Consider the following 114277-nt stretch of genomic DNA (forward strand, 5'->3'; position numbering starts at 1 on the left):
AATGAAGATGAGATAAACATATATTTGCGATTATTATTCGTTTAATTCGGTTAAATTTAGCCGATAATGAGACGTCATATCGCTCACTCCTTTCAACAACGTCATATATAAAAAATAAAAACATTATGTTTCAGGAGATCGTTTTTAAAGTTTAAAAATATAATACAATGTATTAAAAATAACTATCAAGCTACTTATTGAACTTTTTACTGTGCAACAGATCTTTTTAGGTAAAACCTGAATGTTTTTTCTCCCTTTGAAAAATATTTAGTATATTTAAATTGTCCGCCTCCGTAGTGTAATGGTCAGCACGCTCGGCTACCGTTCTGGAGGTCCCGCGTTCGATTCCCAAGGGGGGTAAAATAAATATAAGTGATTTTTTCACTGTCATATTAATTCAATATTACCCTGGACTGGTACCTGAAGCTGAGGGCTGATCACCTTTCCTTCATGTCTAAATGATCAAGATAACACTGCGTTTATATGATGCAGTGCCCTATGCTCCATTGGGGTGCGGATAAGGGTTTTATTATTATTATTATTATATTTAACAATAATTAAACAATACCCTTTCTTCAAAATGAAAAAACAACACTTTCTGCCCTGTAGCGGGTAAATATTAAGTTAAAAATATGCTGCTTTTGCTGGGATATAGTACATTTTCTGGACATGCCGAAAACATGCACGATTGAAAATTAACGATTTTTGATATATGACGTTGTTGAAAGGAGTGAGCGATATGTATAAGAGAGTGAGAATTGGAGTAACGAAACAATGAAGCAATAAAAATATTCTCAAATTAGTGCGTAAAATTTGATCTCAATAATTCGCATGCTTTTATTATTTTTTACATGAAGATTTTAATTGACATATCATCATTTGAAGAAGTCTATAGTCCTGGGCTTGCGACGTGTCATTGTCTGGTTTAAGTGATCGCGTAATCCAACCTAATATTTTTAATTGAAAGATTTTTATTGTTATCTTAACATTGGTGTATGGAGTTCTAGGTATTTATAGGGCTTCCGACCTGTTCTTGTCTGGTTTAGGTGATCACCTAATCTAACGTAACCTTTTTTTTAAGAGCAAGATCTTTAATGTAGTATATGACAGTCAAAGCATATATATATATATATATATATATATATATATATATATATATATATATATATATATATATATATATATATATATATATATATATATATATATATATATATATATATATATATATATATATATATATATATATATATATATATATATATATATATATATATATTTATAAATATATATATAAATATATGAATACATTTATATATATAAACATATATATTTATTCAGGAAAATAAAAAACACTTATTTAATGCTGTATGTATATTCATTTATTACATGCAATTCATACATATGTATATATCAATTCAAGTTATCATATATAATTTATTTAATATTATTTATACCTGGCCACACGTTGCTGTGGCTCGGTATAGTCAAATGGAAAAGAAAGAAAAGAGAGCACACATTTCTAATACGTTTTATTTCACAATGATTGTGGGTATACACTATTATAGCAGCTGTCAAGAAACACGCTGTTCGCCATGACCAATATTAAGAATTGCGTGTGGTGCTGTAACGTTCAACAGATGGCGCTGCTTTTGCGGTGAAAACATGTTTTTCTTCTAAAAATCATGTTTTACCTACACAGGTATAAATCAAGCGCGTTTGCGAAATGCGATAATTTTTAATGAAAATATCCCATGAAAGTCTAATATTGGATAGGAGGGTATAATTATAGACATGACAATAACTGGATTTTAGATTTTTGACACTATGTTAGTTTATTGTCTAATAAATTAATATGAAAAATCACAAGACTATCGGTAGTAACATTCTTATTGAAATCTGTAGGGAACTAAGGGAGATATGAAGGTTTAAACTTTACATATTTGAATAAAACGAAAAACGTGCATTTGCATACGTCATCAAATTTCCGTCATCGAACGTTTTATGACGTCATAAAGTTTATTGTCTATGGTTTATAGAGCTGTAATAGTAGTTGTGTGGATTGTTTGTTTACCACTACACTACCATTTGTGTTATACAAATATTAGGGGAGGGGGGTAGGGAGGGTAGATCATAGACATCAACAAATAGAGCCGCCAATAATTTAGCAATGTTACCAATATTAAAATAAATCCATCGTTTCTGTGACGTCATTCATTACCAACTTACGAAAACAACGTATTTACGAAGGCGAATTTTCCACAAGAAGATGATGATTGAAAATATTGATTATATCGGCTGTTATAAACACAAAACCAGTCTTATACAATCCTTTATAGGTTGAGTATGTTAAATTAGATATTCCTCCCGTCTGATAATGATACATTTATTACACATAGAAGCTATACACCATTCTATACCTACTGAATATTTTCTATGAGACTAGTTTGAGATACAACATATGAACTATGTTTATAGATTACACTCACATACATACATAATATGTTTAAAAGAATATTTAAAATATAGCAGTAAGAATATATTTTTCCTGGCCAGACGAAGGTCGTAAACGTAGAAAGAGGAAATTGTCATTAAATGTGTACTTGCCATATTAAATATTATTAAGTTTGCAATACTAGCCATTCAGAATATTTTTGATTATACAATACTAGCTAAATATAATATGATCGATTATTCAATACAAGCTAATTAGAATATAATCGATTTTGCAATACTAGCCATTCAGAATATTATTGATACAATACTAGATAAATATCATATATTATCGTTTATGCAATACTATGCATTCAGAATATTTTTGACTATACAATACTAGCTAAATATAATAATACAGATTATGCTATACTAGCTGAATAGAATATTATCAAGTATGCAATACTAGCCATTCAGAATATTACTGATTGTACAATACTAGCTAAAAATAACATTATCGATTTTGCAATACTAGCCATTCGAAATATTACTGATTATATAATACAATACTAGCTTAATATAATATTACTGATTATGCTACACTAGCTGAATAAAATATTATCAAGTATGCAAAACTAGCCATTCAGAATATTACTGATTGTACAACACTAGCTAAATATAATATTATCGATTATGCTTTACTAGCTGAATATAATATAATTAAGTATGCAATACTAGCATTTCAGAATATTATTGATTATGCTATAGCTGTCCTGAATTTAATTATGTTGCAATACTAGCTAAAAATAATATGATATTAACGATTTTACAATACTAACCATTCAGATTATTATTGAATATGCTATTTTAGCTGTCCTGAATTTATTGATGGTACAATACTAGCCAAATATGATATGAATTTAACTATTTTACAATACTAACCATTCAGAATATTATTGATTATGCTATTTTAGCTGTCCTGAATTTATTGATGTTACAATACTAGCTGAATATAATATAATATTAACGATTTTACAATACTAACCATTCAGAATAATATTGATTATGCTATTTTAGCTGTCCTGAGTTTATTGATGTTACAATACTAGCTGAATATAATATGATATTAACGATTTTACAATACTAACCATTCAGAATATTATTAATTATGCTATTTTAGCTGTCCTGAATTTATTGATGTTACAATACTAGCTGAATATAATATGATATTAACGATTTTACAATACTAACCATTCAGAATATTATTAATTATGCTATTTTAGCTGTCCTGAGTTTATTGATGTTACAATACTAGCTGAATATAATATGATATTAACGATTTTACAATACTAACCATTCAGAATATTATTGATTAGGGAATTCTAGCTATCCAGAATATTATAAGCTATGCAATACTAGCTAAATATAATAGTATTTATAATGCAATACTAGCTTATTGGAATATTATCGATTGCCAAATACTAGTTATTCCAAATAATAAATACTTGTGTATTTTTTTGTGATATTTGTGAAATATTTTAAGGATTTTCATTTGTCTATTTGTTTATTTTAAGGTTTTTTTTATTATTTTAATTAAGATGTAGTTGCAACTCTTGGAGAATCATTATTATGCATACGAAACTTGCTACAATACTAAAGCTAGCTAGCCTAGTTAGAAAGAATATCATATATTCAATACTGACTTATTAGAATAAAATTACTACATTTTTATATTAAGGGAATTTAAAATGTATGTATTTTTATCAATTATTAGTCAAACACAGCAGTTTCTAATTTAATTAGCTATAAATATCTATATTAATACTTATACATGTACATACTATAAAAATGATAAAGACATAGAAAGGAGAGTGGATGCTGGGGACAGAGTGAACGGTGTACTGAAATCAATAATAAAAAAAATAATAATAAAACCCTTATCCGCACCCCAATGGTGCATAGTGCACTGCGTCATATAAACGCAGTGTTATCTTGATCGTTAACATATGAAGGAAAGGTGATCAGCCCTCCGCTTCAGGTATCAGTCCAGGGTAGTATTGAATAAATATTACAGTGAAAAAATCACTTTTATTTATTTTATCCCCCTTGGGAATCGAACCCGGGACCTCTAGAACGGTAGCCGAGCGTGCTGACCATTACACTACGGAGGCGGACAAATCAATTATAGCAAATAAATTGGACAAATAAATTAAAATAAAAAGAAATCAATTATCGCAAATAAAAACCTATCAGCGAAAGCTAAACTGGCAGTGCACGATGGAGTCCTGCTTCCAACCCTAATTTATCGAAGTAAAGCACGAGATGGGAAAAGATGAATGAAAGTAGACATGACTGAATGCAGTCTAAATGCGATCTCTCAGATGAATGATAGATGTTCGAATGGTGAAATAAGGACAGAACTACTACTACTTCTACCATCACGCCGTTTTCCGCAGGTTTAGGCAGGGAGGCTGGAACGCCACACTCCTCTGTCGTGACATACACTCCTAGCTTCCTTCACATCTATATATCTAGTCACACATCCCCTCCGATCTCGCAGACTTTTGGCAGAAGGATGGACACTACACTACAAAAAAAAAATATAGTCGTAACTCAATAATGATACCTAAATTATAATTCTAGTAATTTTTCTTCACTTCTAGACTAATTTGAAAGATGAACGTGAAGAAGTGAAAGAGTCTTAGGTTAGGTAAATATTAAATGCCAAGCCGAACAGTCTACAATATGGAGAATACACAATATTTATGTAACCATGTTTACGTTATTAGTTTTATGAAAGTGGAAAGGTTTGATAATCCGATCTTCTTCTCGAAAAAAATGTAGAAAGTGATGTTTTGACGGCGCGATAATGTTTATTATTTTTATGTATTAATTTTTAAATCAATTACAGATTTTTTGAGTCTACTAAGTTGTATTTTATTAAAAACACACAAAAATTAATATTGTGACAATTCGCTCACTCCTTTCAAGAACGTCATAAATCAAAAAACTTGATTTTTCAGGAGAACGTTTTTAAAGTTTAATAATATAATACAATGTATTAAAAATAAATATCAAGCCACTCATTGAGCTTTTTACTGTGCACCAGATCTTTTTAGGTAAAACCTGAAGGTGTTTTCCACATTTGAAAAATATTTAATATATTTAAAAAAATTATTAAACAAAACCTTTTCTTCAAAATGCAAGAATAATACTTTCTGCCCTGCAGCGGGTAAATATTAAGTTAAAAATATGCCTCTTTTGCTGGGATATAGTACATTTTATGGGCATTACGAAAACATGCACAACTCAAAATTGACGATTTTTTATTTATGACGTTCTTGAAAGGAGTGAACGATATATTATTACTGCACATGTTAAAACTGTCAATTGAAATTGTATAGCTACATCCTTATGTACCGTCCTTACCGTCAGTCCATTTAATCTTCACATTCGTTTGAAAATGCCATAACTAGGCGAAACAACTGTCACAATATTAATTTTTGTAGACTCGATAATTCTGTGTTTGATTTAAAAATTAACACATAAATTAAAATGGCGTTCTACAAATTAAACGCCAAAACAATAAATACATGTTTATTCTTTGTTGGCGTTTACCTGTCCCTTGTAATGCAGGCACTTTTTGCATATATCGTCGACTCTTTTGCGTATGGGAGAGCCTTTCTCACTTGAAGTGCCAGGAGAAGCGTCCGATTTGCTATCAACATCAAACGAGCCTTCGCTGAATTGTTGAAAGAAACGCTTGATATACCCTCCAGAGGTCTTTTCCCTTGTTGAAATAGGAATAAAAACATCTAATTCCTCTTCTTTCATCAATTTATCGAGTATTTTAGCATCGTCGTCGAGTTGGTACGCGAGTTTTGACGTATTTTCTCCATTTCCCGCCTGATTTTTGACGTTTGATATGTAATCGTCACCCCTAGCGGCGGAATCGCAAACTAAAAAGTTTTCATTTTTGTTTACGCCATTCTCGCCTTTACTGCAAGAAGCTGAGAGATCGTTTTCGCATGGTTTATTCGCAAATATTTTTTCATCGGTGACAGCTAAAGTATTTTCTTCATTTTTGTTCATGATATTGTCTGTTTCGTATGTTTTTATCGTTTCTGGTAGCATGAATTCTGGTTTATCGACGCTTTGGTTTTTAATGTATCCTGTGAGAGACGTGTCGACTGAGCGTGATCGATAGTGTCGACCCGGTTGCGAAGGAACGCTTAGTTGATTTGCGTCCAAAAGGTTGTGGTAGTTTATGTCTTCGTTGACAGATGGCTCTAGCGACGAAGTCATGGACGATTTTTCGCCCGGACTAGACCCTGAAATAAATAAATAAATTAAAATGACCATTTTCTCAATATTGAGCGAGTGTTTTTGCCTAGAATTTTCACTCATGAATTACATGAAATTAAAGTCACTTTAAACATAAAGAGTAAATCCACTCACGAGTAGGCATATGCTATGAAACATAAAAAGTTGAAGCCTGAGTAGGGTCATGATAAGCGGTGTTGCATAAGCTGTAGCTAGATTTCAGAGTCACTTGAACGTAAGGATATTCAAGAAAAAATCTCAATATTATTAATATTTAAAGCATTTACTTTGTGGTTAGTCATTTTTACTTATAATTTTTTTTACAAAAATGTTAGTAATATTTGTATGTAACCCCTCACCGAGATTTTAATGTCTACCGGTTTCGAGACGTACCCGTCTCTTCGTCAGGACAATCACTACCACAGCATGCAAACAATACTTGTATTACTAGTTTTATATTTATTTATATTATATACTAGTATTACTAACATTTTCGTAAAAATATATAAAAAGTAAATATATGTTTTTTAAACATTTCTTTGTTGATACCATAATATGGACAAAGAGGTTTTTGAGATAGGAATATGGAAATCGCCATTGGCTGGTTTAAGCGCCATTTCATGCACTGTATATAATTCACCTATCTACTCAAGACTGCTAATCATACAACAAAAATTGAAAACATTTTGATATCAATATTTCCGAAGTGAAATTATATCCACCATTTTTAACAATGATTTAGACACATGTTTAAAAAAATACAAATCTATTTAATTTAAAGATTTATTTATTAACCAATTATTTTCTGAACTGAAGAGTAAAAATTGTATTAAAAAATGAGTAAAAGAATTGACGAAATTTGTAAAAGAAGCCCAATAGAATATTTTGGGATGGAATGAGCAAGCAGTGTTAATTACAGTTAAGTGTCCACCACGGCCACGACCAGTACAGCAGACAGACCCAAAGCATGACAAGGCACGTGTTAATTATTCCAGCACCGGTTTTATATATTAGTTCAAATTGTCATAATACCAAATCGTCTCGATTTCTGGAAATTATCGATTTTCTAATAGTAACAGGATCTTTGTCGAGAGACAATCGATTTGGCACCTGTATATCAACATAAAAACAAAGAGAAAATTCATAAAAGGCATCATAATGAAGGAATCAAGAGGAAAAATGGTCAGAAGGTTCTTGTATTGAGTATGTGTAGATTTTTTTTAACCCGGTGGTGCATAGGGCACTGCATAATATAAACGCAGTGTTATCTTGATCATTAAGACATGAAGGAAAGGTGATCAGCTCTCTGCTTCAGATACCAGTCCAGAGAAATTGAATAAATATTACAGTGAAAAAATCACATGTATTTATGTAACCCCCCCTTGGAATGGAACCCGGAATCTCTAATGCGGTAGCCGAGCGTGCTGACCGTTACTCTACGGAGGCGAACAAATATAAAACGTATTTTTCTTCACAAATTTACTAAAATATCTACTTATTTAAAACAAACAAACACACAATTTCTAACAAACATACAAGGTACGTTTAAGGATGTAAAATATTGGACTTACATACCTCCTGAGGTGACGTGGTCCTCCTTTTCCTCGGTCATGAGAGGCAAGTCTTTGCGGTCCTCGTGCTCCTGGTGGTCCTGTTGGTCTTCCGCCGCTGACGCCAGCATCCCCTGGACCATGTCCATGCAGGAGTCCAGGGAGAACTGCTTCCCGGCGGTCATGATGCCACGGATTCTCCTCCTCATTGCTACAATTGCCCAAGAGGCGGAAAATGCTGGATGAGATCCATTGGTCTAAGCTGCCTTTGGTAATGTTTTCAATTACATCGCATCCTTAGCATTTGTGAGTGTTGATATTAAGTAATTTCAACTTGCAGTCAATTTTGGATGTTTAAATAACTGGACATGATAAAAATCTAAAAGAAAAAAGACAAAAATAGATGGGAGAAGAAAGGAGAGGAGAAATGAAGATTGGAAATGGTGGCAAGGTAAGAGGAGGGAAGGTAGAGAAAGGTTAAAAAGGAATGGAATGGGAAGGTTAGATATGATAAGATACAGAAAGGAAAGGAATGTGAAAGGGAGAGTAGAAAAAAGAAGAGCAGAGAAGGAGATGCAAATAAAAGAAAGGGAAAGAAAAGCAAGGAAAAAGAAGAATATAGAAGCAAGGGAAGTAAACAACAGAGAAGGTAAAGGAACAATTTCATATTGAATCATTGAAATAAGGATATGGCTAATTGTTAAATTGAGACGTTTCAAATGTATCAAACAAGAACGTTATTAATAAATCAAAAGATACAAAAATTGGACTAAACACCAACAACTCAAAATAAAAAAAAGTTAAAAAATGATACAAACACACATAAAATAACAAATACACAAGATACACACATACAAAAGAGTAGACACAAATGAAACCCAACACTGTACCAAAACCCTCTCAAGTCACAACTAACCCGGGCTATCTTTCGGCTCAATCTGCAGCGAGGAGAAGGTGTCTGCATACTTGTTCAGGAGTCCCCCATAGTCACGGATGGCGACGAAGCTACCGTCGACTATCTTGGGACTCATCGGGCTGTTTGCCAAAAGCAGGCTGGTCCCAAAGGCAGAGTTCAGCTCTCTGGTCTCTGCAAATTAAAAACCAAATTTGAAGTCAATATAATTATATTAAATAAGATACTCGTATATCAGAGAATAAGAAAAACTAAACGATAGGAAAATTCGAAACTTATTTCATCATTTCTTATTAACAACATTTTGAGTGTGTCCAAAAAATACTTGTTCAGAACTCTGATTATCTCCAATGGGAGTTATTTATCATTTTTTTTGACATGTTAATATAGATGAAGATAAATATGGAAATCAGGGCACTTATGCGGCTTACGACCGTCGTAGGCTTGTTTAGGTGATCACTTTTCACACATGTAACATTCACCAATTCTACCCATGATTTACAACCACACTACTCAAATTATTAGAAGTTCTATAAATATTAACCAATTTCGAAACATTGTTCTTGAATCACTAGAACTTCACTAGAGACATCTATTGGTGTGATATTCTTCTTCATCTTTGATGAGATGTCAAAAAATAATATGAAAAATACTTCTATAATTGGAGATAATCCAGATTTGTGAACAAGTATTTGGACACACTCAAAATGTTGTATTTACGAAGTTATGATATTTCTTTCATAACTTGTATTAATTATTTATCTTATATTCTTTACAACATTTTAAAATCATTTTATTAAATCAATTTTTGTACTGACAATTCTATGTGGATTTTCCATAGTAAAATAACAACTAAATACATTTTTTCCACATTTGTTTTATTTGACCGGAGACCGGGTTTCGTCGTTACCGTCATCATTAGACTGGTGGGAGGCTAGACCGAATTCTATGTTATATACTTAAAACCCTACCTACGAGATGAAAAGAAGTTTTTTATTGAGTGGAAACTCTTATATTAGTATGTGAGGTCCGAATCCTGGATTATAATCACATACATTAGAAACATCAGAAAATATCCGTTTCATTTTATTATTTAAGCTTATAATTTGACCACTTAATTTATTTACCACATTTTGAGTGTGTCCAAATACTTGTTACAAATCTGGATTATCGCCAATTATAGGAGATATTTTTCATATCATTTTTTGACATCTCAACATGGATGAAGAAGAATCTATTGTTCTTGATGAGGCAATGGGACATAAGGACCTATCGGATTTGGTGGTATTTTATTTAGAAAATATGACAAATAAATAGGCTATGTGACGGATCTTGATTGATGGATATAAATTGAATATATTTATTGACTTGGCGTTTAATTTGTGGAACTCCATTTTAATTTATGTATTTATTTTAAATCAAACACAGATTTTTTGAGTCTACTAAGTTGTATTTTATTAACAAAAAACACATAAAAAATTATATTGTGACAATTGTTTCGCCTTGTTAGAGCATTATCAAACGAATGTGAAGATCAAATGGACTACGGTCCTTATGTAGCTATACAATTCTAAGTGACAGTTTTAACACGTGCAGCAATAATTTATGGGAGACAACAGTAGCTAATGGGGGATGTAGGTATGTACCCTTATATTTATTTTCTGGGAAAGGAAGAATTTATTGACATGGCCATATTGAGAATTAATATTTTAAAGCTTAATTTTTTTGGTAATATTATTTTAAGAATTTTTATATGTAGATGTAATTATTAGTTTATCAATGTGTTTTTTTATGTGTTGTTTGTTAATAAAATACAACTTAGTAGACTCAAAAAATCTGTGTTTGATTTAAAATAAATACATAAATTAAATTGAATATGTTATAAATTCTTGTACATGGCAAGGAAAATTTTCTAAGGCAACTAATAAATATTTTTAAAAAAAACCTCTAATTAGATGTGCCGTATTTACACAGTCTAAACAACGCAATTTCAAATCTAAGGAATCCATATTTTTAAAAGAAAAAACGAGGAAGAAGAATAATAAATTGAAACACGACAAAGACATACCCTTCAATGTCACTCTGACTTTCTTGTTAGGTTGGATGTTGCCGTCTTCAGCTCCATACTCTTCGAGAAGCACTTCCTTCGCGACGTTTCTTATCTCTGCCCAGTCCTCTGAAACACACAAGGAATATATTTATTTAAATTTTGACATACTTTAGCAAACATAGATTATGAAGAAAATTTAAAAAAATACTCTCCATATCGACGGCCCCTACGTAAAGTACTCTATCTGCAAATCTGTTACTTTACAGGAGAGAGCTTGGATGATTTTTTCAACGTATTTTTTTTTTATTAATTAACGGTTTTATCTGAAATTCTAAACTTGTATTAAACATTAAAAATACTAACTAACTAACTAACCATCACGCCGCTTCCCCGCAGGGATAGGCAGAGAGATTAGAACGCCACACCACTCTGTCTTTGCAAACGTTCTTTGCCTCTTCCACGTTCATGCATCTCCTCATACATACCCGCCGATTGTTACGACTCCTAACCTGACCACTTTCAAGTGTTTGGCATACCTGATCGTGCCATGTTTTTCTCAGTCTTCCTCTGCTCCTTTTTCCACTTACATTCCCCTCGTAATTAAAAATACGATAAAATAATGTGTTAAATCATTTTAAAACTTTACGCTTTGTCAAAATGAAGTAGTTAGCGTTTTAGGAGTTCAGTTCATTTCGAAAATTCAATGTAGATAGCGTCTTATACGACTGAAAACTAGGCGTAATTTATTTTAAATATATTTTTTTGTTTGTTTTTATTTGTAGGTAACGGTCAGTTGATAACATATACACCATATATCTCAAAATTGACAAAAATGTAGTTAGAGCACTTTACGTAGGGCACGTCGTTATCAACCATTGTTTACTTTGTGTAATACCACTTTTATAAACATTTATTTGCGACTACTGGTTTCGGAAAATCAATTCATCGTCGGGTCATTCAAATAAAATTATTACGATTTGACATATCGCTCACTCCTTTCAAGAACGTCATAAATAAAAAATCGTCAATTTTCAGTTGTGCATGTTTTCGGGATGCACAGAAAATGTACTATATCCCAGCAAAAGAGGCATATTTTTAAGTTAATACTAACCCGCTACAGGGCAGACAGTGTTGTTTTTGAATTTTGAAGAAAAGGTATTGTATAATTGTTTTTTTTATCAAATAAAAAAAAATAAAAAAAAACCTTCAAGTTTTAGAAATAAAATTAACTTATTTTAGCTGTTTTAATCTTATTTTATTTTAGCTAATATAAGCTACTAATATTTGATTTTAACAGAAAAGAAAAAATCAGAAAGATGAAAATGAAAACGTTAACATATATGTATATTGTTCAAGCGGATATTTTTTTATTATTCATTTAATATATTTATATATTTATTTATAACATTGACGTGGTGAAACCACGTTTCTCCTCTAGCCTGGCAAAAATAATCAATTATCAATCGTTTAATTTAATTAGTCTTAGGTAAAATTTTTTTCTGTGCGCGCAAATATTTTTTATGGCCCCGACCTTTTATAATTTACCTGTCATAAAACTAAAAAGTATTTAAAAGGTTTGAATCATAAAAAAACTGTCGCCAACCCGCTGGCCTTTGAGGGATAATAGATGTTTGCCGGCGGTCATTTATCCTAAGAGCATTCTTTATTATATTATAAATAAAATTAAGGCTAATTGATGTCTAGACGTTGAAAATTTTGGGGGTGGAAACAAGCGCACCGTCAGCCAATGAAAAATGGTTTCGAGGGCGTGATCTTCAAGGAGAGAAACCGAATATAACGGGAAGAAATCAGTGGGATCGCAACTCTTGGAAGCCAACAGTTGGAAGGATCAGTTGGGAGGAATCAGTCGTAAAAGGAAAGACCGACCAGTCGGACTGGTCGGAATAATCTCTTGGAAGCCGGCTCTTGGAAGCCGGCAGTTGGTCGGAATAGCTCTTGGAAGCCAACTCTTGGAAGCCAACAGTTGGAAGGATCAGTTGGGAGGAATCAGTCGTAAAAGGAAAGACCGACCAGTCGGACTGGTCGGAATAATGACTTAGAAGCCAGCACTTGGAAGTCGGGGACTTGGAAGCCGGCACTTGGAAGCGGGGACTTGGAAGTCAGACTTGGAAGCCAACAATTGGAAGGATCAGTTAGAGGGAGTAAGTCGTAAGAGGAGATCGACCAGTCGGACGGCTGGTCAGCCAGAAGACACAGAGAAGAAGATGAGTTGGAAGGAGCATCCGGGAAATCAGTGGGATCGAGGAGTTGTAAGCAGCAGTCGGGAGAGATCAGGGGGATCGAGCAGTCGGGAGAAATCAGACGAAGAAGCATACCTACACCAGGTTTTAAGACTTAAGTGAGGAGAAGAGCGGGAGCTCTACGCAGGGAGAGAGAAGATAGAAAAAGGGAGTTACTCATCCGGAGTATCAAAAGCAGACCCACGCCGGGTCATAAGCCTCGAATTAAGAGCTGAAGCTCTACTAGGAGAAGAAAATAAGAAGCGAGAATCATCGCACGGCGGCCCGTCATAAGAAGAACCTCATCCCAGCATCCAACGGCGCAGCTTTTTCACAAAGGATCACGGCCACCTCATCATCACGGCGCATCTTTTCCACCAAAGGTTAGAATAAGTTTAATTTAAGATAGGGTTAATTAATTTTAAGCTAATTTAAGATAGCAATTTAAGATTAGTTTACGTTAAAGTCGCTTTCATATAATTTTGATATTTTTAATTAAATTAATTCAAGTATATTTTTTTGTGCTGAATTTTCATTCATCTCCCTACCCCTCCTTCTAATACTCCCAAGGTATATCAGCTTGATAAGGTGGGCGACGTCAACATAATACATTTGAATCATTTTTACATATGGAGATTCGCTGTGCCTCTCCATAAAAGAGAACTGTGCTCTTGTGCTTGGAGAGGGACCGACACTCGTGGTTTGATGTGGTATAATAAAAGATATAATAGTCTTTTTTTGTATATTTTTTCAAGATTTAAATGTATAGAACTTTAATTTTTTTAAGTATTTTTATATCATCTTTTTTTTTTAATTTCTTTTGGGAGTTTATTGAAATGTTTGATTGCCAAATATTGCTTGGTGTTGCATTTTGAAGTAGAAAAATCGTTTGAGAATCTCGATGATATTTTTTAAACTTTTTATTTGAGCTTATAAAATGATCAATTTAGACACAGAAAATAAGGGAAAGAGACGTAGCGTTAAGAACGCAATTAAAATTGATGAAGAAGAATCAAAACTCACCGATAATGTGCTCGTTAGTAGTCCTCGTGGAAGTTATGGTGAATCTGATGACGTATCTGGAATGGAGACAAGCTGGAACGCAGTGGATATTGCCTCTGGCGTTGAGAGCTTTCAGGAGGCGCTCGGTAAGCTCGTTAGCACCGCGGAGCCTGAAAACCACCATTCCTGAAAAAAACACAAATTTCAGTATAAGAAAATTATCAAGCTAGCCTGAAAACCCCCGAAGTGGAGGTAGGTTGAATAAATATTGGAGTGAAAGAATCACTTATATTTATTTGACCCTCCATGGGAACCCGGGACCTCCAAAACGGTAGTCGAGCGTACTGACGTTTACACCACAGAGGATTCAATGTCCTCAAATTTTATTTTTTGACATCTCATCAAAGATGAAGAAGAATGTGGAAGTCTGGGCATTTACGGGGCTGACGACCGTCATAGGCTGGTTAAAGTGATCACTTTACACACGTGTAACATTCACCAATTCTACCCATTATTGACAATCACACTACTAAAATTCTTGGAAGTTCTATATATATGAACCAATTTAGAAATATTTTTCTTGAATCACTAGAACTTCACTAGAGACATCTATTGGTGAGATATAAACATAACATTTTGAGTGTGTCATCTATTTGGACACACTCAAAATGTTGTCCTCAAATTTTAGTCCTGGGCAAAATATAACATATTTCACTCTATAACGAAAAATTAAGATATTTTTGAAAAAAAAAAATCTTCATTAATCTTTCTGAACACATTACGGGAACTTTTTGATCAAGGTGGTATATATCGTAGTCATACAGGAGAAAGTGACCAAATGCATTGTTGTACAAAAACGTGATCATTGACTATTTGATATCTTACTAGCTTAATATTGCCCTGAAAAACATCCCAAAGGATTTTAAACTTGGAAGTATAATATATTGACTTGTTAAAAATGACTAACTGCATTTATGTTTATTTTTTTGCCAAGCAAAAGTGACTAAAAATGGCCCTCCTGAACATTTTACGTTTTGTTAGTTGGTCACTTTCTCCTGTACGACTACGATATGTGTAAATATATGTATATATATATATATATATATATATATATATATATATATATATATATATACATATATATATATATATATATATATATATATATATATATATATATATATATATATATATATATATATATATATATATATATATATATATATATATATATATATATATATATATATATATATATATATATATATATATAATATATATATATATATATATATATATATATATATATATATATATATATATTTATTTATATATATATATATATATATATATATATATATATATATATATATATATATATATATATATATATATATATATATATATATATAATTATATATATATATATATACATAATCGGCGGGTATGTATGAGGAGATGCATGAACGTGGAAGAGGCCAAGAATATTTGCAAAGATAGAGTGGTGTGGCGTTCTTTTCTCTTTGCCTACCCCTGCGGGGAAGCGGCGTGATGGTTAGTTAGTTAGTTTCAAGTCTTACCGAGATGTCTGGCAGCAGGAATCTCGAATCGGGGATCGGCCAACACCAGCGCTTCGAACTTCTGAGCCAAACGGACCCCCTACAAAAAAAAAATAATTGTCAATTCTGGATAATTATTTTCGGTACTGGGAGCTTTTGTTTCTGTACCAACTTACTTCTCTTATATGCTTCTGCAGTCCTTTCACACCGTAGTTTCTGAGTACGAACCACAGTTTGAGAGCCCTGAATCGCCTGCTGAGAGGTATCTGCCAGTGCTGAAATGGAAACAAACAAAAATTTATAATATATTCTTAAATTTAATGAATCGAAGAAAAAGTTCTGCTTATTTTATGTATTAATTTTAAATCAAACATAGATTTTTTGAGTCTACTAAGTTGTATTTTATTAACAAAAACACATAAAAAATTATATTGTGACAATTGTTTCGCCTTGTTAGGGCATTATCAAACGAATGTGAAGATCAAATGGACTTCAAATTCTTCCTTTCCCAGAAAATAAATATAAGGGTACATACCTACATCCCCATTAGCTACTGTTGTCTCCCATAAATTATTGCTGCACGTGTTAAAACTGTCACTTAGAATTATATAGCTACATAAGGACCGTAGTCCATTTGATCTTCACATTCGTTTGATAATGCCCTAACAAGGCGAAACAATTATCACAATATAATTTTTTATGTGTTTTTGTTAGTAAAATACAACTTAGTAGACTCAAAAAATCTGTGTTTGATTTAAAATTAATACATAAATTAAAATGGAGTTCTACATATTAAACGCCAAATCAATAAATAAAAAGTTCTGCCATATTTATTATACCTATGAAAACTTGATACGACTCAACCGTCCCTACAATCTCTTTTTTTTTTTTAAATCATTAATGGATTCGGCAGTCAATTTGTGGTAAAATGTATCCATTTTAATTAATGTCTTACTTAGTAAATACCACTATTTCTTAAAGTATACTGTGACACGTGTTTCGATGTATTCCGCATCATTTTCAAACACCGTATTGTTTTTTTAAATCACCTAATATCCGAGCTTAAGGGAAAAGTCTACCAAACAATTGTCAGACCTACACTCCTCTATGGCTCCGAATGCTGGACGATGTACAACACCTACTCTAGGCAACTAGAAACTACTGCAATGCGAATGCTTAAGTGGTCAGCTGAAGTGTCCCTTAGAGACAAGATAAAGAGTTCGCGCATTCGCAGAAGCCTGGCTGTAACAGGCATCAATAGTAAGGTAGAGGAAAGGCAATTGGAGGTGGTATGAGCACATAGGACGCAGAGAACCTGATCATATTGTGAACCAGGCAATCGCCATGGATCTTCCTCGATAGACATCTAATGGGAGACCAAAGAATTCATGGATGCAGGAAGATAACATGATACGAAGGCATGGCCTAGGTGACGTTGTCCATGATAGAAAGACCTACAGCCTGAGGACGAGGAGAGCTGACCCCAGCAGTCTATAAAGATGATAAGTTGGAATGGAGCTAGGCAGAAGACCTAACATCCAAGCGACTCTGAAATCTAACTAATTTTGTCAATTGATTTATGTATGTATGTTTATATATATATATATATATATATATATATATATATATATATATATATATATATATATATATATATATATACATCCAAAATTTATACAACTTACCATATAGTCGATGGCATGACCTGCAAAAAAATAAAACTATTATTCATAGATCAATAAGACACTGATAAATCAGTATTCATTATCAAATTTAACCCTACCCTATACTTCAATAGTTTGTAATCCATATAGAGAAAAGTCACTAATACATATTTATTTAAATGCCTCATTGGAATCGAACCCAGGGCCTTCAGCACGGTATTTAAATGCGCTAACCACGATATTACAGGGGCGGACAGACACATCCGGTAAAATATTTAGAATATATATTTTTTTTGTGATGGAAAAATAAAATTTTATACCTGAATTCTCATGCTGCAGATATATCGGATTCACGTTGAAAGTGCTGTGAAGCGATTTGCTGTTCTTCACCCTAAAATATTTTTTTAAAGATTTAAATAATTTAAATAAATTACACTAAAATTTTTTCAGTTAAACATAGGTATTCACTGTCCCAGTTAATGTGATGACATATCGCTCACTTCTTTCAACAACGTCATAAATCAAACACTGATTTTTCGATGAGATTTCCTACCAGAGAGCAGTGCAGTCGAAATGGACCATCAGCCATTTCGAAGGATTGAACGCGAAGGAGTCTGCAAGTTCGATTCCCTTGATCCAATGTCTAAAAAACAAAATAAAAAATGAATAATTTTTCACACCTTTTCAAGTAATGTATCAAAAATCGTCAATTTTCAGCTTTCTGAACCTAATAATAAATTGTAGATAAATATTACCTGAATTCAGGACAGATGAATGCACTTCCGGCGTACGCAGCATCTATATGCAACCAGAGTCCCTCGGCCTTGCATATAGGACCGAGCTCCTGCAGGTTGTCAAACGAACAGGCGCCAGTGGTTCCCAAGGAGGCGCAAAGCTAAAAATATATTATTTTTTTAATAATTAAACTCTTGTAAGGAAGACCGAGAAAAACATGGCACGATCAGGTGTGCCAAATACTTGAAAGTGGTCAGGTTAGGAGTCGTAACAATCGGCGGGTATGTATGAGGCGATGCATGAACGTGGAAGAGGCAAAGAATGTTTGCAAGGACAGAGTGGTGTGGCGCTCTATTCTCTCTGCCTACACGCCGAATCGGCGTGATGGTTAGTGAGTTAGTTAGTTAACACATTATACACGACTAGTTTCGAAAACTAACAGATGTTTTCATCTACAGGGGAAAAGTAAAACTACCGCCTGAAAAATAATTATATATATATATATATATATATATATATATATATATATATATATATATATATATTTATATATTTATATATATTTATATATATATATATATATATATATATATATATATATATATATATATATATATATATATATATATATATATATATATATATATATATATATATATATATATATATATATATATATATATATATATATATATATATATATATATATATATATATATATATATATATATATATATATATATATATATATATATATATATATATATATATCTATATATATATATATGTTTTATGCCTCTAGCGAGATATTGAGTGTTTTTGCCTAGAATTTTCAATCACGAATTACATGAAATTTTAAATCGTTTCAATTAAAAATTAAATAAATTGTTTCAATTAATCTGTTCGATACTGTATACGTGTATACCATATATAGAAGATTATAGACTTTAAGAAGTTGATTAAGAGCGATATTTTCTAACTCCGCTAATGACCTCTGCAGCTGATATTTGTAAAACATAAAAATATCACCGGTTTTGATAAATAATCCCTTTGGACGTAATTAATTTGTTGTTCCAGAGAGTACTGTAATCCTGGAAGAGTAGGGAATCCTTTATACTGTACAGATTGGTCCCTTAGGGACGCTACAATTGTGGGTATCGAAATAAACCCACCTCGAAGAGGATACCGGGGCTAATTGGCTTCAAAAAATACACGAAAAAAACTTTTATTTAAATATTTTAACAGAATTATAAATATGAATATATATAATATAAAACCCTTATCCGCACCCAATGGTGCATAGGGCACTGCGTCATATAAACGCAGTGTTATCTTGATTATTTACACACGAAGGAAAGGTGATCAGCCCTCCGCTTCAGGTACCATTCCAGGGTAATATTGAATAAATATTAAAGTGAAAAAATCAATTATATTTATTTTACCCCCCTTGGGAATCGAACTCGGGACCTCCAGAACGGTAGCCATTACACTACGGACAGACACAAAATTTAACAAAATTAATGATATTAATTTTTTGTTTGGTAAAAAAAAATGTATATTGAAAAAAAAGAGTAGAGGAAGACCGAGAAAAACTTGGCACGATCAAGTATGCCAAATACTTGAAAGTGGTCAGGATAGGAGTCGAAACGGCTTGATGATAGTAGTAGTAGTAGTAGTAAATTTTATTTTGTACTACTACTATTACAACTACTTTAATCAACCTATCGCCGTTTCTTTGAAGGGGTAAGCAGAGAGGATGGAACGCCACACTCATCATCTCGCTCATTTATCTCGAGCAAATACGATGATACTAATACACATCAATATTTCAAAAAACAAGAACGACAATTAACCATAAAAAATCAACATTTCCATACAACAGAATATCAGCTAAGTACACTTTTGTCTTAGCTTCTGAAGCGCAAGGCTGATCACCTTTCCTTCGCGTATTTAACGATCAAGATAACACTGCTTCTATACCACACAGTGCCCTGCGCACTATTGGGTGCGGATAAGAGTTAGAAGAACGCTTCTGTCTCATGGTAAAATCGGATATAAAGTTACTGGATATGGGCGATTGTTCACTACCCGAAATTTTACAGTCCGGCAGTCCGGTTTTGAAAAATGAAAGCGACTACGACTGTTTAGCATGATCAAATTTAAGCGCAACGTGTTCACGTACCGATCCAAAAAAAGATGGACAAAAACACGAGCCAATCCAAGCCAATCGTCGTTTTAAAACGCTAACTGACCGCCGGACGGTAAAATTCTGTGCAATTCCGTGTAGTGGACAAACGTCCTATGTGTGTGGCCACTTTAGCCGGATGTCCCCTTAGTTTTTGAAATAAGAATGCGATCAAAGAGAATACAATTAGCGACGAGGCACCATCTGTTGTCGAGTAGAAGAAGCTTTTTACTTTGATTATAAAACTAATTATTTATTTCCAAGGGATCAATGTCTGCGCACCTAAAGCTGACTGGAAACTCGATACAGATGGTTTATTTATTCTTTTTTATTATTTTTACGAAAAAAATCCCAATTATTAAATACTAATAGGACGTGCTTTTTCACTAACTAATTGACTAACTAACTAACTATCACGCCGCTTCTCCGCAGAAGTAGTCAGATACAATAGAACGCCTCACACAGCTGTCTTTACAGATATTCTTTGTCTCTTCAACATTCGAGCATCTACTTTATTAAAAAAAAATATTCTTATATAAATGTCAAATCGTAGTAATTTTATTTATTTTAATGTAATCATTTTATTTTAATTTTCATGACCTGACGATGGAACAATTTTCCGAAACCGGTAGTCACAAATAAGTGTTTAAAAAAAATAGTATTACACAAAGTAAACACTGGATGGCAAGGAGAGAGTATGATTACCATACCACAAAGTTAGTATGCTTTCAATATCTTCTTCTTCTTCTTCATCTTGCTGTAGGCCTCGTGGCCTGTTTTTAAGGGATTAGCCTCCTGCGATGTCGATTCTCAGCTGTCAATCTTTCTCTACCTTGGGGCTGGCCGTACAGTGCGATGTGGGGGAGTCTGGATGGCTCCATTCTCCTCACACGCGCATACCATTGTCTCCTTCGTTCCCTTCCCCACCTAACGACATCTTCCATCTCGCGTATTTCTCTGATCCTGGCGTTTCTTATTCTATCTCGAAGACTCTTGCCTGATGTGCTTCTTAGAGACTTCATTTCTGACACTCTGAAGCGCGCTTTTAATATACAAAATACAAATATTTGTATTTTATTATAATTTATTGTTTCGGCATTAAATTTTAATATACAATATACAAAATACAAATATTTGTATTTTATTATTATTTATTTTTTCGGCATTAACATGTTACAATGATAACAGAAAACACTTCGTTTTTTACCACTTGAGTTTTATTATAGACTACATGTTTCAGAAGTTAAACTTCCATCATTCAAGTCTGTATAATAACTAATATATACATATTTGTACTTTATATTAGCTCTTTTAATCTTATTTTATTTTTGATATATATTGTATTCTTGCCAGTGCCCTTTGCAATAACCTAAAATATAGTGTATACCCACACACAGGCCATGCCTTTGTGGGATCTTTTTTGTATCAATATTATATATATTTTTACTTGAATTATGATATTATGGTATTGTAAAATGCTAAAGAATCAATAAAAAAAATTAAACAAATGAGATAGCGTTTTGGATTGCTGCCTCCGTAGTGTAATGGTCAGAACACTCGGCTACCGTTCTGGAGGTCCCGGGTTCGATTCACAGAGGGGGGTCTAATAAATACATATAAGTGATTTTTTCACTGTAATATTTATTCAATATTACCCTGGACTGGTACCTGAATTGGAGGGCTGATCACCTTTCATTCGTGTGTTAATGATCAAGATAACACTGCGTTTATATGATTCAGTGCCCTATGCACCATTGGGGTGCGGATAAGGGTTTGAATGAATGAATATATCTATAACATTTTGAGTGTGTCCAAATACTTGTTCACAAAATCTGGATAGTCTCCAATTAAAGGAATTATTTTCATTTTTTTTAGGACATCTCATTAAAGATGAAAAAGAAATCACCTTTCCTTCGTGTGTTAACGACCAAGACAACACTGCGTTTATATGATGCAGTGCCCTATGCACCATTGGGGTGCGGATAAGAGTTCGAATGAACGAATGAGAACAAATATGCGAGATGGAAGTTTTAATGGAAAAGTTTTAAAAAATGGCACATACCCAAAAAGGAATGAGACCTTTTGCCCTGTCCTTCTGCAAGGCTTCTATCACCTTATCTCCCCTCATACTCAGGTTCTCATCGGCTTCTATGTACCTCATCCTCACAAGACCTACACAATAATGCAAAGTTTATTAACAAAAAACTATAATTTCATTAATTGATTCAGCATATTAATAAAGACTTTTAGAAAAATCGCTTACATGTGTATTTATTACTGTTTGTAATACCTTCAGTTCTTAGGGAATATATCCCTCACTCCTTTCAACATCGTCATATATCAAAAATCGACAATTTTCAGTTGTGCATGTTTTCGGAATGCCCAGAAAATGTTCTATATCCCAGCAAAAGCGGCATATTTTCAACTTAATATTTACCCGCTACAGGGCAGAGTGTTGTTTTTGCATTTTGAAGAAAAGGTATTGTTTAATTTTTTTTTTTAAATATACTAAATATTTTTCAAATGCAGAAAAAAAATCAGGTTTTACCTAAAAAGATCTGTTGCACAGTAAAAAGTTCAATAAGTGGTTCGATATTTATTTTTAATACATTTTATTATATTCTGAAACATTAAACGATCTCCTGAAAAATCAAGTTTTTTGATTTATGATGTTGTTGATAGAAGTGAGCGATGTGTCTTTTAAATTGTCACCTATGAGTCCAGCCTTTTCCACGGATGAATGGGCCTGGTCGGAACAGTAGGCTACCAATCTGGCGTTGACTTCCGCATCCTCGAGTTCCGGGTTCACTTCCTGGAGGCGCTTTATAACCCTGGTTCTTCCGGCCAGCAGACAGACCAAGGTGGATTCACTGGCTGTTGTCTGTATGGAGAAAAAAACAGAATTAAGTTGAGATGGGCTGGACATGTACAGAGAATGATGAAAAGAGATGATGAAAAGAGTTATGACTGGATATTCAGGATCTATAGATGAATGCTCGGATATCCTGGAGAGACCACATCTCCAACGACGAGGTGCTACGATTGATCAAGGAAAGGAAGCACCTACTCGCGACTATCTCCAAAAGACGCGCCGAATGGTTCAGCCACGGGCTAAGGCAAGAGGGTTTCCTGCACCAAATAAAAGAGGGGAAGATCGAGAGAATAAACGCCAGAGGACGTCCACGCCGCGAATACCTAAGCGACTTCCGAAAGAGCTGAAGGAGACTTCCGAAAATAGGCGAGAATGGCGAAAGAGATGTCATCTGTTGCTACAGACCAATCCGCAGGATTGAGACCAAAGAAGAAGATTCATACAGAAAGAGAAAATTGGGAAGATACAGACTGAGATGGTAGGAGTGGTAAAGGAGTCCACATGAGTCTCCTTAGTTTGAGATGGGCTGGATATGTACAGAGAATGCCAAACATACGAGATCCTTAATAAATTGTGATTGGATATCCAGGTAGAAGGAGAAAAGTGGGAAGATACAGACTTAGATGGTAGAACCAAGTGATAATGGAGTCCATATGAGACTCCTCCGGTTGAGATGGGCTGGACATTTACAGAAAATGCCAAACATACGAGATCCTTAATGAATTGTGATTGGATATCCAGGTAGAAGGAGAAAAGTAGGAAGATACAGACTGAGATGGTAGAACCAAGTGAGAATGGAAAACATATGAGACTCCTCAGGTTGAGATGGGCTGGACATTTACAGAAAATGCCAAACATACGAAATCCTTAATGAATTGTGATTGGATATCCAGGTAGAATGAGAAAAGTAGGAAGATACAGACTGACATGGTAGGAGTGGGAAAGGAGTCCATATGAGTATCCTCAGTTTGAGACGGGCTGGATATGTTCAGAGAATGACTTTTAGTTGTTTTTTAAAATTGAATGGAATAAATTTATAGTTTGACAAAAAGTCTATCATTTTTTTTTTTTTTTTTTTTTTATGAATGAAGCAATGAATTTCTTATGCAACGCCTTTCTATATAAAAAAATGGTTTAAGGTCTTGTGCCTAGACGAATGTTGAAAATGGGAGTTTAAAATGCCGGAAGCCCTGGGATGCTCAGACTTCCATCATCTATCGTATAAAGAACGATAGATGCTTAGCCTCAAGTTGGGACATCTATAATATGGAATCACACAAACCTGGATAACTCCGCCTCCCGGACTGTCGCCCTTGAGACGCAAGAACTCTTCTGGAAGGCCAATCATCTTCCCTAACCAGTTCATCACCACGGTCTCCAGCTCCGTACAAGCGGGAGACGAAGCCTGGAGAGGAAAAGATAATAATATTTTTTAACAAAGAAATTCATAATCATAATACACGAGGACATAACAAAATGCATGTGGAGCCGATTATCACTACTAAATTTGGAAAGAGGCCCTTAAAGTATATTGCCTATACCCAAATTAACCAGCTGCTTGACATAAATAAAATAGAACCCATTCGGGCATCCAAAATAAATTATCTGAAAAAATACTTTATGGAAAGATATACATATATATATATATATATATATATATATATATATATATATATATATATATATATATATATATATATATATATATATATATATATATATATATATATATATATATATATATATATATATATATATATATATATATATAATATATATAAATATATATATATATATATAATATATATATATATATATATATATATATATATATATATATATATATATATATATATACATATATATACATATATATATATATATATATATATATATATATATATATATATATATATATATGTATATATATATATATATATATATATATATATATATATATATATATATATATATATATATATATATATATATATATATATAATAATAAAATAATAAAATAATAAAACCCTTATCCGCACCCCAATGGTGCATAGGGCACTGCGTCATATAAACGCAGTGTTATCTTTATCGTTTACACATGAAGGAAAGGTGATCAGCCCTCCGCTTCTATATATATATATATATATATATATATATATATATATATATATATATATATATATATATATATATATATATATATATATATATATATATATATATATATATTTATGTTCTAATTAGTCATATTTTCTCGTTATTTACATTTTCTCATTTGTTTATTTCAAATATGCTTCTTTTGCCTATTTAAGAGAAACGATATATTGCAGTGTTGGACTCCCATATTTATTGTTAATTCTTGGGACTATCAAACCTTCGTTGTGTGTAAATCGTGTATCATGGTTGTGTACTAGAAGATGTGGATATTTTCGTCTAGTTCGTTGTTCAACGATGATACCCATCCACAATATTCCACGCACCGTCAATGGTTTTATAGGGAGTCGAGATTGTCTGGGGTATTACTTCGACTATGTGATTTTTAACCGTTCCCTTTCGGTGCTAAAATAAAACGCGACAGAGCTGTGGTTTCAACGAGATGGCGCAACATGCCATGAAATTTGAATTTAGCATTGAAATGAATACCCAAGTAAAGCCGAGGCAGTTGATAGCATCGGCCAGCATATCTCCAAGAAGTGATGGGTAGGAATTTAGAGCTGGGAAGTAGGCGTGCATATGTGGGCTCTGCCAGTGAGTAACCTGAGAAAAAAAATACACATGTCACAAAAACATTTAAATATCTTGGATAAGCCTTAGAGGTTTTCGCCATTTGATGAAAATTCATTCATTCAAACCCTTATCCGCACCCCAATGGTGCATAGGGCACTGCATCATATAAACGCAGTGTTATCTTGATCGTTAACACATGAAGGAAAGGTGATCAGCCCTCCGCTTCCGGTACCAGTCCAAGGTAATATTGAATAAATATAAAAGTAAAATAATCACTTATAATTATTTGACCCCCCTTGGGAATCGAACCCGGGACCTCCAGAACGGTAGGCGAGCGTGCTGACCATTACACCACGGAGGCGGAGACCATAACTAACATATAATTATTATTATAACACAATACTTAAACTCTTTCAATTTAGATTCATATGTAAGAAAAATTATATAAAATCATGGTTTTCAACTCCTGCCTTGTTGTGTGTATCATCACACCAGTCTGATGATGTCGCTTAGGACGAAACCCGGTTGCTGGTCAAATAAAATTAATGTGGAAAAAATTACAAAGCTGTTTTTTTTATATTCTACAATAGAAAAATATCTTTGAGGATTGTTCAGTGTGACTGCAAAAAGGCTCTTGCCATATCTAGTCAACCTTCTCAGACTTCTCGTCTCCTGGTACATTTCCACTTATCACCCATGCAACACGTGTTCCTCATGACCTCTGTAAGAGCACATACCCCCGGCATGATGACCCTGTCGACGTCCGCCATGATCTCTTCCCAGGGCTCTCCCTCGGGCGGCGCCGACTCCGGAAGCAGCTCGTGCAGGAAGCCGGGACGCACGTCCGGGAACACGCGCTTGGACGCCACGGAGTCCAGGTAGTCGGCTATGTAGTCCACCATCTCCTTGCCTGGAATTCAATTAACACTTGTATCCTGTTGTAGAGTCCTGTGGGACTCGTGTCTGGGAGCTGTAGCTAATTTTGAGTATTTTTTTGGAGATACTACCAGGAGAGTCAGAAGAAATACGAGAATTGTTTCGTTTCAATTTTAATTTTTATCACCTTGGATTGGTAACTGAAGCACATGACATATGTCGATGCGATGCAGTGCCTATGCGCCATTGAGGGCTAATAAGGGTTAGAAGTGTGTATATATATATATATATATATATATATATATATATATATATATATATATATATATATATATATATATATATATATATATATATATATATATATATATATATATATATATATATATATATATATATAATATATATATATATATATATATATATATATATATATATTATATATATATATATATATATATATATATATATATATATATATATATATATGTATATATATTATATATATATATATATATATATATATATATATATATATATATATATATATATATATATATATATATATATATATATATATATATATATATATATATATATATATATATTATATATATATATATATATCGCTCACAAACATAAACAATAAATAATAATAAGTCCCTCTCCAAGCACAAGAGCTTAGTCTCCTTATTGCAAAGAACAGCATAACAAATTATAATATTGTCAAATTAGAAATCTCTAGAATTTTTTAATGCAGTTTGTTTAAATAGTGGCAGGAGATAAAAGCTGCCTTGATTGGATTCGGATTGAACGAAAGATGCTTGAAGCATCCTTGATGTGAATTTGAAAGGACGATCAAATAGTCTACATCAAATAAGTAAATAAAACACTGGTCAAGGAAACTCCATCCACCGGAACAAAGAGAGAAAATAGACTGAAAAATACTGTCCTCATCCGGAGGTTCCATTAACGCCTTACTCGCAATAGAAGAATTCAGTAAGTTTTTAAATATAATTCAGTAAACGTCACTTCAAGCTCTTTTTTTAAGAATATAATTCAGTATTTTATTTATTGTTTCGGCATTAACTTTGTTGTAAGACATGTTACAATGATTAAAGAAAACGCTTTTTTTTACCACTTGAGTTTTATTATAGACTACATGTTCCAGAAGTTAAACTTCCATCATTCAGGTCTGTACAATAACTTAAGTAAGTAGTTTGACTTCTGAAACATGTAGTCTATAATAAAACTCAAGTGGTAAAAAACAAGTGTTTTCTTTAATCATTGTAATATAATTCAGTAATTGTCACTTCAATTTTCGCTCCAATATTTATTCAATATTATCCTGGAAGCGGAGGACTGATCACCTTTCCTTCGTGTGTTAACGATCAAGATAACACTGCGTTTATATAATGCAGTGCCCAATGCACCATTGAGGTGCGGATAAGGGTTTGAATTGAATTGAATTGTCACTTTAAGCCCTATTTTCAATAATATAATTCGGTAAACGTCACTTGAAGTCCTTTTTTTAATAATACAATTCAGTAAACGTCACTTCGAACCCTACTTTTAATAATATAATTCAGTAAATGTTACTTCAAGCCGTTTTTTAAGGAATACAATTTAGTAAACGTCACTTCAAACTCTACTTTTAATAATATAATTCAGTAAACGTCACTTCAAGCCGTTTTTTAAAGAATATAATTCAGTAAACGACACTTTTAACACTTTCTGAAGAATATAATTCAGTAAACGTGATACCAAGCCCTTTTTTTACAATATAATTCAGTAAATGTCCCTTAATCGCTTTATTTTAGAATATAAATATATTTTATTTTTAAAAATACATACTGGAAAACTAAGGTTAAAAACCTGAAGGTTTTTTCTCCATTTGAAAAATATTTAGTATATAAATAATTGGTATATATAGTATATATAATATTTAGTTTATATTTAGTATAAAAATAATTAAACAATACCTTTTCTTCAAAATGCAAAAAAAAACACTTCCTGCCCTGTAGCGGGTATATATCAAGTTAAAAATATGCCACTTTTGCTAGGATATAGTACATTTTCTGGGCATTCCGAAAACATGCACAACTGAAAATTGACAGTTTTGGATTTATGACGTTCTTGAAAGGAGTGAGCGATATAATTTCAATATAATCCCGAAATAACATTACTTATTTCATTAATTGATTCGGCAGTCACTTTGTAGTAATATACATATCGCCCACTCCTTTCAAGAACGTCATAAATCAAAATACTTGATTTTTCAGGAGACCGTTTTTAAAGTTTAATTAAATGTTTTAAAAATAAATATCTAACCACTTATTGAACTTTTTACCGTGCAACAGATCTTTTTAGGTAAAACCTGAAGGTTTTTTCTACATTTGAAAAATATTTAGTATATAAATAATTAGTATATATAGTATATATATTATTTAGTATATATTTAGTATAAAAATAATTAAACAATACCTTTTCTTCAAAATCCAAAACAAAATTTTCTGCCCTGTAGCGGGTAAATATTAAGTTAAAAATATGCCACTTTTGCTGGGATATAGTACATTTTCTGGGCATTCCGAAAACATGCACAACTGAAAATCGACGATTTTTGATTTATGACGTTCTTGAAAGGAGTGAGCGATATCCGTATCAACACGTGTCATAAAAGATTTTTAAAAAATAGTGGCATTTACCGAGTAAAACTTAAATTAAATAAATATTTTTTATTCACATCATTTTGACCAATTTATAATTTATTATTATTTATTTTGGACGTGTCGAAATCCTTGTCCACAAATGTGTGTCCTAAGTAGACTTGGGAGTTTTGTCATGTTAACATAGACTTAATACCCATAGACTTCCGTATTCTTCTTTATCTAATATAATCAAATTGTATAAGCTACAAATATATAATTTAGAAGCTATGTCAGATTCAATAAAATAAAGAAACAGTTTGAAAAGTAATTGCGTGAAATATATCTAGCATTATTGGAAATACATTTACACCAGTTTCAACTGCTGTATTCTGGTCGGGGATTGTCAACCTTTTGCGTCTGAAAAATCTAAAGTTTTGTAAAGATTTCCACTGATATCTCTACTAAGATGAATGTTGAATACTGAATGAGTTTCAAAAATTTTATAATATGTCTTTTTCCTTATCATTCATCGTTCACTTTGTGTAATACCACTTATTTAGCCTATTACACAATGTGGACTATGAATGTAATACCACTTATTTAGCCTATTACACAATGTGGACTATGAATGTAATACCACTTATTTAGCCTATTACACAATGTGGACTATGAATGTAATACCACTTATTTAGCCTATTACACAATGTGGACTATGAATGATAAGGAGAGTGTTATATTAATTACCATACCACATAGGTAATAAAGCTTTTAAAATACAGAATATTTCATATAATTTATATTAGAAGCACTAAATTTGTGATTTTCAATTTTATAATTAAAATGTAACTTAATTAAAATGTCTACCAGTTCCGAAGCTAACCGCTTTATTATCAAGACTGATTAATGCTACTTTTATTTTTTGACATCAAGATAAAGAAGAATATGGAAGTCTGGGCATTTACGGGGCTGACGACCGTCATAGGCTGGTTTAAGTGATCACTTTACACACGTGTAACATTCACCAATTCTACCCACTATATAATTGACAACCACACTACTCAAATTCTTGGAAGTTCTATATATATATGAACCAATTTCGACATTCAATATTATTCTTGAATCACTAGGAATTCACTAGAGATATCTATTGGTGAGATGAAAAGAAGCTTTTTTATTGAACAGAAACTGTTTTATTAGTATGTGAGATCCGAATCCTGGATTATAATCACACACATGAGAAACACCAGAAAAATTATTTAAGCTTTTAATTTGACCAGACAATTTATTCATATTATTTTTTGACATCTCATCAACGATGAAGAAGAATATGAGAGTCTGGGCATTTCTGGGCAAAAAATATAATGAAATAACTCCTGTAATTGAAGATAATCCAGATTTTGTGAACAAGTATTTGGACACACTCAAAATGTTGTAAATCTATTTAAATATTTGTTTTTCCCGTCAAACTAAATTAGCAAAAATATGTTGTGCTATAAATATTACATGAATTATTTAAAAAAAATCGTATCTAAAGGGTCAAACCATGTTTTTTTTTAATAAATTCTTATGAGTATGTGCGTACGTATATTTCTTTAAAAAATTAAAACGGTTGTTTGTGAGATTTACGTAGTGCAATATTCAACCCTGTACAGTATTGGAATCGATATCATTGGAAAAATGGTTTTCAACCCCTAACAGAAGCTCGGGACGCAATACAATACGAGATTTCACAGCGCCAAGGGTGGTAACGGATGTCTATAAACAAGGGATCATCGTAATGTCTCCATGTCCTTTTTAGAAAGACATTTACACACTGCAAACTAGCAATACCTTCTATATTACAGAAAAAATCATCCCTTATTTGAAACACAATGGAATTAATAATTTTCTACTATTTATTTGATGATTTGGCGTTTAATTTGTAGAACTCCATTTAAATTTTTCTATTAATTTTGAATCAAACACAGATTTTTTGAGCCTACTTAGTTGTATTATTTTTTGACATCTCATCAGAGATGAAGAAGAATATGGAAGTCTGGTCGTTTACGGGCTATTACAGGAGTTATTTTCGTATTAAAAATAACTCCTGTAATTGGAGATAATCCAAATTTTGTGAACAAGTATTTGGACACGCTCAAAATGTTGTAAACTACTTAGTTGTATTTTATTAACAAAAACACATAAAAAATTAATATTGTGACGATTGTTTCGCCTTGTTTGGGCATTATCAGACGAATATTTCGTTTGATAATGCCCTAACAGGGTGAAAAAAATGGTCATAATATAATTTTTTACGTGTTTTTGTTAATAAAATACAACTTAGTAGACTCGAAAAATCTGTTTGATTTAAAATTAATACATAAATTTTGTACTGTTTTTTCCATCAGATACTGGATTTTTTTTTTGGAAATTTGTCTAACTAACAAACTAATACGCTGCTTTTCCGTAGGGATAGGCAGAGACAATAGAATGCTATACCAATCTGTTTTGTAAGCAATCTTCATCCTTTACACATTCGTGTAGTACAAATTGATGATAATAAGGAAAGCAAAGGAAAAAGGGAGTTTAGGGAAGAAGGTAGAGGGAAAATTAAGGCAGGAGTTTTGATGGACAGTTAGGATTCTAAGGATTTTTATTTTTTTATTTTTTCAATACGTATTACATACATAAGTCACATATCACTCACTCCTTTCAAGAACGTCATAAATCAAAAATCGTAAATTTTTAGTTGTGCATGTTTTTGTAATGCCCAGAAAATGTACTATATCCCAGCAAAAGCGGCATATTTTTAACTTAATATTTACCCGCTACAGGGCAGAAAGTGTAATTTTTGCATTTTGAAGAAAAGGTTTTGTTTGATTATTTTTTTGAATTTGCTAAATATTTTTCAAATGGAGAAAAAACCTTCAGGTTTTACCTAAAAAGATCTGTTGCACAGTAAAAAGTTCAATAAGTGGCTTGATATTTATTTTTAATACATTGTATTTTATGTTTGAACTTTAAAAACGTTCTCCTGAAAAATCAAGTTGTTTGATTTATGACGTTCTTGAAAGGAGTGAGCGATATGTAATATTCCCGATGAGTAATTTCTATTTCCCATTTTGGGACATGGGATTAAGGTTAACAAGACTGGAACACAAATAATAAAGTTATAAAAACATTTTTTTAAATTACCAAAACTAATACTAATACAACATTTTGAGTGTGTCCAAATACTTGTTCACAAAATCTGGATTATCTCCAATTACAGGAGTTATTTTCATATTATTTTTTGACATCTCATCAAAGATGAAGAAGAAAATGGAAGTCTGGGCACTTACGGGGCTGACGACCAAAATGTTGTAAATAAATTATCTGGTCAAATTATAAGCTTAATAATAAAAATGAAAATGGTATTTTCTGGCGTTTCTCATGTGTGTGATTATAATCCAGGATTCGGATCTCACATACTAACATAAGAGTTTCTGCTAAATAAAAAAGCTTCTTTACATCTCACCAATAGATGTCTCTAGTGAAGTTCTAGTGATTCAAGAACAAGGTTTCTAAATTGGTTCATATATATAGAACTTCCAAGAATTTGAGTAGTGTGGTTGTCAATAATGGGTAGAATTGGTGAATGTTACACGTGTGTAAAGTGATCACTTAAACCAGCCTATGACAGTCGTCAGCCCCGTAAATGCCCAGACTTCCATATTCTTCTTCATCTTTGATGAGATGTCAAAAAATAATAATACTAATACATGGCAAAATATAAAAACAATAAACAGGTATAATAAATAGGCATAAGAAGCATATTTAAAATAAATATAATAATAATAAAACCCTTATCCGCACCCCAGTGGTGCATAGGGCACTGTTTTATGTGAACACAGTGTTATCTTGATCGTTTACACACGAAGGAAAGGTGATCAGCCCTTCGCTTTAGGTACCAGTCCAGGGTAATATTCAATAAATATTACAGTGAAAAAATCACTTATATTTATTCGACCCCTCTGGGAATCGAACCCGGGACCTCCAGAACGGTAGCCGAGCGTGCTGACCATTGCACTATGGAGGCAGACTATTTTATTTTATTTAAAATGAATAAATGGGAAAAACATAAGGTAAGAAGCATATTTAATATACAATAGAAAGTTATGGTTGGTTAAGACTCTAAGCAAATACTACTTACCTCTTCTGCGATATTCTTCGGAATCCATTTTTTGTTGTTGATGCTTCTATATCAGACGAAAATCTGAAACAAGGAAACAGTGTATGTAATTATTATTAATTATTATCGTTTAGGAATTACTCTCACATAACACAATAAAGAAGCCCCTCCCAGCAAAGCACACAAATCACAGTTAGCACAATTTATGGTAACGTACAAAGAACCACGTGATCCTTAACACAGAAATACATCAAACAAAACCTAACACATCGCTCACTCCTTTCAAGAACGTCATAAATCAAAATACTTGATTTTTCAGGAGAACGTTTTTAAAGTTTGAAAATATAATACAATGTATTAAAAATAAATATCAAGACACTTATTTAACTTTTTACCATGCAACAGATCTTTTAAGGTAAAACCTGAAGGTTTTTTCTCCATTTGAAAAATATTTAGTATATTTAAAAAAAATAATTAAACAATACATTTTATTCAAAATGCAAAAATAACACTTTCTGCCCTGTAGCGGGTGAATATTAAGTTAAAAATATGCCGCTTTTGCTGAGATATAGTAAATTTTCTGGGCATTCCGAAAACGTGCACAGCTGAAAATTGACGATTTTTGATTTATGACGTTCTTGAAAGGAGTGAGCGACATGTCTCTTTTGGTCAAAAGAACTTTGATAATTTTGTAGTAAAGTTGGACAACCTGTTTCGATTATCCATAAAGTCATTAAATAACGAAACTAAGCGTGAAAGGGCTATTCATAAATGGATAATGGAAGTGGGTACATCTGAAACAGATCGCATCATTCGGCCATGTCGTATTTGATTGCATTATCATTTTTCGTGTATTATATTCACATACATAAGATTCGCTAAAAAAAGTCGATTTTTTAATTTTTTATTTTAGCTTATAATTTGACCAGTCAATTTATTTACAACATTTTGAGTGTATCCTTATTACTTGTTCACAAATCGCTCACTCCTTTCAAGAACGTCATAAATCAAAAATTGTCAATTTTCAGAATGCCTATAAAATGTATTATATCCCAGCAAAAACGGCATATTTTAAACATAATATTTACCCGCTACAGGGCAGAAAGTGATGTTTTTGCATTTTGAAGAAAAGGTATTATTTAATTATTTTTTTAAATATACTAAATATTTTTCAAATGGAGAAAAAACCTTCAGGTTTTACCTAAAAAGATCTGTTGCACAGTAAAAAGTTCAATAAGTGGCTTGATATATATTTTTAATGTATTGTATTATATTTTTAAACTTTAAAAACGTTCTACTGACAAACCAAGTTTTTTGATTTATGACGTTCTTGAAAGGAGTGAGCGAAATCTGGATTATAAAAATAACTCCTGATTGGAGATTATCCAGATTTGTGAACAAGTATTTGGACACACTCAAAATGTTGTAAACTACTTATTTATTGTTTCGGCATTAACTTTGTGGTAAGACATGTTACAATAATTAAAGAAAACACTTGTTTTTTACCACTTGAGTTTGATTATAGACTACATGTTGCAGAAGTTAAACTTCCATCATTCAGGTCTGTATAATAACTTATTAATCTGTTATTATACAGACCTGAATGATGGAAGTTTAACTTCTGAAACATGCAGTCTATAATAAAACTCAAGTGGTAAAAAACAAGTGTTTTCTTTAATCATTTTAAGTTGTTTTTTTAGGTGGTGTTACACAAAGTGAAGGATGAATGATAAGGCGTGTTATATTACCATACCAAACAGATAACAATGCTTTTAATAACAAAATACCTATAATATATCATCCGTAGGGTGAATAATCCATTTTCTGATGGAAGAAATTAAATAAAAACAATCGAATTCACTCAAATTAGTATAAATTAATACTGCAAATTACATTGTATGAAAACAGACGTCATTTTCACAGAAAGCTACACGATACTGAATGACTTTGTACTGTAAAAAGCTAATCTTTTAATCTCTTTCGATCAACCAGTAATGTTTAAGGGGTGATATTCGATAGCCCGAAACTAATATTTCTTTAAACCCAGGTAAAATTTATCGTAATTAATTTTTTTTACTGAAAACACCGTTTTTAAATCGAAAACATAAGTTTCTCTTGGAATTAAATATATGGTTTTGAAAATAAAAAAAAAAGCATTATTGAAACGTAAGGAGTTTAAAAAAAAGTTTTTTCTATTTTTTTAAAAATATATATTCTAAATAAATCATATTCCAATGTATTATTTATTTATATATCGTAGTCATACAGGAGAAAGTGACCAAGTACATTTTTTTTACAAAAAGGTGACTACTGACTATTTGATATCTTACTAGCTTAATATTGCCCTGAAAAAATCCCAAAGCGATTTGAAACTTGGATGTATAATATATTGACTTGTTAAAAATGTCTAACTGCATTGATGTTTATTTTCTTGTCAAGCAAAAGTGACTTAAATGGCCCTACTGAACATTCTCCATGGTCACATTCTCCTGTACGACTACGATATATGCACTGTTGTTGGATTGCTTAAATAAAAAATATATATAAATATATATATATATATTTTTAGTAGCTTCACATACGGTTTTTGAAAATAATGCGGAATGCATCGAAACACGTGTCACAGTGGATTTTAAGAGTTTTTACTAAGTTAAACACAAATTAAAAATGAATTATGTCTTGTCTAAATTTACCCATGACGGACTTCTTTTAAAATGTTTTCAGAGTTTATTTCCTAAAAGTCTATTTAATTTTAAACATTACTCTACCTAGCAAAGATCATGTGGAGTTATATGGCTTCACTATCGAGTAATCTGCATGGAAAGCAAAATGTGAAGATATATTGTATCTAGCTTTGACGCTTTTGAAAGGTTGATAAATTTTTGTAAAATTTCGGTTGAATTTTTATGTTAAATGAGTAAAAAAAGTATTAGTTATGCTTGCCAGATTTCTAAAATGTTTAACCGGAATGCCGGAATGAAATAAGTGACAAAATAAATATAAGTTATCCTAAATAATCCTTCGCAATTAATTAATTTTAGACTTTTATATCATCTATAATAAAAATGAAATTTTAATGGGACGTGAAGTGAATCGGCTGGGACAAAGGGATTTTGTCTGAAAAACGGTACGTCTGGCTAGTAATTTAGGCTTTAAAATAAAGGAATGTGAATTAATTAGTTAATATTAAAGAATAAGCTGTTTGCTTCGAAACCGGTTGCGGTTATAATTAAGTTATAATAAGATAGAAAGTGATTTTTTTAAGATTTTTTTTTTAAAAACCGGGACGTCTTGCTAGTAATTTAGGCTTCAGAATAAAGGAATGTGAATGAATTAGTCAATATTAAGGAATAAGTTGTTTGCTTCGAAATCGGTTGCGGTTATAATTAAGTTATAATAAGGTATAAAGTGATTTTTTAAGGTTTTTTTTAAGGGAGGATAAAAACGCCATAGGAAAGCAGGGTTCGTGATATTAATTACATTAGGGCTTCAGAATATTACCCAAATAAGGGGATGTGATTTAATTAGCTAGTCTTGAAAAATCCGGTTCAGAATAGTACCGAAAATATTGCGAATTAATTACATAATCTTAAAGAAAAAGCTGTTTGCGTCGAATCCGGTTGCCGTTATAATTAAGTTATAATGAGATGTAAAGTGATTTTAAGAAAGTTAGTTTTCAGCTAAGATAGGAGCGGTATAGGAATGCGGGGTTCTGTTTAGTAATTATATTTTGGCTCAAAATAGTGCCTAAATTAAGGAGAGTGAATTGATTCGTTAGATTCGAAGTAAAAGCTGTTTGATTCGAAACCAGTTGCGGTTATAATTAAGTTATAAAAAGATACATTGTGATTTATTAAGTTAATTTTTAAGGAGATAAGAACGGTAAAAGAACGCTGGATTCTTGTTAGTAATTACGTTAGTGCTTCAGAAAATAACCTAAACAAAGGGATGAAAATTAAGTTAGTTTTGAGAAAGTAGCTGTTTACTTACAAACCGTTTGCCGTTATAATTAACCCATAACAAGATATACACTGATTTTATAACAAGTATTTTTAAGGCCTTTTTGGTGTAGTGGCCTGACCGCTGTAACACGCTGTAACACGCTGACCATTACACCTCCGTGGTGTAATGGTCAGCGTGTTTAGCTACCGTGCTGGAGGTCCCGGGTTCGATTCCCAGGTGGGTGAAAATATATATTAGTGATTTTACACGGTAATATTTATTTAATATTACCCTGGACTGGTTCCTGAAGCGCAAGAGTGATCACCTTGCCTTCATATGATTAATGATCATGTAGTGAGTAGCGTCAATTCGATGCAGTGCCCTATGCACCATTTGGTGCGGATAAGGGTTATAAGTAAGTAATAAGTAATTTTTTTAAGGATGATAAAAACGGTAAAGGAACGCTGGATTCTTATTAGTAATTACATTTGGGCTTCAAAACAGTATACAAATAAAGGGATGCGAATTAATTACTTAGTCTTAGGAACAAGCTGTTTGCTTCGAAACCGATTGCCATTATAATTAAGCTATAATAAGATATTATGTGCCTTTGCAACAAGTTATTTCTTAGACGGGATAAGAGGCGTAGAGAAACGCTGGTTTCTTATTAGTAATTACATTTGGGCTTCAAAACAGTATACAAATAAAGGGATGCGAATTCATTAGCTTGTCTTTGGGAACAAGCTGTTTGCTTCGAAACCGATTGCCATTATAATTAAGCTATAATAAGATATTATGTTCCTTTACAACAAGTTATTTCTTAGACGGGATAAGAGGTATAGAGGAACGCTGGGTTCTTATTAGTAATAACATTTGGGCTTCAAAACAGTATACAAATAAAGGGATGCGAATTCATTAGCTAGTTTTTAAAATAAAGCTGTTTGCTTCGAAACCGATTGCCATTATAATTAAGCTATAATAAGATATAATGTGCCTTTATAACAAGTTATTTTTTAGACGGGATAAGAGGCGTAGAGGAACGCTGGGTTAGTAATCATATTTCTGCTCAGAATACTACCCAAATAAAGGGATGAGAATTGAACACATCCAGTACGGAGTTCAAACGCGATTGCAAGGCAAACTTCGTCACCATTTCAAATCCCTTTAAAACAATAACGACCTTATTCCTCTACTACATTCGTCTCTCTTGCCCCAGCAGAATGCTCTAAACTATATTTTTCTTTTACCAACTAATCAACTGACTAACCATGGCGCTGGTTTCTCGCAGGGGTAGGAAAAAAATAGAACGCCACAGAAATCTGTCTTTGAAACATTCTTGCGAATTTGTTAATCTCTTCATACATACCAGACTCCTGGCCTGACCTAGCCCAAATATATTATATATTTGACAATGCCATGTTTTGATCGGGCTTCCAGTGCTTCTAATAACAACTAGATTCGTCTCAAAATTTTATTTCACTATTTTTAACAAAACCATCTCAACACATTTTTTTTTTAAATTTGATGGATGAAAGTTTGTAGATAATCAAACACTTGTAGAATGTTGGTACTCATCAATTTTTTTTGTAACATAATATCGCTCACTCCTTTCAACAACATCATATATAAAAAAACGTAATTTTTCAGTTATGCATGTTTTCAGAATGCCCAGAAAATGTACTATATCCCAGCAAAAGCGGCATATTTTTAACTTAATATTTACCCGCTACAGGGCAGAAAGTGCTGTTTTTGCATTTCGAAGAAAAGGTATTGTTTAATTATTTTTTTAATGTACTAAATATTTTTCAAATGGAGAAAAAAAAATTCAGGTTCTACATAAAAAGATATGTTGCTCAGTAAAAAGTTCAATAAGTGGCTTGATATTTATTTCTAATACATTTTATTATATTCTTAAACTTTAAAAACCATCTCCTGAAAAACCAAGTGGTTATTTTTTTATCTATCTATCTGATTCTGACAGTTCAGAATATTCTATTTTTTCTATCGGATGTCTTTTGTTTTATTCAGTGCGACGCATGCGACATCTGGTGGTAGATTTGTACTATATGTAGGTACTTAATAAAATGTATAGGTAGGTACCTAGGTATTTTATTACATATATATATATATATATATATATATATATATATATATATATATATATATATATATATATATATATATATATATATATATATATATATATATATATATATATATATATATATATATATATATATATATATATATATATATATATATATATATATATATATATATTTATATATAAAAACTTGTAAAATATATCCATTTAGTAATCGATTTGGCATGGACGTTTTAAAGCAATACTGATTGGCAATTTCCAATGTCAATTTTAAAGGAAACAGTCGCAAATGTCAATTTGTCGCTTATTTTTATTTAACTATTTAGATTATTAAAAAAAGCGAGGCGTTAACGCCTAAAGTTAAAGGCCACGGTGGTAATGTCCTCATGCTTTTTTAAAGACATACCTAAGACTAACAATTAAACGTTCAAGGCTTAAATTACGGCGAAAAGACGGAACGTTAATTACAGATACACTTTTATACTGGCTGGTTTAGGTGATCACTTTATACACTGAAACATTCACTAACCTACCCATGATTGACTTGACAATTTCTTCTGCCCCTTATCGCATTCCTTCCCCTGGGAATCGAACCCGGGACTTCCAGCATGGTAGCTAAACACGCTAACTTTTATATATTTATATATATATATATATATATATATATATATATATATATATATATATATATATATATATATATATATATATATATATTATACATATATATATATATATATATATATATATATATATATAATATATATATATATATATATATATATATATATATATGTATATATATATATATATATATATATATATATATATATATATATTTATATATATATATATATATATATATATATATATATATATATATATATATATATATATATATATATATATCCGTCCGCCTCCGTAGTGTAATGGTGATCACTTTATACACTGAAACATTCACTAACCTACCCATGATTGACTTATATTTATATATATATATATATATATATATATATATATATATATATATATATATATATATATATATATATATATACATATATATATATATATATATATATATATATATATATATATATATATGTATATATATATATATATATATATATATATATATATATATATATATATATATATATATATATATTTATATAATATATATATATATATATATATATATATATATATATATATATATATATATATATATATATATATATATATATATATATATATATATATATATATATATATATATATATATATATATATATATATATATATATATATATATATATATATATATTTATATATATATATATATATATATATATATATATATATATATATATATATATATATATATATATATATATATATCCGTCCGCCTCCGTAGTGTAATGGTCAGCATGCTCGGCTACCGTTCTGGAGGTCCCGGGTTCGATTCCGAGGGGGGTTTAATAAATATAAGTGATTTATTCACTCTAATATTTATTCAATATTATTAGCGGAGGGCTGATCACATTTCCTTCATGTGTAAACGACCGAGATAACACTGCGTTTATATGAAGCAGTGCCCTATGCACCATTGACTGAAAGGTGATCAGCCCTCCGCTTCAGGTACCAGTCCAGGGTAATATTGAATAAATATTACAGTAAAAAAATCACTTATATTTATTCGACCCTCCCTGGGAATCGAACCCGGGACCTCCAGTACGGTAGCCGAGCGTGCTGACAATTACACTACGGAGGCGGACATTACACTAATAAGATATATATATATATATATATATATATATATATATATATATATATATATATATATATATATATATATATATATAAATGTGTATATAATATATATATATATATATATATATATATATATATATATATATATATATATATATATATATATATATATGTATATATATATATATATATATAGTGATTTTTAACTAATTCTTTTGTTATATATAACAAAAGATTTATTTATAACTAAGTATTTATTATTTTTTTATCTGTAACATAATATATTTTAATACTCACATTTTTTGGTGATTCTCCCGAATACACTTACTATATTCTTAAACAGATTTTTTATATTTTTTCTATTTTATTTTATTTAAACTTTGGTGTGCGATGGTCGAAGTCAGAATTCAAATGTAGCAACAGGTTACACTGGGGGAGGCTTTTATATAAGCGAGGCACTCTGTCGGCGAAAACTTGCAACTGTCGGCAAGGGATTGTCCTACCAGCCTGCGTTACGCAGAAACTAACCAACCCAAGGTTTGACCGAACAGAATCAATACTCTATCTCTAACAGATATTTTTATTTTTAATTAATGTTTTACTTAGTAAATACCACTATTTCTTAAAATATACTGTGACACGTGTTTCGATGCGTTCCGCATCATTTTCAAACACCGTAATGATGCGGAATGAATGAAAATGATGCGGAATGCATCGAAACACGTGTCACAGTAGATTTTAAGAAATAGTGGTATTTAGTCTTAATTTAAAGTCTGCATATTAATAAAAAGCTTCTTTTCGTCTCACCAATAGATGTCTCTAGTGAAGTTCTTGTGATTTAAGAATAATGTTTCAAAGTTGGTTCATATATCGCTCATTCCTTTCAAGAACGTCATAAATCGAAAAATTTTATTTTTCAGGAGATCGTTTTTCAAGTTAAAAAATATAACACAATGTGCTAAAAATAAATATCAAGCCACTTATTAAACTTTTTACTGTGCAACAGATCGTTTTATATAAAACCTGAAGGTTTTTCTCCATTTGAAAAATATTTATTGTATTAAAAAAAAAATTAAACAATACCTTTTCTTCAAAATGCGAAAATAACACTTTCTGCCCTGCAGCGGGTAAATATTAAGTTAAAAATATGCATCTTTTGCTGGGATAAAGTACATTTTCTGGGCATTCTAAAAACATGCAAATTGACGATTTTTGATTTATGACGTTCTTGAAAGGAGTGAGCGATATATGGAACATACAAGAATTTGAGTAGTGTGGTTGTCAATATGGGTAGAATTGGTGAATGTTAGAGGTGTGTAAAGTGATCACTTGAACAAGCCGATGACGGTCGTCAGCCCCGTAAATGCCCAGACTTCCATATTCTTCTTCATCTTTGATTAGATGTTTTGAATAACGTTGTTTTTGTGCTTAAATTTTGCTAGTTTAGTTTTTATATGAACGTCCTCGAAATTTCCTTACTGAATTGATTCCGTATTCATTCGTGCAGTTTTTTTGAAGCAATTTTTATTTATTTAATACATACCAAAAATTACAATTTTAAAATTACAATTTGCTATAATGTTGACAGTTTAAAAAGATGAAGAAGAATATAGAAGTCTGGGTGTTTACAGAGCTTTTGACCTCTCATAGGGTGGTTTAAGTGATCACTTTACACACGTGTAACATTCGCCATTCTACCCATGATTGTCAACCACACTACTGAAATTTTAAGAGCTAATATGACCATTACACTACGGAGGCGGACGGCGAATATATATATATATATATATATATATATATTTATATATATATATATATATATATATATATATATATATATATATATATATATATATATATATATATATCTATATATATATATATATATATATATATATATATATATATATATATATATATATATATATATATATATATATATATATATATATATATATATATATATATATAATGCAAAAATAACACACCCATAAGTGGCTATTGGTCGAACATATCGCTCACTCCTTTCGAGAACGTCATAAATCAAAAAACTTGATTTTTCAGGAGAACGTTTTTAATGTTTGAAAATATAATACAATGTATTAAAAATAAATATCAAGACACTTATTGAACTTTTTACCATGCAACAGATCTTTTTAGGTAAAACCTGAAGGTTTTTTCTCCATTTGAAAAATATTTGGTATATTTAAAAAAATAATTAAACAATACACTTTTATTCAAAATGCAAAAATAACACTTTCTGCCCTGTAGCGGGTAAATATTAAGTTAAAAATATGGCTCTTTTGCTGGGACATAGTACATTTTCTGGGCATTCCGAGAATATGCACAACTGAAAATTGACGATTTTTGATTTATGACGTTCTTGAAAGGAGTGAGCGATATGTAGACTGATAATAAAGCGTAGTAAAGTTTTACTTATTCTTATAGACAAAATTTTGAGTGTGTCCAAATACTTTTTCACAAAATCTGGATTATCTCCAATTACAGGAGTTATTTTCATATTATTTTTTGACATCTCATCAAAGATGAAGAAGAATATGGAAGTCTGGGCATTTACGGGGCTGACGACATTTATCTCACCAATAGATGTCTCTAGTGAAGTTCTAGTGATTCAAGAACAAGGTTTCTAAATTGGTTCATATATATATAGAACTTCCAAGAATTTGAGTAGTGTGGTTGTCAATAATGGGTAGAATTCAATAATGGGTCAGCCCCTTAAATGCCCAGACTTTCATATTCTTCTTCATCTTTGATGAGATGTCAAAAAGGAATTCTTATGGAATCCACAACCTGCCTTTTCTGTCGGCTTCCAGCATCTTCCCAAGTCAGCCCGCGTCCCAAAGTGCCAACGGAAAGTCAGCAGCTGGTTGGTACCTCATCCCTTGTAAAAGAGACAAGCTTGATGGCGAATCATTGGGAGAATCGAATAAAATACTTCCTTTATCTAAATATACATTTATTTCACAGATATTCAAAATAAACTATGACATCAAGGCAAATACATTTATATAATTTCATACAAACACGGTTAGATTTACAATATTTTGAGTGTGTCCAAATTATTGTTCACAAATCCAGAGTCCTTTTCCTCTTAGGAGACATTTTTTCTGATATCGCTCACTCCTTTCAACAACGTCATATATCAAAAAACATGATTTTTCAGGAGATCGTTTTTAGTTAAAAAATATAATGAAATGTATTAGAAACAAATATCAAGCCACTTATTGAACTTTTTACTGTGCAACAGATCTTTTTAGGTAAAACCTGAATGTTTTTTCTCCATTTGAAAAATAATTAGATTATTTAAAAAAAATAATTAAACAATACCTTTTCTTCAAAATGCAAAAACAACACTTTCTGCCCTGTAGCGGGTAAATATTAAGTTAAAAATATGCCGCTTTTGCTGGGATATAGTACATTTTATGGGCATTGCAAAAACATGCACAACTGAAAATTGATGATTTTTGATGTATGACGTTGTTGAAAGGAGTGAGTATATATAATATATAGATGATAAAAAAATAAGAATTTGATACTAAATTGCACACAAAATAAAAATTAATATATCATAGTCGTACAGGAGCAAGTGACCAACTAACAAAACGTAAAATGTTCAGGAGGGCCATTTAAGTCACTTTTGCTTGGCAACAAAATAAACATCAATGCAGTTAGTCATTTTTACCAAGTCAATATACTATACTTCCAAGTTTAAAATCCTTTGGGATGTTTTCAGGGCTATATTAAGCTAGTAAGATATCAAATGGTCAATGATCACGTTTTTGTAAAAAAATACACTCAGTCACTTTCTCCTGTATGACTACGATACGTTTAATTTTTTAATATATAATAATGAAATATTATGACGGTAATCAAGTAATTTTCAATATATAATATAAATCTCTTACTTCATAAATATTTAAAAAAATAACTATATAAAGATATTTATGCTATTTTATCTAATGGGGTGAAAGCATATATATAGAAATAACAAGAAAAATTATTGGGACATTGAAAAATATTTAATATTTAATGTAATTCTACATTGAAGACATAATAATCATATGTCTGAGGCATGATAATTTTACGTCTTAGACATACGTATAAAAAAATATAACAATATAAAAATATTTTATTTATTGTTTCGGCATTAACTTTGTGGTAAGACATGTTACAATGATTAAAGAAAACACTTCGTTTTTTATTTTTCGGAATTCGCAAATCATATAATAGATACTATGTAATCACTCATTTCACACTCATAAATTAAAATTATTACACCTTGTTCCATATAAAGGCCAAATTATGAATTATCTTGAAAATTTAGAAATACAAAAAAACCTGAATTCTAATAATAATTTATTAAATAATATATTGTTTCAAAATTCTTCGCCATTGCTTTCCATTTTTCCTTTGTTTTTAAACTCCGTTCCTTGACTAACCCCTTCCCCTTACTTTCCCCTCTCCTTATTTATAGAACAATTTTATATTTTGTATTTTAGTTATTATACAGACCTGAATGATGGAAGTTTAATCTGAAACATGTAGTCTATAATAAAACTCAAGTGGTAAAAAACGAAGTGTTTTCTTTAATCAATATAAAAATATTATGCTTCAACATTCTGCGTATCTTCTGAGGTCTTATCGATTTTCAAAAGCACCGTATATCGCTCATTTGAAATGGCATAACTATATTTCAACGGTATATAATTCTTTCCATTCCTTGCCATATCACATCATTCTTCAGTAATTCCTTCTCTGTCCAAGCGGCCAGACTATGGAATGAATTACCTCTCCGCGTAAACAAATGCACCTTCTCTAATAACTTTCATGAAACGTCTGAGACATTACTATCTATCATTAGTATCCTCACTGTCCATCAAACCTCCTCCCTCTACCTCCTTCTCAAACTCCCTTCTTCCTTTGCCTTCCTTATTATCATCAATTTATCATTTTGTAATTTATGTTTTTTTTTAAATGTTCAAGTACTATCTACCCTCTGATTACCGTCAAAGACTTATATTATACAAACATGGAAGAAAAATTATAATTCTACATTTAAGATGCAATAGTTTTATGTCTGACGCAAGCTTATTATACTTCAAAGAGATAAATTACACAAATGTGAAATACAAATTGTAATTCTACATTTCAGACATAAAAGTCGTATCGCTGACTCCTTTCAAGAACGTCATAAATCAAAAAACTTGATTTTTCAGGAGATCGTTTTTAAAGTTTTAAAATATAACACAATGTATTAAAAATAAATATCAAGCCACTTATTGAACTTTTTTTTTAACAGGTTCAGTGCTGCAGAACAGCGTTTATTATTTAATATAATTTTGTACTTAACTTATACATATTTATATATATATATATATATATATATATATATATATATATATATATATATATATATATATATATATATATATATATATATATATATATATATATATATATATTTATTATTTTTTTTTTATTGGACATTGTCTATCCTCACAGGTATTTGGAGATACCTGTCCTGAGGTAGGCAGGGTATGCTTATTCTTTTTATAATACAGCTTTATATATTTTTAATGATAATATAATATAAAAGTGGTAAGACTGAAATAATATGGCATAATAATTATAAAATGAAAGCAAATAGAGAAAAATTAAAAATTTTACTGTGCAACAGATCTTTTTAGGTAAAACTTGAAGGTTTTTTCTGCATTTGAAAACTATTTAGTATACTTAAAAAAATAATAAAACCATACCTTTTCTTCAAAATGCAAAAACAAAATTTTCTGCCCTGTAGCGGGTAAATATAAAGTTAAAAATATGCCGCTTTTGCTGGGATATAGTACATTTTCTGGGCATTCTGAAAACGTGCACAACTGAAAATTGACGATTCTTGATTTATGACATTCTTGAAAGGAGTGAGCGATATGCCTGAGGCACGATATTATACAAATTATACAAACATTCAAGTTCTTTCAAGAATAATTGTATATCTACATTTAAGACATAATATTCATATGTCTGAGGCATGTTTATTATACGTCAAAGAGATAAATTATACAAACATGAAAGAAAAATTGTAATTCTAAATTTAAGACATAATAATCATATGTCTGAGGCATGATAATTTTACGTATAAGTCATCAATTATACAACCATGATAGAAAAAATATAATTCTACATTTAAAACACAATAGTCATATGTCTAGGGCATGATTATTAATTATACATCAAAGACATATGTTTCATATTATGTATATAAACATGGAAAAAAACAAGTATAATTATATACTTAAGTCATATGTCTAAGGCATGATAATTATACAGCCAAGACATATATTTTATATTATATAAAAAGAAGTATAATTATACATTCAAGTCATATATCTAAGGCATGATAATTAATTATACAACAAAGATATATAAATTATGCAAACATTAAAGAAAACATTCAAAATCATCAATTTAAGACATAATAGTTATATTTCTAAGCCATGATAATTATACGTCACGGACATATAAATTATACAAGCATGAAACAAACAATTACAATTATACGTTTAAGACATAAAAGCCATACATTAAGACACAATAACTAGCTAAACATATGTTTAAGACTTAAAATTATATTTATAAAATTTCATGAAACATAACGAATGACGCTGCGTTCAATTCCCGTTTTTCGGCACATGGTTCCCGAGCTCCGGAAATTCACTAGCGTGCAAGAGATTTTTTTGTATGGACTTTTAAAAGGTGAATCTTAAAAATATATTTAATACTAAATCATAATTTTGAGTATTTCTAATGCAGGTAAATATAAATATTTTTTATAAATTTTATCGAAAGTGCCAGATATTTTACAAGATTTAATATTTTATTAAAATATGCTATCAATTATGTATGTACATATAAAACATATTAAAAAATATCACAAGAGACGAAAAAGTTTAAAAAAAGTGATTCTAGGACAATAGTCAATCACGGGCAGAGAGTTTAAAGTTACGCAGTGCGTAAAGTGATCATTCAAACCGGCCGACGACGGGTCCTAAGTCCTGTTAACTAAACTTCTTCGTCTCTGATGAGGTATCTATAGTAAAAAGATACGATTAACAGTTGATTTAGATTATATAACAAAAAATATATTAACAAAAAAAATATAAAAATATAATATAATATTCTTCTTTTCTTTTTCACATCCAATGATGCGAAGGGCACTGATCGCCTCATTGATGCAGTGTTATCTTAATCGTTAACCCCATCAAAGAAAGGTGATCAGTCCCGTGCTTGTATAAAGATTGATATGTACATTTTCTAGCTGCCAATTTTGTATACAGATATCGCAGTTTAAAACATTTCTTCATGCCCTCATTCGCACCCGATGGTGCATAGGGCACTGCACCAAAATGACGCAATGTCAAGTTAATGACCAATATACAAAGGTGACAAGTCTCGCGCTTCAAGTACCAGTCCAGGGTATATCAAATGAATATAAAAAACACTCGTATTTATTTTGACCCAACTGGGAATAAAACCCGGTACAGTAGTCAAACGCGCTAACCACTAAACTTTGCGGACTTATGAATTGTTAAAATTTAAAACAATAAAAAATCTACATTAATTACGATAATGTAAGCTGCATACAAAATATCAACAAGGCATAAAAAAATAATTCTTCCATATAAACTTATCACAAGAAGTTGGCAACTACTCTCGTCAAATGCCCTGGCAGTGCCCTGGCAGTGCCCTTAGCAAGTGCCCTCAGCAAGTGCCCGCGGCAAGCGCCCTCAGCAAGTGCCCTTGGCAAGTGCTCTATTGCAAGTGCCCTTGGCAAATGTCTTCAGCAATTGGCCTACGACAAGTACTCTCTGCAAGTGTTCTCAACAAGTGCCCACGGCGCGCGATTCGTGCAGCAATGTGCCCAAAATTCGCGCCCAAAATTCTAACATCAATTACTCCCAAACTATTGACGTACGATCTCCGTCTCAAACAATAGCTAATAGAGCAATTCTTTATACTACCGACATCTGTGAAAAAAATCCCGAAAGAGAACATCATTGTATGGCACTATTATATCTATGTTATTCTTCTTCTAGTCCTTGTCCGCACACAATGGTGCGTAGGGCACTGCGTCATATAGAAGCAGTGTTATCCTGACAGTCAAATACACAAAGGAGATGTAATCAGTCCTCCGCTTCAGATAGTCCAGGGCTAAATTCAATAATGACTTGAGTGAAATTCAAACCCTTTTCCGCACCCCAATGGTGCATAGGGCACTGCATTATAAACAGTGTTATCTTGATCGTTAACACACGAAGAAAAGGTGATCAGCCTTCCGCTTCAGGTACCAGTCCAGGGTAATATTGAATAAATATTAGAGTGAAAAAATCACTTATATTTATTTCACCCCCCCTGGGAATCGAACCCGGGACCTCCAGAACGGAAGCTGAGCGCGCTGGCCATTACACTACGGAGGCGGACATCAATATAACTAACTCTAATAACTTTTAATTGTTTGCAAAGACAGATTTGTGTAGCGTTTTTCATTCTTTGTGTAGAGGTAGGGCGGTGTAGAGCAGCGCGACGGTTAGCCAGTTTTACGGGGAGTTCATGCCAGCATCATGATGATCCCCCCTTCCACGGGTTCCAGCCGGAACATGGTGTCATTCTTCAGATTCTGGATGACTTCGTCGGTTAGATGTATTTTGATTCCGTTGGGACCAGCCATGTATATGTTCTGCAACTCTTTGCAGGAGTTGGGAGAGCCGTCCTAAAAAAAAACAAACACCTATTAACACTTTGAGGGCAGAGTAAAAAATGTTTCACTCAACGCGTTTTTATTTCCAGAAATTATTTGCAAATAAGTGTATACAAAAACATGGCACGATCAGGTACGCCAAATACTTGAAAGTGGTAAGGCTTTTTCTTTTTTTAGATGGGAATTGCATTTATTATTTACCTCGCTTATTATGTACAAGGTTTATAGATCATTTACTGGATTTTTGTTTCTACTACTACTACTACCATCACGCCGTTTCCCCGCAGGGGTAGGCAGAGAGGATGGAACGCCACACTCTTCTGTCCTGACATACACTCCTCGCCTCCTTCGCATCCATACATCTAGTCATACATGCCCTCCGATTACGCAGACTTTTGACACCGCCAGATTTTAGGTTCTGATTGATCTGATCGTGCCAGTTTTCCCTCTCACATTCGCCACATATATTTTCTTAGTCATTCTCTCGCTATCCATTCGCTCCACATGTCCATACCACCGCAAAGAACTCTTCCTAATCTTTTCAATTATTCCTCGTTCAGCCTTACATTCCTTTCTTATATCATCGTTTTTAATTATGTCATACAATGATTTTCCACACATTCGTCTGAGGGAGCGCATTTCAACAGCGTTCACTCTGCTTTCATCCTTCCTTTGCCAGTTCCATGTTTCGCTTCCATACATTAGTGTCGGTACTAGCACGCCGTTGTGAACCGCTAGCTTGGCTTCCATGGACATATTCTTATTCCCAATCACTCTGTTAAAAGCACCATTTATTCTATTCCCTGCATTCACTCTTCTCTTAATATCCTTATCCACTTTTCCATCCCTTGTGAACATGCTTCCTAGATATAAAAATTCTTGCACCTGTTCTAGGGATTCATTGTGCACATTCATTGTTTCTTCTAGCTAATTAAATATGTTTTTATTTGAATCTGTGTTGGGAACAGGAGGGATAATCTAGTGAAGTGGTCAGGTTGGGAGTCGTAACGATCGGCGGGTACGTATGAGGAGATTCATGAACGTGGAAGAGGCGAAACATGTTTGCAAAGACAGAGTGGCGTGGCGTTCTATTGTCTCTGCTTACCCCTGCCGAGAAGCGGCGTGATGGTTGGTTTTTTTTTTTTTAGGGTAGGTAAATCAAAAATTTGATTTAAAAAATATCAGGTTATTATGTTTCTACTCCAGGCAACTAGAAACTGCTGGAATGCGAATGCTTAGGATGGTCAGCTGGAGTGTCCCTTAGAGACAAAATGAAGAGTTCACGCATTCGTGGCAGCCTGGCTGTAACAGGCATCAATAGTAAGGTAGAGGAAAGGCAAGTAGAGGTGGTATGGGCACATAGGGCGCAGAGAACCTGATCATATTGTGAACCAGGCAATCGTCATGGATCGAAAAAGACAGACATCTAGAGGTGTCTTCTTCTTGATGGTTTTATCCCAATGTTATCTTTCTGCAGCATCCATGAATTCTTAAGTCTACCTCTAGATGTCATTCTAAGAAGGTCCTTCTGTCATGGACAACGTAACCTAGGCCATGCCTTCGTATCGTGTTATCTCTCTGCAGCATCCATGAATTCTTTGGTCTTCCTCTAGATGCCTTTCGAGGAAGATCCATGGCGATTGCCTGGTTCACAATATGATCAGGTTGTCAGCGCCCTATGTGCCCATACCACCTCCAATTGCCTTTCCTCTACCTTACTATTGATGGCTGTTACAGCTAGGCTTCCACGAATGTGTGAACTATTTATTTTGTCTCTAAGGGACACTCCAGCATCTTAGCATGTATGTATATGTAAATCTCGCGTTTGGGAAAATTTTGATCCAGATATTCGGAACGCTGATCATATTGTGAACCAGGCAATCGCCATGGATCTTCCTCGAAAGACAACTAGAGGAAGATCAAAGAACTCATGGATGCTGCAGAGAGATAACATGATACGAAGGCATGGCCTAGGTGACGTTGTCCATGACAGAAGGACCTACAGCCTGAGGACGAGGAGAGCTGATACCAACAGTCGGCAAAGGTGATAAGTTGGGATGGAGCCAGGAAGAAGATGCGATTAGTCTCGTGCTTCCGATGATACGGACCTGGTATAGTTTGACGATTTTTCTGCGGAGTTCGGCAGCTTGGTAGGTCCTCAGATAGATGGCGCTGAACGGCTTCTCCCCGCCCTTCTTGGCATAGATGGTCAGGCGGGCCGGAGCGTGTCTGCAAACGCACATCATAACAATAGTACTTCATCTATGTTAACATTTCCCTTACGGTGCCAAAATAAAAATGCCGTTCCGGTGTTGGATAGTCAGCACAGAGTAAAAAATTTGAAATTTGAAATGGGAAAAATAAAAAAATTATTCTTCTTTTTGTAGATCCTAGGGATCTGTTTGTGTCTCTGCATGTCGCTCTTGGGATGGTGACTCCCAGCTGTCTTTCTATCTTTTCGGAGGTCTGCCTGGGGGTCTGCGTCCTTCAGGGTTGCCTTGGTGGGGGATACGTGGAAGTCTGTCTTCTGACATTCTGTTTATATGTTCCTTCCAGTATGGCCTTCGCTGTCGTCCCCACCTCACGATATCCTCCATCTTACACATGCTCCGGATGTCGGTATCTCTGACTCAGTCTCGCAATGTGTTTCCGGTTATGGATCGGAGAGTCTTCATCTCGGAGGTTCCAAGTCGAGATTATGTTCTGGAAGTATCTGCTCTTGCCTCAATCCCATAAGTGGCTATTGGTCGAACACATGTTTTGTATATTTTCATTTTGCTTTCTATTCTCATGTGTTTGTTCTTCCACACCGAGTTTCTGAGGCATCTGGATTTAACTGCAGCCTTGTTTAAAAAGCTAATCACCTTAATTAATATTAATTTTTAAAAAATTTACATTTCAACACAGATAAAGAAGAATATGGAAGTCTGGTCATTTACGGGGCTCACGACCCGTCATTGGGTAGTTTAAATCACTCTATACACTTATAACATTCATCAATTATGATTGACAACCACACTATTCAAATTCTTGGAACTTCTAGATATATTGATACAGTGTTCTTGAACTCGATAGAACTTGAAATCGATCGATGTAAAGTGATAACTTAAACCAGCCTATGACGGTCGCGAGCCCTGTAAAATGCCCAGACTTCCATATTCTCGTTCTATGTTGAGTTGTCAAAAAATAATGTATAAAATAACTATTTATAAATGGATAATGGAGGTGGGTAGATTTAAAATGGATGGTGAGATGAAAAAAATTGTTAATTGTGCATATGTTTGTATATGTGTGTGTGTGTGGGCGGGTAAGTGTATATGTGTGTAGTGGGTCCATGTGAGCGTATGTGTGTGTGAGTGTGTTCGTTTGTGAATGAATATTATTTATTTATTGACTTGGCGTTTAATTTGTAGAACTCCATTTTAATTTATGTATTAATTTTAAATCAAATACAGATTTTTTGAGTCTATTAAGTTGTATTTTATTAACAAAAACACATAAAAAATTATATTGCGACAATTGTTTCGCCTTGTTAGGGCATTATCAAACGAATGTGAAGATCAAATGGACTACGGTCCTTATGTAGCTATACAATTCTAAGTGACAGTTTTAACACGTGCAGCAATAATTTATAGGAGACAACAGTAGCTAATGGGGGATGTAGGTATGTACCCTTATATTTATTTTCTGCGAAAGGAAGAATTTATTGACGTGGCCATATTTTAGAGAATTAATATTTTAAAGCTTAATACAATTGTTTGTAATATTATTTTAAAGAATTTATATATGTAGATGTAATTATTAGTTTATCAGTAACGCATCATGCAAGCGTTTACATAGAGAGAGATAATGCCCTAAACAAGGCGAAACAATTGTCACAATAGAATTTTTTATGTGTTTTTGTTAATAAAATACAACTTGGTAGACTCAAAAAATCTGTGTTTGATTTAAAATTAATTTCATTCAAACCCTTATTTGCACCCCAATGGTGCATAGGGCACTGCATCATATAAACGCAGTTTTATCTCGATCGTTAACACACGAAGCAAAGGTGATCAGCCCTCCGCTTCCGGTACCAGTCCAAGGTAATATTGAATAAATATAAGAGTGAAAAAATAACTTATATTTATTTTGCCCCCCCTGGGAATCGAACCCGGGACCTCCAGTACGTTAGTCGAGCGTGCTGACCATTACGCTACGGAGGCGGACAACATTGATACAAGAATGAATATTTGTTGTATACCATGTATCTATTTCTGAAGACCTGTAAATGGCTATGCGTTAAAAGTTTTGTTTACTGTCATGTTTTTGTAGCTGTAGGTATTAAAAAAAATATAAGTAAATCTTTTACTTAAATTATTTTTTAATACTTACTCTGCGTGCAAGGCGTTGTAGAGTCGTATGCCGTCAGCCAGACTGCAGATCTGGATAAGGTCGTCCCGGGAGAGTCTGAGGACATCGGCTCCGGAGAAATTGGCGAAGGTCTGTGTGAGGGGGGCGAACCTGTTCCTGGAGAGCCACGCTCTGGTCTCCGCTGCTGTGGCCATCTCCGTCAGGGGGCTGGCCTGGAAGGGTGAAGAAACATTTATTACGGGGTCGGGTATCGGTAATAATAACTCGTAATTAGGATGCAATCGGTTTATTCAACAGGTCGCTTCGACAGTACAAGGACAAGTGTGTGCAGTCTCCCCTGCATCAATCTCATAAGGGTATAACGTAAACATTCCCTGTGTACACTCCGCCCTGCCCCTAGCGGGCGCACAAGGTCATAGTTCAAGTTGCTAGAATTATTGCGCCTTGACACATCATCAATATATGTCCAGCTAAAGGATCTTTTCTTAGAGGCATACAATTTCAAATTTCTTGCAATACAATTATTCATTTATTTGTTTAAATTTCATGTACAGAAAAGAAATAAATACATTGGCTGGCTTATTGCTAAAAAGCAATGTCTTCCAACCAACCAAAAACAGACTAGAGTTAATATTCATCAAAACTTCTTATTAAAGGAAAAACCCCCAAAGCGTCTATTTTCGATGCTTGTCTGCAGGTAGGATATAGTAAGGATAGGGGAGGTAAATGTAAAAAATACATCACAAACACCCAGACCAATTGAAAATAAATCTTGCTTGAATTCATTTTGCAATTGGCGGGAGTTGAACCCGCGATGCCAGTTTTGCAGTCGAGCGTTTACCCAACTACCCCATGGCGCATGCCAATTTGATATCATATATAGCTGTTTGATACCATATATAGCTGCTTGCAGTCAGAGGGTAGATAGTACTTAAAGTAGATAGTAAAAAGGGAGTTTAGGGAAGGAGGTAGAGGGAGGAGGTTTGATGGACAGTTAGGATTCTAATGATAGTAATGTCTCAGACGTTGCTTGAAAGTTATTAGAGTTAGTTATATTGATGTCCGCCTACTTAGTGTAATGGTCAGCGCGCTCAGCTTCCATTCTGGAGGTCCCGGGTTCGATTCCCAGAGGAGGGTCTAAGATATAAGTGATTTTTTCACTCACTCTAATATTTATTCAATACAACCTTGGACTGGCACCTGAAGCAGAGGGCTGATCACCTTTCCTTCGTGTGTTAACGATCAAGATAACACTATGTTGATATAATGCAGTGCCCTATGCACCATTGGGGTGCGGATAAGGGTTCGAATGAATACGTTGATGGTGGCACCTGCCGTGTGACATATTGCGCCATTTTGTTGTAACCACAGCTCTGTCACATCAATGCCATTCAACTGAGGCACGAAGAAGCCAGTAATCATGGTTCTGTAGCGCTCTCCATTGACCGTAAAGGTGGAGACTGACCGGAGCATTTCGTCGTAACATAACGTTGTAACATCATCGTCGCAGTATCCGAAACTATGGATGGCGCGCTCGCCTCGGTGTACTGACTGCCTGAATGCTCGCATCGTAACGTGTTACGTTACTACGAAATGCTCCGGCCAGTCTCTACTAACATAACATTTAGTCCGGCAGTGTTTTTTTTTAAAAAAAATGGGATAATGACTCCACGATATAACAGGATAGAAGTTATTACCTCAAAGCTCTCTCCAGGACTTCCCGGAGTGATTTGTGCATTTTTTTTGCACGCGTTATCATCGTCTCCATCTAGCGAAGAGCCGCTGGAATAAAAAATGCACTTAATGTAACATGTGTTAAGGAAAACATCGAAGCAGGAAGGGTCACATAAAAAAGGTTTACATCACATTGGTCTTAGAATGGACACAGCTGTTTTTCCTAAAACATATACACATGCGACATTACACATCCCTGTTTAACACCTTTTTTTTCATTCAAACCCTTATCCCCACCCCAATGGTGCATAGGGCACTGCATTATATAAACACAGTGTTATCTTGACGTTAACACACGAAGGAAAGGTGATCAGCCCTCCGCTTCAGGTACCAGTCCAGGGTAATATTGAATAAATATTAGAGTGAAAAAAATCACTTGTATTTATTTGACCCCCCCTGGGAATCGAACCCGGGACCTCCAGAACGGTAGCCGAGCTTGCTGACCATTACACTACGGAGGCGGACACCTATAGAGATATTTGTAATTTCATTATTTGATTCGGCAGGTAAAATCTATCCATTTTTCAATCATGTTTTACTTAGGAAATACCACTATTGCTTAAAATCTACTGTGACACGTGTTTCGATGCATTCCGCATCATTTCATACGGTGTTTGAAAATGATGCGGAATGCACCGAAACACGTGTCACAGTAGATATTATGAAATAGTCGTATTTACTAAGTAAAACGTTAATTAAAAAAGAGATGTTTATAGATTTGACGTTTAATTTGTAGAATTTCATATAAATTTACATATTAAATGTTAAAATCAAACACTGATTTTTTGAGTCTACTAAATTGTATTTGCGTCCGCCTCCGTAGTGTAATGGTAGCACGCTCGGCTACCATTCTGGAGGTCCCGGGTTCGATTCCCAGAGGGGGGTCATATAATTGATTTTTTCACTGTAATATTTATTCAATATTTCCCTGGACAGGTACCTGAAGCGGAGGGCTGATCACCTTTCCTTCATGTGTAAACGATCAAGATAACACTGCGTTTATATGAAGCAGTGCCCTATGCACCATTGGGTGCGGATAAGGGTTTTATTATTATTATTAAATTGTATTTTATTGTTGAAAAACGTATGAAAAAATTTTTGTGGCAATTGTTTCGCCTTGTTATGGCATTTTCAAACAAATGTTGACATTCGTAATCATTCATATATTCTTTTTCCTGGCTTTATCCCAACTTATCGTCTTTGTAGACTGTTGAAGTCAGCTCTCCTCGTCCTCAGGCTGTAGGTCCTTCTGTCATGGACAACGTCACCTAGGCCATGCCTTCGTATCATGTTATCTCTCTGCAGCATCCATGAATTCTCTGGTCTTCCTCTAGATGCCTTTCGAGGAAGATCCATGGCGATTGCCTGGTTAACGATATGATCAGGTTCTCTGCGTCCTATGTACCCATACCACCTCCAGTTGCCTTTCCTCTACCTTACTATTGATGCCTGTTACAGCCAGGCTTCCGCGAATGTGTCAACTCTTTATTTTGTCTCTAAAGGACACTCTAGCTGACATCTATCAATATAATAAAATAATACTTACTGGGAATTGACTCTACTGAGCGACTGTTCGAGCTTCATATCACTGTGCGATGTTGCCAAAACTGAAAAATGAATGTAAAAAGTTCTATTTTAGAGTGAAATTGGAGGACTTTAAATGATTATAATTCTGTTTCTACAATGGTTATAAGACATAGGAACACAGATAATATTGTACTCTAATTTATTGCATAGTTTCACGAGTAACCTGCTCCGCGCGTATTCACTGTATTGTAGTATTTAACGTTAGAAAAAGGTCCCTATTTTAGAGTGAAATTGGAGGACTTTAAATGATTATAATTCTGTTTCTACAATAGTTATAAGACATAGGAACACAGATAATATTGTACTCTAATTTATTGCATAGTTTCACGAGTAACCTGCTCCGCGCGTATTCACTGTATTGTAGTATTTAACGTTAGAAAAAGGTCCCTATTTTAGAGTGAAATTGGAGGACTTTAAATGATTATAATTCTGTTTCTACAATAGTTATAAGACATAGGAACACAGATAATATTGTACTCTAATTTATTGCATAGTTTCACGAGTAACCTGCTCCGCGCGTATTCACTGTATTGTAGTATTTAACGTTAGAAAAAGGTCCCTATTTTAGAGTGAAATTGGAGGACTTTAAATGATTATAATTCTGTTTCTACAATAGTTATAAGACATAGGAACACAGATAATATTGTACTCTAATTTATTGCATAGTTTCACGAGTAACCTGCTCCGCGCGTATTCACTGTATTGTAGTATTTAACGTTAGAAAAAGGTCCCTATTTTAGAGTGAAATTGGAGGACTTTAAATGATTATAATTCTGTTTCTACAATAGTTATAAGACATAGGAACACAGATAATATTGTACTCTAATTTATTGCATAGTTTCACGAGTAACCTGCTCCGCGCGTATTCACTGTATTGTAGTATTTAACGTTAGAAAAAGGACTATATTAATGGTGTGATTGATAAGCCTTACCCAATTGCTGCAGTGGAGCGTTGATACGCGGTGGTGAAGACGAGAAAGGAGCAGTGTTGCGAGATGGCAGAATACCATCGCTGTAAAAAAGAAGAAGAAAAAAATATTATTTTAATGAAATTTTTAAAGAAAACCGTTAAAATGCTAAAAGGATAATTATTATTACGGAAATCGCCAGCTTATGACAGATCAAAAGTTCTGTAAATACCCAGACTTTCATTTTCTTCTTCGTCTTTGTTGAGACATCAATACAAATAACTTCTAAATGGACAAACCCAGATTTGTGAAAATTTTGGAGGACTCTCAAAATATTGTGAAAACGTTGAAGGAAAAGTAAGGAGGATCGGATAGGAAGTTGAGGGGGAGAGGTAGAGGAAACATTACCTGTTAATGAAACGGTAAATTGATGAAAACAAGGGCGGCAAAGTAAGGAGGATCGGGTAGGGAGTTCAGGCTGAATGAAACGGTAAGTCGATGAAACCGAGGAAGGCCTTTGCCTTCCTCGGTTTCTTTGAAGAAGGATCAGGTAGGGTGTTGAAGGGGAGAGCCGGAGGAAACGTCATCTATTAATGGGTCCAAGGAAGGCAAAGGAAGAAGGAGGATCGGGTAGGGGGTTAAAGGGGAGAATTAGAGTAAAAATATGAATGTAAATGAATCTCCAAGGAAGGCAAAGGAAGTAGGATCAGGTAAGGAGTTGAGGGGGATAGGCAAATAAAACCAAGGAAATGACATAGATTGGAGAGAAAGAGAAAACATTATTGGTTAATGAAACCAAGGAAGGCAAGGGAAGAAGGATCGGGTAGAGGGTTGAGGGGGAGAGGTAGAGTAAAAATATCCGTTAATGGAACCAAAAAAGGCAAAGGTACAATTGGCATAATCAGGTATGTCAAATACTTAAAGGGGCCGGGTCAGGAATCGTAATAATCGTCGGGTATGTACGAGGAGATGCATGAATGTAGAAGAGGCAAAGAATGTTTGCAAAGACATTTGTGGCGTTCGATTCTCTCTGCCTACCCCTGCGGGGAAGCGGCGTGACGGTTAGTTAGTTGGTTAGTTAGAAAGGCAAAGGTAGAAGGATCAGGTAGGGAGTTGAGGGGGAGAGATTTTATGGAAAGAAGCAGCCATAACCTACATGGAGAATCTATAAGTGTCCGACGCGTCGTGGTGCCCTTGGATGACCAGCAGGGCTCGAATGCGCAGCCTGTCGAGCCCGACCCGCGACGCGCGCACGAACAGCACGCGCCTGGGCGGTCTCTTCTCCTCCACGACGTGCGATCTTATGTAGCACATCTTCAAAGCCCTCAAAGTTTTATCATTCACTCGAAATATATCGTCTTCAAGATTAAACAATTGTTTCCTTGTCAGATGTGTCCTTCAAATCTGGCGACTGATTGAAGTCGACTTTTCCCAAATTAGACAATTGTTTAGCTGTATCCCTTAAATCTGGCAATTGATTTGAGATTATCTTCAAGAATAAACAATTGTTTAGCTGTGTCCTTCAAATCTGGCGACTGATTGAAGTCGACCTTTTCCAGAATAAAACAATCGTTTAGCTGTGTCCTTCAAATCTATTTGAGATGATTTTTCTAAAATAAGACAATTGTTTAGCTGTGATCAACAAATCTAGCGATTGATTAAAGTTGACTTTTTTCAAAATAAGACAATCGTTTAGCGGTGTCCTTCAAATCTATTTGAGATTATTTTTCCAAAGTTAGACAATTGTTTAGCTGTGTCCTTCAAATCTAGCGACTAATTTAAGATGACTTTTTACAAAATAAGACTATCGATTTTTTATAAAATTAGACAATTGTTTAGCTGTGTCTTTCAAACGTAATGTCCAGATTCGTCTACGTTTTTATGTATGACAGTCCAACTGTTTTCAAAATTGGACAATTGTTTAGCTGTGTCTTTCAAACGTTATGTCCAGCCTCCTCTATGTTTTGATGTTTGACAGTCCAATTGTTTTCAAATTGTACAATTGTTTAGCTGTCTTTCAACCGTTATATCCGGACTCGTCTACGTTTTGATGTATGACAGTCTCAACGTCAAGTCACGTTGTCAGCTTAAATTTTTAAAATAACTTATAGCTCAAGTTATTTCCTGTTCAGATCTCGACGACTTGCTTGCTGGGGGTCGTTCGTGGCGGGCCCACGCAAACAATCGTCAAATGGTCGACAGATTGAGGTCGTCGTACACTCGGCGGGTCGCTCGCTTGCCGTCGACGCTCCTCGCAATACGCGTCCGGCTAGCATCCATGTGTGTGGCGTCGACGATCCTTGTTCCCATCGGGTCTCGACGAAAGTCTCTTGATGCCGTCGACGCGTTGCTAGTATAGAGATTTTACGAGCTTTTGAGAGCTCAGCGTGCGTCAGCGAGCTAGCGAATTGGCAGTATAGAGATTTTACGAGGTTTTGAGAGATTGGAGATTGATCGTTTTTGGTCTAGATTGGATGACAGCTATCACTTTTGATAAAGATCACACCTTATCACAAATCGTTTAACAAAATTTGTAATATAATACAAAATAACACACACTTTAAAGTTAGATTAAAAAACACATGTATCTAGCGCGGAAATACGAAGTTGTTTGTGCACACAAAATATGGATACCACATATTTCATTAAAATTTATTATTTACGTAAAAAATAACAAAATCAACTGCTATAGGTATTTAAAAAAATTATTAGTGAAATATTTAGTTTCGAAATACGCCGCTCTGCAGGGGTGGGCAGAGAGGATGGAACGCCTCACACGCCTTTCCTCTACTAGGAAGATCCATGGCGATTGCCTGGATTCACAAATGCGCGAACTCTTTATTTTGGCTCTAAGGGACACTCCAGTTGGAAATATAAGTAGAGGAAGACCGAGGAAAACTTGACATAGTCAAGTATTTCAAATTCTTGGACGTGGTCAGGTCAGGAGACGTAGTGATCGGCGTGTATATATGAGGAGATGCACGAATGTTTGCAAAGACAGAATGGTGTGGCGTTCTATCCTCTCTGCCTACCCCTACGGATATCAGAGTGATAGTCGTATATATATAATAATAAAAAATAATAAAACCCTTATCCGCACCCCAATGGTGCATAGGGCACTGCGTCATATAAACGCAGTGTTATCTTGATCGTTTACACATGAAGGAAAGGTGATCAGCCCTCCGCTTCAGGTACCAGTCCAGGGTAATATTGAATAAATATGACAGTGAAAAAATCACTTATATTTATTTTACCCCCCTTGGGAATCGAACCCGAGACCTCCAGAACGGTAGCCGAGCGTGCTGACCATTACACTACGGAGGCGGACAATATATATATATATATATATATATATATATATATATATATATATATATATATATATATATATATATATATATATATATATATATATATATATATATATATATATATATATATATATATATATATATATATATATATATATATATATATATATATATACATATATCACTATTTCATCTAAGTTGTCAGATAGGAGATATTGCACAGCTAACGACGTTGAGCATACCTCCTTTTAGGACCGTAATTATGTACGTAACATGCTTTGAAATGACGAATTAAAATTTCGTTTAATTTGCGCTGATGTATGTAATATTTCGCTAAACAAAAGTTAGAAAAACAAGTCGCAAAAGAAACAAGTTTATTCCGACTTTTTCCGATGAAAACCGGAGGAAAGTTTTACCACGAATAACAAAAAAAAAACTATTAAAATGCCGTTCTAAAAATATACAACCGTAAATTGTTAATAGCATATAGTCAATGACGTTCTAAAGTTTGTATTATCATTTTAAAATACGTTTTTAAATAAATGACGTTCGAAATTTGATTCGAAAAATTATGACGAATGAAAATTAAGGTAGATAAACTATTAAAATGCCGTTCTAATTTTAATTTATTTTAAAAATATTTTTAATAAATGACGTTCGAATTGTGATTCAAAAAATTATGACGACTGAAATATAAGTCAGATAAACTATTAAAATGCCGTTCTAAATAATTTTATTTATTTTAAAAATACTTTGATAATGCATAAAAGAGGTTCGAAATTGTGATTCGAAAAATTATTAAGAATAAAAAATAAGATAGATAAACTATTTAAATGCCGTTCTAATTTAATTTATTTTTAAAATACTTTTAACAAATGACGTTCAAAATATCAAACGCTAGAAAATATAATTTTCGTGTGTTTTTATTATTTTTGGTTTTTAATTTCACTAGTTAATTTATTTGCAACACTTTGAGTGTGTCCAAATACTTGTTCACAAATCTGTATTATTTCCGATTCAGAGTTATTTTTTTAGGACATCTCAACATAGATGAAGAAGAATATGGAAGTCTGGGCATTTTTAGAAACGCTAGAAAATATATATTTTACATTTGAAGCACTAACTTTGTGATTCTCTATTTGATGATTAAAAATAAAAATAAATTTGTTTTAAAATCACTATTAATATTTTATTATAATGTCTACCGGTTTCGACGGGTGTGTATGAGGAGATGCATGAACGTGGAAGAGGCGAAGAATGTTTGTTTTGTGGCGTTCTATTCTCTCTGCCTACCCCTGCGGGAAGCGGCGTGATGGTTAGTTAGTTAGTTAGTTACTATTTCTGTGAGCCAAAGCGGCTTTTATTATTAGAAATGCGTGTCAAATTGCGGTAGAGTGGGTTCGAACCGAGTAACTCTGACTCGAGAGTCCGCGACACTAACCACGGGACCACAACTCGACACAATGGAATAAAATAATTCAAAGCGTCTATGATTGGACAAATCAAGTATAATGACTTCTTAATGTAAATTAATGAGAATGAATGAAAATTAATGGAGACGAATTGAATTGTTTGCTGAGTTTAATGTAAATGAATGCCGACGAATGTCGAAGTCTGACTCTTACATATCGATCACTCCTTTCAAGAACGTCATGAATCAAAAATCGTCAATTTTCAGCTGTGCATATTTTCAGAATGCCCAGAAAATGTACCATATCCCAGCAAAAGAGACATATTTTTAACTTAATATTTACCCGCTACAGGGCAGAGTGAGTATATATATATATAAATAATAATAAATATATAATATAAATAATAATAATGAATCCCTTACCGCACCCCAATGGTGCATATGGCACTGCTTCATATAAACGCAGTGTTATCTCGATCGATTACACATGAAGGAAAGGTGATCAGCCCTCCACTTCAGGTACCAGTCCAGTGTAATATTGAATAAATATTAGAGTGAAAAAATCACTTATATTTATCAAACCCCCCTGGGAATCGAACCCGGGACCTACAGAACGGTAGGCGAGCATGCTGACCATTACACTAAGGAGGCGGACAATATATATATATATATATATATATATATATATATATATATATATATATATATATATATATATATATATATATATATATATATATATATATATATATATATATATATATATATATATATATATATATATATATATATATATATATATATATATATATATATATATATATATATATATATATATATATATATATATTATATATATATATATATATACAGAACGGTAGGCGAGCATGCTGACCATTACACTAAGGAGGCGGACAATATATATATATATATATATATATATATATATATATATATATATATATATATATATATATATATAAATATAAATATATATATATATATATATATATATATATATATATATATATATATATATATATATATATATATATATATAAATATATATATATATATATATATATATATATATATATATATATATATATATATATATATATATATATATATATATATATATATATATATATATATATATATATATATATATATATATATATATATATATATATTTATATATATATATATAAATATATATATATATATATATATATATATATATATATATATATATATATATATATATATATATATATATATACATATATATATATATATATATATATATGTATAAATTGTAAACAACAAACATCTTCAGATGCAAATTCCTAGTAGTTCTATTTTTGTATACATTTTGAAGAACGGGTTTTTCGAATCCGGTTTAAAGTTTATATAAACTTGTCTAGGATTCTCGGAAGCAGTTTCATAAGGTGGACCATAGACATCTCAACAAATAGAGCCGCCAATAATTTAGCAATGACACCAACATTAAAATAACTCCGTCGCTTCTGTGACGTCATTCATTGCCAACTTACGAAAATAACGTTTTTTCGAAGGCGAATTTTCCAAAAGAAAATGATGAATGAAAATATTGATTATATCGGGTGTTGTAAACACTTCACGAGTCTAATACAATCCTTTATAGGTTGAGTATGTTAAATTAGATAATTCTCCTGTCTGACAAAGATCTGTTGTCACAATTTTAATTATTTTATGTTTTTTTTTAAATAAAATTTAACTTAGTAGACTCAAAAAGCTGTGTTGATTTAACGATTAATATTATTTTTTGACATCTCATCAAAGATGAAGAAGAATATGTAAGTCTGGGCATTTACGGGGCTGACGACCGTCATAGGCTGGTTTAAATGATCACTTTACACACGTGTACTCCACACTACTCAAATTCTTTGAAATTCTAAATATATGAACCAATTTAGAAACCTTGTTCTTGAATCGCTAGAACTTCACTAGAGACATCTATTGGTGAGATGTAAAGAAACTTTTTAGTAAGCAGAAACTCAAATATAATATTCTTCTTCATCTTTGATGAGATGTCAAAAAATTATATGAAAAACACTCCTGTAATTGGAGATAATCCAGATTTTGTGAACAAGTATTTGGACACACTCAAAATGTTGTAACAATTAATACATACATTAAAATGGAGTTCTATAAATTAAACGCTAAGTCAATAAATGGTTGGCTTACTACGCCATTCGCAAAAATAATAGTCTTTGTCCGCCTCCGTAGTGCAATGGTCAGCACGCTCGGCTACCGTTCTGGAGGTCTCGGGTTCGATTCCCAAGGGGCGTAAAATAAATTAAAGTGATTTTTTCACTGTAATATTTATTCAATATTACCATGGACTGGTACCTGAAGCGGAGGGCTGATCACCTTCCCTTCATGTGTAAACGATCAAGATAACACTGCGTTAATATGGCACAGTGCCCTATGCACCATTGGGGTGCGGATAAGGGTTTTATTGTTATTATATAAATAGGGTGATTGATTTTGGACCACCCTGTATTATTCATGAGCGGGATTCTGTTATCGGCGAATACAAACATCGTTTTGATAATTTCGGCGATAACCAGATTGGACGAGAAGCGATCTGAATATCTGGATCGAATATTTCCGAACGCAGATCGTGGTCACACACGTTCAATTATATTGAATGTACAACATGTCGCTCACTCCTTTCAAGAACGTCATAAATCAAAAAACTTGATTTTTCAGGAGAACGTTTTTAAAGTTTAAAAATAAAACACAATGTATTAAAAATAAATATCAAGCCACTTATTGAACTTTTTACTGTGCAACAGATCTTTTAAGGTAAAACCTGAAGGTTTTTTCTCCATTTGAAAAATATTTAGTTTATTAAAAAAATATATTAAACAATACCTATTCTTCAAAATGCAAAAACAACACTTTCTGCCCTGTAGCGGGTAAATGTTAAGTTTAAAATATGCCTCTTTTGTTAGGATATAGTACATTTTTTAGGCATTCTGAAAACATGTATAACTGAAAATTGACGATTTTTGATTTATGACGTTCTTGAAAGGAGTGAGCGATGTCTATATTTTTGACGAAAATTAGACTTCAGAAAAAATACATTTCAAACCTAGATGTTTGATATTTTCGCCGATAGCTAGATTTTACAAGAAAGTGATTCAAATATCCGGATAATCGAATTTATTGATAAAGCATTATGTCTATATTTTCGTCGAAAATTAGACTCCATAAAAAAGTAAATTTCACACCGAGATGTTTGATATTTTCGCCGATAACTAGATTTTACAAGAAAGCGATTGAAATATCCAGAGAAAAGAGTTTATTATTATTGCATTATGTCTGTATTTTCGTCGAAAATTAGATATAAAAAAAAACAAATTTCAAACCGAGATGTTTGATATTTTCGCCGATAACTAGATTTTACAAGAAAGCGATTCAAATATCCAGATAAGATAGTTTATTATTATTGTATTGTATATACATGTATTTTCGTCAAAAATTAGACTCCATAAAAAAGTAAATTTCAAACCGAGATGTTTGATATTTTCGCCGATAACTAGATTTTACAAGAAAGTGATTCAAATATCCGGATAATCGAATTTATTGATATTGCATTATGCCTATATTTTCGTCAAAAATTAGACTCCACAAAAAATACCGAGATGTTTGATATTTTCGCCGATAACTAGATTTTACAAGAATCCAGATAACAGAATTCACTCGTATAAATATTATATTGTTTTAATATATATAGAAAGAAAATTTGACAGAAAGAACGCATTTCATACCACGACGTTTGATAATTTTGGCGATAACTAGATTTTACAAGAATCTAGATAAGAGAATTTATAAATATTATATTTTATTAATATTCTCAATGAAAATTTGACAAAAAAAAAGTATTTCAAACCATGACGTTTGATTATTTCGGCGATAACTAGATTTTACAAGAATCTAGATAACAGAATTTATAAATATTTTATTATATAAATATTTTAGATGAAAATTTGACAGAAAAAAAAACGCATTTAAAACCACGTCGTTTGATAATTTTGGAGATAACTAGATTTGATAAGAATCCAGATAACAGAATTTACTTGTATAAATATTGTATTGTATTAATATTTTCAAAGAAAATTTGACAGAAAAAAACGCATTTTAAACCACGACATTTGATAATTTTGGCGATAACTAGATTTTACAAGAATCCAGATAACAGAATTTACTTGTATAAATATTGTATTGTATTAATATTTTCAAAGAAAATTTGACAGAAAAAAACGCATTTTAAACCACGACATTTGATAATTTTGGCGATAACTAGATTTTACAAGAATCCAGATAACAGAATTTACTTGTATAAATATTGTATTGTATTAATATTTTCAAAGAAAATTTGACAGAAAAAAAAACGCATACTAAACCACGTCGTTTGATAATTTTGGCGATAACTAGATTTTACAAGAATCCAGATAACAGAATTTACTTGTATAAATATTGTATTGTATTAATATTTTCAAAGAAAATTTTACAGAAAAAAAGCATTTAAAACCACGACGTTTGATAATTTTGGCGATAACTAGATTTTACAAGAATCTAGATAAGAGAATTTATAAATATTGTATACATTAATATTTTCGTCGAAAATTGAATACAGATAGAAAAAAAAACACATTTCAAACTTCGACGATAACAGAAATGATTTATTCTTTATTATGTTAATTTTTTTCAATGGAAAATTAAAAAACAACACACACAAAAGAAAAAAAATCTTTTGAAACCATTTAGTTTTGTTCTGCGAGACAGAATCAAAAAACACAATTCGTACCTCGACGATTATAAAATATATTGAAATTGTATTATGTGAATATTTTCGTCGAAAATGAAACGCTTTCACAGCGACAAAAACCATATTTTGAACAGCGACGTTTGATTTTTTCGGCGAAAACTAGATTGCACAAGAAAGGGTTCCGAATATCTGGATCAAAGAATTTCCCGAACGCGAGATATACGAGAATATAAACATACATGCTTAGATACTGGAGTGTCCCCTTAGAGACATAATAAAGAGTTGACGAATTCGCGGAAGCCTGGCTGTAACAGGCATCAATGGTAAGGTAGAGGAAAGGCAATTAGAGGTGGTATGGGCACATAGGACGCAGAGAACCTGATCATATTGTGAACCAGGCAATCGCCATGAATCTTCTTAGAACGACATCTAGAAGTAGACCAAAGAATTCATGGATGCTGCAGAGAGATAACATGATACGAAGGCATGGCCTAGGTGACGTTGACCACGACAGAAGGACCTACAGCCTGAGGACGAGGAGAGCTGACAACAACAGTCTACAAAGACGATAAGTTGGGACAACATTCCAATGGTCTTCCTCTAGATGCCTTTCGAGGAAGATCCATGGCGATTGCCTGGTTCACAATATGATCAGGTTCTCTGCGTCCTATGTGCCCATACCACCTCCAATTGCCTTTCCTCTACCTTACTATTGATGCCTGTTACAGCCAGACTTCCACGAATTCGTCAACTCTTTACTATGTCTCTAAGGAGACACTCCAGCTGACCATCCAACCATAGTCGCACAGGAGAATGTGACCAACTACCAAAACGTAAAATGTTCAGGAGGGCCATTTAAGTCACTTTTGCTTGGCAACAAAATAAACAGCAATGCAGTTAGTCATTTTTAACAAGTCAATATGTTATACTTCCAAGTTTAAAATCCTTTGGGATTTTTTCAGGGCAATGTTAAGCTAGTAAGATATCAAAAAGTCAATGATCACGTTTTTGTAAAACAATGCACTTGGTCACTTTCTTCTGCATGACTACGATATATATATATATATATATATATATATATATATATATATATATATATATATATATATATATATATATATATATATATATATAAATGAAAAAAACAAACATTCACAGTTAAGTCGCGTCGTTTGGTTTATTTTCGGCGAAAACTAGATCGCACAAGAAACTGTTCAAAATATCCGGATCACAGAACCGCCCGATACTACTGGCAACACTTTTCCCCGACTCATTTTCGCGGTCAGTTTCGAATACCGTTCGCCGTTCGTTCGTCGAGCCTCTTCGTCGCTTTGGAGACGATACGTTACGAATGATCGCGACCAGGAGCCGATGAGTGCTGAAGAGGTACTTGTATTTGCGCGGCGATCGCAGGCGATACAATGCGGCTGGCTCGTTATTCGGTCTTGTTTGTTAGCCTCGGGCGAGCAACAGGGCGAGGGTTCTCAAACTGTCGGGATTCACGATTTTTAACCTTCCCCTCCCAACGATATGTATTTACCACAACTTGACATTATTTTTTTTATTACATTTTCTATTTACAACATTTTGAGTGTGTCAAAATACTTGTTCAGAAAATCTGGATTATCTCCAATTACAGGAGTTATTTTCATATTATTTTTTTGACATATCATCAAAGATGAAGAAGAAATGTGAAAGTGTGTAAAGTGATACCTTAAACCAGCCTATGACGGTCGTCAGCCCTGTAAATGCCCAGACTTCCATGTTCTTCTTCATCTTTGATGAGATGTCAAAAAATAATATTATTTTCTATTTTTCATTTATTTATTTGGAAATTTTACAGAACAGTTAAATAAATACATTTATAATAATGAGTAACGAAAAACAGGTATTTGTAATATTCCATTTATAAAATTTGACAAATCGCTCACTCCTTTCAACAACGTCGTATATCAAGAATCGTCCATTTTTAGTTGCACATGTTTTCGGAATGCCCAAAAAATGAACTGTATCCCAGCAAAAGCGTCATATTTTTAACTTCATATTTACCCGCTACAGGGCAGAAAGTGTTGTTTTTGCATTTTGAAGAAAATGTATTGTTTAATTATTTTTTAAATATACTTAATATTTTTCAAATGGAGAAAAAAACCTTCAGGTTTTACCTAGAAAAGATGTGGCTTGATATTTATTTTTAATACATTTCATTATGTTATTCAAAATCATGTTTGCTGATACGTGTAACATTCACCAATTCTACCCACTATTGACCACCACACTACTCAAATTCTTGGACCTCACATACTAATAAAAGAGTTTCTGCTAATTAAAAAGCTTCTTTTCATCTCACCAATAGATGTCTCTAGTGAAGATCTAGTGATTCAATAACAATGTTTCCATATTTTATTTATTGTTTCGGCATTAACTTTGTGGTAAGACATGTTACAATGATTAAAGAAAACACTTTTTTTTTTACCACTTGAGTTTTATTATAGACTACATGTTTCAGAACTTAAACTTCCATCATTCAGGTCTGTATAATAGCTTAAGTAAGTAGTTTAACTTCTGAAACATGTAGTCTATAATATAACTCAAGTGGTAAAAAACAAGTGTTTTCTTTAATCATTGTACAATGTTTCTAAATTGGTTCATATATATAGAATTTCCAAGAATTAGCGTAGTGTGATTGTCAATAATGGGTAGAATTGGTGAATGTTACACTTCTTCATCTTTGATGAGAAGTCAAAAAATAATATGAAAATAACTCCTGTAATTGGAGATAATCCAGATTTATCCAGTATTTGGCCATTCTCAAAATGTTGCAAGTATACTGTACATTTAAGATATTTTTTTTTAAACTAATATTTATTCACTACGCCCCACAGTTTGGCATTCTGCGTAGCGACTTCGCTGGCGGCTCACGAAATCTGGATACAACCAGCCGACTCCGGACTGTGGTGACTCTACCGCTATTCGCCACCCGCTACTGGCTGCTAGCTACTCGCCTCCAGCTACTCGGCTCGAGCCACTCGCCCGAGGTGCGAACGCCTCTACCGAATATCGCAACTCGAGGCAACGGGCGCGGTTTTTCACTCGCAGTTTACAAGCACGAAAAAATCCAATAGACTTATGTCACGATGTTATCATTTTCTTTTGGAAAATTCGCCTTCGTAAAAACGTTATTCTCGTAAGTTGGTAATGAACGACGTCACAGAAACGAAGTACTTATTTTAATATTTATAACATTGCTTAATTATTGGAGGCTCTATTTGTTGATGTTTATGGTCCACCGTCTCCCCCCCCCCTCTATACCAATAAAGGATTGTATTAGACTCGTGAAGTGTATATATCAGCCGATATAATCAATATTTTCATTCATCATTTTCTTTTGGGAAATTCGCCTTCGTAAAAACGTTATTCTCTTAGGTTGGTAATGAATGACGTCACAGAAAAGATGGAGTTATTTCAATATTGGTGACATTGCTAAATTGTTGGCGGCTCTATTTGTTGGTGTCTATGGTCCACCCTCCCCTCGTATTTGCATAACACTAATGGTAGTGCAGTGGTAAACAAACAATCCACACTACTACTATTACAGCTCTATAAACCATAAACAATAAACCATATGACGTCATAAAACGTTCGATGACGGAAATTTGATGACGTATGCGAACGCACGTTTTTCTTTTTATTCAAATATGTAAAGTTTAAACCTTTATATCTCCCTTAGTTCCCTACAGATTTCAATAAGAATGCTACCGATAGTCTCGTGATTTTTCATATTAATTTATTAGTCAATAACCACACATCGTGAAATTTACCCATTAAGTATCAACAATAAAAAATAACGTGTTATATATTTGAATACGTTATTGACAAGGCGTTATTTGCGCGCTAAGAGTTACTGATAACAGCCGCCATGATATATTTTCGCTCCATATTTTTCTAGTGCATTTTGAACCCGTTCAAAATCGGCGTTATCCGCTTATTTCCGGTTGAAATCCCACCTGCGGAATGGAAAATAAGACGTGCGTTCTGAACTCACGACTCCAAAGGTTATTCGCTTTTAAATTCAGGTTAATTTCTGGTCAAATTATAAGCTAATATGATAAAATGAAAAGGATATTTTCTGGCGTTTCTCATGTGTGTGATTATAATCCAGGATTCGGACCTCACATACAGTTGAAACAGTTTCTGCTCGATAAAAAGGCTTCTTCATCTCACCAATAGATGTCTCTAGTGAAAATTCTAGTGATACAAGTACAATGTTCCGAAATTGGATCATATATGTATGTATATAGAACTACCAAGAATTTGAGTAGTGTGGTCGTCAACCATGGGCAGAATTGGTGAATGTTACACGTGTGTAAAGTGATCACTTTCGTGGTCCGCCTCCGTGGTGTAATGGTCAGCGTGTTTAGCTACCGTGCTGGAGGTCCCGGGTTCGGTTCCCAGTGGGGTGAAAATAAATACTAGTGATTTTACACTGAAATATTCATTTAATATTACCCTGGACTGGTTCCTGAAGCGCAAGAGTGATCCCCTTGCCTTCGTGTAAGTAATGATCAAGATAACACTGCGTCGATTTGATGCAGTGCCCTATGCACCATTGGGTGCGGATAAGGGTTATAATAAATAAAAACATTTAAAAAAGTGATCACTTAAGCCAGCCTATGACGGCCATAGACCCCGTAAACGCCCAGACTTGCATATTCTTCTTCATCTATATTGAGAAGTCAAAAAATAATACTTCACTTATTTAAAAAAAAAGCCAACTAACCATCACGCCGCTTCACCGCAAGGGTAGACAGTGAGAAAAGAGCGCCACACCAATCTGTCCTTGCAAACATTCTTCGCCTCTTCCACGTTCATGCATATCCTCATACATACCACTTATTTATCACAACATGAAAAAGTTAAAGGCATAAACCAACTCTGTAGGGGGACGCCTAATACATATCGCTCACTCCTTTCAAGAACGTCATAAATCAAAAATCGTCAATTTTCAGTTGTGCATGTTTTCGGAATGCCCAGAAAATGTACTATATCCCAGCAAAAGCGGCATATTTTTAACTTAATATTTACCCGCTACAGGGCAGAAAGTGTTATTTTGGCATTTTGAAGAAAATGTATTGTTTAATTATTTTTTTAAATATACTAAATATTTTTCAAATGGAGAAAGAACCTTCAGGTTTTACCTAAAAAGATCTGTTGCAAAGTAAAAAGTTTAATAAGCGGCTTGATATGTATTTTTCATATATTGTATTATATTTTTAAACTTTGAAAACGTTCTCCTGAAAAATCAAGTTTTTTGATTTATGACGTTCTTGAAAGGAGTGAGCGATATGACCAGGGCTACTTTCTATACCTTTATAAATCTTTCCTTCTTCTTGATCTTCTTTTTGTAGATCCTAAGGATCTGTTTGTGCCTCCGCTTGTAGCTCTTGGGATGTTGACTCCCAGCTGTGTTTCCACCTTTTCGGAGGTCTACCTGGAGGTCTGCGTCCTTCAGGGATTCCTCGAAGGGCGATACGTGGAAGTCTGTCATCTGACATTAGTTTACATGATCATTCCAGTATCGCCTTCGTTGTCGTCCCCACCTCACAATATCCTCCGTCTTACACAGTTTTCACTTGTTAGCCAACGCTTTTGAAAGTATAGATTTATTTAATATATTGTTATCCACCTTGAAATCTGTACTTTCTCAGCATTTCTTCTCCATGTTACAATGGATAAATGTAAACGTTGTGTTTCACTCTCTCTCGCTGCTCGCTGATAGTGTGCGAAGGAGACGTGTATTGACCAGCGCTTACTATTTGTTTGTCCGCCTCCGTAGTGTAATGGTCAGCACGCTCGGCTACCGTTCTGGAGGTCCCGGGTTCGATTCCCAAGGGGGGTAAAATAAATAAAAGTGATTTTTTCACTGTCATATTTATTCAATATTACCCTGGACTGGTACCTGAAGCGGAGGGCTGATCACCTTTCCTTCATGTGTAAACGATCAAGATAACACTGCGTTTATATGACGCAGTGCCCTATGCACCATTGGGGTGCGGATAAGGGTTTTATTATTATTATATTACTATTTGTTATTTTATTATGATTTTACAATAAAATACTTTTTGTTTCTCTATTAGTGTATTTTTATATTAGATACTGTATATATGTATTATCTTAAAGGCTTCAGCCGTTCAAAAAATAAATGAATAAATGTGTTTCTGGTTATGGATCGGAGAGTCTTCATCTCGGAAGTTCCGAGTCGAGATTTTGTTCTGGAAGTATCTGCTCTTGCCTCAATCCCATAAGTGGCTATTGGTCGAACATATCGCTCACTCCTTTCGAGAACGTCATAAATCAAAAAACTTGATTTTTCAGGAGAACGTTTATAAAGTTTGAAAATATAATACAATGTATTAAAAATAAATATCAAGACACTTATTGAACTTTTTACCGTGCAACAGATCTTTTAAGGTAAAACCTGAAGGTTTTTTCTCCATTTGAAAAATATTTGGTGTATTTAAAAAAATAATTAAACAATACATTTTATTCAAAATGCAAAAATAACACTTTCTGCCCTGTAGCGGGTGAATATTAAGTTAAAAATATGCCTTTTTTGCTGGGATTTAGTACATTTTCTGGGCATTATGAAAACATGCATAACTGAAAATCGACGATTTTTGATTTATGACGTTCTTGAAAGGAGTGAGCGATATGTTTTGTATATTTTCATTTTACTTTCTATTCTCATGTGTTTGTTCCTCCACACCGAGTTTCTGAGGCATCCAGATATAACTGCAGCTATGTTTATCTGTTTCTGGGTCTCACCATATAGATCATCATAGCTACTGACGTCAACTCCGAAATACATGAATTTTATCACCTGTTCAACAGTTCTGTTGTTCACAACTAATTTGCATCTAACTGGACTCTTTGATATGGTCAGGCTTTTAGTCTTGGCAATGGATATGATCATGTTGAACTTTTCCCATGTCAAGTGGAGCTTGAGAAGCATCCTTTGAAGGTCGTCTTTGGATTCTGCTATAATGACGGCATCATAAATCTTTCCATCCCTAGAAGACATACAACAGAACCAAACATTTGAAAAAATGGTACTTACTACTGCTCCGGGGAAAATGGCGGCCCCGTGTAGTCTTCGATGACTGACAGGACAGCGTCGAACGGGATCTGTGAAACAATTATACTGAGAATTTAAAAAAATATATATATGAAAAATAACTCCTATAATTGGAGATAATCCAGATTTGTGAACAAGTATTTGGACACACTCAAAATGTTGTAAATAAATTAACTGGTCAAATTATAAGCTAAAATAATAAAAATAAAAATTATATTTTCTGGCGTTTCTCATGTACGTGATTATAATCCAGGATTCGGAACTCACATACTATCATCTCACAAATAGTTCTGGTGATTCAAGAACAAGGCGTTTTGAATATTGAAAGCATTAACTTTGTGGATCATATTGATATGTAATTTTGAGAAATAAAAAGACTTTGTTTTTTGATCCACTCACATTTTTATTAACCAACTAGTTTCGGCAACAACCTGTTGCCCTCTTCAGGGTTTAATTTATGACTTAAACCCTGAAGAGGGCAACAGGTTGTTGCCGAAACTAGTTTTTTTATTTCTCAAAATAATACAAGAACAAGGTTTCTAAATTGGTTCATATATATATATATATATATATATATATATATATATATATATATATATATATATATATATATATTTATATATATATATATAGAACTTCCAAGAATTTGAATTGTGTGGTTGTCAATTATGGGTAGAATTGGTGAATGTTACACGTGTGTAAAGTGATCATTTCGACCAGCATATGACGGTCGTCAGCCCCGTAAAATGCCCAGACTTCCATATTCTCCCATATGCCAAACCAAAAAATCTGCATTAAATTTGTATGGAATCAATAACCCAAAATCTCTGTGAATCTTTGTCGGATGACTAACTAACTAACTAACCATCACGCCGCTTCTCCGCTTGGGTAGGCAGAGAGAATAGAACGCCACACCATTCTGTCTTTGCAAACATTCCTCGCCTCTTCCACGTTCATGCATCTCCTCATGCACACCCGCCGATCGTTTTGACTCCTATCCTAATGGCGAAGGTGCAATTCTTGGTTCTGTGATTTTAATAAATTACGGCTTACTCCAGATGATGAAAAAAGAGATTCCCCGCAGTTTGGAGAATTTCCCACAGATTGGCAACCCTGGTACTGATGAAAAATTGCATCTGACTTCGGATGGACCATTCAGAAGGAGCGGCGAACAGCTTGGCTCGCTGTACTGACTGCCTGAATGCTTGCGTCGTAACGTAACACGTAACGACGAAATGCTTCGGTCAGTCTCCACCCTCAGATATATAGAGCACATCCAGACTACCGGACCCTCAACTCAATAGGTTTCTTGATCTATGCTGAGACTTCAGTAAGGTCTTGATTAGAAATGAAAGGACTTACATCAGTCAGGACGGTGCACTCGTAGCTGGGCTGGTACTTGTCCCGCTCGCATTCCGGACGACGCAGGATCTTCTCTCTGTCCTGCTTGTGCTTCCTGTCCGCCCCCTTGAGCTTGAACACCTAGAAAGAGAAGGAAACACCACATTAATTTGCATTTAACTAACTAACTAACCATCACGCCGCTTCTCCGCAGGGGTAGGCAGAGAGAATAGGACGATTTTGAGTGTGTCCAAATACTTGTTCACAAAATCTGGATTATCTCCAATTACAGGAGTTATTTTCATATTATTTTTTGACATGCCATCAAAGATGAAGAAGAATATGGAAGTCTGGATATCAATAAAAAGCTTCTTTTCGTCTCACCAATAGATGTCTCTAGTGAAGTTCTAGTGATTCAAGAACAATGTTTTAAAGTTGGTTCATATATATATGGAACATACAAGAATTTGAGTAGTGTGGTTGTCAATAATGTGTACAGTGTGTAAAATGATCACTTGAACCAGCCTATGACGGTCGTAACTAACTAACCATCACGCCGCTTCTCCGCAGGGGTAGGCAGAGAGAATAGAGCGCCACACCACTCTGTCTTTGCAAACATTCTTCGCCTCTCCCACGTTCATGCATCTCCTCATACATACCCGCCGATTGTTACGACTCCTAACCTGACCACTTTCAAGTATTTGGCATACCTGATCGTGCCATGTTTTTCTCGGTCTTCCTCTGCTTCTTTTCCCAATTACATTCGCCTCATAAATTTGTTTTACCGTTCTTTCCTCACTCATTCGTTCCACATGTCCAAACCAATTTGCATTTGAGACAAATTAATAGATCAATCCCATTCATTATGTCTGTCTCATATTAGAGGTTTATGAATCCTGCATACTGCCAGTCAGCACATATCGCTCACTCCTTTCAAGAACATCACAAACCAAAAATCGTCAATTTTCAGCTCACTCCTTTCAACAGCGTCATATATAAAAAATCGACAATTTTTCAGTTGTGCATGTTTTCGGAATGCCCAGAAAATGTACCATATCCCAGCAAAAGCGGCATATTTTTAACTTAATATTTACCCGCTACAGGGCAGAAAGTGTTGTTTTTGCATTTTGAAGAGAAAAAAAAAAACCCTTATCCGCACCCTAATGGTGCATAGGGCACTGCTTTATATAAACGCAGTGTTATCTTGATCGTTTACACATTAAAGAAAGGTGATCAGCCCCCCGTTTCAGGACCAGTCCAGGGTAATATTGAATAAATATTAGTGGAAAAAATCACTTATATTTATTTGACCCCTCTGGGAATCGAACCTGGGACCTCCAGAACGGTAGCCGAGCGTGCTGACCATTACACTACGGAGGCGAATAAAAAGACTTTTGAAGAGAAGGTATTGTTTAATTATTTTTTTTAAATATACTTAATGTTTTTCAAACGGAGAAAAAACCTTCAGGTTTTACCTAAAAAGATCTGTTGCACAGTAAAATGTTCAATAAGTGGCTTGTTATTTTAAGTATATATTTTAAGTTTTTTGATTTATGACGTTCTTGAAAAGAGTGTGCGACATGAAAAGTTACAAGTTACAGGGCTATTATCCTCGGCTCTACCCGACCCAGTTTCTCCAGGGTATGCTTGGCTACAATAGTTTAGAGACTAGAAGAAATGTGTATTTAATTACGCATTTTTATTGATTGTTGCGCGGTATGATCGATAATCCTGAAATTATCCGGAGCATTGGTCTGTATGTTCCCGATAGTTACCTAAGACAGCGTCGGCATAGATTGTTTCACATTCCTATACACAGGACCAACCTGCCGATGGTTATGCCTGTAGGAAGAGCTACCGCTATGTTGAACAATATTACATTGGATACTGATTTGTTCCATGTGTCCGAAGGAGTTTTCCGAAGCGGGATTCTTCTACACCTTTAAGTCTTATTGCTTACTTTTATTATAATATATACGCCTTGAATATTGTTTGTTATGTATATATTATTATTTAATTGAATAAATTGAAATTGAATTGAATTGAAAGAGTATCGTGACACATATTAACCAACAAGTTCTTACACGCACGCCAGTCGTATTCCAAAGGAAGGTGGTATAGCAAGCTACATGTCTCGCATCCAAACATGACGCATACCAAGTTGGTCTTGTTCCAAAGCAGACATATACCGAGGGTCCACTGTATATATAAATCTTCTTCTTTTTCTTCTTCATCTTGTTTGTAGGTCTTGTGGCCTGTTTTTAAGAGGGATTAGCCTCCTGCGACGTCGATTCCCAGCTGTCAATCCATCTCTTTGGTGGTCAGCCCGGGAGTCTACCATGGGGTTGGCCGTACAGTGCGATGTGGGGGAGTCTGGATGGTACCATTCTCTTCACACGCGCATACCATTGTCTCCTTTGTTGCCTTCCCCACCTAACGACATCTTCCATCTCGCATATTTCCCTGATCCTGGCGTTTCATATTCTATCTCAAAGACTTTTGCCTGATATACTTCTAAGGGTGAAGACTGACCGGAGCGTTTCGTCGTAACGTAACATGTTACGATGCGAACATTCAGGCAGTCAGTACAACAAGCCGAGCGCTCCATCCATAGTTTCGGATGCTCGGTGATGCTCGCCGCGAGCGATGTTACGACGAAATGCTCTAGTCAGTCTCCACCTTTAGAGTCTTTATTTCTGACACTTTAAGTGCGTTATATATACAGTGAAACCTTTATCTATCGTTTTTAAAGGAAACTATTAAAATAAACTATGAATGCGAGAAAACAATGAATGCGGGATTAAGAGGTCAATACGCAAATAGATACGACCGAGTAAAGATACCGTCCTCCCAATCTGCATAACCATTCGTAGCCTAAAATTCTAAGAAGAATACATGTTTCAGATGCAAATGTATTTATTTAAAAAAAAAATACAAACCTGAATAGAATTTTAAAAAATACTTTTGTTTTTTAACTGTTTTATTTTCGTAAGTCAATAGTATATTTTTGGCTTTGCAAATTGTATTTTTTCAGCATCGGTTATTGAATGCGTGTTGTAGAAAGTTTTCTTTCAAAGAGTGTGCACGCTTCTGGAAATGCAGGTACAGGCAGCGGCTCCTTTTCATCAATATCGACCTCTCCTGCTATCGGTTACACGAGCTTTCGATGGTTTCTATCCCATACGTTGCCGTTGAATGTAAGAAAATTTAAAAGAATGTAAAAAAAACAGACAAAATGTATGAAATATGCAGCTTAATACAAACGATAAATGCGGTGAATGGTGATAGAGAAACGATCGATGCGGTTTAGTTTAGTATGAAATTAATTCGGGATAGAAGAAATAAACGACACATCCGGGAAAACGATTATTCGAGGAACGATAGATAAAGGTTTCACTGTAAATGAATTAATGTATTCACCTTGATCTGGCAGGCCGCGGCGTGCAGTCTCCTGTCGAGGGGGGGGCTCTCCAGGGGGACGGAGGCCCCGGGGGGGCCCTCGCCCGGCAACAGGGTCTCCACCTGCAGGCGGAACGGGACCCCCTTCTCCCCGCCGTGCTTCTTGGCCGTGAACTCCGTGGATATGCAGTTCACCTGTGGAGCAACGGAATGCGTCGTGAATGACTGTAAGGTGTGTGGGTATGTTGGTGACACATTGGCGACAGCAACATATCCGCAATTTTGTGCGTACACGCATGGTCTAGCAAGCGGATTCTACATTTGTCATTTGCAGAAAATGGTCATGCATGATGTGCAGTTAGGGTTTCAAGGATAGATAGTGCTTTTTCAGATATAAAGACATGTTTTCAGACATGATACGGACACGTTTCAAATATGTTTCAGACATACTTGTTTCACATGTTTTCAGGCATGTTTATATACATGCTTCAAATATGATTTGGACATGTTTACAGACATGCTTCAACATGATTCATACATGTTTTAGTCATGCTTCAAACATGATTCAAACATATTTTCAGACATGCTAGAAACATGAAACAGACAGGTTCACAAAATCTGGATTATCTCCAATTACAGGAGTTATTTTCATATTATTTTTTAACATCTCATCAAAGATGAAGAAGAATATGGAAATATACATATAAATTTAAATATATCACTTAAACCAGCCTATGACGGTCGTCAGCCCCGTAAATGCCCAGACTTCCATATTCTTCTTCATCTTTGATGATATGTTAAAAAATAATATAAAACAGACATGTTTTCAGACATGCTTCAGAAATGTTTTCAGACATACTTCAAACATGTTTCAGACATGATTTAAACATGTTTCGGACACGTTTTCAGACAAGTTTTCAGACACGTTTCAGTCATGCTTTAACATGATTCAGACATGTTTCAGACATGCTTCAAACATGATTCAGACATGTTTTCAGACATGCTTCAAATATGTTTCAGACATACTTCAAACATGTTTCAGACATGATTTAAACATGTTTCGAACACGTTTCCAGACAAGTTTTCAGACACGTTTCAGTCATCCTTCAGACATGTTTGAGACATGTTTTAGACATGTTTCAAACATGTTAAAGACACGTTATCAGACATGTTTTCAGACATGTTTCAATCATGTTTAAGACATGTTTCCAGATATGTTTGAGACATGTTTTAGACATGTTTCAAACATGTTTCAGACATGTTTTCAACATATTTCAGACATGTTTCAGACATGTTTTCAGACATGATTCAGACAAGTTTCAGACATGAATGACTTAATTACCTTTATGTAAACTCCAGCCTCCTTGACAGGATCCCAGTATATCTCCACGGTGTTGAGTAGGGGCTCTTCAGACGGCTGCGACACGTGAATCAACCCATAAGACAATGGGACATCCACCTACGGAAATAAACATAAGTCACCTCAGTTCATTTCATTCATCTGTTGTAATCTGTACCCTGGCTTCTTTTGAATCATCCAACGTCCGAGTGACTCTGAAATCTAGCTACGGCTTATGCAACACCGCCTATCATGTCCCTAAAAATATGTTGCAAGTGTGTAAAGAAAGCCAGCCAATGAGATGTCATAAGCCCTGTATAAATACCCAGACTCATATACTCTTCTTCATCTATGTTGAGATGTAAAAAAGGAGAAAATAACTCCTATGTGGATAAACACAGATATCGCTCACTCCTTTCAAGAATGTCATAAATCTAAAATTGTCAATTTTCAGTTGTGCGTGTTTTCGGAATGCCCAGAAAATGTACTATATCCCAGCAAAAGAGGCATATTTTTAACTTAATATTTACCCGCTACAGGGCAGAAAGTGTTGTTTTTGCATTCTGAAGAAAAAGTATTGTTTAATTATTTTTTGAAATTTACTATATATTTTCCAAATGGAGAAAAAACCTTCAGGTTTAACCTAAAAAGATCTGTTGCACAGTAAAAAGTTCAAAAAAGTGGCTTGATATTTATTTTTAATACATTGTATTATATTTTTAATCTTTGAAAGCATTCTCCTGAAAAATCTTTTTTTATATTTATGACGTTCTTGAAAGGAGTGAGCGATATGTGAACAAGGATTTGGACGCATCCATGAAAAATTGTAAATTTATTACCAACATTTTGAGTGTCATCATCATGTCTTACCACAAAGTGAATGCTGAAACAATTAAAGAGGGATTATGCAAACCTCGACAATGCGTTCTCCCGGCCGTTCACTCTGCCAGAGAGACATCTGTTCACGCGCCGCAAACTGCAGGCGACGTTCGTGGAAGCAGATGGTGATGATACTCTGAAAAAAAACTCTGAAATTTCACAACCAGTCGTTCCAGGCTATCCTCATTGTCCAAAGGTATTTGATCAATACTGGACACAAGAAAAATGCTGGAAAGAAGTTTCACATCAGAAATTGTGCCTACCTTCAAGACCTTTCCTCTGTAATGACTTAGATCACCCAGTTTCTTCAGCTTGATCTCGTACGACTGGCATTGGTTGAGGTACGTGAGGGTGTCTTCATTGCTCTTTGTAGCAATGGAGGTAGCTGCTGCCAGCACGTACTGGAATCTGAGAACATCACACACACAGTGAAATACAGTTGAGTCAGTTGCTAATACTACTGCCATCGGGCCGTCTGGTACTTCTCTGCATACCCCTACAGAGAAGTACCGGACGTGTACAGAGAATTAATTAGGGTAGGGAGTAGAGGTAGGTAGTAAAGCAAACCAAGAGATCTGGTCCAACAGCTCAGGGATGAAACACGCAAAGGAACTGATCACAGGGTACTCGCGGAAATTCACCGCAGAAGCTCTAAAGCTTAGAGCAAATGAGGAACCTAACCAGGACCTCGACAGGACACTGCAGACTGAGGAAACACATCTGTTTTTTCAATAAATTATTTATAGAAACAACACACATCGCTCACTCCTTTCAAGAATGTCATAAATCAAAATTCGTCAATTTTCAGTTGTGTATGTTTTCAGAATGCTTAGAAAATATACTATATCCCACCAAAAGCGACATATTTTTAACTTAATGTTTACCTACTACAGGGCAGAAAGTATTGTTTTTGCATTTTGAAGAAGAGGTATTGTTTTATTATTTTTTTAAATATACTAAATATTTTTCAAATGGAGAAAGAACCTTCAGGTTTTACCTAAAAAGATCTGTTGCACAGTAAAAAGTTCAATAAGTGGCTTGATATTTATTTTTAATACATTGTATTATATTTTAAAACTTTAAAAACGATCTCCTGAAAAATCAAGTTTTTTATTTATTACGTTTTTGAAAGGAGTGAGCGACTTGTAGTACATGTTTGCTAAAAAAAATCTTTTTCATCTTTTTTACTTTATATTTATGTATTTTTTGTTTTCTGTTAAAGTCAAGTATTTGTAGTTTACGCAAACACTTAAGATCTAATTTTTACTTCTTATAATATCTATTGTATTCTTGCCAGTGCCCTTTACTATGACCTAAATATAATGTATACCCACACACAGGCCATGCCTTTGTATTCACCATTCCTACCCATTATTGACAACCACACTACGCAAATTCTTGGAAGTTCTATATATATGAACCAATTTCGAAACCTTGTTCTTGAATCACTAGAACTTCACTAGAGACATCTATTGGTGAGATGTAAAGAAGCTTTTTTTTTTATTCGAAATTGGTTTATATATATATAGAACTTCCAAGAATTTGAGTAGTGTGGTTGTCAATAATGGGTAGAATTGGTGAATGTTACACGTGTGTAAAGTGATCACTTAAACCAGCCTATGACGGTCGTCAGCCCCGTAAATGCCCAGACATCCATATTCTTCTTCATCTTTGATGAGATGTCAAAAAATAATATGAAAAATAACTCCTATAATTGGAGATAAACCAGAATTGTGAACAAGAATTTGAACACACTGAAAATTTTGTAAAGGCCAAGATTGTTTGCAAAGATGGATCGGTGTGGCATTCTGTTCTCTCTGCCTACCCCTGCGGATGATGGTGAGTTAGTTAGTATTTACCGATTGTCAGATGAGCCAATGGGGTCAGCCGGCGGTATTATGGGCTTCACAGAACAGTTTCCGTAGCCTTCTATGGACCCATGGGGAGAACACGCCAGAAGACCTGTGAATAAATTAAAAATCGATTATAATAATTATACAACATTTCTGTATTAAACACATCTCCTTATTATTCATATTATTTTTTGACATCTCATCAAAGACAAAGAAGAAAATGGAAGTCTGGGCATTCACGGGGCTGACGACCGTCATAGGCTGGTTTAAGTGATCAAAATGTTGTAAATTAAATAAACAGTTCCTCACCATTGGTGACCTCCATGACGGTTTGATCGTTGGAGGGACTATCCTGCATCTGCGGGCCCGTATAGGAAGTCATCACGCGTGCGTTCTGCTGCTGCATCCCCGAGTGCATCGTCAACTGCTGAGATCCCTGGGCCAACCCTAAAACATCCCCATCATAATAAGATTGGCTTGCAAGAGAGGTCCGCCAGGAAGCCTGGGTGCTTCTGCACCAGATCCTTATTATTAGAATATTTTTCTGTATATATAAGGTTTTTAATATAATACAGAAATTTCTGTATTAAATTTTTAATTTAATACAGAAATTTAATTTGAGTTGCAATGCGATCCCTCAGACGAATGTGTGGCAAAACGATGGATAGATGTTCGAATGATGAAATAGGGAAAGAATGTAAGGCTGAGATAAGCATTATCGATAAAATTAAGAAAGGTGTGTTGAGATGGTTCGGACATGTGGAGCGTATGAGTGAAGAAAGAACGGTTAAACAAATTTATGAGGCGAATGTAGTTGGAAAAAGAAGCAGAGAACGACCGAGGAAAACTTGGCACAATCAGGTATGTCAAATACTTGAAAGCGGCCGGGTCAGGAGTCGTAATAATCGTCGGGTATGTATGAGGAGATGCATGAATGTAGAAGAGGCGAAGAATATTTGCAAAGACAGAGTGGTGTGGCGTTCGATTCTCTCTGCCTACCCCTGCGGGGAAGCGGCGTGATGGTTAGTTAGTTAAATTTTTAATAATTATGTAGATTGCCCAGAGCTTTTATCACTCATCAATTTTAGAGTCCCGGGAGCACAGACCAGAAATAAAAACTTATACAAAATCCCTAAAATGCACACCGAGTCCTGCCAAAATTCATTTTTACATCGAGCCATGAATATGTGCAAAGAAACGCTTAACGAAATAGACATCCATAATGTTTCTTTTAATATTTTTGAAAGAAATATTGTTGAAGTCTATTTGACCAGTTGATAAAGAAATGTTCATATAATTTTTTGACATCTCATCAAAGATAAAAAAGAATATGGAAGTCTGGTCATTTACGAGGCTGACGACCGTCATAGGCTGGTTTAAGTGATCACTTTACATCTCACCAATAGATGTCTGTAGTGAAGTTCTAGTGATTCAAGAACAAAGTTTCTAAATTGGTTCATATATATAGAACTTCCAAGAATTTGAGTAGTGTGGTTGTCAATAATGGGTAGAATTGGTGAATGTTACACGTGTGTAAAGTGATCACTTAAACCAGCCTATGACGGTCGTCAGCCCCGTAAATGCCCAGACTTCCATATTCTTCTTCATCTTTGATGAGATGTCAAAAAATAATATGTAAATAACTCCTGTAATTGGAGATAATCCAGATTTTGTGAACAAGTATTTGGACACACTCAAAATGTTGTAAAGAAATGTTCTATATAGTTATAATTTTACGACAGTTTATTTAAATTGTTTTATTTTTAGATTACTTACGTGGAAACCTATAATTAGAATTGTTTTTTTTTGTATTTTATCATACTATGTTATTTTTGTCAAAATATTCTGTTGGTTTTCCCATAAAATTAAAAAAAATAAAATAAAATAAAATAGATCCGGAAATGCTGTTGGGAGAGCTTTTAGTCAATGTAATCACCAATCTAAGGAACGTTGGTATGTCGCTAACATAGTGGTGACTGAACGATTATTTTTTATAACTTATTGAATATTTATTATGGCTTATTGAATATTCATTATATATATATATATATATATATATATATATATATATATATATATATATATATATATATATATATATATATATATATATATTTGAATATTCAATAAGCCATAGTAAATATATATATATATATATATATATATATAATATATATATGTTTGTCCGCCGCCGTAGTGTAATGGTCAGCACGCTCGGCTACCGTTCTGGAGGTCCCGGGTTCGATTCCCAAGGGAGGTAAAATAAATATAAGTGATTTTTTCACTGGAATATTTATTCAATACTACCCTGGACTGGTACCTGAAGCGGAAGGCTGATCACCTTTCCTTCATGTGTAAACGATCAAGATAACACTGCGTTTATATGACGCAGTGCCCTATGCACCATTGGGTGCGGATAAGGTTTAATATTATATGTATTTTTTTAAAGTTAAATATTTGTGTTTTTATTATTTACACAAATATTTCAAATTCATACTATTTCTGTGAACCTAAGCGGCTCATTATAAGAAATAGGTATCAAATTGTGGTAGAGTGGGTTCCAACCGAGAAACCCTGACTTTAGAGTCAGCGACACTAACCACGAGACCGCAACCCGACATGTTGGTATGTTGCTAACATAGTGGCGACTGAATGATTATTCTTTATGACTTATTGAATATTCATTATGAGTTTTTATTATTATTAATTATGATTTATTGAATATTCAATATTATTATTTGAATATTCAGTATGACTTATTGAATACTTATTATGACTTGAATAAAATGATAAGTTATTGAATATTCAAAATGCCTTATTAAATATTCATTACAACTTATCAAATACTTATTATGACTTGAATAAAATTATGAATTATTAAATATTCATAATGACTTTTTGAATATTCATTGTGACTTATTGATTACTTATTATGACTTATTCATTATTCATTATGACTTATTGGATATTTATTATGGCTCATGCCTTATTCATTATGACTTATTGAATATTTATTATGGCTCATGGCTTATTCATTATGACTTATTGAATATTTATTATGGCTCATGGCTTATTCATTATGACGTGAATATTCATAATGACTTACCTTGCTGCTGATTCGTAGTTCCACAGTTGGGTGCCATGGATACATTGACAGAATGCTGCTCCGTTCCGCAGCTGTTTCCATTCCCGTTTATGCCCAACAAGTTGTTCATCTAAAACATGACACAGGAGATGACTACACGGTCTACACGGCACCAACACAGACGCATCGCTTGTACACAGAGTGTTTTTATTTTTTTCATGACAAAGATACGCCATATTTGAAATATTGGAATGAGGGAATCACCATCACAGTCTGCCTGTTCATCCATGGTGGACTGGCCTGCTCCCGGCTCGGTCCTGTGGGAGAGGGGGCTTCCTGTTTCGACCCAGGCAGCGATAACAGCGGATCCCTGGAAGAAGAAATTTGGTATATATAGAAATCTGTAAAAAAATATCATAAAAATGGTCCTAAAAAGGATACTTTATGTATATATCGCTCACTCCTTTCAACAACGTCATATATAAAAAAAACTTGATTTTTCAGGAGAACGTTTTTAATGTTTAAAAATATAATAAAATGTATTAAAAATAAATATCAAGCCACTTATTGAAGTTTTTACTGTGTAACAGATTTTTTAGGTAAAACCTGAATGATTTTGTTCCATTTGAAAAATATTAAATATATTTAAAAAAATAATTAAAAAATACCTATTCAAAATGTAAAAACAACACTTTCTGCCCTGTAGCGAGTAAATATTAAGTTAAAAATATGCCGCTTTTGCTGGGATATAGTACATTTTCTGGGCATTCCAAAAACATGCACAAATGAAAATTGTCAATTTTTGTTATATGACGTTGTTGAAAGGAGTGAGCGATATGATGTATATACATTTTTTTCTTCTTTCTAACCCTCATTCGCACCCGATGGTGCATAGATCACTGCACTGTATTGACGCAGTGTTGTCTTGATTGTTACTTACGGCATATGTATAGTATAGCATAGGCATAGTACTTCCAGGCTTGTATACATATGTGTATCAGCCTATTACTTATGGCAGTTTTCACTGTATCCATGGTCGCCAGGCTGCAATTTCGAAAATGCCGGGTGGTCCGACGCATACGTCTTTCAAGTTGTTTGTATGTGTGTGTATTAGCCATAGTTTTCATAATCCCAATGCATCTAAATATCATGCTGACAATTTTATATACCTCTCAGATCATGGTCTATCACTTGGTTCTTCCCAAGAAAGAACACTTTCCATTCCTCGCCATAACACATCATTCTTCAGTAATTCCTTCTCTGGCCAAGCGGCCAGACTATGGAATGAATTACCTCTTCGCGTAAGCAAATGCACCTTCTCTAATAACTTTCAAGAAACGTCCGAGACATTACTATCTATCATTAGAATCCTAACTGTCCATCAAACCTCCTCCCTCTACCTCCTTCCCCAAACTCCCTTCTTCCTTTGCCTTCCTTATTATCATCAAATTTGCAATTTGTTTTTTTTTTTATGTTCAAGCACTATCTACCCTCTGATTGCAAACGGCTATATATGGTATCAAACGTTTTGACCAATATCACTAGTCTGTTTTTGGTTGGATGGAAGATATTGCTTTTTAGCAATAAGCCCGCCAATGTACTTAAATCTTTTCTGTACATGAAGTTTAAATAAATAAATAGCATTATTTTTTGACATCTCATCAAAGATGAAGAAGTATATGGAAGTCTGGGCATTTACGGAGCTGACGACCGTCATAGGCTGGTTTAAGTGATCACTTTACACACATGTAACATTCACCAATTCTACCCATATTTGACAACCACACTACTCAAATTCTTGAAAGTTCTATATATATATATATATATATGAACCAATTTCGAAACGTCGTACTTGAATCACTAGAACTTCACTAGAGACATCTATTGGTGAGATGAAAAGAAGCCATTTATTGAGCAGAAGCTCTTTTATTAGTATGTGGGGTCCGAATCCTGGGTTATTAATCCTGGTGTAAACCAGCTATGATGGTCGTCAGCCCCGTAAATGCCCAGGCTTCCATATTCTTCTTCATCTTTAATGAGATGTCAAATAAAATATGAAAAATGACTCCTATAATTGGAAATAATCCAGATTTTGTGAACAAGTATTTGGACACACTCAAAATGTTGTAAATAAATAGTATATGTATATATATATATATATATATATATATATATATATATATATATATATATATATATATATATATATATATATATATATATATATATAGGGGTAGGCAGAGAGAATAGAACGCCACACCACTCTGTATTGGCATACAATCTTCGCCTCTTCCATTTTCATGAATCTCATCATACATACGCGCCGATTGCTTAGACTTGCCCTACTAAGTCCTGTAAATGCTTAATAAATAATAATAATAATAATAAAACTCTTATCCGCACCCCAATGGTGCATAGGGCACTGCATCATATAAACGCAGTGTTATCTTGATCGTTTACACATGAAGGAAAGGTGATCAGCCCTCCGCTTCAGGTACCAGTCCACGGTAATATTGAATAAATATTACAGTGAAAAAATCACTTATATTTATTTAACCCCCCTTGGGAATCGAGCCCGGGACATCCAGAACGGTAGCTGAGCGTGCTGACCATTACACTACGGATTACATTACGTATAAATAGTACTTACGCTATATTGTACGCAGACCCGGAGAGGTAGTCGGGGTCATCCAAATCGACGTCAGACCACTGAGGAATCCTCGTAGTTATGATCATGTTGCCTGTGAAAAATAAATAAATAAATATATAAAAATTAAAAATATTCTTGCACAGGATGGCGCAAATTTATCACCCTATTTTAAGACGTTATAATGTTTGCCAATGACGTCGTATGTCAATCGTATCTCACATTTGTTAACTAGACAGCTGCAGTATACAATTTTTGTGCACCATTCACTCTGTTCCCAGCATCCACTCTCGTTCCTACAATCTTTCCATCTCTAGAAATGATGAATTTTTGTATATCGATTATTCATAATGACTCATTGGTTATTCATTTTAACTCAATTTATATTTATAATGACTTATCGATAATTCATTATGACTTATTGAATATTCATTATGACTTATTGAATATTTATTATGATTTATTCATTATTTATTGAATATTCAATATGTTTTATTGAATATTCATAATGACTTATTGATTATTCAATATGAGTTGTTGACTACTCATTATGATTTGTTGAATATTCGTTATAACTTATTGAATATTTATTATGATTAACCGAATATTCACGACGACTTTTTGAATATTCATTATGATTTTTTAATATTTTTTACGAAGTATTAAATATTTATTATGATTTGTTGAATATTCATTAAAATTTACTGAATATTCATTAAAATATATTAGTTATAGATTATGATTTATTGAAAATTTATTATGACTTATCGAAAATTTATAACGGCTTATTGAATATTCATTATGACTTGAAATATTTGAGTGAAAATTCGACCTCCAGGCTCACCATTGTCGGGGAAAGGCGCATGGTGGTGTCCAGGGGGCAGTCCCATGGAACTGGGATTCCCTACGACGCCCAGCTCCTTCAGCCACTTCATCGTTTTACCCATGTCACAGTCAACATGGACACATCACATAGTAAAAGACTTTCAAATCCAACAGGATTCACTATTTATCAATCTTTAATTTAGCAGACTCCCTTTTTTTAGAGATGTATGTATCCTTCATGTTACGAGTCGAAAAGGCCAATGTGGTTTTGAAAACAATCGGACGATAAAATGTGCATATCAATCAAAAATAGATGCCCTGTCAATAGTCCAAGTCAGCGGTTCTCAAACATTTATGGCGTCGGAACCTTTTTATATTTTACGGAGCCTCAAAACAAGCCAAATCTCTGGTATTATGTTCCTTTTTTCTATCTTTACGCGTCGTGTCGGGACGTCGACAGTAACTTGTGAGAACGTGTGAAATGTGTCCTTAGTTGTGTGCTAAATTGTGTCAGTTAAAAATGTGACCTAAATTGTGTCAATCAATAATGTGTCCTAAATTATGTCATTCAATAATGTGTCCCAAATCGTGATAATAAAAATATGTCCCGAAACGTGTCAATCAAAAATGTGTCTTTGATTGTGTCAATCAATAATGTTTTCTAAATTGTGTCAATAAATAATGTGTCCTAAATTATGTCAATCAATAATGTGTCCACAATTGTTTCAATGTGTCCTACATTGTGTTAATTATTGATGTGTCCTTAATTGTGTCATTGAATGTGTCCCAAACCGTGTCAATCGAAAATGTGTCCTAAATTGTGTCAATCAACAATGTGTCCTCAATAATTTTAATAATGCGTCCTAAATTGTGTCAACCAATAATGTGTCCCAATTTATTTAAATCAACAATGTGTCCACAGTTTTTTTCAATGTGTCCAAAATTGTGTCAATTAATAATGAGTCCTAAATTATGTCAATCAATAATGAGTCCTAAATGTGTTCTCAATAGTTTCATTCAATAATATGTCCTAAATTGTGTGTGTGTAACAATAATGTGTCTCGAATTGTGTCAATTATTGATGTTTCCTAAATTTTGTTAATCAATAACGTGTCATAAATTGTGTCAATTATTGATGTGTCCTCAATTGTGTCAATCGATAACGTGTCCTTAATTGTGTCAATCTATAATGTGTCCTTAATTATGTCAATCTATTATATGTCTTAAATTGTGTCAATTAATAATGTGTTCTCAATTCTTTCAATCAACAGCGTCCAAAATTGTGTCATTCAAAAATGTGTCCTAAATTGGTTCAATCAATAATTTGTCCCAAATCGTGTCAATAAATAATGTGTCCTTAAATTGTGTCAATCTATAATGTGTCCATAATTGTAACAATCTATTATGTGTCTTAAATTGTGTCAATTAACAATGTGTTCTCAATTCTTTCTATCAACAGCGTCCAAAATTGTGTCAGTCAAAAATGTGTCCCAAATCGTGTCAATCTAAAATGTGCCTTAAATTATGTAATTCAAAAATGTGTCCCAAATGGTGTCAATCTATAATGTGTCATTAATTGTTTTAATCTATAATGTGTCTTAAATTCTGTTAATTAATAATGTGTCCTCAAATGTTTCAATCAATAGCGTCCAAAATTTTGTCCATATTAAATGTGTCCTAAACTATGTCAATCTATTATGTGTCCTTAATTGTTTCAATCTATAATGTGTCCTAAATTGTGTCAATTAATGATGTGTCCTCAATTGCATCACGTTCCATCCTCTCTGCCTACCTCTGCGGGGAAACGGCGTGATGGTAGTAATAGTAGTAGTAGTGGCATTATCTTGGATGCGGCGGAACGCTCGCAGGCGCCTTGCGGAGATTCAAGGTTCCGCGCAGCACACTTTGAGAATCGCTGGTCCAAGTTTATTGTTTGTATAAGTGTGATTTATAGTTCTTTATGCGAAAGATGACACCCGCGAGTGATTTACAATGTGTTTAATGGAATTCAATATGAATTATGAATGAAAATTTCAAGCAATGCAATCGAAAACGTTTAAATTGCGCGTGTTCCTGTCACGCTCAACAGATGGCGCTGCCATTGCAGACAAAAAGATGTTTTTTTAAATTATTTAAAAATATAATTTTGAACTCTCCCGCGCGCGTATTCGAATGCAACGTAGTGTCGAAATTTCGAAGCAATCGGTTCTCAACTCGATTCCTTAAATAAATAAAAATAAATAAACTCGTACGATTTTTTAAATAAAACACTCGATTTTCTTAAAGTTTAGCTATTTAAATCCCTCGACATCTAACATATACATTAACAGCTCGGTTACTTAAATCCGTTCGATTTTTTTAAAACAAAACACTCGATTTCTTAATAATTCAGCTATTTAAATCCCTCGACATCTGACACATATATTAACAACTCGGTTACTTAAATCCGTTCGATTTTTAAAAACAAAACACTAAATTTTTATTAATTATTCAGCTATTTAAATCTCTCGATATCAAACACATAAATCCATTCGATGACATAAATCCATTCGATTTTTATAAACTAAATCCATTCGATTTTTATAAACAAAACAATCGATTGTTCTTAATGTTTCAGCTATAAATATCCCTTGATATCTAACACATACATTAAAAACTCGGTTACTTAAATCCATTCGTTTTTTGAAAACAAAACATTCGATTGCAGTATCAGCTATAAAATCACTATTTTTATTGATAAAAACAAAACACTATTTTTATTAAGAATTCAGCTATTTAAATCACTCGATATCTAACATATACATTAACAACTCGGTTACTGAAATCCGTTCGATTTTTTGAAAATATACAGTTATTTTTTTTATTAAGAATTCAGCTATTTAAATCACTCGATATCTAACATATACATTAACAACTCGGTTACTGAAATCCGTTCGATTTTTTGAAAATATACAGTTATTTTTTTTATTAAGAATTCAGCTATTTAAATCACTCGATATCTAACATATACATTAACAACTCGGTTACTTAAATCCGTTCGATTTTTGAAAACATACACTTATTTTTTTCTTCATAATTCAGCTATTTAAATCCCTCGATATCTAACATATACATTAACAACTCGGTTACTGAAATCCGTTCGATTTTCAAAAACAAAACACTATTTTTTATTAATAATTCAGCTATTTAAATTCTCGATATCTAACATATACATTAACAACTCGGTTACTTAAATCCGTTCGATTTTTGAAAACATACACTTATTTTTTTCTTCATAATTCAGCTATTTAAATCCCTCGATATCTAACACAGATATTAACAACTCAGTTACATAAATCCATTCGATTTTTGAAATAATACACTTATTTTTCTTAATAATTCAGCTATTAAAATCCCTCGATATCTAACACATATATTAACAACTCGGTCATTTAAATCCATCACAATACAATTGTAAACTGTAGCAATTTTAGCAGCTCGGTTGCTGAAATCCAAGGTTTTCCATTCGCGAACAAAGCACTCGGTGTTGCTTCTTAGCGCGTCACGCGATAACACAGCACCCGCTCGCCGGAGAGCGCTCCGGTAAACTTGCGGACCACCTGTCCGGAAAGTGTCCGGTAAATTCGACGTCCGGTTGCGAATCGGACGTCCGGGACCGCGACGTATGCAAATACGGACACTTGAGGAGTCACTGATATCTCGTTTGGAGTTTAGTCCGAGGCGCGATAAGGCCTGCGATATAGGATACAGCGAACAAGACACGAGCGCTGTAAAAATAGGGCACTTAGTGAAAAAGAAAAAATATATATTGTTATTTAATTATTGTAAATATATATATATATATAAACTTTATAAAACAAAACAACTTTGTTTTAATCACTTTTGATTGGTACACTTTTTCCAACCGGTTTCGACAAGAACCTTGTCATCATCAGGGTTTATGTACTAGTTCTAAAACATTGAAATACTCATAGTTAGGCTATAGTCAATTACCCTTCCCTAAAATCGTTTATAATGGAAATGTAACGTTTTACTGAGGACCTCCACATATACAGTATCGAACAGATTAATTGAAACAAACCTTTTTTTTTTCGTATTTTCAACACCCTCTAAAATAAATGTTTTGCGGGTGTTCCTCGTATTATGGACCAGGGCTGCTTCTTTCAGCGACTGAGATGATGAATAGCGAGAAGTGTCACGCAATTCTACTGGAAAAGATACTACCAGAGATACAAAAACGAAGGTCATATGGTAATGGAATATTTCAGAAGGATTTAACCCCGTGCCACAAATACAAAAAAAAACGATAAAAAATTCACACAAAAGCAATTAACTGTGTTGGACTGGTCAAGAATTTTGCCAGACATAAACCTACTTGAAAATCTATCGGCAATCTGTAAGAATCGGCTCTCCAAAATTGATTGCACTACGGTGGAAAAGCTCATTTTGTCCGTAATTCAGGTATGGTTTCGAGACGAAAAATGGCATCTACGTGCCAAAACCTTATATAATAGATGCCAAGAATAGTGAAATCTTTGATTGAGCCCAAATGAGAGAAAAAGAGAGAAAACCCTTATCCGCACCCCAATGGTGCATAGGGCACTGCGTCATATACACGCAGTGTTATCTTGATCGTTTACGCATGAAGGAAAGGCGATCAGCCCTCCGCTTCATGTAGGTACCAGACCAGGGTAATATTGAATAAATATTACAGTGAAAAAATCACTTATATTTATTTGACCCCCCTGGAAATCGATCTCGGGACCTCCAGAACGGTAGCCGAGCGTGCTGACCATTACACTACGGAGGCGGAGCCCAAATGAGATTAATTAAATATTAATCTGCGATATAACTAATAAACAAAATAATTTAATAGAATTGGTGAATGCTACACGTGTGTAAAGTGATCACTTAAACCAGCCTATGACGGTCGTCAGCCCCGTAAATGCCCAGACTTCCATATTCTTCTTCATCTTTGATGAGATGTTAAAAAATAATTAAACAAAAGATTTTACAAAACTTTTTTATGAATTTTTTTTATGTCCGCCTCCATAGTGTAATGGTCAGCACGCTCGGCTACCGTTCTGGAGGTCCCGGGTTCCTTTTTCACTGTTATATTTATTCAATATTACCCTGGACTGGTACCTGAAGCGGAGGGCTGATCACATTTCCTTCATGCGTGAACGATCAAGATAACACTCCGTTTATATGACGCAGTGCCCTGTGCACCGTTGGGGTGCGGATAAGGGTTTTATTATTTTTTTTTATGAAAATACAAGAAAAAAAGTTTTGTTTCAATTAATCTGTTCGGTACTGTATATTTCGTAGACTCTTTTCTGTAAAGCGCGCTTCGAGCAATTTTCAAATGAGTTGTTTACTCAAATACTTGAACAGATCGTGAACTGGGGAGTAGATGTAGAGTGATTGGAGTATCGATCATACGTCTAGAGGAGGCTGTCCTCCTAACTGGACCGCCATCTTAGATTTTCCCGGAAAACCATCGCTACCCAGTGGTCGGCAGACTTATCAGCCAAAGAGATCGCAAATCGCTCACTCCTTTCTACAACGTCACATATCAAAATTCGTCAATTTTCAGCTGTGCATATTTTCGGAATGCCCACAAAATATACTATACTATATCCCAGAAAAACGCGGCATGTTTTTAACTTAATATATATATAATAATAATAAAACCCTTATCCGCACCCCAATGATGCATAGGGCACTGTGTCATATAAACGCAGTGTTATCATAATCGTTTACACATGAAGGAAAGGTGATCAAGCCTCCTCTTCAGGTACCAGTCCATGGTAGTATTGAATAAATATATTAATTGAATAATATATATATATATATATATATATATATATATATATATATATATATATATATATATATATATATATATATATATATATATATATATATATATTTGACATTTACATTCATTTTTTGACGTTTTAACAAGTGTTTGGACACACTCAAAATGTTGTAAAAAACTTAATATTTACCTAGTATTTTTTGACATCTCATCAAAGATGAAAAGAACATGGAAGTCTGGGTATAAACGGGGCTGACGACCGTCATAGGCTGGTTAAATTGATCACTTTACACACGTGTAACATTCACCAATTCTACCCATTATTGACCAACCACAATACTCAAATTCTTGGAAGTTCTATATATATGAATCAATTTTGAAACATTATTTCTGAATCATTAGAATTTCACTAGAGACAAATAGTGGTGAGAGAAAATAACCAGCCTATGACAATCGTAAGCCCTGTAAATGCCCAGACATCCATATTTTTCTTCGTCTTTGTTGAGATGTACAAAAAATAATATGTGAAACAACTTATTATAAATTATTTAAAAATTCTTGTAAGAATATTTTTTACATGTATAAAATAAACAAGGAACAAAAAAATTTAATAAAGTAAACCCCCATATAACGTTGAGATAGGTACCGCGTTATCAGAGGGAACATTATAGGGGTGAATGTTTAAAAAAATGTATTTTAGAAGAAGAATATGGAAGTCAAAGCATTTTTGTCCGCCTCCGTAGTGTAATGGTCAGCACGCTCGGCTACCGTTCTGAAGGTCTCGGGTTCGATTCCCAGGGGGGGTCAAATAAATATAAGTGTTTTTTTCACTGCAATATTCATTCAATACTACCATGGACTGGTACCTGAAGCGGAGGGCTGATCACCTTTCCTTCATGTATAAACGATCAAGATAACACTGCGTTTATATTACGCAGTGCCCTATGCACCATTGGGGTGCGGATAAGGGTACTATTATTATTATTATTTATTAAGCATTTACAGGACTTAGTAGGGCAATTCTACGCAATCGGCGCGTATGTATGATGAGATTCATGAAAATGGAAGAAGCGAAGATTGTATGCCAATACAGAGTGGTGTGGCGTTCTATTCTCTCTGCCTACCCCTGCGGATAGGTGGCCTGATGGTTAGTTAGCTACAACATCCAAAACAACCTAGTTTGATGAATGTATGTAAGGTACTGATGGCGTGAAGCTACCAGGAGTACAGAACGGCGCAGGAGGTATTCGGTACCCATGTTAGTTAGTTAATTATTATTTTTACTATAGTACTACGAAGGGATACATACAACCTTTCAATACAATTCAATAACACACATACGGTCTGATATTCCACTCATTACTTCCATACAAACTCCATGAAGCTACCAGGAGTACAGAAGGATTCAGGAGGTATTTGGTTTGGTAAATTAGTTCATGTACTATAGTACTACTAAGAGATACATTTTGAGTGATTTTTTACTCAAATATGTATTCAATATTACCCTGGACTGGGTACCTGAAGCGGAGGGCTGATCACCTTTCCTTCATGTGTTAATGATTAAGATTATACTACGTTTATATGATGCGGTGCCCTATGCACCATCGGGGCAGATAAGGGTGCAGATACATACAACCTTTCAATACAATTCAATAACACATAAACGGTCTGATTTCCACTCATCACTTCCATACAAACTCCATGAAGCTACCAGGAGTACAGAAGGATGCAGGAGGTACTTGGTACCCATGCGGCGTGATGGTTGGTTAGTTTTTTGCACGCTTCGCTTGAAATACAGTATTTGAGCGAGGAGCGTTCATTTCAGTACATACATCAGCACTTAGCGAGTCGAAACTCTGAGTAAACTCACAAAGCAAACACGGCTACTTGTTGAAATAACACACCTCGTCTAAGTTTGTGCATGACATTATTCACAGACAGCGTATTAAAATGTCTAGAGGCATGCGAAATGGTATGGACACATAGGACGCAGAGAACCTGATCGTATTGTGAACCAGGCAATCGCCATCGATCTTCCATTGAAAGACATCTAGAAGAAGACCAAAGAATTAATGGATGCTGCAGAAAGATAACATGACACGAAGGCATGGCCTAGGTGAGGTTATATATAACAGAAAGACCTATAGCCTGAGGACGAGGAGAGCTGACCCCGACAGTTTACAAAGTAAGACAAAGTCTGAACCAGGAGATCGCCATGGATCTTCCTCGAAAGACATCTGGAGGAAGACCAAAGAATTCATGGATGCTGCAAAAAGATAACATGATACAAAGGCATGACCTAGGTGACGTTGTCCACGATAGAAGGACCTATAGTCCACAAAGACGATAAGTTTGAATTGAGCTAGGAAAAAGAAATGTATAAAAATGTCTGTAGGTAATTGAGATGGTATGGGCACATAGGACGCAGAGAACTTGATCATATTATGAACCAAGCAATCGCCATTGATCTTCCATTGAAAGACATCTAGAGGCAGACCAAAGAATTCAGGGATGCTGCAGAAAGATAACATGATACGAAGGCATGGCCTAGGTGACGTTGTCCATGACAGAAGGACCTACAGCCTGAGGACGAGGAGAGCTGACCCCAACAGTCTACAAAGACGATAAGCTGGGATGGAGTAAAGTAGTTGGAAAATGTTCAGTTATCGCATTTCCTACTCTACCATTAAAATTCAACCCTCCTTCTGTTACGGATCCCTTTCACAAGTTGCGATTGTGATCAGATGGAAGACGCAAGACTTCCGAGGATAGAATGTAGTCCTTACTTTTCGGGAATCGAACCCACGATGCCAGTTTCGCAGTCGAGCGTCTACCCGAACACGCCACGACCATATGCCAGGCGTTGCTTGATATCACTGTGAGTTCCACTATCTCCAAACTCCAGATAAAGATGTCAATAGGTCAACGTTATGAACTCTTGATTGAAATTCATGTGGTGGAGTAAGATATATATATTATTTTTTGACATCTCATCAAAGATGAAGAAGAATATGGAAGTCTGGGCATTTACGGGGCTTACGACCGTCATAGGCTGGTTTGAGTGATCACTTTACACACGTGTAACATTCACCAATTCTACCCATTATTGACAACCACACTACTCAAATTCTTGGAAGTTCTATATATATGAACCAATTTAGAAACCTTGTTCACCAATAGATAAACCTTCTATCTCACCAATAGATGTCTCTAGTGAAGTTTTAGTGATTCATGAACAAGGTTTCTAAATTGGTTCATATATATAGAACTTCCAAGAATTTGAGTAGTGTGGTTGTCAATAATGGGTAGAATTGGTGAATGTTACACGTGTGTAAAGTGATCACTCAAACCAGCCTATGACGGTCGTAAGCCCCGTAAATGCCCAGACTTCCATATTCTTCTTCATCTTTGATGAGATGTCAAAAAATAATATGAAAATAACTCCTGTAATTGGAGATAATCCAGATTTTGTGAACAAGTATTTGGACACACTCAAAATGTTGTAAAGATATATATATATATATATATATATATATATATATATATATATATATATATATATATATATATATATATATATATATATATATATATATGTATATATGTATATATGTATATATGTATATATGTATATATATATATATATATATATATATATATATATATATATATATATATATATATATATATATATATATATATATATATATATATATATATATATATATATATATATGTATATATATCACTCCTTTCAACAACGTCATATATCAAAAATCCTCAATTTTCAGTTGTGCATGTTTTCGGAATGCCCACAAAATGTAATCCGAGCAAAAGAGGCATATTTTAAACTTAATATATACCCGCTACAGGGCAGAAAGTGTTGTTTTTGCACTTTGAAGAAAAGGTATTGTTTAATTATTTTTTTAAATATACTAAATATTTATACATAAACAATTTATGAGGCGAATGAAAGTAGAAAAAGGAGCAGAGGAAGACCGAGAAAAACATGGCACGATCAGGTATGCCAAATACTTGAAAGTGGTCAGGTTAGGAGTCGTAACAATCGGCGGGTATGTATGAGGAGATGCATGAACGTGGAAGAGGCGAAGAATGTTTGCGAGGACAGAGTGGTGTGGCGTTCTATTCTCTCTGCCTACCCCTGCGGGGAAGCGGCGTGATGGTTAGTTACTTAGTTTTTCAGCGATATATATATACATATATCCTAGAACCATTCCTTATCTATGGAAATGAGGTAAATAATTGGCAAAAGAAACATGAAAGTAGACTGAATACTGTCGGAACGCCATCTCCCAGTGCGGCAAGACCATGTATGGTAGATGTTCCAATGGTGATATAAGGAAAGGGTGCAAGGCTGAGATGAGCACTACCCAGCAAACCTAGGAAGGCGGGTTAGGATGGTTTGGGAAGGATGAGAGTAGACTGGATGCAGTCGGGATGCCAACTCTCAGTGCGGCAAGACCATGTATGGTAGACGTTACAATGGTGTTATAAGGAAAGGATGCAAGGCAGAGATAAGCATCATCGATAAAATTAAGAAAGGTGTATTGAGATGTACCTGGAGTATCTAGATAGAGACGATGAAGAGTTATAGAGAGCAAAAATCAAAAAATACTAGTAATGAAATGTTTTGTACCAGATTTCAATACGACTTGAGACTAATAATTACACATTTAAACATTTGTTTAAGTAATAAACAAAACAGTTCAACGATAAGGCGGTATTTACATACATGCTACCAACACCGATAGCCGAGGTAATAAATGTGTTGGTGTCAACATAAGGTCACGTTACGTCATCGGGCTACGCTTGATACCGTACCACAGTCAAAACGTACCTGGTCTGCCGACGACAGCGCCGTACGACGGAGACATCTGCCGGCAGCCGCGTCAGAATCTGACGTCATCAAAATAAAGATTTTTTTTAAAGTGAATCTGTAATTTTATTGATTGATTCCGCAGTTACTTTGTGGTAAAATCTGTCCATTTTTAGTTAATGTTTTACTTAGTAAATACCACAGTTTCGATGCATTCCGTATCATTTTCAAACACCTGTAAATCTGTAATTTAGCTACGGCTTATCGAGCACCGCTTATCATGACCCTTAGCCGATTTTGAGATTTTGCTCAGTAAAAAGGTTCTTTCATCACACCAACAGACGTCTCTAGTGAAAATTCTAGTGATTCAATTACAATGTTTCGAAATAAGATCATATATAAAGAACTTCCAGGAATTTGACTAGTGTGGTTGTCACACACACATGGTCAGCACGCTCGGCTACCGTTCTGGAGGTCCCGGGTTCGATATTCCCAAGGGGGGTAAAATTAATATAAGTGATTTTTTCACTGTCATATTTATTCAACATTACCCTGGACTGGTACCTGAAGCGGAGGGCTGATCACCTTTCCTTCATGTGTAAATGATCAAGATAACACTGCGTTTATATGACGTAGTGCCCTATGCACCATTGGGGTGCGGATAAGGGTTTTATTTTTTTTATTTATAAATATATAAATATATATATATATATATATATATATATATATATATATATATATATATATATATATATATATATATATATATATATATATATATATATATATATATATATATATATATATATATATATATATATATATATATATATATATATATATATATATATATATATATATATATATATATATATATATATATATATATATATATATATATATATATATATATATATATATATATATATATATATATATATATATATATATATATATATATATATATATATATATATATATATATATTTATAATTTTTTTTTTAAGAGAAATATTTGTGTTTTTATTATTTACATAAATATTTTAATTTCATACTATTTCTGTGAGCCTAAGCGGCTCATTATAAGAAATAAGTATCAAATTGTGGTAGAGTGGGTTCGACCCGAAAAACTCTGACCTAAGAGTCCGCGACACTAACCACGGGACCACAACCCGACACAATAATAATAATAATAATAATTTTGATAATTTGTATAGCGCCATTTTCGTAAAATACTACCTCAAGGGTAGAATTGGTAAATGTTACACGTGTGTAAAGTGACACTTAAACCAGCCTACGACGGTCGCAAGCCCCGTAAATGCCCAGACTTGCATATTCTTCTTCATCTGTGTTGAGATGTGAAAAAATCATATAAAATTTGCAGCTAAATTATACATAAATTATCAAATTGTGAACGAATTCGACTGACGTTGCCATCTGTGAATCGAGTCAGACAACTCATCCGTCCTAATGATATACCACAGCTGATTGATTCAGTACAGAAACACACCCAGTCTAGCTGGAAGTCGGATAAAGAGGTTACGAGTCACGAAACGTTGAACGAATGGCGAAACTAGCCTGAGAACTACGTTTGCCTCATATGTAAGTGTATTTAGGATCAAAACATTATTTCCTTAAATGTTTTTCGCAGATACTTTGTGGCAAATTTTATAAACTTAATAAAATAAAACAACTTTGTTTTAACCGCTTTTTATTGGTACACTTTTTCCAACCGGTTTCGACAAGAACCTTGTTATTATCAGGGTCTATGTACTAATTCTAAAACATTGAAATACTCATAGTTACATTTTCATATGGTGTACGGACTGCGTGGAATTTTTCGGCATCGTAAGGGAAGAATTATTAACTATAACCTAACTATGAGTATTTCAATGTTTTAGAATTAGTACATAAGCCCTGAGGATGACAAGGTTTTTGTGGAAACCGGTTGGAAAAAGTGTAACAATATAAAGTGGTTAAAACAAAGTTGTTTTATTTTATTGAGTTCAAAACATTATGCCTGAAGAGTTAAAATTCAGAAAATTAAATGTGCATTTATATGTAAGAGTTTCATATTTATATTTATATGTAGGTGTCCAAATAATTGTTCACAAATCTGGATTATCTCCAATTATAGGAGCTAGTTTTCATATTCTTTTTTGTCATCTTATCAAAGATGAAGAAGAATATGAAAGTCTGGCCATTTACGGGGATGACGACCGTCATAGGCTGGTTTAAGTAATCAATTTACACGCGTGTAAAATTCACAAATTCTATCCATTATTGACAACCGCACTACTCAAATTCTTGGAAGTGGCTTGATATTTATTTTTAATACATTTCATTATATTTCTAAACTTTAAAAACGATCTCCTGAAAAATCAAGTTTTTTGATATTTGACGTTGTTAAAGGATTGAGCGCTATATGGTCCAAAGGACTAAAGATCGTCAGTAAAATTATCTTCAAAAACATGTATCGCTCACTCCTTTCAAGAACGTCATAAATCAAAAAACTTGATTTTTCAGGAGAACGTTTTTAAAGTTTAAAAATATAATACAATATATTACAAATAAATATCAAGCCACTTATTGAACTTTTTACTGTGCAACATATCTTTTTAGGTAAAACCTGAATGTTTTTTCTCCATTTGAAAAATATTAGTGTATTTAAAAAAAATTAAACAATACCTTTTCTTCAAAATGCAAAAACAACCGTTTTGCCCTGTAGCGGGTAAATATTAAGTTAAAAATATGCCGCTTTTGCTGGGATATAGTACATTTTCTGGGCGTTCCGAAAACATGCACAACTGAAAATTGTCGATTTTTGATTTATGACGTTCTTGAAAGGAGTGAGCGATATGTCGTTTACGCAACAATACGTCGAATTGCACAAATAAGATCGAAGTATTTAAATCAATTGTTCAAATCGAAGACGACATCTTCAATTAAAGACAATTATTGCAGTCGATTCATTGGCTAAGAGTGCTTAGAAATATTTGACTCTTGCTGATATTATGTGCACAGGGCGTGAGTAACAGCACCATTCGAAAATCTACCACACTTGGTTTTCCGCACATTCGTCTGAGAGAACGCATTCAATTTATTTCAATTCAATTAAATTGTCAACATTTTGAGTGTGTCTAAATACTTGTTCACAAAATCTAGATTATCTCCAATTACAGGAGTTATTTTCATATTATTTTTTGACATCTCATCAAAGATGAAGAAGAATATGGAAGTCGAGGCATTTACTATTAAAAGACCTCACATACTATTAAAAGAGTTTCTGCTCAATAAAAAGCTTCTTTTCATCTCGCTAATAGATGTCTCTAGTAAAGTTCTAGTGATTCAAGAACAATGTTTCAAAATTGGTTCATATTTATAGAACTTCCAAGAATTTGAGTAGCGTGGTTGTCAATAATGGGTAAAATTGGTGAATGTTACACGTGTGTAAAGTGATCACTTAAACCAGCCTCTGACGGTCGTCTGCCCCGTAAATGCCCAGACCTCCATATTCTTTTTCATCTTTGATGAGATGTCAAAAAATAATATGAAAATAACTCCTGTAATTGGAGATAATCCAGATTTTGTGAACAAGTATTTGGACACACTCAAAATGTTGTCAATTTATTCAATTACAATTAACATCTACATTACAAAACTCCGCCTCCGTAGTGTAATGGTCAGCACGCTCGGCTACCGTTCTGGAGGTCCTGGGTTCGATTCCTAGGGGGGGTAAAATAAATATAAGTGGTTTTTTCACTGTAATATTTATTTAATATTACCCTGGACTGGTACCTGAAGCGGAGGGCTGATCACCTTTCCTTCATGTGTATACGATCAAGCTAACACTGCGTTTATATGAAGCAGTGCCCTATGCACCATTTGGTGCGGATAAGGGTTTTTTTATTTATTTATTACAAAACTAAAATTTTTACATAACATAAACACAAATTCGAAAGTAAGCAAGAACCCTCTTGCTAAAGATGTAGAAGAATTCCGCTTCGGAATACCCCCTCAAACACATGGAATAGATCAATATCCAGCGTAATATTGTTCAGCTTAGCGGTAGCTCTTATAAGCATAACCATCGGCAGGTTGGTCCTGTGTATAGGAATATGAAACAATCTATGCCGACGCTGTCTTACGTAACTATCGAGAACATACAGACCAATTGTCTGGATAATTTCAGGATTATCCATCATACCGCGCAACAATGGATAAAAATGCGTCATCAAATACACATTCCTCTTAGTCTCTAAACAATAGTAGCCGAACATACCCTGGAGAAACTCGGTCGGGTAGAGCCGAGGATAATACCCGTACTCTCTCATGTAGAGATACCTCAGAACGCATTCAGTCTACTTTCATCCATCTTTTGCCAATTCCATGTTTCACTTGCATACAACACTTTCATATTGATGTAAGGGCATGTTTTAAAAAAAATACTCACGGTGATTGTCTTGACCGGTAGCGACGCGGGCCAGCTTCCCCCCCTGCCAGGCAGCCGCTTCCAGCTTCCGTTTCCTGTTTCCGACAGCGCTCCCGGAAGACTCGACCTGCGCGTCGGAAGCGGTCATCTGCGTCTTCTCCAAATACATGTCTATTTCCGCCCTGGCACCTTCGTTCAAATCGCCTTTCATCTCCTGCTTGGCCAATTTTTGGTGCTGACCAGAGCTCTTGCTGTAGCAGTCGGTTTTGTCAACCGCCCTATCCTTTTGGAAGCTCTGTATATCTGTATCCTTTGTAAATATGTCCAATTCTTTCGCTGGGACACTCGGCGGAGAATCGTATTGGGACTTTAAAACTGTCAGTTCTCTGTTCAGACTTGAATCCTTGTTGTAAGACTGTCTAAACTGATTTCCCTTCTCAAAACAGCCGTTGGTATGAGGGTTCTTGGTCTGACTCTTGACTTCACCGCTCTGGCTACCGTTCTTACCCTCTTCTATCCTTATTTCACCGTCCCAAGTGAAGAAGTCCAGCTCCTGAGTCTGCTTGAGTCTTAGAACCTCGTGGACAGCATCCATGCTACTGTCGCTGTCTGTGAACGGTGACCGATGGTCCGAATTTGCAAAGTCGAAATTCTGAATGCTAAACAGTCCTACTGGTGACAGATGCGTGAGGATCGGAAGTTCCATAATCCGCCTTGAAGAAGAGGAAGGGAAGCCCGTTGAATGGGCAAAAGGTTCTTGTCCAAACTCTCGTGACACTCGCGTCGCGCGTGTTTCAGACTTCAAATCGCGGACCCAGGGTCAATATTATTTTAATCAAAGCGTATTTTTTTAGTGCAAACAAAATTTGAGATAATGGGGTCACATACAAAGCACACACGCTTCGCTATCAGTCTTGACGAGAAGCGCATATTTTGCTGAACGTGTGATTTAGCACTTGATAACGTGATTTTTATTTTTATTTTTATCTCCGAGTAGACGCAGAGATAAGTGCGCACGTTCGGTGCGCAAACAAAGTCTACGGAGCGCTTGGTTCAATTTATCTTATATCTTTCAGAAGCGAATTTACAGAAGGCAGACATCGAAAAGTGTCTCAAAGAACGCCCGGGTCTTATCAGTACGACACAAGTGTCCGAATTTCGATCAGAAACACATAAAAAAACACTCAAGATTCAGGCGCAAAGAGACCAACAAAAGGCGCGATCTCTATCTGGTCTGATCCCAAACTCCCGGTCAGTCAAAACTGGACCAAGAACGAGCTGTACAGCTTTTTGTTTTTCGCCTTCTTATTTTTCAGAATAAGAGACACGAATTTACAAAAACGACAGTCAACACCAAGAAGAATCTTAAAGAACACCCGAGTCTTGTGAGCACAACACCAGGTCAATCTATACACAGCACAAAAGTCCGAATTTCGATCGGCAACACGTAGAGAAGCACTCAAGATCCAGGCGCAAAGAGTCCAACAAAGGGCGCGAGGTCTGATCGGATGATGAACTCCCGATCGCTGACACGTAGAGAAGCACTCAAGATCCAGGCGCAAAGGGTCCCAGACGATGAACTCCCGATCGGCAACACGTAGAGAAGCACTCAAGATCCAGGCGCAAAGAGTCCAACAAAGGGTCTGATCGGATGACTCCCCGGGTCAGTTAAAACAGGACGAAGAACGAGTTGTACAACTTCTTGATGCCGGTCGTCTCTCTTTGCCGGTGGCTATGTAGGAGCGAGTTCTCGGCGAGAAGGAGCATCGTACCAAGGGGCGCGCGGCGGGGCTGCCTGGGCTCTGTCTGCCTCCGGGAGTAGCGCGGACCGTCGGCAACGGCCTCCATCTGGTCCGCGGCTGAGGGGCGGGCGCGGCGGCGGTGCACTGCCTTGCGCGGCGCTGTAGCACGCAGTCGGCGGCGAAGTGGCCCTAGGGCGCAAACCTGCCAACATACACAATACATTAAAACATCTTCTAGTACTTAGAATAGGTCTGTCAGGAAGCGTAGATGCTTCTGTATCAGATCTAGGAATGCGGTGGAATGCCTTTTAATAAAAATCTTCTAGTACACAACCATGATACACGATTCACCCACAACGAAGGGTTGATAGTCCCATAAACAATACATTAAACATCTTCTAGTACACAATCATGATACACGATTCACCCACAACGAAAGGTTGATAGTCCCATAAACAATACATTAAACATCTTCTAGTACACAACCATGATACACAAATCACCCACAACGAAGGGTTGATAGTCCCATAAACAATACATTAAACATCTTCTAATACACAACCATGATACACGATTTACCCACAACGAAGGGTTGATAGTCCCAAGAATTAACAATAAATATGGGAGTCCAATACTGCAATATATCGTTACAAACATTTTTAATTTGTTGCCGACGGAGGTTAGAGGTCAAAATAAAATATGGAACAAAGGCAATATAAAGGAATGGGTGAATGATCAAGAGTTCATTTTATGAAAATTGTAAAATGTTTATATTCTTAATTTTTCTCCCTTTTTTATAGATATAACGTAAAAACGGTTAAAAACAATAAAAATGTATTAAAAAAGAACTCCACCGACAAGACACACAAGGTGGCTTGGTGGGTCTCTGCATTTTTTTTTTAAAATATGTTTAAAATTGTGATTTAAATAAATATATAATAATAAAAAGTATTTTTTTATACAATTTATGTATAAAAAAATACTTTTTTTTAAACGCTATGTAAAGTATGAAAATAAATAAAATACGACGACATTTAATAGAAATACAAGACGAAATCTAATTTATCAGTGTTAGACACAACACAGCAGCGTCACACACACAGCATTCAGTGTGACCAATCACATCATATCTGGCATTACAACTTGTACAACGACCTACTTGAACAATACGCAAATACAAAACAGACGTAAAAAAATACTATTCAAATATTCAAGACAGCAGATTGACATCTGTAGAGGAAAGGCAATTGGAGGCGGTATGGGCACATAGGACGCAGAGAACCTGATCATATTGTGAACCAGGCGATCGCCATGGATCTTCCTCGAAAGGCATCTAGAGGTAGACCAAAGAATTCATGGATGCTGCGGAAAGATAACATTGGGATAAAACTATAGAGAATAAGACACCTCTAGATGTCTGTCTTTTTCGATCCATGGCGATTGTCTGGTTCACAATATGATCAGGTTCTCTGCGTCCTATGTGCCCATACCACCTCCAATCGCCTTTCTTCTACCTTACTACTGATGCCTGTTACAGCCAGGCTTCCACGATTCGTCAACTCTTTATTGTATCTCTAAGGGATACTCCAGTTGACCATCTAAGAAAACCTAAAACAAAGTATTCGTGGATGCTGCAGAGAGATAACATGATACGAAGGCATGACCTAGGCGACGTTGCCGTGACAGAAGGACCTATGGTCCTTCTGTCTATATATATATATATATATATATATATATATATATATATATATATATATATATATATATATATATATATATATATATATATATATATATATATATATATATATGTAATAAAATAACTAGGTACCTACCTATACATTTTATTAAGTACTTACAAAAAGTACCTACATAAAACAGTTCTACCACCAGATGCCGCATGCGTCGCTCAGAATAAAACAAAAGACTTCCGATAATATTATTAACTGTCAGAATCAGATAGATAGATAGATAGATATAAAAATTATTATAAAGATTAATTAAGGATAAACTTTTATTGTCGTTTCTTTAATAACAAAGCAACACATTGTTTATTTTATTATTATACACCCACTTTACATATTATTTACACCCAATTTACAAATAAAAATATTACCACGTTATAAAACGACAATTTTGTTAATTGGAAATGGATTATGAAACATTAGATGTATTAAAACAATTACTACAATATGTTCGGAGTGAGAGAGAAAAATTAGAAGATGATCAAAGAAAACGATTAGAAGATAGTCAAAGAAGACGTGGAAATTTAAGAACTGGTGATAAAATCAAAAATAAAAATCATGTGAAAAAAATTTCTACAAAATATAAAATAAAATATACTCCAGAAAAGAAGAATTTCGAAGCAGATTGTGTGAGCAGGAATCCAGTATTAGAATCGATGGAAAATGCAAATGAACAATTAAAAGTTGTAAATTTGGTTAAATTAGAAGATATTTTAAAAGATCAGAATAAAAATGAAGACATACAAATAACACAGAAACAGTGCTTGAAAAATGAAAATAAAAATAAAGTAGAAAAAACTTCTACGAAAGATAAAATAAAATATACTCCAGGAAAGAAGAATTTAGAAGTAGATTGTCTAAGCAGGAATCCAGTATTAAAATCGAATGAAAATGCAGATGAACAATTAAAAGTTGTTAATTTGGTTATATTAGAAGATACTTTAAGAGATCTGAATAAAAATGAAGGAATTCAAAAGAAAAAAACAAATGGATTGAAAAAAACTGTGTCTACTTTAAAAGGGTCAAGAAAAAAAAAATACAAAAAAAAGAAAGAAAAAAAAAACGGAAAAAAAGAAAGAAAGAAAAAAAAACAAGAAAGAAAAAAAAAAGAAAAAAAAGAAGGAAAAAAAAGAAAGAAAGAAAAAAAAAAAACTTTATCATATCACTAAACTTATACCAGTCCCTTCACTACAAGAAGATGATCCGGAGGACGAGTGAAAATTTTACTATGAATTTTCATCCCCAAGGGGGGAGATGTAATAAAATAACTAGGTACCTACCTATACATTTTATTAAGTACTTACAAAAAGTACCTACATAAAACAGTTCTAACCAGATGCCGCATGCGTCGCTCAGAATAAAACAAAAGACTTCCGATAATATTATTAACTGTCAGAATCAGATAGATAGATAGATAGATATAAAAATTATTATAAAGATTAATTAAGAATAAACTTTTATTGTCGTTTCTTTAATAACAAAGCAACACATTGTTTATTTTATTATTATACACCCACTTTACATATTATTTACACCCAATTTACAAATAAAAATATTACCACGTTATATATATATATATATATATATATATATATATATATATATATATATATATATATATATATATATATATATATATATATATATATATATATATATATATATATATATATATATACATATATATATATATGTATATATGTATATATATATATATATAAATATATATATATACATATATATATATATATATATATATATATATATATATATATATATATATATATATATATATATATATATATATATATATATATATATATATATATATATATATATATATATATATATATATATATATATATATATATATATATATATTGGGTTGATGCAAAAGTTTTGACCGTTTTTTACATTTATTTTTTTTTTATTTTTTTTTTATGAATATTATTTATTTAATAAATTATATAATTTCCATCAGTTCTTATAACCTTCTCCCATCTTTCTATCTCATTATTGATACCAGTAGTAAAAAATTCCGTGGATTTTGATGCGAAAAATGATGTAAGGGATGTTTTTACCTGCTCTATTGTATAATTTTTTTCATCATTTAAATTTTTTTGCAGTGATCGGAATAAATAAAAATCAGAAAGAACAAGAACTGGCAAATACGGTGGATGCTTGATAACATCCCAATTTAACTCATTTAGCTTGTGATGGGTCATCATAGCCACATGTGGTCGCGCGTTGTCGTGATGAAACACTGCCCCTTTTCTGTTTACCAATTCTGGTCTATTCTTTTGAAGGTCCATGTTCAATTTGGATCATTGCTGACAATATTGTTCTGCTGTACTTGTCTTATCGTGTTCCAAGAGTTCAAAATACACAATACCCTTATTATTCCACCGAACACAAAGTATAACTTTTTTTTATGGATTTCGGCATTCGAAGTTGTTAATGGGGCTTGTCCAGGTATAGTCCAATGTCTTTTTCTTGTCACGTTATTGTACACGACCTATTTCTCATCTCCCGTCACCAAACGATGCAATTCTCATCTCCCGTCACCAAACGATGCAAAAAAGGTTCATGTTTTTGTCTCGCACTCAAAGCAACGCACGTTGAAACACGATCCAATAAATTGGCAGCCGACAATTGATGAGGTACCCAAACGTCGTACCGCGAAACCATTTTCATACGCTTCAAATACCTTAATACGGTTGTTTGGTTGACTCCCGTCATTGACACAATCTCCCTGATGGTTAGACGTGGATTGTTGTCAATTATGACTCTTAACTTGTCGTCATCAGACTTTAATGGCCACCCGGTACGTGGTTTATCAATGAGTGAAAAATCTCCAGATCGGAATTTGCAAACCATCTTCGTACCTGTCGAACTTTGATGACCTCTGTTCCATACACTTCACAAATGTTTTTGGTTGCCACACTCGCGGTATTGTCTTTACGGAATTCATAAGTAAACAATGACGTAAATGCACTTTATCGAACGACATTTTGAAAAATACAAGGGTTATTACTGTACTCTGGCCAGGCCAAAACTGAATAGAAAGTAGAGGGAAAGATCCTTTATACAATGGAATCATAAAAAAGAAGATACTATTCATAATTTATGAATTTTTTTTTTTTTACCTGGGATCATAAAAAACGGTCATTACTTTTGCATCAACCCAATATATATATATATATAATTATATATATATAATATATATATATATATATATATATATTATATATATATATATATATATATATATATATATATATATATATTTATACATATATATATTATTATATATATATATATATATATATATATATATATATATATAAATATATATATATATATATATATATATATATATATATATATATATATATATATATATATATATATATATATATATATATATATATATATATATATATATATATATATATATATATATATATATATATATATATATATATACATATATATATATGTATATATGTATATATATATATATATATATATATATAATATATATATATATATATATATATATATATATATATATATATATATATATATACATATATATATATAGAAAGGGGTGTTTAATTAATTTTTATTTTCATATGTTGTAAACATCTGTAGTTCTAGAAACTAGTCGTGTTTACATTAACAAACTCAAAATTTGTCTTCTACACGTGTTTATAAATTTATTTATTTTTAAATATGGCAAAACATTGTGTGACAGATGTTCGAATGGTGATATAAGGAAAGAATGCAAGGCTGAGATGAGTATTATATTGATCAAATGAAGAAAGGTGTGCTGAGATGGTTTGGGCGTGTAAATCGAAAGTGTGAAAGAAAGAACGGTAATAGAAAATTATGGGACAAATATACCGCTCACTCCTTTCAACAACGTCATCTATCAAAAATCGTCAATTTTCAGTTGTGCATGTTTTTGGAATGACCATGTATTTTTTTTTTTTTTACACACCTCTTTTCTTCACTGCGCGCCTAGAATCCCGGTGGTTGGACGAACTACAGAGCCATATTGGCGACGAGTATCATATCATTGTCAAAATCAAACACTTATATATTAGTAGAAAATGCATTTGGCCAGAGATACACCTTCCAGCTCCTCGAAAAAAAAAATTAATGACTTTATGTATGTATTTTTTAATTTTCGTAGACAAAAGTCGATTGAAGCACTTTCAGTCGCTCGATTTAGAAATCACTTATGTCCAATTTGCAACTTTTGTTTTAGTTAAAAAAAAACACATTCACTTTTTTATTCACTGTTTGAAACTGCTGTTAAAAAGAAAAATAAATAAATATTAAAGCATATGTTAAAAAAAATATTTTAAAAATAAATGAAAAACGTATTGACTATCTTTATTTAAAAAAAAGAACAATTAAAATGTTGTCGTAAAAATAGTGTATATTTTTATTATTTTTGTAACTTGGTACAAGATGAAGAAAAAAAAACAATATCACTTAAAAAATAGTTAGTATAAAAATTACTTTAAAATGTTTCGTAATTTTTA

The 114277-nt window shown here is 33.6% G+C and overlaps 2 protein-coding genes across 6 annotated transcripts; both read right to left on the bottom strand.

Annotated features, from left to right (window-relative positions):
- Positions 1-6051: 6051 nt before the first annotated feature.
- On the bottom strand, positions 6052-34011 carry Hdc (histidine decarboxylase; the record flags this gene model as incomplete). Its single annotated transcript, XM_088272539.1, has 17 exons — positions 33949-34011; positions 26991-27163; positions 26170-26283; positions 24809-24931; positions 23367-23535; positions 22717-22826; positions 18490-18629; positions 18288-18377; positions 18055-18125; positions 17756-17775; positions 16247-16345; positions 16092-16170; positions 14533-14697; positions 11288-11395; positions 9223-9393; positions 8332-8517; positions 6052-6764 (listed from the first exon to the last, which is right to left on the bottom strand). Coding segments are annotated over exons 1-17 (2559 nt in total), but the record flags the coding sequence as incomplete, so codon positions are not given.
- A 14931-nt stretch (positions 34012-48942) lies between these two features.
- On the bottom strand, positions 48943-107671 carry gem (transcription factor CP2 like gemini). Of its 5 annotated transcripts, none has more exons than XM_088272543.1 (19): positions 94614-94841; positions 91168-91382; positions 90327-90417; positions 87941-88046; positions 87698-87806; positions 84901-85038; positions 84598-84700; positions 83002-83146; positions 82773-82874; positions 81863-81979; positions 80542-80715; positions 77143-77262; positions 75763-75830; positions 59129-59208; positions 58156-58216; positions 56573-56657; positions 54897-55087; positions 52631-52751; positions 48945-50534 (listed from the first exon to the last, which is right to left on the bottom strand). In XM_088272543.1, exons 2-19 carry the CDS (start codon positions 91268-91270, stop codon positions 50373-50375), a joined length of 2076 nt encoding a protein of 691 aa, XP_088128669.1. In that variant the 5' UTR covers positions 91271-91382; positions 94614-94841; the 3' UTR covers positions 48945-50372. The 5 variants fall into 5 exon arrangements, with proteins under 5 accessions (XP_088128666.1, XP_088128669.1, XP_088128667.1 ...); XM_088272541.1 differs by having other exon boundaries at positions 94598-94841; XM_088272545.1 differs by lacking the exon at positions 94614-94841 and adding an exon at positions 94205-94223.
- Between the last annotated feature and the right edge of the window lie 6606 nt (positions 107672-114277).

This window comes from Brachycentrus maculatus, unplaced genomic scaffold (assembly GCF_059751285.1).
Source record: "Brachycentrus maculatus isolate JH-2025_06_01 unplaced genomic scaffold, ASM5975128v1 h1tg000504l, whole genome shotgun sequence".
Taxonomy (NCBI): domain Eukaryota; kingdom Metazoa; phylum Arthropoda; class Insecta; order Trichoptera; family Brachycentridae; genus Brachycentrus; species Brachycentrus maculatus.

Excerpts from the sequence above, each read along its gene's own strand:
- gem (XM_088272540.1), bottom strand. The coding sequence starts at position 106,943 with ATGGAACTTCCGATCCTCACGCATCTGTCACCAGTAGGACTGTTTAGC. Across the intron at positions 84,701-84,900 it reads CGTCATGGAGGTCACCAATG|GTCTTCTGGCGTGTTCTCCC; the intron begins GTGAGGAACTGT and ends ATTTATTCACAG. Across the intron at positions 52,752-54,896 it reads TACAACGCCTTGCACGCAGA|ACACGCTCCGGCCCGCCTGA; the intron begins GTAAGTATTAAA and ends GTGCGTTTGCAG.